General features: G+C 35.3%; 1 pseudogene; it reads right to left on the bottom strand.

Annotated features, from left to right (window-relative positions):
- Positions 1-58,626: 58,626 nt before the first annotated feature.
- LOC123940998 lies at positions 58,627-58,779 on the bottom strand (annotated as a pseudogene).
- Between the last annotated feature and the right edge of the window lie 85,400 nt (positions 58,780-144,179).

Here is a 144,179-nt window from a genome sequence, read left to right as displayed (position 1 = left end):
TATGGAGTATGGATAATAAAGTTCTGAGAACAATTTAGGTGACTAATGTCATTATATAATATTAGTTATGACATGTTTAAATTATCTAACAACTAGAAAAATCTAAGAACTACAACTAGGCACTTTACTGATACATTGTCAAAACAATACACTTGAAAGAAACACCAAAGAAATGGAAAATGAGATGGAACTTAAACTGTTTTTAGATGTATATTTTCCTTTGGTCTCTATATAATATTACTTGCACAGTTAGTAGAAGTTTGCAAAATAGTCTGAAAATAAAGTAATTTTTAGGACTAGTAATGTTCCACACTATTTCAGATAAGACAGTTGTGAAGACTAAGTGCTAGTCTCTGTTAGTAATTGATGCTGCCTTTGTATAAGTTTAAATGCACTGAAGCTATTGTAAAACATTTTTTCCAGAAGTTTCTAAAATTATATATCAAAATCTCAAGTGATATCTTTAGGAACGCTGGTTCAAAAGAAAATATAAGTTATTTTGTAATTTATCTTGTATTGGAGAATAAATCTTGAATTCAGTTCAGGTAGAAACACTCTAGCAATATAAATGCTTTCAAAACAAAGTATCAGTTGTTAAAGTTTCAAATACAAAAATACTATCTTACATGGATGTTTGAGGAAGACATTTGTATGCATTTTTAATTCAACCTATTTGATTCAACATTAAAGTTAAACAAATCATTAAAAGTTAACCAAATCATTAAATCATTAAAAGTAAAAACATGTACACATGATTTATACGTGTGTGTGTGTGTGTGTGTGTATGTATAGGATAGAAGAATTAACATCTTTCAAACATCAATACTGAAATTAATCATATTAATATTTTATGACTTAAATATTGCCAATTATAAAAGTCTATGCATAAAGATTCTTTTTCACAGCTTACTAAACTAAACTTTACACATTGAATTCAAGTTAATGGTCAATTTATGTGCTGTTTCCTCAGGGTTGGTAAGCATCCTATGCCCATCACAGATGGTAGTAACAAGTACTATCATATGACAGTGGAGTCACTTGATGATTGAATAATAGGTCAAGGCCACCAAGCAAACTAAAGTGGCATCCAGTCAATTTCTACAACTCTTCCGATATGATCGACAATAGGCTATTGCAGAATAATTGTGTATAACTCATCACTGAAATTGTAATGCTATCATATCTGACAGCAAGGGGAATGTGATACTATAAGGCTACAAATATAATACTTCAATAGGAGTTGGATGTTAAAATATCAATGAATTTTAGAACACTGAAAAATAAAACTGAATAAATAAATAAAATACAATTTAAATGGGGAAAAAAATTAGCTAAGGTAATATAGAGGACCACAATTCTTACATAATGCCAAACAATTTACAGAAGAATTAGCATTAAAATGGCTTAGATTCATGTTGTTTTAATATAATTTCTAATGATTTTTAATTGTATAATTGTATAATTTAAGAATATTTTCACAAATGACTGTGTTTTGAATTATAGTAATTAAATGAACTTTATATAAGTTTTTATCTAGCATATCCTTGCACCCTATGATGAGGGTTTGATAATTAAAGTTCTCACTCAAAAAATAATAGAAGGAAAATCTGGGCTTGGTGGGAGGTGAGCATTATGTAAGCATATCCTATTAAAATGATCAGTGAACATTTGCTAAATTGCATTTAATTATGTCAACCTCTAGTATAATGGTGATTAAGCTCACATATTTATCATAATACATTCCACCTTAAAAAGTTATGTTGTCATTATCAATTGTGAAACATTACAGGTCCTACCATCACTAAGTACATGAGCCAGTATCACAAGTTCTCAGTGACAGTCACTGATCCCAATCACATAGTCAACCCGGCTTTATACTTTCTGAAGAGAAAATTACTTAGATCGGCACAGATAACTTAGTCATAAGTGAAATACCACATTTTCCATGGATGTATGTTTTGGTACCAAGGAGGTATTAAAAACATTTTTATGGAAGAAATTTTAGTGTGATAAGTGTTGGACCAACTTCTTTCAGTTTTTATCATTTATTTAGGCACTTGGTTATCCTCTGAACCCTGTCTTTCAACTAGTAATCCCATATCTGTGTTAATCTAGATCTTGTAGGTTTTATAATTGAGGAGTGATAGACAGAATCTTTTTTTTTTTTAAAGACTTTTATTTTATTTCTTTGACAGACAGGGATCACAAGTGGGCAGAGAGGCAGGCAGAGAGAGAGAGGGAAGCAGCCTCCCCGCTGAGCAGAGAGCCCGATGTGGGGCTCAATCCCAGGACTCTGGGATCATGACCCAAGCTGAAGGCAGAGGCTTTAACCCACTGAGCCACCCAGGCACCCCATGATAGACAGAATCTTATCCATACTACTAAAGTGGCCACAACGTCCCTGCTCATCTCCATTCTAGCTTTATTCAGTTACTCCCTCTTTATATGTCCTCCAGGGAGATTCGTCAAAACCAAAATACATCTTTAGATGGTATTCCATTACCCTGAGCATGGTATGCATACAATCTCCTAGATCAGTGGTTCTAAAACTTGTGCAAACAAATCACTTAGCGAGCTTGCGGAATATCTCATTTGCTGGTTTCCAGAGCCTGACCCCAGCGGGGTCTATCTGGGGTCACAAATCTATAATTAGCATGCCACCATGCCCCAAATGACTTGGCTACCTTTTCCTTAGTCATTTCCCACCACTTAAAGAATTTTAGCTTAATAGTTTAAAAGCATTTATAATAGTATTTCCCCCTTCATGGGCATAGAGAATGACAGGGTGGCCATATTTTTATAAAGTGGTAAGGGAAATTCTCCTTGGTAAAGTCACGTTTGGGTTGCGATTGTAATGAAGTATGGGAGAAAACCAAGTTAGCATCTGGGTTAAGACCATTCAGGACAATGGAAAGACAAAGGTCCTGAATTAGAAGTTCGCTGGGAAAGGGGTTGTGGGATGAGACACAGTTTGAAATGCAGTCAGGGACAACCTCTTTTAGGGCTGTATGAAATAAAGATTTCTGGTAAAGAATAATTTAGGATGCTAGGTAAAAATGTGTACTCCACAAGCCCTGTGGAATTTTTCTGAGAGGAATGACTCAGAACATACATTTTAAGCAAGTTTCCAAAGGGATTATGACCTATCATATAACTTTAATGCTTTTTCAATAGAAAGGGAAGACATTGTAGTGGGGGTTCCTCTCAAACTTTAGCAAGCATCAGAACGCACCCCCCAAGCTGGTTAAAACCTATTGCTAGGCCTCAAATCCAGAATTTCTGATTCAGTAATTTGGAATTGAGCCTAATAACTTGCATTTCTAATAAGTTCCCAAGAGGTACTGATGCTGTCAGTCCATGTGTCAGACCACATGTTGAAAACAACTGTGAAGAAATTTAGAGCCAGGGTAATAACAAATATCAATTTATAAGTTCAAAGTGTCTAAAGGTTGATGAGGTAATTAAGCTAAGGTTTAGGGGGGTCAAGGACAATTTCTGGTGAAAAGAATAGACTTCCTGACATCTTCAAGTGGCAGGAGATTGATTCCTGTTTTGAAGCTCAGAAAGGCTGGTGATGAGGCTGCAGAATGAATAGTGAAAAGGAAGCTGGTAAGAAGAGAGCTTAAAAGCTGGCAGGAGACAGATCAAGGTGTAGCAAGGTCTTTCAGGGCCTCGTAGGCCATGTTAATTAAGTTGATCCTACTCAAAAAGCATATAAATCCATTGGATGGCTTTAAATGAGGAAATAACATCAGAATTATTTTAATCATTTGAGGGAAAGCCAAACCTACAGGGGCCTAGTAAATATAAAGTGGAAAACATAACAATTTCAAATAGTTATAGTGATCCCAGTTTCATGTATAACTGTACAGAAGAGTATTAACAACTTATGTGTTTACAGTCTCCTTAACTTTGCAAACTGTTTTCATAAATGTAACAGACAAAACGATCATTTGACATAAATGGGAATCAATACTTACATGAGGGGGTTTTTACTGAAATGATTTGAATTCTTGACACTTTGTCAAATAGACCTGCTGGAGAGAAGGCTGAACTTCCTTTGTCTTTAGGACTCAAGTTATCAGGGGATTATAAGCACAAAGTAGCCCATAAGCAGAAGAGAAAAGCACCTAAGGACAGACCACAAAATGGGGTAATCCCCAAAGAAACACTGATGTGTCACATGTCATTCAAGTAGCTACAATACCTTTTGTTAGGAACTGTATGGTGGGGGAAGGTAAAAGATGATCAGGTTGGGCGCCTGGGTGGCTCAGTGGATTAAGCCGCTGCCTTCAGCTCAGGTCATGATCCCAGGGTCCTGGGATCGAGCCCCGCATCGGGCTCTCTGCTCCGCGGGGAGCCTGCTTCCTCCTCTCTCTCTGCCTGCCTCTCTGCCTACTTGTGATCTCTCTGTCAAATAAATAAATAAAATCTTAAAAAAAAAAAAAAGATGATCAGGTTAACATGAGTCATGTTTTATTGCATGTTTGTATCCAAGCTTTTTAGTCACAGGTTCATTACTATAAAATAAGCAGTTCTTTTGGGAAAAGGTATATAAAGATAGGCAGAAAGAAACATAGGTACGTACTGGGTTGATGGAAATACATGTGTTTTTATATGTAACTCAAATGTGTGATGGATGAATAAAATTTTTTCAAAGCCATGAAAAGTAATCTGAAACATAAGAATTATTTTCTCTGAATGGAAAATATCAGATGTTTTTTTAATGTATTTTAATTCATGTAGTTTGGACTGGGACTTTAGGAGTTTTGTGTTATTCCACTTATCCAATATTCTACCCCCAGGTGATCTTTACACACTTACATATGTCTGTGTATTTGTGTATCTACATTCACTATGAAGAAATTACTCTTGTTATACGGGGAAACAGGTTAAACCAAAAGAATACACACAAAACAGGTTAAACCAAAAGAATACACACAAAAGAACAAAAAACAAAAAAGGAAGGAATAGGACATTAAAAAAAAAAAACACTAAAGAGTATGATGATTTGAGTAATGATGTAAATTTTGGCTACTAAAGATTAATACACATTCTTGCCTGATTTTCTAATAGTAGGTAATTACACCATCTTAGTAAGGCTGATGATCCTATATTGATGGACAAGGAGACCTAATGGGCCAGCAGAGCCTAAACTTGATTTATCTACTTACCAAATTTTATTAGTGTCTTCTTTTTTTTTTCTATTTCTGACTGCTTTATTATTATTTGTAATTGATGTATAATTTACATTCCACAACATTAATTTTTTTAAAATTTTTTTCAGCGTAATCGTATTCATTGTTTTTGCACCACACCCAGTGCTCCATGCAATACGTGCCCTCCCTAATACCCACCACCTGGTTCCCCCAACCTCCCTTCTTAATGGGAATTTGCTTGCTTTACCCTTCTCACTAATACACTCTGAATCCATCTTGTGATTTGGGTACATTTTTATATGTCTTAGAGTGTTCCTCACCATAAAACCTACCTTTCGATCAAGCTGCTGACCCAAACTTGGTTAATACAGTTCTTCAGAGTTACACAATATATAAATCAAGATATATTTTAAAAAATGACACGAGTGGATCTATTTAGGATAAAGCTAAGAGTGATTGGCAAATGTGTATATGGCTAAATACTTAACAAGACTCATAGAATTACCCCAAAATTGTTACTTCTATAACAAATGTGTCAGTTCATTTTGCAATGAAAAATGCAAAAAGTAACATATGTTCTCCTGCAATGTGACTTTTCCAGTTTCCATCAAAAATTAGATCTAATTTCTCAACTTTTTTTTTTTTTTAAAAGTAGGATAAAAATTTTGACTACACTGACCATTACAATAATGTCAGGAATGATGCCACATCAGATATAGTCCTTTACTGGCCTAGCAGCATGCATCTGCTGCTGCTTGCCTCATGGAACACTCATACTTGAGACATTCTTATTCAGAAATCAACCACCCTGCTGTGGAATGAGAAGCCTGACCCATGTGACAGAATCACATACAGAAACTCCTTTTCTACAACCCCAGCTTAGTTCCCAGTCAACAACCAGAAACAACTGCCAACCAGGGCTGGGCCACTTTGTTTGACTCTCCCGGGAGAACCCAAATGAGAATCATTGACATGAGCCCTGTCAGCCTACTGAACAATGAGGGTAGTTTTTGTTTGCTTCAAGGCACTAAATTTGGGCCATTTTTTAAGGAACAAATAAATGGAATACCAACAAACACCCCACCCTAGAAAATTATAAGTCTTTTATTAAATAAGTTAATAAAGTACATTAAGGAGGTCTGTGCAACTTCTATGGACTTCAGAACAGAATACAGAACATACTGTATTCCAAAGGATATTAATTATGAGGACGCAAATGAACTAGTTCAAAACTCTGGAAGCCTGGTCCTCTACATGACTGACCAAAAAAATTTTTAGTCACATGCAGATGAATAAAAAGTGAGTATAAGTTCTTTCTTTTAAAACTTTTTCTAGCTTACACTCCCCCTCACCAATTTCTTTTAAAAGAAATCTGCCTCACGATAGCACTTACCCTCCCCACCTCTGGGGATAAAAATACATTATATGTTTATTAAAAAAAAAAAATTTGGAAGGGGAGGCGAACCATAAGAGACTATGGACTCTGAAAAACAACCTGAGGGTTTTGAAGGGTCAGGGGTGGGAGGTTGGGGGAACAGGTGGTGGGTAATGGGGAGGGCACGTTTTGCATGGAGCACTGGGTGTTGTGCAAAAAGAATGAATACTGTTACGCTGAAAAAATAAATAAAATGGAAAAAAAATATATAAAATAAAAACAAAAACAAAAACAACAAAAAAAAAGAAATCTGCCTCTATACTTTCCAAAACATAGCACTTTATTTAATATAGAGAAATGTTTCCACAAGAATTTACCCTTGATTTTGATGGTGGTGGGGTTGGGAAATGTTTGGGCTCCCCTTGATCTGCCTCTGGTCATATTCCCACTGATACGACATCTTCCTGTCTTAAACATAAGATCTTGCTAATCTACAATGAGCTGAAAGTATTTTAGAATTTTAAAATGTCTTATGAGTCAGAAACACTAAGCTGAGTGAATATATTCTGTCACCCATTATCTCATTAAATCATATACTGTCACCATCACTCCTAAAAAGTACAATCAGAGGTGAGAAAAATGGCTGTCAAAAGTTATTTTAAAAAATTTTTCCTCTCTCCATGGCATTTGAACATTGTTAGGTTCAGAAAATATCTTGAGTTACTCATAATAAATGCTGTATAAAAATTTTTCTCCTCTATAGCCTTCACAAAACTCTGTGATCACATTTGGACTTCTCTAATAAAATATATTTGTATATATGTATATATATGTATATGTATATTTGTGTATTTGTATATAGGTATATATACATATATAAATGTATTCCATAAAGTAATAATTTTTTTTTCAATAACCAGGACCCATGATCACTACACAGGTTAATTTGTCATAGGGATGAATTATACTTCAAAGTAACAGTGGAAATTTCAATTCTTTTTAAAATGATGGAAATTGTCAACAAATTGTAAGTTCTTTGAATATGTTTTGTATTTTGGCAAATTAAAGCCTGTCATCTAAAAGATAGCAGTCATGTTCTTTATTTTTTTAGGGTTTTATTTTACTTTTTATTAACTCCTGACTTCTGAAGTGTATCAATAAACAACACAATCTGGGTAGTGAATATTGTATAATCATTACAATTTATTGGAGAAATACAGCTATGGAATTATGAGACACAGGAGATGAGCAAAGTTTTCAAAAACCCAAAAAGGGTGATAACTTAACTTTAGGATATTTATTATGATATAACATTAGAGGTCAGAGATAGATGTTATTCCCTTTTAAGAAGCCAATGAAGTATTCTTTTAGCTTAGCATCTCATTGATTTTATAACCATCTGGAATTCGGACACATTTCATATCCAATTATTTTCAGAGGAAAAATTATTTGATAGTATTTGTGCCCCGGAGGTATTATAATGCTTACATATATCTGGAATGTTTTAATAAGCTATTGAAACTAACCTGCTCCAGCAGCTAATCATATTTTCTTTGCCCTTTGCAAATAGTTATCATAAGTAACAGAATGAAACCACATTTAATCTTAGAAACTGTATTTGAAAAATGTTTAGAGGGGTGCGTGGGTGGCTCAGTGGGTTAAGGCTCTGCCTTTGGCTCCGTTCATGGTTTAAGAATCCTGGGTTCAAGCCCTGCATTGGGCTCTCCGCTTGGCAGGGAGCCTGCTTCCCCCTCTCTCTGCCTGCCTCTCTGCCCACTTGTGATCTCTCTATCAAATAAATTTTAAAAATCTTAAAAAATGTTAAGAATTTATAGTGAAAATGCAAGGTACTGCCAACACTATATTGAAGTTTATCCATAATTAGCTACAAATTAAGCAAACACTTGAGAGTATATTATGGATTTGAGTAGCATGTTAACTGAGTGCCTTCTGTCTTTCTAAATTGTTCATAGAAAAATAATATATTTAGGTCATTGGACCTTAAAAATCTTATTTTCCCTGTGAGTACAGACAAGCAAGCCATGATAAAATTTAAAAACCTTTAAGAATCTCTTAATACTAAGTTTAAAATGTACATATCTTTAATACAATAGCACCTCATTATTTCTTGCTAAGTTCTATTTTGGTATGGAGAAGGGATTGTGGTCTTCATATTAACCTTACAGAAACATGTTATTGCCCTATATAGATGGAATAGGCAAAAACAGAAGCAATGGAGGGGACCATATAGAAGTTATTTTATTCACTTAGTAATAATAACCTCAGCTAGAGCAGTAGGTGTGGGGATTAAGGATGAGAAGAAGTTTGCAAGCAATTTAGGATAGAGAATTAGACTGTTAGAACATAGAAGTGACAAGATTAATGGCAATGTTCTCTAAATAATTTGTGAGATAATCAGATAAAAATACTTATAAAATAAAAAAAAGAGGTCAATTATTTTCCGAATACTGACTATCATACAGAAAGGGATAAAAACAATGCTAAATTGCAAATTAAGTAGGGAGAAATTGTTTTCCCACAAATCTAAGATTCCATGATGCTCATTGTGTGTCATGCAATCTGTGTTTGCAGTGAATCGATGCTCTCTGAGCCCCAAATGCTATTGCTGCTGAAGTGACTGTTGCTTCTGAGTCATATTTCTTATCACCTCAAGCACTGTAATATGTTCCTTTTTTCCTGTTCCAGAATATTTTATGGGATTCTGATAGTTCTTCCTATGTTCCCTTAGATTTTGTTCTTTTTCTTTGAGAAGTAATTTTACTAAATCAAACTTTCCCCTTTCCTTTGGCTTTCTTAATTCCTTTGCTAAAACTTCCTGATCAGATAATTATTTTTCATAAAGCATATATACAGACCATTACTTAATAGTTACTTTTTTTTTTGGATTCTGTAGCTTAGAGTGGAAATTGATGCTACTTTTTCTGAGAAACTAAAAAGTTCTGAGTCAGATATTCACATTTCTGAGGGTATAAAACAGTGGATTTTGAAAGAGTTAAAGTTGTGTCAGGCTGAGAAAGAAAAAAAGCAGCCCCATAGTTTAAACAGGTTGGGAGGATAGAGATAGAGCCATCTGTAGAGTTAACAGAAAACCTAGCTTTCCTCAAGGTCACATAGTGGCTATAAAATGTATTACCAACCCCTCTGAATAATGCTGCCTTTTTTTTTTTTTTTTCCCTTTAACCTATGGTTCCCTGGATCTGTTTATTCTCAGGACAGCATCCCACTCTTGGTTAATCTCCATTTCTGATCTGCCTCAGAAACAACAATCAATCCACAACCCAACCCCGCTTCCTTAGATCCTGCTCTAAATTCTTCCGCAGGAAACGAAATCTTACAAAGTACAATTAATTCAGGGCGCCTGGGTGGTTCTGTTGGTCTCTGCTCTGTGGGAGTCTGCTTCTCCTATGCTCTCTACCGGCCCCTTGCCTCTGTCTCAATAAGTAAATAAAATCTTAAAAGACAAAACAAAATAAAACAAAACTATAAATTGAGGCACTTGTGTGGCTCAGTCATTAAGCATCTGCCTTTGGCTCAGGTCATGATCCTGAGGCCCTGGAATCCAGCTGGGCATCAGCATCAGACTCCCTGCTCAGTAGGGAGTCTCCTTCTCCTTCTCCCTCTGCCTGCTGCGCCCCTGCTTTTGCTCTCTCTCTGTCAAATAAATAAAACCTTTAAAAAAACTTTATAAACAAAGTACACTTAACTGTTTGTTTATTCACAGTTCCTCTGAAAAGGTCTCTGCTGCTACAGTGAGTCAATAAACCCAACATTGTCAAACTACAGTCTTCTTCCTATGACCACTGCATTTATAGTAAACATTTCAAATATATTCTCAAAAAACTTAGGTAATAATATTGAGTCCCTTATTTATTTATTTTTAAGATTTATTTATTTGTCAGAGAGATCACAATTAGGCAGAGAGGCAGGCAGAGAGAGAGAGAGAGGGGGAAGCAGGTTCCCCACTGAGCAGAAAGCCCAATGTGAGGCTTGATCCCAGGACCCTGAGATCATAACCTGAGTGGAAGGCAGAGGCTTAATCCTCTGAGCCATCCAGGCACCCCTTGAGTCCCTTTTTGTAAAGGTTAAAATATGTAATTGTCAGGTTTTTGCTTTTTGGTGGTAAGAATACTCTATTTTAGGTTTTTCTGGAAGCTAGAACAATTATAAACAAAAATTAGGAAACTTAAATGAGTGTTTAAAAAGTACAAAAATTTTAATACTTAAGTATCTCAATATTAGAAAGGGAGTTATTTTCTTTTTTTCAAAAGGGGAAAAAAAAAACCATTTCTTTTGAATATTTCATTGTCTTCTATTTCTCACAATCAGTATAGTCTATCCAAGTTGAGCTAAGTTGTGACCCAAGTTGAAGATATCCTGCATTGGGACAGTGACAAGTATGGACAGACCCAATAATTTTTTTATTTCTATATCTTTTCTGAAAGGAAAAAAAAATCAGTAATGATAAACAAAGCACACAAAAGTGTGATTTAGCACATAAACATATGGATCAGAATATCTGAAGAACACTGAAGTAGAAATATAAATGGAGTTGCATTAAGAACTGAAAACTTAGAACTGAAACAGTGTTTATAAAAATGAAATATAAAATATGACCTCTGAAAATATATTTAGAAGTAAAATCTGTCAAAATTTTAGATTAATATAACTGAAATAATTAAGGATGAAAGAAATATTTGCTAACTTCATTTTTACTGAGATGGTGCTACAGTTTATAGGTTGTATCTTAATAATCAGGACATATTGTTTTTATGATGTATTTTCAAACTGTCTACTAGTAAAGTCAAGTCAAATACAAACCTGCTTATAGAGGTGAGAAAGCAACAACAAAAAATAGCTAGAAAGAAAAAAAAAGAAAGAAAACATTTCATAAAACATTTTAAAGAGAATAACCTGAAATAAGCGAAAACAATGTATAGAAAGGAGACTGTACTCAGATTAGAGTCCTTTCAGGTTTATTTAAAGTAGTCAGCATCCTCTCTTGTGACAGGATTCCAAGAGCAGCTATATTTCTAAGAAAGCAATGTATGCTTAGAAGTCAAGGCATGCAAAAAAAAAATAACATGCAGAATCAGACTCCTCCTAGAATGTCTATAAAAAAATTCTTGTTACTATAGCTAAATATAAGATGGAAAATTTTTGCAACATAAATATAACACCTCTGGAAAAATTGTAACTAATTTAACATATTAGCTTTGAAAATGTAAGTTAACTGTCTTTTAAAAAAGCAATAGTCTTCAGGGTGCCTGGGTGGCTGTGTCAGTTTGTCCCACTCTTGATTTCAGCTCAGGTCATGATTTCCGGGTTGTGAGAACAAGCCTTGCCTTGGGCTCAGAGCTGGGTATGAAGCGGGCTTGAAATTCTCTCTCCCCCTCTCCCTCAACCTGTCCCCCCCACCCTTTCCCTCTCAAAACAAACAAACAAACAAACAAAAACACCCCCAATACTCTCCTATTAAATATATGGGCTAGTCACAAAAATGACTAGAAAAGTGACACAAAAAATTTACCAAAATATAATACAAAAACTTTAAAAATGTGTCAAGCACAATTATAAAAAATAAGCTTTCATAATATCAGAGTTGTGAAAATTGAAATTCAAGGCAAAAGTAATTTAATATAGCATAACCCATTTTTGTAAGTATTATGGTTTCAAGTAGGATAAACGTAAAAACTGTTGTTTTTAATACAAAATAACCTAGTATTTGAAAGAATAGTTGTTGCAGACATAAGCATATGTTGGGAAAGTTTTTAACAAACTCTATAAAAGAGCTTATTAATCCTATAATTAAGAGCAATATTTATTTTGTGAAATGGAATTTTAATAAATGTTTACAAGCTATTAATAATGCTGGGGAAAGAATTGGGAGATTTGCATAAGAAACTAAGGTTAAATTTACTAGACCTTTCCATCCAGGAATCAAAGATAAGGAAAACTTCATGTCAAAAGCCCAGCATAATTAAAACAGGGCACCCAAAATGTTGGTGTCAATGAAAAGACAAAACCAATGGACTAACACTTGCACCATAGGCATTTGCCAAAAAAGATTTTGGGATCTGAAATCTGTTTGACTGAAACTGAGAATTGTGTCCCAGATTTGATGTGCAGCTAAAGTACCAGTGGGGTAGCAGAACGGTGAATCTAAAAGCTGTATGTTGCCAGTTTGGGCTGAGCAAAATGTTGAGGGAAGCATTACCCTTTCTTGTGCACTGAGGAGCCAGTGTGAGTTTCTGAGCTGTGGTTATTGAAAAGTGAGTACTGCTCCGTTCCTGGGTTTCTGTTTGTGCCTGAAAGTCCTAGGTTTCAATCCAACAATCTTACTTGTGAAGCGTGACACCCTGAACAGATTATGTTAACTCTGAATCCTAGTTTCTTATCTATTAAATGGAAATAATGCTTTCTGCACAGTGTGGTTACAAAACTAAGATTTTCTTCTTAAGTTACTTAAAACAGTGTCTGGCTTGTGGCCATTGCGAATCATATTAAGCACAAAGAATCACTAAATTTCTGTAACTCTCTTGAGTTATGCATTATATATTATTGGATAAAATGACAAAAAATTCTTTAAAGCTCTAAATATTCCTGTATAGACACATATACATTTAAAGCTCTACATAACAACAGAGTAAGAAATGTAGTCAAAGAGTAAATGGAATATTAAATTTAAATAAAAACTGTGCTAATACTGAAAACTATGGCCAAAGCTTTGTGGCAGGCAAGTGCAGGGCATATAATTTCATTGTTAGACAATAATTACTAGAAACATACTAATACCAAAGCTAATTAAAAAGGATAGAATAGGATGGTCAGAAAATACTGGATACTTTGTCCAATTTGAATTTCAGGTAATCCTTTTTGTGTAAATACGTTCATCATGTTTTGTCTGAAATTAAAATTAGGCATTCTATTTGACATATTGTTAATCTTAAAATAGTAAGTATTATAAAAATAAACATGAAATAAATGTTCTAGAAATTAGAAAAAAAAGCTGACTAAAATAACTTGGTAAGCTTCAACTTCTCAATTTCTTGTGTTTTTTTATTTTTATTTGAATTCCAGTTAGTTGACATATAGTAGAATATTAGTTTCATGTGTACAATACAGTGATTCAACACTTCCATATAACACCAGGTGCTCATCTTTAGTGCATGCCTTAATACCTGTCACCTGTTTGGCCATCCCCCATCCACCACCCCTCTGGTAATCATAAGTTCTTTTTAGTTGAATGTTTCTTGATTTGCCTCTCTTTTTCCCCCCTTTTGCTCATTTATATAAAGTTGCATTAGAAAGTGGAAATAATTCAGGGAACTAGTACAGATATTGCTGTGTAATACTTGCAAAATATTCCAGTATTATTAAAACAAATTACTAGAAAGCACCTCAAAGACCTTTAAATCAGCTATAGTAATGTCAAAATCAAGTTTAAATTGTTGTTGTAGATACATAATTACAGAGAAAAACACCTATGCCATACTACCAGAGATAAAAAGCATTGCATAATAGTATATACCAAAGAATCCTAAATATGCTTTTAGTATGTACTTGAATATATATGAAGTAAAATTATGATAGTAAATTTTCTCTTAACTCACCTCCACTTCTATCAACTAATTAATGTTCTTAATTTCCTATAAAATATAGAGAAGAAGACTCATCCTAAATGATCTAGGATAGTAAGTTTACATTTTAGTTAGCCAAGAATATGATATGTTTGAATTTGTACTGCAAAAATATTCCTGTGAAAAAAATGTTTTATAACACATAAGTTAATATTTTAGAAAACCCAACAAGCTGGGTTGCTTAAAAAGTACTTTCCTAGGGACAACCTATAAAATCTGGAAATATGCCCTCTATTTGCTTGTAATTGTATTTAAGTTCTCACTCTAATAAATTAAAACATGAACTCTTATGTGATGCATTATAGGTATGATTATTAAAAGAAAGCCTGTAAGGGGTACCTAGATGGCTCAGTAGGTTAAGTCTCTGTCTTTGGCTCAGGTAATGATCTCAAGGTCCTGGCATAGAGCGAGCATCTGGGTCCCTAAGTAGGGAGTCTGCTTTTCCTTATCCTGCCCCTACCCCTACCCATGCTTGCTCTTTTTTTCTTCTTTCTCTAACAAATAGTTTCTTTTTTTAAACAAATAATTCTTTTAAAAAATCTATAAGAAATCTCCAAGTAGATCTATACTCATAATAAAGATGACCAGCAAAATACATGTCCGGATCAGTTAGGGAATGACATGAAATACTAACAGTGTTTATTTTTATGATGAGGTTTAGAGAAAGTTTTATTTTTTATAGTTTTCTAGGTTTTTAATATTTTAATATTTTTAATAACAAACATGTATTATTTTCCCCCAGCTGCAGAGATCTTAAGGTATATGACCCCAAACTGTATATACTCAATGTTTAGTAACTGTTATAGAGTAACACATTTTATACAAACTGAAGTTTATACAACACAGGGGTTCTTCAAGGAAAAGAATAAAGATTAGACATTTATGAATTCTAGAAATACTTAATCAAAACGTTATAATTTTTAAAGTTTATTTTAATTCCAGTATGGTTAATATTCAGTATTATATTAGTTTTGGGAATCCAATATAGTGAATCAACAATTATATGCAATAGTTCTATACAACTCATCATGATAAGTGTACTCTTTAATCCTCATCACCTGTTTCACCTATCCCTCAACCACCTCCCCTCTAGTAATCATCAGCTTGTTCTGTAGAATTGAGGATATTTCTTGGTTTGCTTTTTTCCCTTTTTTTCATCTGTTTGGTTTCTTAATTTCCACATGTGAGTGAGATCATATAGCATTTGTCTTTCTCGGACTAATTTTGCTTAGCAATGTACTCTCTAGATCCACCTATGTTCTTGCAAATGACAAGATTTCATTCTTTTTTATGGCTGAGTAATATTCTCTCACATACTCCACTGTGTGGGTATGTATCACATCTTTATCTATTCATAGATCAAAGGATACTAGGGTTCCTACCATAGTTTGTCTATTGTAAATAATGCTGCAATAAACATAGGATTGCATATATCCTTTGGAATTAATGTTTTATTTTTTTAGTAAATACCCAGTAGTGAGATTACTGGATCCTTGTGTAGTTCTATTTCTAACTTTCTGAGAAACATCCTTAATGCTTTCTGTATTCTATGCACCAGTTTGTATTCCCACCAACAGTGCATCAATTTTCCTTTTTCTCCATATCTTTGCCAACACCTATTGTTTCTTGTGATTTTGATTGCAGCCATTGTGACAGGTGTGAGGTGATGTCTCATTATAGTTTTGATTTGTATTTCCCTGATGAGTGATGTTGAACATCTATTCATGTCTGTTGGCCATCTGGATGTTGTCTTTGGAGAAATATTTGTTCATGTTGTCTGCCTTTTTTTTTTAATGTATTAATTGAGTTTTTTGGTGTTGAATTGTAGCAGTTCATTATGTATTTTTGTTACTAACCCTTTATTGGATGTCTTTTAGTTTTGTTGATTATTTCCTTCAGTGTGCAGAGCTTTTTATTTTGATGCCATCTCAAGAGTTTATTTTTGCTTTTGTATCCCTTGCCTCAGAAGACCTATATAGAAAACTATTGCTATAGTCCTTGTCAGAGAATTTAATATCTGTGCTCCTCTAGGATTTTTATGGTTTCAAGTCTCACATTTAGGTTCTTATTCCATTTTAAGTTTATTTTTGTGTATGATGTGAGAAAGTGGTCCAGTTCCATTCTTTTGCATGTTTTTGTCAAGTTTTCCTAAAACCATTGTTGAAGAAACTCTTTTGCACACTGCATATTCTTGCCTCCTTTTTCAAAGATTAATTGACCATATAATTGTGAGTTTATTTCTCGGCTATCTTATTCCATTGATTAGCACGCGCGCGCATGTGTGTGTGTGTGCGCGCACGCGTGCACCAGTACAATTTTGGTTTGATTACTATAGCTTTCTTGTATAACTTGAAATGTGGAATTTTGATATAACCGATTTGTTTTTCCTTTTTCAAGATTGTTTTGGCTATTCAGGGTCTTTTGTGGTTCCATACAAATTTTAGGTACGTTTGTTCTAGTTCAGTAAAAAATGCTGTTGGTATTTTCATAGAGATTGGATCCAATCAGTAGATTGCTTTAGGTTGTATGGATATTTTAACAATATTCTTCCAATCTATGAGCATGAAATATCTTTCCATTTCTTTTTGTCTTCTTCAATTTCTTTCATCAAAATTTTATAGTTTTCAGAGTACAGATGTCTTCTTAAAATGTTTGGTAGAGGGGCACTTGGGTGGCTCAGTGGGTTAAGCCTCTGCCTTCAGCTCAGGTCATGATCTCAGGGTCCTGGGATCGAGCCCCATATCAGGATCTCTGCTCAGCGGGGAGCCTGCTTCCTCCTCTCTCTCTGCCTGCCTCTCTGCTTACTCGTGATCTCTCTCTCTGTCAAATAAATAAATAAATAAATCTTTTAAAAAAAATGTTTGGTAGAATTTACCTGTGGGTGAAGCTCTCTGGTCTGGACTTTCATTTGTTGGAAGTTTGATTAGAAGCAATGACTCAGTAGTCAGTCTGTTCAAATTTTCTATTTCATCCTCATTCAATTTTGATAGTTTATTTTTCTAGGAATTTTTCCATTTTTTTCTAAGTGTGCAATTTGTTGGCTTATAACTTTTTGTAATGTCATATGATCCTTTGTATTTCTGTAGTGTCAGTTATTTCTGCTCTTTCATTTCTGATTTTAAGTCATCTGTCTTCTTTATTTTGTCTTTTTTTATTTTTGAGGTTTATCATTTTTTAATTAAAAAACAAAACCAATCTCCTGATCTCATTGACCTGTTCTATTATTATTATTATTATTATTATTTTAGATTCTATTTCAAATATTTCTGTCCCACCTTTATTATTTCCTTTTACTGGCTTTGGGTTCTGTTCTTTTTCTAGCTTCTTTAGATATATGTTTCTGTTTTTTATTTGAGACTGTTCTTTCTTATTGAGGTAGGCTTGTATTGCTATAAACTTTCGTCTTTGAACAGCTTTTGCTGCATCTTGAAGATTTTGAAACCATTGTTTTGATTTTCATTTGTCTCCATGTATTTTTTTGATTACCTCCTCTATTTTGACCCATTCATTGTTTAGTAGCATGTTATTTAACCTCATGTTAACCTTTCCAGATTTTTTCTTGTGGTTGATTTATAGTTTCATGGTGTTATAGTCAGGAATGATGCATGGAATAACTTTGATCTTTTTGAATTTGTTGAGGCTTGTTTTGTGGTCTGATATGTGATCTATTCTGGAGAATGTTTCATGTGCACTTAAAAAGACTGTGTATTCTGTTTCAGGATGGAATGGTCTGAATATATCTACTAGAGCCACTGGTCAGTGTGTCATTCAAAGCCAGAGTTTCCTTTTTGATTTTCTACTTGGATGAATTGTCCATTGACATAAGTAGGGCATTAAAAGTCCCCTACTATTATTGTATTACTATTGATTACTTTAAGTTTGTTATTAACTTTTAAGTATTTGAGTTCTCCCATGTTGTGTGCATAAAATTATCTTCTTGTTGGATTATCCCCTTTATGATTATATAGTGTCCTTTTTGTCTCTTGTTATAGCCTTTGTTAAAGTCTATTTTGTCTGATATAAATGTTGGTCCATTGGTTTTCTTTTCACTTCCATTTGCATAATAAATGCTTCTCCATCACTTCACTATCAATCTGCATGTGTCTGAAATGAGTCTCTTGTAGGTAGTATACAGATGGATCTTTGAATTTTATCCATTTCATCACCCTATGTCTCTTTATTGGGGTATTTAGTCCAGTTACATTTAGAGTAATTATTGATTGGTTTATATTTATTGTCATGTTGTTACTTATTTTGTAGTTGTTTTGTAGTTTTTCCTCTATTTTTTCATATAAAAACAAATGTTTTAATTTTCTTATAACCTGTAACACGGTATTCTCACTTGACTTTTTAAAAATTTTTATTTTTTTTTCAGTTTTGCAATTGATTTTTATTTTTTATTTTATTATTTTTATTATTATGTTCAAATAGCCAGCATATAGTACATCATTAGTTTTTGATCTAAGTTTTCAATGATTCATTAGTTGTGTAGTTTTTCTTCTGTTACTCTCTTACTCTCTCCTCTCTCACAATTAGTTGGCTTTCTTGAGTGACATCCTGGGATTCCTTCCTCTTTAATTTTTGCATGTCTATTGCTGGTTTTTGATTTATTATTACTATTCAATTTATATGTAACATCTTATGCCTGTAGCAGTCTATATTAATTTGATGGTTACCTATGTTTGAACCCATTCTTTACTCTTCCCCACATTGTAGTTGTATGGTATTACACTTTACATCCTTCCATTTTGTGAATCCCTTGACTGATTTTTTTACAGATTATACTTATTTTTATTGTTTTTGAACTTTCTACTTTCCTTATTTTTTTAAAATATTTTATTTATTTATTTGACAGAGAGAGAAGTCACAAGTAGGCAGAGAGGCAGGCAGAGAGAGAGGGAGAAACAGGCTCCCCACTGAGCAGAGAGCCCGATGCGGGACTCAATCCCAGGACCCTGAGATCATGACCTGAGCCAAAGGCAGAGGCTTAAACCACTGAGCCACCCAGGCGCCCCTACTTTCCTTATTCTTGATTGATCTTCCTGCTCAGAGTACCCTTCAACTTTTCTTGTACTATGGATTTAGTGCTCATGAGTTTATTTAACTTTTGTTTGTATGTGAAACTCTCTCTCTCTTTTTTTTTTTTCCATTTTATTTATTTTTTCAGCGTAACAGTATTCATTCTTTTTGCACAACACCCAGTGCTCCATGCAAAACGTGCCCTCCCCATTACCCACCACCTGTTCCCCCAACCTCCCACCCCTGACCCTTCAAAACCCTCAGGTTGTTTTTCAGAGTCCATAGTCTCTTATGGTTCGCCTCCCCTCCCCAATGTCCATAGCCCACTCCCCCTCTCCCAATCCCACCTCTCTCTCTTTTTTTAAAAAAATTTTATTTCTTTATTTGACAGACAGAGATCACAAGGCAGGCAGAGAGAGAGAAAGGAAGGGAAGCAGGCTCCCTGCTGAGTGGAGAGCTGAATGCGGGCCTTGATCCCAGGACCCTGGGATCATGACCTGAGGCAAAGGCAAAGGCTTTAACCCACTGAGACACCCAGGTGCCCCATCTGTGAAACTCTTAATCTCAATTTGTGAATAATAGTCTTGTTGGATAGAATATTCTTGGCTGCAGATTTTTTCCTTTTAATACTTTGAATATATCATGCCAATCCTTTCAGGCCTGAAAAGTTTCTGCTGAAAAATCAGCTGAGAGCCTTATGGGGTTTCCCTTGTGTAACTGCTTTCTTTCTCTTGCTGCTTTTAAATTCTAATCATCATTACCTTATGCCATGTCAAGTACTGTGTGTCTTCTTGTGGAGCTACTTGGATTGATTTTGTTGGGAGGGTGTGTCTCTGTGCTTCCTGGATCTAGATTTGTTTCCTTCCGAAGATTTGAAACATTTTCAGCTGATTCTTCAAAAATATTTCTGCCTCCTTTTCTTTCTTGCCCTTCTGGGATCCTTGTAATGTCAGTGTTACTATGCTTAATGGTGTTGCCAAACTCCCTATGTCTTTTCTTATTTTGCATTTTTTTTCCTCACACCCACTCAGTTATATTACTTTCCATCATTCTGTCCTCCAGGTCACTGATTTATTGTTTTGCATCTAGGCCACTATTTATTTCATCTAGTGTATTTTTAATTTCATTTATTGTTTTTTTTCATCTGATTCTTTATATTTCATTGTTAAGGGTCTGTGGATGTCCTCCAATTTTAAGTCTGAAGAGTATCTTCATTATCTTTACTTAAATATTCTATCAAACATGTTTACTATCTCTGTTTCACTTAGTTCTCTTGGGATTTTTGCTCTGTTCTTTCACTTTGGACATATTCCTCTGTCTCCTCATTTGTCTAACTCAGAGTCTGTTTCTGTGTATTAGGAAAGACAGCTATGTCTCCTGAAATTGAAAATTATGACCTTATGAGGAAGAGATCCTATAGTGCGTTACCACACAGTATCTCCTATTCACCAGAACCCTGGACTTCAGGGACATTTCTTATGCATGATGGATTCACCCCAGTGTTGTAGCTAAGCCACTTTGTTTGTTTTATTTTGTTTTGTTTTTTCTTCAGTCATCTGCATGAATGGTTTTCTGTGCCTGTTTTGGAAAGTATTTACTCCCTATGATGTTAGTTGGGCAGTCTGGGGATGCCTTGGTCTTGAGTTAAGTCAGATATGGCATTTTCCATAGACACAGTGGTGTCAAACTGCAAGGGTGATTTTTCTGTATTGTCCCCTGAGAATCTTTCATTGATGGGTGGGTCCTCCAGTCCACTGCTGGTGTGTGTGGTTATCCTTCCCTCTCTGTGGCGCTGGAGTCACTTTGGAATGGTACTGGCAACCACAGGGACTGCTTGCATACTGCCACGCCTATAGCATTGCCTGTATAGGACACTGGGATTATTAGTAAATCTTCCTTCTCTATGTCCCAAGCACCTTTCAAACTCTTATTCTATTCTGTATATTTACTGGCTGGCTGTTGTGATCCCTCTTTGGGAATGATAACTCAGTTCCTCTTGCTCTCCCAAATCTGAGGCCACTGATTTTTTTTTTTTTTCTTAATTCCAGGTTTTTAAGTCCCTCTGGTTTCAAGAATACAATTAAATCTGGCTCTTCTTATTTTCAAAGCCAAATGCTATGGGGATTCATCTTCCCTTGTGGGTTCATGGTTGTGAACCTGTTTCTCTTCCTTCTTCATGTTTGCAGCATCTATTCCTATCTCTCATACAGTCCTGTAAGTCCATTTATTTCCTGTCCATGTCTCTGTCCTTCCTTCCCGCTTTATGGCCTCTTCTCTTCATTTAGTTGTGGAATTTATTCTGCCAGTCTTCAGGCCATTTTCTGGGTTATTTACACTGATGAGAGGGTTATTGCCTCATATCCACGGGGTGAAGTGACCTTGGGTCCTCCTGTTTCACCATCTTTGCTGAATTCTCTACATCACAATTTCTTAAAAAACAAACAAAAAAACCCTGCAATTAAAAAAGCAAAAGAATGACAATTTAACTTCTATAGTATTTTTTACATGTTCTCATTGTATATTCTTTACCTGCTTAAATGACAACATTTTTGAAAGAAAAAGGATTTAATTCAGTCTTCCCTTATAGCATGGTTGACCAGAATCAGGTTTTTGTTTTGTTTTGTTTTTTAGTAATTTGAAGCCTTTGAACATTCCTTTAACCTCACAGCTTATGAGTATAAGGCAAATTTTTATGGTTATTATCAAAATTGGGAGGAAATTCTACCAATTTTCATGCATGGTATCAGACTTAGGGAATTTCAAATTATCTTAAGTTCCTGTGCCCTCATACTTGTGTCACCAGGTGCTGAATGCCACATTCATATCATTGTATGATGTCTGGCTCAGCTCTTTAGTGTCCTACTGTCTACTGTGTCATCAAAACCCTAGGTAGGTGTGTTCCTGGGAGCCATTTCAATTCTGTGATGACTAGCAGTAATTAGCTATAGTAAGAAAAAATTTAAGATGAATTCTAAGATATTAGCTCCTTGGTGTATACACCTTATATAATCTTGTGAGTATGATGGACAGTACTCTCATTGTCATGTTACAAAGGTGAAAGTGTTATACAGATATAACTGAGGTCCTAATTTAGTGGACTTTAAGATGATCAAAAGTGTGATGATGCTGGCTGATCTGACTAATTGGATAAGCCCTAAAAGGGTCTGGACTCTTCCCCATGGAAGAGATTAAGTACATGAGTATATAAGGCCTACAGAGGGAGTCATGTGACAAAGAACTGTAGGTGGCCTCTAGAATCAGAGTAACCCTTGGCTGGCAGAAAATAGATACCTCAGTCCTACAAATGCAAGTAATTTTACAAAAAAAAACCTCATATGTTCAAAAGAGGATCCTGAGTTATAGAAAAGAATGAAACCAAGACAACACTATAATTTATGCTTTGTGACCCCAATAATAAAACCCCCCAAAATTGGGCTCCTGGCTCAGCAGCAAGCCTGCTTCTCCCTCTCCCTATCATCTCTCTTGCTCTCATTCTCTCTCAAGTAAATAAAAATCTTAAAAAATTAAAGGAGAGTACTTGTGATGAGCACTAGGTGTTGTATGTAAGTGATGAATCATTAAATTCTACACCTGAAACTTAAATATTACACTCTATAAATTCACTCTACACTTCAAATAAAAACTTGAAACTAAAGAAAGAAAGAAAAAGAAAAGAAAAAGCCAAAAATATATTTAGAGAAACTTTGGCTACTTCTGTCATCTGTGATCTGATGTCTAACATTAACATAACACAAACTGATAAACATCATATCTGCTCTTGGGTAAACATTCAGGTAGCAAGGAAAGACTTCCCCACATTTTTTTTTTCTCAAAGTTTATACTGAAATCACATGAATATGGCTGGGCCCTGCTACTATATATGGAAACAAATACTGCTTTAGGGTAAGGGAAAGATTTGTGCAAAGAAAGTGCTTATGTAAATGTTGTAGGCAGAATAATGGCCCACCTGAGATTTCCAGGATCTAATCCTTAGAATTGTGAATCTGTTACTTTGTAAGGTAAAAGAATTTTGCAGATGTAATTAAAGTTAAGGACCTTGAAATGGGGGAAACTACCCAGAATTATCCAGATGTGTCCCAGGTTTAAAAGCAGAAGACTCTTTCTGCTGTGATCAAAGAGAGATTAAATTTTATGGACTAAAGGTCAAAGAGATGGCAACCCTTTGTTGCTTGGGACAATGAAGAAGGGAGACAGGAGCCCAGAAATGTTGGATGGCTTCTAGAACCTGGAAAAGTCAAGGAGATGGATTCTCCTGCAGAGCATCCTGATAGGAATATGGCCTTGCCAACACCCTTGATTTTAACATTTAGGCATGTGTTAGGATTTTGACTTCTAGAACTATCAGATAGTAAACCTATTTTCTTTGGAGCCATTAAGTTTGTACTAATTATTAGGGTAACAGTAAAAAACTAATGGAGCAGGAGAAAAGCCAGCTGAATTAATTTACTACATCCTTACTCTGGAAGAGCATGGATGCAACTGATTCTTACAAGTATCACTGCCTATTTATGGTAAACACACATTTTATTGTTTCTCTTATAGTTCCAGTTGGGGTTTTCACAGTATATCAAAAAATTGCACACGGTAGCTAGTGGATATTTGATACAAAAACTATATTAGCTTTAAATATCTTTTATAGATCTAGATGTGATATTTTAGAGTGAGTCCAATATTTTACATTGACTACTAGATGCATATTGAACACAAAACTGTAATATATTGTCAATAGTCAATACAATTAGATTTCAATAAGCATTTTCATTTATTCAAAGAATTTGGGTTAAAAACTTTATTCAAATTTAATTTTGCATTTTAAAATTGTAATTTTATTTTAAAGATTAAAATTTAACATATTTTAAAGAACATACTCTAATATATTAATAAAATTAGAACCAATTTTAATTTATTAGATCATTACTCTAAATAGAACAAAAATTATGTTACTACTTGATTATACCAACAAAATTTTAAATTTTCTTGACATTAAGGATAGAAAAAGGAGTCTTATGGAATATAATAAACTATTAATTATGCATTTCTTGTTAGTCACCTAAATTCTGCTAATCCATTACAAATATGTCAAGGCATCTACAAAAATGAATTCAATATTCTTTGGTATTTTTGCCAGATATTCATATAAAATTGCTTTGAGTTTTAAATTTTTGCCATATGAGAGAATAATTGTCAAGTTATTAATTTCTAATTTTCAAGGGTAGAGACATGTTAAATGGCTCTCCTTTGTAATCCTTCCCAGTCTTTGCAAATATTAGAGGATGGCCAACATGAATTGTTCCTAAATTTGTAAGCATTTTGAACCATACATACATGACCTTGTCCATAGCTATTCTTAGTATTGTCACTTTAGGTTTTGTTTTGTTTTTTAATGTTGGTATTTTGTCAAAGTTATTTTCCATTTAAAATAGGATCAAGAAAACTTCAGTTCGAATGAAAATTCTGTTATCTTACATATTAGAGAACTAGTAAAAAAAGTAATGCGTAATAAAAATGTGCGAAGTAGTATTGAGGGAATGAACATAATTCCATATTCCTTTCAAAGCGAAGAAGAAGTGCTTTATGGAGCCTAAGAAATGAAAACCCCACACTTAGAAAAATCTTTTAGTTTGTTATGGTAATATATTTGAACTCTGAATTTAAAAATATTAAAATTCATTAAGAAATTTACTTATGTCATAATGTGGTAAATAACCATTTCTGTAAGCCTAAAAGATCTTTCAATTAGTGAAATAATTCTGAAGGACATAAAATCATTGGGTCATAATTAAACTAATACTCTATTCTTTGGAGTTCATTAAATAAATCATCTCATAAATAATGGCATGTTAGATTAGATGAAATATGAAAAGTCATAACTAAAGATGCTTAATCTAGAATGCAAGGATGCTTCAGTGTAGAAAATTGATGCAGGGAACCTGGGTGGCTCAGTCGGTTAAGTATCTGCCTTCAGCTTAGGTCATTATTACCAGGGTCCTGGGATGGAGTGCTGCACTGAGTGGGGGGGGTCCCAGCTCAGCAGGGAGTCTGCTTCTCCCTCTCCTTCTGCCCCTCTCCATGCTTGCATGTGTTTTCTGTCTCAAATACATAAATAAACAAATACAATCTTAAAAAAATGGATGCAGGGGCGCCTGGGTGGCTCAGTGGTTTAAGCCGCTGCCTTCGGCTCAGGTCATGATCTCAGGGTCCTGGGATCGAGTCCCACATCGGGCTCTCTGCTCAGCAGGGAGCCTGCTTCCCTCTCACTCTCTCTGCCCGCCTCTCTGCCTACTTGTGATCTCTCTCTGTCAAATAAATAAATAAAATCTTTTTAAAAAAATGGATGCAATGTACTATTTTAATGGGTTAAATGGGATGAGCTTCAAAGATTGTGGCCATCTTTGATCTACCACAACGTTGCAAATAACCTCTACCTAGAGGTAGTCAAAGAAGTAAATTAAAACTATGATGAAATGATACTTAGCCAACATTGTATTGGCTAGAGGTTTAAACTCTAAAAATAGCAAATGTTGGTCAAAAGGTAAATAAAAAAAATCTCAGATAATGGTAGTAAGTGGACATAGGTACAGCCCTTTACAGGACAGTGTTTACAATATCTAGAAAAGCTGTAAATGCTCAAACCTTCTGGCTCAGTAATTCTACTTCTGTAAGTACAACCTAGTGACTTTCTTACAAATGTGCATTAGGATATTTGCACAATAATTTTACATAACATTTCTTGTTTATAGTAGCAAAAAATTCAAACTTCTGGATTGATTCTTTCCCAGTAGAGGAAAATGGGAAAGGCAAAAGAAATGGGGCCTTATTTGTATCTTCTATAAAATTAATATTTAATTTTAGTTTTTATAATTCTGAACTAAATCGAGCATACTGTTAAGATTTACTGAAGGGTTGGGAGTTTGTGATTGTCCATCATATTTTTATCCACTGAAAATATATTTCAAAAAATTCAATATAAGAGCAACTGAACAAATTTCAAGTTATACTGAATTCTTTAATTTAGAGCTCAGGAAACATATTGTAAGGGAGAAAAAAGGCATTTACATATATTAATGTAGTTATTTAGATATATTTACATATATTAATGTAGTTTAACTACATTAAAACAATTTTTATTGTTTTAAAAAAATTATTTTTTTTAAGATTTTATTTATTTATTTGACAGAGATCACAAGCAGGCAAGAGAGGCAGGCAGAGAGAGGAGGAAGCAGGCTCTCCATGGAGCAGAGAGCCCGATGTGGGGCTTGATCCCAGGACCCTGGGATCATGACCTGAGCTGAAATCAGAGGCTTTAACCCACTGAGCCACCCAGGCACCCCTGAGAAGTTTTCTTTAGTAAAGCCCTTATTTGGGGATTTAATTAAAAAGTGCACTTGAAATACATCAGACAAGATGTAAAAATACCTCATTTTTGTTTGCTTTCTATATGTATAAATATTATGCACATAGAATTTTTGAACAGTGTATTTATACAAATTGGAAATGGAAAGTAGTTTCAAATTATCAAATATTTACATGAAATTAATAATTTATATTATGAATCCATGCTAGTATAGTTCTCATAATTTTAAAGTAATAGAGTCAAACAATACAAAGTACTTAAATAATAGTCAAATAATCATCATTTTTAAAAAATTAATTAACATATAATGCATTATTTGTTTCAGGGATACAGGTCTGTGATTCATCATCTTATATGATACCCAGTGCTCATTACAGCAATACCCTCCTCAATGTCCATCACCAAGTTAACCATTCCCTAACCGGGTCTCCCCTCCAGCAACCCTCAGTTTGTTTCCTAAGATTAACAGTCTATTATGGTTTGTATCCCTCCCTAGTTTTGTCTTGTTTCATTTTTTCCAAACTGTTATCAGTATGTATGTTTGCAGATATAAATTGGCAAAGTAGTCTGGATAATCCTATCCCTTAATATATTCTGAAATACTATTTTTAGTGAGTAAATAGTAATTTTAAAATATTTCCTGTGTGCTTTAGGGAATATGGATTCTCCAGGACTGGGTTAAATTGTTTTATGTTATGTTAGGTTAAAATGATAGCTGATTTGTTTGAATCTATACTTTAATGAGTATTTGTCCCATCTGTCAATTACTAAGAGAACTGTCAAATCCACATGATATGATGGTAAGCTTATTTATCCTTCCTTGTATTTCTGTTAATCTTTGTTTTATAGTGAAAGCTCAACTATTAGGGAAAATATACTTTGAATTTTTATATCTTCACTAATGAAATTTCCAACATTATGGAGTGGTTCTCTTTATTTCTTATAATCTTTAACCCTAAAGTATTTTTGTCTCATAATAATTTTAATAACAGATATTTGGTTAAAGATGGCATACTTTTTTTCTATGATTTGACATAAAATATTTACTGTGTCTTCGTTTGTGTCTTGTAATCTGTATATAACTGATATTTTTTTAAGTATGAAATTTTTATTAACATATAATGTATTATTTACCCCAGGGGTACAGGTCTGTGAATCATCAGGCTTACACATTTCACATCACTCACCATAGCACATACCCTTCCTAATGTCCATAACACAGTCACCCTATCCCTACCTTGGGATAGTTTCACAAACAACCTTTAGTTTGTTTCATGAGATTAAGTGTCTCTTATTGTTTGTCTCCCTCCTGATCCCATCTTGTTTCATTTATTTTTCCCTCCATACCCCCATGACCCCCTGCGCTGCCTCTCAAATTCCTCATATCAGAGAGATCATATGATAATTATCTTTCTCTAATTGACTTATTTCATTCAGCATAATACCATCTAGTTCCATCTACATCGTTGCAAATGGCAAGATTTCATTTCTTTTGATGGCTGCATAGTATTGCCATATATATATATATATATATAGATATATAGATATATATATATATATATATATATATATATATAGATATATATATATATCTTCTTGATCTTCTTGATCCATTCATCTGTTGATGGGCATCTGGCATCATCTAGGTTCTTTCCATAGTTTGGCTATTGTGGACATTTGCTGCTATAAACATTCAGGTGCACATGCCCCTTCAGATCAGTACATTTGTATCTTTAGGGTAAATACCCAGTAGTGTGATTGCAGGGTCATGGGTAGCCCTATTTTCAACTTTTTGAGGAACCTCCATGCTATTTTCCATAGTAGCTGTACTGGTTTGCCTTCCCACCAACAGTGTAGGAGGTTTCCCCTCTCTTCTCATCTTCACCAACAGCTGTCATTTCATGACTGGCTAATTTTAGCCATTCTTACTGGTGTGAGGTGGTATCTCTTTGTGGTTTTGATCTGTATTTCCCTGATGCTGAGTAATGTAGAGCACTTTTTCATGTGTCTGTTGCCCATTAGGATGTCTTCTTTGCAGAAATGTCTGTTCATATCTTCTGCCTATTTCTCGACTGGATTATTTTTTCTTTGGATATTCAGTTTGATAAGTTATTTATAGATTTTGGATACTAGTCCTTTATCTGGTATGTCATTTGGGAGTATTTTTAATTTTTTTCCCATTCTTTCAGTTGTCTTTTTTTTTTTTTTTTTTTTTTTACTGTTTCCTAGGCTGTGCAAAAGACTTTGATCTTGAGGAAATCCCAATGGTTCATTTTGCCCTTGTTTCCCTTGCCTTTGGCAATGTTCCTAGGAAGAACGTGCTGTGGCTGAGGTCCAAGAGATTGCTGCCTGTGTTATCCTCAAGGATTTTGATAGATTCATGGCTCACATTGAGGACTTTCATCCATTTTGAGTCTATTTTTGTGTGTGGTGTAAGGAAATGATCCAGTTTCATTTTTCTATATGTGACTCTCCAATTTTCCCAACACCATTTGTTGAAGAGACTGTCCTTTTTCTATTGGACATTCTTTCCTGCTTTGTTGAAGATTAGTTGACCATAGAGTTGAGGGTCTATTTCTGGGCTCTATTCTGTTCCATTGATCTATGTGTCTGTTTTTGTACCAATACCATACTGTCTTGGTGATTACAGCTTTGTAATAGAGCTTGAAGTCCGGAATTGTGATGCCACCAACTTTGGTTTTCTTTTTCGACATTCCTCTTGCTTTTCAGGGTCTCTTCTGGTTCCATGTAAATTTTAAGATTATTTGTCCCATTTCTTTGAAAAAAAAATCAATGGTATTTTGATAGGGATTGCATTCAATGTGTAGATTGCTTTAGGTAGCATAGACATTTTCATAATATTTGTTCTTCCAATTCATGAGCAGGGAATATTTTTCCATTTCTTTGTTTCTCCCTCCATTTCTTTCATGAGTACTTTATAGCTTTCTGAGTACAAATTCTTTGCCTCTTTGTTTAGATTTATTCCTAGGTATCTTACAGGTTTGGGTGTGATTGGAAATGGGATTGACTCCTTAATTTCTCTTTTTTTCTGTCTTGCTGTTGGTGTATAAAAATGCTACAGATTTCTGGGCATCAATTTTATATCCTGACACTTTACTGAATTCCTGTATGAGTTCTACCAGTTTTGGAGTGGAGTCTTTTGGGTTTCCCACATAAAGTATCATATCATCTTCAAAGGGTGAGGGTTTGACTTCTTCTTTGCTGATTTGGACAACTTTTACATCTTTTTGTTGTCTGATTGCTGGGACTAGAACTTCTAGTACTATGTTGAATAGCAGTGGTGATAGGAGACATCCCTGCTGTGTTCCTGACCTTAGGGGAAAAGATCTCAGTTTTTCCCCATTGATGATGATATTCACTATGGGGTTTTCATAGATGGTTTTTTAAAGTAAAGATTTTAGGGTGCCTGGGTGACTCAGTGGGTTAAGCATCTGCCTTCGGCTCGGGTCATGATCCCAGGGTCCTGGGATCGAGCCCCATATTGGGCTCTCTGCTCTGCTGGGAGCCTGCTTCCTCCTCTCTCTCTGCCTGCCTCTCTGCCTACTTGTGATCTCTGTCAAATAAATAAATAAAATCTTAAATAAATAAATAAAATAAAGATTTTATTTATTTAGTAGAGAGATGGAGAGAGAACACAAGTAGGAAGAATAGCAGGCAGAGGGAGAAGGAGAAGCAGGCTCTTCACTGAGGAGGGAGCATGATGTGGGGCTCAATACTAGGACCCTGGGATCATGACCAGAGCCAAAGGCAGCCACTTAACTGACTGATCCACCCAGGAAACCTTCATAGATGGCTATGATGATATTTAAGCATATAGCCTCTAGGCCTACACTGAAGAGTTTTGGGATGATATACTTTGAAAATGCTTTTTCAACATCTATTAAGAGTATCATATGGATTTTGTTCTTTTATAAGTGAATTGTATCACAATGATTGATTTGTGGATGTTGAACCTTGCAGCCCAGGAATAAGTCACAGTCGTGATGAATAATCCTTTTAATGTACTGTTGGATCCTATTGGCTAGTATTTTGGTGAGAATTTTTGCATCTGTGTTCATCAAGGATATTGGTCTGTAATTCTCCTTTTTGATGGGGTCTTTGTCTGGTTTTGGGATCAAGGTAACACTGGCCTCATAAAATGAGTTTGGAAGTTTTCCTTCCAATTCTATTTTTTTGGGACAGTTTCAGGAGAATAGGTATAAATTCTTCTTTAAATGTTTGGTAGAATTCTCCTGGGAAGCTCTCTGGCCCCAGGCTCTTGTTTCTTGGGAAATTTTTGATGACTGCTTCCATCTCCTTACTGGTTATGGGTCTGTTCAGGTTTTCTATTTCTTCCTGGTTCCATTTTGGTAGTTTGTATGTCTCCAGGAATGCATCCATTTCTTCCAGATTTTTAAATTTGCTGGCATAGAGTTGCTCATAATATGTTCTTATAATTGTTTGTATTTCTTTGGTGTTGGTTGTGATCCCTCTTCTTTCATTCATGATTTTATTAATTTGTATCCTTTCTCTTTTCTTTTTGATAAGTCTGGCCAGGGGTTTATCAATCTTATTAATTCTTTCAAAGAACCCACTCCTACTTTTGCTGACTTGTTCTACTATTCTTTTGGTTTCTATTCCATTGATTTCTGCTCTGATCTTTATGAATTCTCTTCTCCTGTTGAATTTAGGTTTTCTTTGCCGTTTTTTTTCTCTAGTTCCTTTAGGTGTAGAGTTAGGTTGTGTATTTGAGAACTTTCTTGTTTTTTGAGAAAGGTTTGCATTGCTATATACTTTCCTCTCAGGAGTGCCTTTGCTGTGTCCCAAAGATTTTGAACAGTTGTGTTTTCATTTTCATTTCTTTCCATGACTTTTTTCAGTTCTTCTTTAATTTCCTGGTTGATCCATTCATTTTTAGTGGGGTGTTCTTTAGCCTTCATGTATTTGAGTCCTTTCCAACTTTCCTCTTGTGATTGAGTTCTAGTTTCAAAGAATTGTGGTCTGAAAATATGCAGGGAAATATCCCAGTCATGAGGTACCAGTTGAGACCTGATTTGTGACATAGGATGTTATCTCTTCTGGAGAATGTTCTACGTGCACTAGAGAAGAATGTGTATTCTGTTGTTTTGGGATAGAATATTATGAATATATCTGTGATGTCCATGTGGTCCACTTTGTCATTTAAGGCCTTTATTTCCTTGTTAATCTTTTGCTTAGATGATCTGTCCACTTCAGTGAGGGGGAATGTTAGAGTACCCTACTATTATTGTATTATTATTGATATTCTTTGATTATGTTATTAATTGGTTTATAGAATTGGCTGCTCTCATTTTAGGGGCATAGATATTTAAAATGGTTAGATCTTCTTATTTGACTGACCCTTTAAGTATGATATAGTGTCCTTCATCTTGTCTTATTTTGATCTTTGGTTTAAAATCTAATTTTTCTGATATAAAGATTGCCACCCCCAACTTTCTTTTGATGCCCATAACATGGTAAATTGTTGTCCACCCCCTCACTTTAAATGTGGAGGTGTCTTTGGATTTAAAATGAGTTTCTTGTAGACAGCTTATTGATGGGTCTTGGTTTTTTTATCCATTCTATTACCCTGTGTCTTTTGATTGGGGCATGTATCCCATTTACTTTCAGGGTAACTACTGAAAGATTTGAACGTAGTGCCATTGTATTGCCTTTAAGGTGACTGTTACTGTATATTTTCTCTGTTCCTATCTGATCTGTAACTTTTAGGCTCTCTCTTTCTTAGAAGACCCCTTTAAATATTTGGTTTGGTGTTTGCAGATTCTTCTAGTTTTTGTTTGTTCTCAAGTCTTTTCCTCTCTCCTTCTATTTTCAATGACATTCTGGCTGGATATAATATTCTTAGTTGCATTATTTTTTCATTTAGTGCTCTCAATATATCATTCCAGTCCTTTCTGGCCTGCCTAGTCTCTGTGGATAGGTCCACTGCCAACCTAATATTTCTACCATTGCATGTTATAGACCTCTTGTCCTGAACTGCTTTCAAGAATTTTCTCTTTGTCACTGAGACTTGTAACTTTACTATTAGATGCCTGGGCATGGACCTATTTTCTGAGAAGTTTTCTGTTCCTCCTGGATTTTGATGCTTGTTCCCTTTACTATACTAGGGGAATTCTCTATTATAATTTGCTCCAATATACCTTCTGCCCCTCTCTCTTTCTTCTTCTGGGTTCGCAGTTATTCTAATATTGTTTCATTTTATGATATCACTTATCTCTCAAATTCTCCCCTCATGGTCTACGAGTTATTTGTCTCTCTTTTGCTCAGCTCTTTATTCTCTATTTGGTCTTCTATATCACTAATTCCTTTTTCTGCCTCATTTATCCTAGCAGTAAGAGACTTCATTTTTTATTGTACCTTATTAATACCTTCTTTAAAATTTCAACCTGGTTACATTTTAGTTCTTTTTTTTTTAAGATTTTATTTATTTATTCGACAGAGAGAGATCACAAGTAGATAGAGAGGCAGGCAGAGAGAGAGAGAGAGGGAAGCAGGCTCCCTGCCGAGCAGAGAGCCCAATGCGGGACTCGATCCCAGGACCCTGAGATCATGACCTGAGCCGAAGGCAGCGGCTTAACCCACTGAGCCACCCAGGCGCCCCACATTTTAGTTCTTTTATTTCTCTAGAAAGGGCTTTTATTTCTCCAGAAAGGGTTTCTCTAATATCTTCCACAATTTTTTCAAGCCCAGCTAGTATCTTGATAATCATCATTCTGAACTGTAGTTCTGATGTATTACTAATATTTGTACTGTTTAGGTCCCTAGCCATCAGTACTGCCTCTTGTTTTTTGTTGTTTGTTTGTTTGTTTGTTTGTTTGTGGTGAGTTTATCTGCCTTGTCATTTTATGCAAATAAGATTAATGAGAGAACAAAACACTAAAAGAGTAGCAATGGCCCCAGAAAAATAGACACTAACCAAATCAGAAGAGACCCAAAACCTGGGAGAGAAAAAAGAGGGGAAAAAAGGGAGAAAAAATTATGAATTAAACTAGTGAATAGAATAGAGCCACACTTGATTTTGGGTGTATTTTTGGTCAGTTAGAAAAAACTACCTCCCAACATTTTAAAGAAAGAAACTCATACAAACACACACACACATACACAAACAAAAGTAAGGGTAAACACAATGAAGGATGGACTATTTTGACTGTAAGGATGAAAATTAAAAAAGATTCTAAAAAAGGAATTGATAAGATGTTGGCTGAAAAAATTAAAAATAAAAGTTGAAAAAAGAAAGAATGTAATCAGGCTGGAGACTAGAACAAAGCCATGCACTAGATTTAGGGTATATTTTGATCTATTAGAAGAAATTCTATCCCAAATTTTTAAAGGAAAAAAAAATAAAACCCATACGTATACATAAAATAAGGTTAAATACAATGAAGGAATAATACATGACTATAACGAAAATTTTAAAAGATTTTTGAAAAGGTATTGATAAGATAAGATAATTAAAACAAACTTTAACATAAGAGGGAAAAATAAGAAAAATAGAATAATAAAAAATTAAATTAAAAAATTAACTTTGAAAGACTAAAGGATCATGGGAAAAAAGCCATGAATTCTATGTTTTGTTTTCCCTTAACTCTGGAATTCCACAGTTCTCATTGATTAGTTAACTTGGTCTTAGCTGGATGTTCCTGCTGATCTTCTGCAGGAGGGGTCTGTTGCAGTGATTCTCACATGTCTTTGCCTAAGGCAGAGTTGCACTGCCCTTGCCAGGGGCCAGGCTAAGTAATCTGCTTGATTTTGGTTTTGGGAGCTTTTGTTCCCTGAATGCTTTCTGTAGAGTTTTGGAGGACAGGAATGAAGGTGGCAGCCTCCCAATCTCTGGCGTTTGGGAGCTGAGATCTTGGGGTCCCCTCTCCTGAATGCACCCTCAGAGAAAAACAATCTCTCCTGTCTCCCTGGTCTCTGGCCATGTTCCATGCTCACCCAGCCAGGGACTGAGTGTTTCTATCTCTGGTGCATGGCTCCGTTTGGAGTCTACAAACCAAGCAGTTTCCTGCAACACTGTCCCGTGACTCTCCTCTTGGAGGAGGAAGGAGGGGATCTCTCCAGATATGCCACTGTGGGATTCTGCTTGAACAGCAGTGGCCCAACTGTGCCTCAGATCATGGTTTAAGGTAACCCCAAGGTGAGAGTCCACTCCCTGGCTCTGTCTCTGTAGCTGGCTTCCCTGATCTGATACCTGCAGTCCCTGCCACACTCAGGTACTCCAGATTTTTCTGTAACCCCATGGGTCTTGAGACCACACTGTCCCCACGAGGGCTCCACCCCCCACTTCGCCTCTGGTGTGACATCCCTCAGTGAAGCAGACTTCTAAAAGTTCTGATTTTGTGCTCTGCTGCTCTCTTACTTGCCAGAAGCTAGCCCCTCCCCTGCAGTCTATCTCTCCAGTGCTTCAGAGTCACTTCTCTGTACATCCTACCTTCTGGAAAGTGGTCAATTTTCTGTTCTAGAATTGCTGCTCTTCTCTTCTATCTCCAGTTTAGTTTGTACGTGTTCAGAATGGTTTGATAACTATCTAGCTGAACTCCTGGGATCTGATGATAGTCAATCTCCTTTTCCTCCACCACCTTACTCCTCCCCCTCTAACTGATCATTTTTAGCTGGAGAGTTTAATCATTTATATTTACTGCTATATTTAAATTCATTTCTATTATATTATTTGTGGTTTGTGTTTTTCCCTTTTCCTATTTTCTGGTCAATTTCTGAATTAATTTTTATTCAATTTTCCCCTTTACTCCTTGGAAAATTACTGTATTTGTGTGTTTTTGTGGCTATGCTATAAATTTAAATGTGCATATTTATAATAACAAAATCCAAAGTTAATGAATACCTTAATTCACATCCCAAAGAATGTAGGTGAGCTGAATTGTTTTTATGTTTGGCATCTCTCTTCTCAACAGAGCCATTTTGCCTATTACTTTAATTCTATTTTTAAGCCCACAGGTTATAAATTATTACTGTTTTAGAAGTGTGATGCTCGTTTAGCTATTCTCATGTGTATCATCTATCTTGCATACTATTTCCTGTAAATCAAACCTTCTTTGGTTGATGACTTACTGTCTTCCTGAAACACATTTTTTAAAGTAACTTTATTGAGAGTCTCCTGGTAGTACTGTCAATGCTGAGTACTCAGTTTTTGTCTGAAACAGTCTATTAAAAAATAGTACCATGGATATAGAATTCTTGAATAAATTATTTAAGTATTTTAAAAAGATGTATAATTCATTGTCTATGGTTTCTACTATTCCTACAAAAATGAGAGTTGTCAATTACCATTCTCTTCTGTCTGCAACATTTATTTATTTATTTAAAGATTTTATTTATTCATTTGACACACAGAGATCACAAGTAGGTGGAGAGGCAGGCAGAGAGAGGAGGAAGAAGGATAGGATCCCTGCTGAGCAGAGACCCCAATGTGGGGCTCGATCCCAGGACCCGGGGATCATGACCTGAGCTGAAGGCAGAGGCTTTAACCCACTTAGCCACCCAGGTGCCCCTGTGTGCAATTTTTAAATTCTTATTTTTTTTTATTCCTTTGGTGTTTTAAAGTTTCAGATAATCTCTAAAGTGGATTTCATTATATCTTTCTCAAGATTCATTAGGATTTTAGAGCATAAAACTGTTGTCATTCATCAATTAGAAAGACTTATTAAGCATGATCTCCACAAATATTATCTTTATATCTTCATTTTCTTTCCTGTGGAGATCTGTTTCAATTTATGTAGATTCCACCCCCTCTTTCATCTTCCATGACCCTTAGTTCCATTTCCTATGTTTTACTTTGTTTCACTTTGCTATATTAAAAAAATCTCCTAATTCTTATTCAAAATTTTGATCTTCAACAGGGTCTAATCTACATTTTAGGTCATTAATTTAGTTTCTATAATTAATCATTGTATTTTCCTTTCTAAAAATTCAATTTGATTTTTATTCAGAGCTCTCTAGTTTTTCTTTCTTTCTTTCTTTCTTTCAAGATTTTATTTATTTATTTGACAGAGACACAGTGAGAGAGGGAACACAAGCAGGGGGAGTGGGAGAGGAAGAACCAGGCTTCCCACTGAGCAGGGAACCCTATGTGGGGCTCAATCCCAGGACCCTGGGATCATGACCTAAGCCAAAGGCAGAGGCTTAATGACTGAGCCGCCCAGGCACCCCTGGTAATTTTTCAATTGATGAAAACTTCTTAATCCTTCTTTCAATATGTTTAAATATTTTTAATATAAATACAATCATTAAATTACATTGGAAGATAGGACAATTTTAAGATGATTTAACTGAATATGTGTCTAATAAATCTAAAAACTCCTGATTTTTTGAAATGTGTGTGTGTCTGTATTTATATTTTCCTTTGAACTTATTCTGTGGGCATTTTTTCATGTTTTTATTATTTTTAATTCAGTTAGCCAGCATATAGTATATCATTATTTTCAGATGTGTGTTCAACAATCCATCAGTTGCATATGACACCCAGTGCTCATCATAGCATGTGCTCTCCTTAACGTCTGTCAACCAATTACCCCAATCTTCCACCCACCATCCTTCCAGCAACTCTCAGTTTGTTTCTTATAGTTATGAGTCTCTTATACTTTTTCCTCCTACTCTAATGACTTCCCATTCAGTTTTTCCTCCCTTTCCCTATGATCCTATGTGCTGTTTCTTATATTCCACATATAAGTGAAACCATATGATAATTGTCTTCTTCTGATTGACTTATTTTGCTCAGCATACTGCCCTCAAGTTCTGTCCACATCAATGTAAATGGCAAGTATTCATCTTGAGGGCTGAATAATATTCCATGTGGTATATATATTCAAAATTTTTTAGTCAAATTCTAGTTAACATATAGTGTATTATTGAGTAAATAATACACATTCAGGAGTAAAATTTAGTGATCTATCACCTACATATAATACTCATCACAGCAAGTGTCCTCCTCAACATCCATCACCCATTTAGCCCATCTGCTGCTCACCTCCCCTCCATCAACTCTCTATTTGTTTCTCTATCTTTTAGAATCTCCTATGGTTTATTTCCCTATCTTTTCTTTTTCCCTTCTCCTATGCTCATCTGTTCTGCTTCTTAAATTCCCCATAAGTGAAATCATATGGTATTTGTCTTTCTCTAATTGACTTATTTCACTTAGCATAATACCCCCTAACTCCATCCATGTCCTTGAAAATGGCAAGATTTCAGTATTTTTGGTGACTGAATAATATTCCACTACACGTGTGTGTGTGTGTGTGTGTGTGTGTGTGTGTGTGTATCCTCTTTATCCATCCATTAGTGGATTGACATTTGAACTCTTTCTGTAATTTGGCTGTTATTGATAATGCTGTTATAAACATGAGGGTGTATATGGCCCTTCAAATCAGTATTTTTGTATCCTTGGGTAAATACCTAGTAGTGTAATTGCTGGGTCATAGGGTAGAGCTATTTTTTTTTTTTTTTTTTTTTTTTTTTTTTACTTTTTGAGGAATCTCCATACTGTTTTCCAGAGTGGCTACACCAGTTTGCATTCCCACATGCATTGTAAGAGGGTTCCCCTTTCTTTCCATCCTTGCCAATATCTGTTGTTTCCTATGTTGTTAATTTTAGCCTTATTGACAGGTCTGAGTTGGTATCTCATTGTGGTTTTGATTTATATTTCCCTGATGATGAGTGATGTTGAGCATCTTTTCATGTATTTGTGACCATCTGGTTATCTTCTTTGTAAAAATGTCTATTCATGTTTTCTGCCATTTCTTAACTGGATATTTGTTTTTTTGGGTGTTGAGTTTTATAAGTTCTTTATATATTTTGGATACTAACCCTTTATCAGATACATCATTTGCAAATATCTTATCTCATTTCGTAGGCTACCTTTCACTTTTGTTGATTGTTTCCTTTGCTGTGCAGAAGCTTTTTATTTTGATGAAGTCCCAATAGTTTGTTTTCACTTTTTGTTCCCTTGCCTCCAATGACATGTCTAGTAAGAAGTTGCTATTGCTGAGGTCAAAGAGGTTCTGCCTCTGTTCTCTAGGATTTTGATGGTTTCCTGTCTTAAATTTAGGTCTTTCACATATTTTCAATGTATTTGTGTGAATGGTGTAAGAACGTGATCCTGTTTCATTCTTCTGCATGTTGTCCATTTTTCCCAACACTGTTTGTTGATGATACCATCTTTGTCCATTGGATGTTCTTTCCTGCTTTATCAAAGATTAGTTGACCATATAGTTGTGGGTCTGTTTCTGGGTTTCTCTTCTGTTCCATTGATCTATGGGTCTGCTTTTGTGCCCATACCAAACTGCCTTGATGAATACAGCTTTTTAATATAACTTGAAGTCTAGAATTGTGATGCCTCCAGCTTTGCTTTGTTTTCTCAAGATTGCTTTGGCTATTCACGGTCTTTTGTGGTTCCCTAAAAATTTTAAGATTGTTTTTTCTCTCTCTAATAAATATGTTGGTGGTATTTTCATAGAGATTACATTAGATGTGTAGGATGCTTTGGGTAATATAGACATTTTGACAATATTATTTTTTTCTAATCCATGAGCATGGAATATATTCCATTTCATTGTGTTCTCTTCAATTTCTTTCATAAGTGTTCTATAATTTTCAGGGTAGAGATCTTTTGCTTCTTTGGTTAGGCTTATTACTAGGAATCTTATGGTTTTTAGTGCAATTATACATGGGATTGATTCCTTGATTTCTCTTTCCACTTCTTCATTACTGGCATATAGAAATGCAATGGGTTTCTGTATGTTGATTTTATATCCCATGACTCTGCTGAATTTGTGTATCATTTCTTCCAATTTTTTGATGGAGTCATTCAGGTCTCTACATAGAGTATCATGTCATCTGTGAATAGTGAAAGTTCAATCTCTTCTTTGCTGATTTTTGGTGTCTTGATTTCTTTTTGTTGTGTGATTGCTAAGACTAAGACTTCCAATACTATGTTAAATAACAATGGTGGGAGTGGGCACTGATGTCTTGTTCATGAACATTGAGAAAAGGCTCTGTTTTTCCCCATCGAGGATGATATTAACATAGGATTTTTTGTATATGATCTTTATGATGTTGCAGTCTGTTCCCTCTATCCCTATTTTGCTGAGAGTTTTTGTTTGTTTGTTTGTTTTGTTTTGTTTTTTCCCCCTTAGAGTTTTATTTATTTGACAGAGATCACAAGTAGGCAAAGAGATTGAGGGAAGCAAGCTCCCTGCTGAGCAGAGAGCCTGATGTGGGGCACAATCCCAGGACCATGAAATCATGACCTGAGCAGAAGGTAGAGGCTTAACCCACGAGCCACCCATGTACCCCACTGAGGGTTTTTATCGAGAATGCGTCATGTACTTTGTCAGATGCGTTTTCTGTATCTATTGAGCAGATCATATGGTTCTTTTCCTTTGTTTGATTAATGTGATGAATCACCTTAATTGATTCGTGAATATTAAACCAACCCTAAAGCCCAGGAATAAATCTCACTTGATTGTGGTGAATAATTTTTTTAATGTACTATTAGACTTTATTTGCTAGTATCTTGTTGAGAATTTTTGCATCCATTGGCCTATAATTATCCATTTCAGTGGGGTATTTGGTTTTGAAATCAAGGTAATGCTAGCCTTGTAGAATGAGTTTGGAAGTTTTCCTTCCATTTAAATGTTTTGGAACAGCTTAAGAAGAATAGGTATTAACTCTTTAAATGTGTGATAGAATTTCCCTTGGGAAATCATCTGGCCCTGGACTTCTATTTGTTGGGAGATTTCTGATTACCATTTCAGTTTTTTTCCTGTTATGGGTCCGTTCAAATTTGTATTTATTCCTATTTCAGTTTTGGTAGTTTATATGTTTCTACGAATTTATCCATACCTTCCAGATTGCCAAGTTTTGTGGCATATAATTTTTCATAATATTCTTTGTACATTTTTTGTTTGTATTTCTGTGGTATTGGCTGTGATCTCTCTTTTTTCACTCATGATTTTATTTATTAGTGTTCTTTCTCTTTTCTTTTTGTAAGTCTGGCTAGGGGTTTATCAATTCTTTCAAAAAAACAGCTCTTATTTTCTTTGATCTGTTCTGTTTTGTTTTGTTTTGTTTTGATTTGATTCTATATTATGTATTTCTGCCCTAATCTTTATTTTGCTTTTGCTTTATTTGGGCTTTATTTGCTGTTGCTTTTCTAACTCCTTTAGGTATAAGGTTAGGTTGTGTAGTTGAGACGTTTCTTGCATCTTAAGTTAGGTCTGTATTGCTATGTGCTTCCCTCTAATGACTGCCTTTGCTGCATCCTAAAGGTGTGGACTGTCATGTTTTCATTTTCATTCGCTTCCATTTTTTTTTTAATTACCTGGTTAACCTATTCATTCTTCAGTAGGATGTTCTTTGGCCTCCATGTATTTGTGGTCTTTTTAAATTTTTTCCTGTGGTTGACTTCAAGTTCCAAGCATTGTTTTGAAAATATGCATGGTATCATCTCAATCTTTTTGTACTTGTTGACAGCTGATTTTGATGCAGTATGATCTATTTGATCTATGGATCTACTGGATCTATGACCCATAATGTGATCTATTCTGGAGAATATTCCATGTGTTCTTGAAAAGAATGTGTTTTCTGGTATTTTTTGGATGAAATATTCTGAATATATCTGTTAAGCCCATCTGGTCCAATGTGTCATTCACAGCCAAAGTTTCTTTGTTGATTTTCTTTCTTTTTCTTTTTTTTAATAGTTTATTTATTTATTTTTTCAGTGTAACAGTATTCATTGTTTTTTGCACTCTTTTTTGATTTTCTGCTTACGTGATCTGTCCATTGGTGTAAGTGGGGTGTTAAATCCCTTACTATTACTGTACTATTATCAATGAATTTCTTTCTATTTGTTTTTAATTGGTTTATATATTTGGTGCCCTCAAGTTGGAGGCATAGATATTTACAATTGTTTGATCATTTCATTGGATAGACCCATTAGTTGTGATGTGGTGCCCTTCTCTATATCTTATTACAGTCTTTGTTTTAAAATCTAATTTGTCTGGGCGCCTGGGTGGTTCAGCGGGTTAAAGCCTCTGCCTTCAGCTCAGGTCATGATCCCAGGGTCCTGGGATCGAGCCCCGCATCGGGCTCTCTGCTTGGTTGGGAGCCTGCTTCCCCCTCTCTCTCTCTGCCTGCCTCTCTGCCTACTTGTAATCTCTATCTGTCAAATAAATAAATCTTTAAAAAAAAAATAAAAATAAAAAAAAATAAAATCTAATTTGTCTGATATAAGTATGGCTACTCAGGCTTTCTTTGGAGGCCTTAGCATGGTTCTCCATCCTCCCACTTTTAATCTGCAGTACCTTTAGTTCTAAAATTAGCTCTCATTGGCAGCATATAGATGGGTCTTTATTTTTTTTTATTCTTTTTTTTTAATCCATTCTGATACCTTATATCTTTCGATTGGAATATTTAGTGCATTTACATTCAGAATGTTATTGATAGGTATGAATTTAGTGCCATTGTGTTACACATAGATTTGGTGTTTCTGGTGATGTTCTTTTTTCCTGCCTAGTCTTTGCTGCTTTTAGTCTTTCTCTCCCACTCGAAGAGGCCCTTTAATATTTCTTGCAGTCATAAACTCCTTTAGTTTTTGTTTGTCTGGGAAACTCTATATCTCTCCTTCTATTTTGGATGGCAGCCTTATTGGATGAAGTATTCTTGGCTGCATATTTTTCCCATTCAGCACAGTGAATATATCATGCTACATTCTTCTGGCCTGCTGAATTTGTGTGGAGACATCTGCTATGACTCTAATTTGTCTTCCCTTGTAGGTTAAGGACTTTTTTCCCCTTGTGGCTTTGAGGAATTCTTCCCTGTCTGTATTTTGTGAATTTTACTAAAGTATATTTGGTGTTGGCCAGCTTTTGTTGATTTTAATGGGAATTCTTTGTGCCTCTTGTGTTTCACTATCTATTTCCTTCTCCAGATCAAAGTTTTCAACTATAATTTTCTCAAAAAGCCTTTGCCCCCCCCCCTTTCTGGAACTCCTATGATAAAAATGTTATTATGCTTTATGGAGTCATTGAGTTCCCTGAGTCTACATTCATGATCCAATATTTTCCTTTCTGTGTTCTTTTCAGCTTATTTTCCATAATTTTATTTTCTATATCATTAATTTTTTCCTCCTCCTTGCCAGTATATCCAGTCAGTTTTGCATCTCAGTTATAGCATTTTCAGATTTTGGTCTGACTAATTTTTAGGTCTCTTATCTCTGTATTTAAGAATCTCTCTGGGGGCACCTGGGTGGCTCAGTGGGTTAAAGCCACTGCCTTCGGCTCAGGTCATGATCCCAGCGTCCTGGGATCGAGCCCCGCATCGGGCTCTCTGCTCAGTGGAGAGCCTGCTTCCCTTCCTCTCTCTCTCTGCCTGCCTCTCTGCCTACTTGTGATCTCTGTCTGTCAAATAAATAAATAAAATCTTAAAAAAAAAAAAAGAATCTCTCTGGTTTCTTCTATGCTTTTCTGTAGCCCAGGCAGTATCCTTATGATGGTTGTTTTTAGCTCTGTTTCAGGCATATTACTTATCTGTTTGATTAGATCCCTGGCTATGACCTCTTTCAGCTCTTACTTTTGGGATGATTCCTTCATCTTGGCATTTTGCCTACACCTCTGTCTACTGTGTATTAGGAAAACCTGTTACATTTCCTCTCCTGAAAGTAAAAGCTACAATAAGAGTTCATATATTGTCCAGGGCCTGGCACTACAGGAGTTGTGTGTGTGTGTGTACTCTGCAGTCATGTTTTGACTGGTCTTTGCATCATATCAGTCCTCTGCAGAGTTTCTCCTTGCCTGAAATGGGGAGTGTTAGGACCTTGTCCGGTGTGTAGCAAGTTTTAACTAGTTGTGTTTTGGAACTGCTTGCTAGAAAAGGCTAGATCCTATTCCCCTCTAAAGCTAACATTTTGTTGTACTCTATTATCAATAGAGTTAGTACATGCTGAGGATTTGTACTAGTCTTTTGGGGAAGGGGCCTTTTGCTTTGGCTGTCAGGACAACTTGCCCTAGTAAAGACTAACCTGCAGGGTGAAGTGGGGTGCAGCTTGGTGTAGGTGGTTCCAGCTTCCAATGGGGGCACTGTGTTGCACATTGAAGTCTGCCCCTGATGATGGGCAGGGGCAAAAATGGCATCAACCCATTCTTTCCTCCCCAGAGAGGGGAGTTTTTGCCCCCTGCTATTCAGGAAGCCATCACAGAAGAGCAAACAATCTCCCTTCTTGTGTCTTCAGATTCTACCTTAACCCTGCTTTCACCTTGTCTGTGTTCACACTGTCTGCCCACCAGGCAGTACAGTACTTCTGTGTTTTATCTCAAGCATGTGGCTGGGTTTCAAAGCTCCAAATTTTAGGGAACAGGTCCAGTGTGGATATATGCTGATCCTCTGGGGGAGGGTCTGGCTACACTGTGTCTGGTTCTGTTTGTTCCAGAAAAGCAGTCACATGACCATGTAAAGCTTAGAGTTTATGGTAAAGTGCAACCTAAAGCTGTCTTCTAGGTTAGCTGTCTTCAGCACATGCCTCTGCAGCTATGCTAATTAGCAGGGCCATTCAATGGTTTGTGGACAGTTTTGAATACTTGTTTGGGATTATGTTCCTTGAGAGGATTTTAATTTGTTTCTACGATATACTTATTGAACTACAAACTCAGGATTATTTTCAATTTTATTATAAGCCCTGCTTTTTCTTTTTCTTTTTTTTAAATAAAGTCTTCATTTTAGGATAGTTTTCAGTTTACAGAAACACTGCAAATATAGCACAGAATATTCCTGTACTTAGTGTTCCCATTGTTAACATCATATTACCATGATAAATTTGTTCTAACTGAAAAAACAACATTGGGATGTTAAACTCACTCATATTTCTCTAGTCTTATCACTAATGTCCTTTTTCTCTTCTAGCATCCCACTCAAGATACCATAACACTTCAGTTGTCATGTGTCCTTTGTCTTTTCTGTTCTGTGGCAGTTTTTTCGTCTTTCATTGATTTGATGATCTTGACAATTTTTTTTTTGTTTGTTTTTTTTGTGTGTGTGTTCTTTTAATTTTTTTCCCCTTTTTATTAATTTTTTCAGCATAACAGTATTCATTCTTTTTGCACAACACCCAGTGCTCCATGCAAAACGTGTCCTCCCCATCACCCACCCCCTGTTCCCCCAACCTCCCACCCCTGACCCTTCAAAACCCTCAGGTTGTTTTTCAGAGTCCATAGTCTCTTATGGTTCGCCTCCCCTCCCCAATGTCCATAGCCCGCTCCCCCTCTCCCAATCCCACCTCCCCCCAGCAACCCCCAGTTTGTTTTGTGAGATTAAGAGTCATTTATGGTTTGTCTCCCTCCCAATCCAACCACTCTGGAAAACAGCATGGAGGTTCCTCAAAATGTTGAAAATAGAACTACCCTATGACCCAGCAATTGCACTACTGGGTATTTACCCTAAAGATACAAACATAGTGATCCGAAGGGGCACGTGTACCCGAATGTTTATAGCAGCAATGTCTACAATAGCCAGACTATGGAAAGAACCTAGATGTCCATCAACAGATGAATGGATCAAGAAGATGTGGTATATATACACAATGGAATACTATGCAGCCATCAAAAGAAATGAAATCTTGCCATTTGTGACGACGTGGATGGAACTAGAGCGTATCATGCTTAGTGAAATAAGTCAATCGGAGAAAGACAACTACCATATGATCTCCCTGATATGAGGACATGGAGAAGCAACATGGGGGGGGTAGGGGGATAGGAGAAGAATAAATGAAACAAGATGATCTTGACAATTTTGAGGATTATTGGTCATAGATGTTGTAGAATTTCAATCAGTTAAGGTTTGGATGATGTTTTCTTCATGGTTAGACCGGGATAATGCATTTGGAAAAAGATGATCACAGTAGTGAATTGCACTTTTCACCACATGATATCAGGGACGTTAAAAAACCTTATCACTTATTTTTGTTTTTAAATTACTGCCTGGATACTATGAATTTAACTCTCTAACCCAGAGAATGAGGTAATTATCATTAGGAATTCTTGAGTCTTTTTATATTTTTCTCTTGTGTCTACCTTTGTAGCACCTAATTATTTTCACAACTTAAGAATGAGGGTAAAATTTTCTCAAAAAATTTTTCTTCTTTGGAAACATAATTTCTCTGATTATATAAATTTTATATCTCCTGTTTGGAGAAATATTCATTAGTAATTATCTTAATTCATGTTACTGTAACAAAATACCATATACTGAGTAGTTTAAACAACAAACATATTTTTCTCTCAGTTCTAAAGTCTGGGGAAATTCAAGATCAAAGGGCTGGAAGATCAGGGGTCTGTTAAGGGCCTGCTTCCTGGATTATAGAGGACTATCTTGTCATTGTATTTCAACACAATAGAGAAGGATCAAGTGTTGTCCTAACTGTTATTAGGGCACTAATCCTATCATGAGGGCTCCGATCTTATAACCTCATTTAATATTAATTATCTACCAAAAGCCCCACTTCCCAACCCTATCATATTGGGGGTAAGGATTCAACATATGAATTTGGGGAGATACTCTCTGTCCAGAAGAGTAATCATCATATTTGATTTAATGTCTTTCAGTTTCTTACTAGCTGTATAAACAAAACTTAACTGACTTTTAAGCCTTAATCTTCACATTTTATGGTGAGGTTAAAGCATAATAACACCTGTAATTTAGTATGATGCTGAAACACTGCATGTGCTTAAGATGTTTGAAGATATTATTAAAATTGAAAAGTCCAATTTGATAAAGATAACAACCTGATACTCTTGTCTTGAAACCAAGCGCAGAAAGGATCTATTTAATAGTCTTCTCTGACTTTTAGGATATAACATTCCTTTGAAGTAATATACATGCAGGATAAATAGGGACCAAATTAGATATAAAAATTCTTTCAACACCATTGATTCTTTTTTGTTGAATGTCTTTTGCTAATTACTTAGTTTGTAAATTCCTAGAAATGTGTTAATGTAACATAACTGAGCTTTTTGGTAAATGAGAAAAGTAAGAAGATAAAACAACATATAGCTTTGGCCTCCATTTTAGTTTGGTAGAGTATGTATTAACATGTACATTTATGTAATTACTATCTTTCCAAATATTTTATAACTTTTTCATACTTTAGATAGGTAGACATTTTTCCACGTATGGGGAATGAACTATGACTATTCCTGAGATCTCTTTCAGTTTGTAGCTTCTCATACCATTGAAAAGTTAGAAACTAAAAGTAACCTCATTATCTTTGTACAATTACAATGATTAGGTTTTTCTGCAGCCTTTTCTGTCTGGTTTATCATAAAATATCTATTTTTCTTTGCTGAATATTTATATGTGTTTCTTGGAAAACTTGATGTTTTACATTGATTTTTAAACCTCTACACTGAGTTTATAAATATTATTTGTAAATAGCTACCATCAATGCAGAAAAAAAGCCAAAAAACTAAAAAAAATACCTATTTTATGATAAAAGAATAAACCAAACAGTTGAGCTGATCATTTGTCAATATAAGAAAAAGTTAAGTCTAGTTATTCAAATGTTATAAGGAGCTGTAGCTTGTTAAGATTTTGGTCCTGTTTTTGGATGTTAGTAATATAATACATTTTTTAAAAGATACTAAATATAAGGCCACAGAATTCTAGCATTATATCATGGAAGCTAAAGAACTCCACTGTTATTAGCATGAACGGATACAGCATGGAAGCTATCTTTCATCCTTTTCTAAAACACTCTACTTTTCTTCTTCTAAAATTCAATATCTAAATATACACTTAAAAGTAAGAGTAATTTAACTCAATGATTTTAACAGCAAGTATACCTTTCTTCTATGTTTTGAGAAGTGTCGTAAGTAGGTCATAAGTAGTATCTAGATGGAAATTATGAAAGTGTTCCTAAAAATGCTCATTCCAAACTGTGATAGCTGTTTATCTATAATCAGGAAAGAGTACAATTTTCTCCTAGTTTTACATGGTTCAACATCATGAACAGTAATATGTTTTTTAGATTTCTCCTTTGAGTTTAAATATTTTTTTAAAATGTTGGCATTATATAGATTACATGAAAAAGAAATCATTTGACATTTCTAAGGATATCTTTCTTTTTCTTTTTTTTTAAGATTTTATTTATTTATTTGATAGAGAGAGATCACAAGTAGGCAGAGAGGCAGGGAGAGAGAGAGGAAGGGAAGCAGGCTCCCTGCTGAGCAGAGAGCCTGATGCGGGACTTGATCCCAGGACTCTGAGATCATGACCTGAGCGGAAGGCAGCGGCTTAATCCACTGAGCCACCCAGGTGCCCCAGGATATCTTTCCAAGTAACAAGATAATTAAATATGTAGAGGTAGAGAAAGAACATTACCTAAGAGGGAAATAAAGCACTTTGGATTTTTCAATATAATAAGTGATATAATCAGATATCAGAAAGTTAGTTATTATTTTTTTTAATTTCTTTTCAGCATAACAGAATTCATTGTTTATGCACCATACCCAGTGCTCCATGCAATACGTGCCTTCCATAATAACCACCACCTGGCTCCCCCAACCTCCCACCCCCTTCCCCTTCAAAACCCTCAGGTTGTTTTTCAGAGTCCATAGTCTCTCACGGTTCATCTCCCCTTCCAGTTTCTCTCAACTCCCTTCTTCTCTCCATCTCCCCATGTCCTCCATGTTATTTGTTATGCTCCACAAATAAGTGAAACCATATGATAATTGACTCTCTCTGCTTGATTTATTTCACTCAGCATAATCTCTTCCATCCATGTTGCTACAAAAGTTGGGTATTCATCCTTTCTGATGGAGGCATAATACTCCATAGTGTATATGGACCACACCTTCTTTATCCATTTGTCCATTGAAGGGCATCTTGGTTCTTTCCACAGTTTGGTGACCATGGCCATTGCTGCTATAAACATTGGGGTACAGATGGCTCTTCTTTTCACTACATCTGTATCTTTGGGGTAATACCCACTAGTGCAGTTACAGGGTCATAGGGAAGCTCTATTTTTAATTTCCTAAGGAATTTGTACACTGTTCTCCAAAGTGGCTGCACCAACTTGCATTCCCACCAACAGTGGAAGACAGTTCCCCTTTCTCCACATCCTCTCCAACACACGTTGTTTCCTATCTTGCTAATTTTGGCCATTCTAACTGGTGTAAGATGGTATCTCAATGTGGTTTTAATTTGAATCTCCCTGATGGCTAGTGATGATGAACATTTTTTCATGTGACTGTTAGCCATTTGTATGTCTTCATTAGAAAAGTGTCTGTTCATGTCTTCTGCCCATTTTTTAATATGTTGAATTGTGTATGTGAATGTTCACATGCTGTATGTGAGTAAACCATACTTTATTCAAACAGCATTCACAGAAGTTCACTTCTCTACATTTGCAAGTGTAAAATTTCTCATAGTGACACTTCCCTTTGAAAATCTTGTGCTCCTTAATATGTAAATCTGTGGGCACATTTTGAGTGTCAAAACTCAGAGCAGAACTTCATATACCAGTACTGATATTCAGTTATTATAGTAAGCATACATCGTACTTTCTGTTGATGCGATTCACATTTATATGTAGGAATATTACAGACAGCATTCCCTTTAGAAGTATCAGCTTAAGTCTGTAAAACAATAATTTATATGGCTTTCCTGGCAGAAGTATTTAATTAAGTTTTTAAACATTTAAAACTGGTTTAGTAATGAAGCAGTAGTAAATTCCTGTGCCTGATCCATGCCTATTTCTCTTTGCAGTTTAAAATAAATTCTTATATATATTGCATTTAATAGTTAAAGAAAGGCAAGGGATTATTAAATCTTAAAATGACCTCTAAATTGTAATGATCATGCAGATGAGTCCACTCTAAAATATCGTTAATGCATTTTTAAAATTGTGATAAAAACCCATATTTACCACCTTAATGATTATATTTCCCCCTCACTTTTTCTTTTTTTTTTTCAGCAAAAAGATTTTTTTCCCATTTTATTTATTTTTTCAGCGTAACAGTATTCATTCTTTTTGCACAACACCCAGTGCTCCATGCAAAACGTGCCCTCCCCATTACCCACCACCTGTTCCCCCAACCTCCCACCCTGACCCTTCAAAACCCTCAGGTTGTTTTTCAGAGTCCATAGTCTCTTATGGTTCACCTCCCCTTCCAAATTTTTTTTTTAATAAACATATAATGTATTTTTATCCCCAGGGGTACAGGTCTGTGAATCGCCAGGTTTACACACTTCACAGCACTCACGATAGCACTTACCCTCCCCAATGTCCATAACCCCCTCCCCCTCTCCCAATCCCACCTCCCTCCAGCAACCCCCAGTTTGTTTTGTGAGATTAAGAGTCATTTATGGTTTGTCTCCCTCCCAATCCCATCTTGTTTCATTTATTCTTCTCCTATCCCCCTACCCCCCCATGTTGCTTCTCCATGTCCTCATATCAGGGAGATCATATGATAGTTGTCTTTCTCCGATTGACTTATTTCACTAAGCATGATACGCTCTAGTTCCATCCACGTCGTCGCAAATGGCATGATTTCATTTCTTTTGATGGCTGCATAGTATTCCATTGTGTATATATACCACATCTTCTTTATCCATTCATCTGTTGATGGACATCTAGGTTCTTTCCATAGTTTGGCTATTATAGACATTGCTGCTATAAACATTCGGGTACACGTGCCCCTTCGGATCACTATGTTTGTATCTTTAGGGTAAATACCCAGTAGTGCAATTGCTGGGTCATAGGGTAGTTCTATTTTCAACATTTTGAGGAACCTCCATGCTGTTTTCCAATGCAGAAAAATGAAATTGGACCACTTCCTTACACCACACACGAAAATAGACTCCAAATGGATGAAGGACCTCAATGTGAGAAAGGAATCCATCAAAATCCTTGAGGAGAATGCAGGCAGCAACCTCTTCGACCTCAGTCGTAGCAACATCTTCCTAGGAACAACGGCAAAGGCAAGGGAAGCAAGGGCAAAAATGAACTATTGGGATTTCATCAAGATCAAAAGCTTTTGCACAGCAAAGGAAACAGTTAACAAAACCAAAAGACAACTGACAGAATGGGAGAAGATATTTGCAAACGACATATCAGATAAAGGGCTAGTATCCAAAATCTATAAGGAACTTAGCAAACTCAACACCCAAAGAACAAACAATCCAATCAAGAAATGGGCAGAGGACATGAACAGACATTTCTGCAAAGAAGACATCCAGATGGCCAACAGACACATGAAAAAGTGCTCCACGTCACTCGGCATCAGGGAAATACAAATCAAAACCACAATGAGATATCACCTCACACCAGTCAGGATGGCTAAAATTAACAAGTCAGGAAATGACAGATGCTGGAGAGGATGTGGAGAAAGGGGAACCCTCCTCCACTGTTGGTGGGAATGCAAGCTGGTGCAACCCCTCACTTTTTCTAATAGGATTTCTGGGAGCTTGACTTTCATATATATGTGTGTGTGTGTATATATATATATATATTTTAAAATAACCACCTTTAGTATTTATTACTTCAACATTTTTATTCCATTTTATTGATTTCAATTTTATTTCCCCTAATTGTGTCCTTTTTTATTGAAATATTACTGACATGGAATATCCTACTACTTTCAGGTGTATATACTATGATTTAATATTTTTACAAATTACTAAATGATTTCCATGATGTGTCTGGTTAGTCTGTCACCATAAAAAGTTATTACAAGGGGCACCTGGGTGGCTCAGTGGGTTAAAGCCTCTGTCTTTGGCTCAGGTCATGATCCCAGAGTCCTGGGATCGAACCCCACATCAGGCTCTCTGCTCAGCAGGGAGCCTGCTTCCTCTCTCTCTCTTCTCTGCCTGCCTAGCTGCCTACTTGTGATCTCTAGCTGTCAAATAAATAAAATCTTTAAAAAAAGTTATCACAAGATTGATTATATTCCCTATGGTGTATATTACATTCCCATGATTATTTATAACTGGAAGTTTGTAGCTCTGAATCAATCCCACTTGATTGTGGCATATGATCCTTTTATTGTATTGTTGAATTGGTTTGATAAAATTTTGTTCAGGATTTTTATATCTATGTTTACCAGGAATACTTACCCATACTTTTCTTTCATTTGGTATCTTTGTCTGATTTTAGTACCAGGTTAATTCTGGTCTTGTAAAATGAGCTTGGTAGCATTCCCTCCTCTTCAATTTTTGCAGTGTTTCAAGAGTAGGTACTAACTCTTTAAATGTTCTGAGTAATTCACCTGCAAAACCCTCTGGTCCTGGACACATGTTTTGGGGCCTGGGAGATTTTTAAAATTCTTGATTTAATTTCATTACTTGTAATTTATTCAGATTTTCTATTTCTTAGTGAATCAGTCTTGGAGGGTTGTATTTTTAGATATTTATCCATTTCTTTTAGATATTCCAATTTGTTGGCATACAATTTTTGCAGTAGTATCTTATGATCCTTTGTATTTCTCTGGTGTTAGTTGTAACTTCTTTCAGGTTTTTTTTTTTTTTTTTTAATTTCATTGTTGGGCCCTTTCTTTCCTGTTTTTAAATTTTGTTTATCTTAAAAAAAACACAAAAAAACAGCTTTTAGTTTCACTTGTTAGGTCCAATTTAATGTTAAAACCTGTTTAACTATTAGGGCCTGCTTAGTCAGAGCAACTCCATATTGCCTAGGCAGCCATATTGTTGTTTACATCCATGGGCTTCATTCCATGAATAAATGCCCCAGTAGTTCCTGGTATGGTTCCAGGTATCGATTCCGAGAGTAAACACCTTAACAATAGAAGCCACATACCTTGTATCTGCGGTTATGCCCTATAAAACCAGCCTGTGAGATGGGGAGGGGGTCGCTCTCTTCAGAGGCAGCCCTGGCCGGTCAGTCTGACTTCTAATGCTTGGTATAGAATAAGGCTTTGCATAACTTTCACTTTGTCTCAGTCTCATTCCTTTGATAACAGACCCCAACACACTGATCTTTTTTTTTTTTTTAATTTCCTCTTTGAATTTTTTTAAATTTCCTTTTTGAATTAATTGATCCATTGATTGCTCGGTGGCATGTTTTTAGTCTCCATGTGATTTTATTTCCCTTAGTTTTTTTTTCTTGTACTTGATTTAATTTATTATTTATTTATTTATTTATTTTTTACGTAAGCTCTAGGCGTGATATAGGGCTTGAACTCATGACCCTGAGATCAAGAATTGCATGTTCTACTGGCTGAGTCATCTTCTTGTAGCTGATATTTTTTCACACCATTGTTGGAAAAGATGTTTGATATATTATCAGTCTTCTTGAACTTACAGAGATTTTAGTCTTCTCATTTCAGTCTTCTTGAATTTGTAGACTTGTTTTGTGACCCAACATATATGATCTGTCCTAGAAAATGTTCCATATGCACTTAAAAAGAATGTGTTCTGCAGATTTCAGGTGAAATTCTCTGTATATATTTATTCTATGCATTTGGTTTATTGTGTCATTTAAGGCTAATTATTTTTAAGGCTAATGTTTTAATTGATTTTTCTACCTGCATGACCTATCTATTGATATAAATGGGTTGTAAAGGCCCTTATATTTTGTCAGTTTCTTGATTTATGAATATTAATATGTTTTATGTATGTCAATGCTCCTATGTTGGGTTAATAAATATTCATAAATGTTATATTCTGTTCTTGCATTTACAACTTTACCATTATATAATAACCTGCTTTTCTTTTGTTACAGTCTTTGTTTTAAAATCTATCTTCTTTAGTATGATTATTGCTTTCTTTTGGCTTCCATATTCATGAGATATCGCTTTACCTCCCTTCACTTTGAATTTGTATGTGTCTAGAATTGAAGTGAGTCTCTTATAGGCAGCATACAGATGGGTCTTGTTTTTCATCCATTTATCCACCTTATTTTTTTATTATTTTTTTAGCTGGAGCATTTAGTCATTTACATTTAAAGTAATTACTAAGAAAATAAAGTAATAATTGACAGGTATGTTTTCATTGCCATTTTAATTGTTTTCTGTTTTGTAGTTCTTTGTTCCTTTCCTCTTCTCTTGTTTTCTTCTCTTGTGATTCAATGGTCTTTTTGTTTGTTTTTTTGTTTGTTTATTTGTTTGGTCGTTTTTTTTTTTTTAGGTGTTATGTTTGAGTTTCTTTATTTTTTGTGTATCTATTATAGGTTTTTTGGGTTGTGGTTGTCATAAGGTTTATATGACATATATAATTTCATACACAGAAACAGCAGTCTATTTTAACCTGATAATCACCTAAGTCAAATATATTTTAAAAACACTACACTTAGGGCACCTGGGTGGCTCAGTCATTAAGCATCTGCCTTCAGTTGAGCTCACCATCCCAGGGTCCAGTGAGGCCCAGCATCAGACTCCCTGCTCAGTGGGAAACCTTCTCCCTCTCCAAATCCCCCTGCTTGTCTTCCCTCTCTCACTCTCACACTCTCTCTCTCTCTTTCTCTCTGTGTCAAATAAATAATAAAATTAAAAAAAAAAAAGAATAAAGCCCTACTTTTACCCCCTCTATGTTTTATGTTTTTTAAGTCCTAACTTGCAGCTTCTTATTTTCTGCATCTCTTAACAAGTTATTGTAGTTATTTTTAATATTTTTGTCTTTTAACCTTTTTACTGCTTTTTAAGTTGTTAATTCACTGCCTTTACTATGCATTTACCTTCACCAGTGAAATTTTTCTTTCATATTTCCTTCTAGTTATGGCCTTTTGTGTTTAAAGAAGACATTAAAGTTTCTTATAAGGCTAGTTTAGTGGTAATGAACTCCTTTGGTGTTTGTATGTCTGTTTTATATGTATATATAATATATATAATATATAATATATATATAAAAATATACATTTATATATATATAAATATATATAATTTTTTTTTTGAGAGCCCGATGTGGGGCTCGATCCCAGGACCCTGAGATCCTGACCTAAGCTGAAGGCAGAGGCTTAACCCACTGAGCCACCCAGGCGCCCCTATATATAAATTTGTATTTCTGTTTTATGTATATATATTTATGTCTGTTATATATGTATGTCTGTATTATATATATATATGTATGTCTGTTATATATATATATATTTGTATGTCTGTGTGTATATATATATATATGAGATATTTACATATATATATATACCTACTACTACCTCCTTCTGGCCTGAAAATTTCTGCTGAAAAATAAACTCATAGCCCTATGAATTTCCCGTGTATGTGATTGTTTTTCTTCTACTGCATTAAAGAGTCTCTCTTAATCAATAATTTTACTATTTTAATTATAATTCATCTTGGTTTCAATTTCTTTGGGTTCAGAGTACTTGGGATTCTGTCATTTCTGAACCTGGATGTGTTTCCTTCCTCAAGTTAGAGAAATTTTCTGTAATTATTTCAAGTAAAGTTTCTGCCCCTTTCTCTCATCTCCTTCTGGGATCCCTATAATGCAAAAGTTTCTAAGCTTAATGTTGTTCCAATGGTCCCTCAAACTAATTAAATTTTTTTTTCTTTTTCCTTTTTTGTTCAGGTGATTGCCACTATTCTCTCTTGCAGATCACTGGTCCATTCTTCCGTATCATCTAATCTGTTGTTAATTTCTTCGGTGTATTTTTCATTTCCATTACTGTATTCTTCAACTCTGCTTTGTTCTTTCTTATATTTTCTCCTTGCTGAAATTCTCACTGTGTTCTTCCATTCCTCTGAATCCATTGAGCATCTTTATGACCATTACATTGAAGTATTTTTCAGGGAACTTACTTTTCTCATTTTTATTAGAGTTTTAAAAAATTTTCTCCTGGGGTTTTTCTTGGTCTTTCATTTGAAACATATTTATGTCTCTTCATTTTTTTAAAACTTTCTTTATGTCTACTTTCTGTAGACAAGCTATTTCTTATTATGAGTGGCCTTGTGTGAGAGCATCCCCTGGGTAGACTGTATGTACCTGGCAGTTTTAGCAGGTTGATTATAACTGGATCAGAAAATGACTCAGGGAGACCCCAGGGTGTGTTACATCTGGGCCACCTTGACAGGACAGTTGAAGCTAAAATATGTAGAGGCCAGGGGTTCGGGGGGTGTCCCCTAGACGTGCATCTGCAGGGTTGCCTTGGTGACTCAGCCAGAGTTGATTCAGGTGCAGTCCATGGTTTCTTGGAACAACATGTGGTATTCTGGGGCTGCCTTGGTGTGATAGTTGGGCCTAGAGTGATTTTGAGGTTCCAAGGTGCTCTTCATCAGGGTCACCATGGTGTGATGGCTGGAGATGGAGTGGACGTTGGTCAGGAGGTATCAAGATATTCCACTTGGTGGCTGGCTGGCAGGGTGTCTGAAGCTGGAGCAAGTATGCAGTGGTAGTGGTGGTCGGGGGGCATGGCATGCTATGCTGGAGCTGCCTTATAAAACTTCTGAGGCTGGAGCAGGTGAGGGCCAGAAGTGTCCTGTGGCATGATGTGCTGAGGCTTCCATAGCAATATAGTTGGATTTGGAAGTTCTGGAACTTGTGACTTCCGAGCTGCCTTGGTGGGATGACTTGAGCTGTGTTGTTGGGGAATCTGGGGCATATCATGTTAAGTTTGTCTTGGCATGGCTGGAGATGGTATGGGTCAAGGGCTGAGGACAGCCTTTGCAGGGGAGAAAAGAACACATGGACCTTGCCCCTGACTGCACTACCAAGATGGAACAGTACCATAAAGAATGATACATGCCAGTTCCTCCAACTCCAGAAGGAATTCTAGCAGTTCCCTTCTCACGTAGTGGATACTCTTGGGTTAATGGATTTCCTTCACTTATCAAGTTGCCCTTTAAACCATTGCTTTTTGGCTGTGCCCTAATTGGGTCAGCCTTTTCACAGCCCCTCAGTAATTTCTTTTCCTTCTGTAGGTCCCTGTGTTGGGGGTGGGATTGATGTTATTACAGTGTCTCCGTTTCTCCTAACTTTCTCTCTGCTGACCCTCTATCATTTGTTGTGTAGAAGCTGTTCAATCAGCCCTCATTTTTTCACAAAGATTGTTTTATATGAAGGTATAGATTCGGTGTGTCGAGGAGAAAGTGAGTTCAGGGTTTTTCTATTCCATCTTCTTAGACTATCTTTCTTTATATCATATTTTTTTAGGGGCGAGGTTGAAAGAGAGAGGGATTCACAGGACACTTGCCAACAGTTATTTTCTGTTTGATAGTGGCTATTTTAATGGGTACAAATGAACATACCTTTGTGGTTTTGACATATTTCTCTAAGTCTAATGATGTTCAATATACTTTCATGTTCTTATTAGCCATTTATATATCTTATTTGGAGAAATATATATTTAAGTACTTTGCTTATTTTTAAATCCAGTCTTTTTTATTGTTATAGATGTTCCTTATATAATCTGGATATTAACTTCCTGTCAAATACATAATTTGCAGTTATTTTTCAAATTCTATAGGTTGCCTTTTCACTGTGTTCATTTCTTTTGTCATGCAGACGTTTTTACATTTTGTGTAGTCCCATTTGCCTGCTTATTTTTTTGCCTGTGCTTCAAGTGTCCTACCCAAGAACTCATCGCCAAGTCCTATGTCACAATGATTTTCTCCTATGTTTTTTTCTAAGAGTGTAACCATTTTAGGTCTTACTGCCTTCTAGTTTTTAATCTACTTTGAATGAATTTTTATATATTGTATAGCATAAGGATCCAAATGCCTTCTTTTGCATATGGACATAACTAATTTTTTTAAATGTACTTGATTGTACTTATGATATTTAAGTCTCTGAAATAAACATAGGGCACCTGAGTAACTCAGTCAGTTGAGCATCAGACTCTTGATTTTGGCTCAGATCATGACCTCAGGGTTGTGAGATCAAGCCCCTCATTATTCTCCATGTTCAGTAGGAAATTGGCTTGTCCCTTTCCCTCTGCTCTCCCCCCACCCCGCTCCCATGTATTCTTTCTCTCTCTCTCTCTCAAATAAATAAATAATAAAATAAATACTAAATAAGGAAATAAAAATAAAATGGCAGATCAAGAGATCTGATAACATCTTTTACTTTCTTTCCCCCATATGAATACTAGAGAGTATTTAAAAACAAAAGACTTAGAAACCAATTTTCATGAAAGTAGCTTCTATACAAATATATAGGTTGCCATCTCCTCTAGACTCTTTGGAGGTTGGCTCTGTTAGCATGCCAACACTTTCTGGATCCAGATTTTTATTGTGTTTTTGTGTAAGTGTTCAATAGGCCACTTTGCTACATTCCTATCCCTCCCTGTTGTTATAGCAGCACTTAGGTCAAGTGGCAGGGACTTTCAGCATCACCCTTTCACTTTTATTTTTCCCATAGCAGGGTTAAGAGGAAAGCAAACCACTACTTGTACTCATATCTATTTCAAAGTAGGGAAAATAAAATTGACCCAGAGGGGTACATGTTTCAAGAAAAGATAAGGAGTACTTTTTTTTCCCTGTAAGTGAAGAATATTTTTCAACCCAGCATATTTCAAACATTCATATTATTTTCCCACCCCCTACAGGCATTTGAGTTTACAAACCTTGTTTTAAGCCATAACTCAGTAACAGTGAGAAGTGTGCCATAAATATTCTCAAAAGTTCATCATTATATATCTTGCTCCTGAGGGAAACAGAAATGATAAAAGGTTTTATTAGGGTAGATTGGAGCACTTTTCCCTTCTGTTCAGCACATACTGTATTTATTTTTTCTTCAAAATTGAAAAAAATCCCCCTGGCATGTGAATCCATGAAATAGGATACCTCATCACAAATTCTCCAAAATATTCAAAATTGACGTTTTGTACAAAACTTTTGTCTCCATTGTGAATTTGATAATGTATTAAACGGCTTACTGTTAGTAATTAGGAGTAGATTTAAACTGCCTGCAGACTTCCAGCCTGTTTCAACAAGATTGTTTACTTTTCACACACATATTCATATGCACAATAATAAGATTGGTAATAATAAAGTATATAAAAGATAAACAGGTTTCAAAAGACAATTCTATAAGACAAATATTTAAACTTAAAAAGAAATTCTTTCAAGTCCTCTAAAGTTCTTTGTGGAAATGCAACATGATAGGGGATAATTCTGGTTATTGTTTAATTAGCAATAATCGCGCCTCGGATAAACCTCATTGGCTACGATACTGTCACTGCGCAAAGCTTGGTTATTGTTTAAATGTGAAATATTTCATTCATTATGGTAACAAAAGTGGTTTTAACAACTATTCTTGCATTTCTTTAAAATTTCAAAGTCCTTTGGGTCCTTCTAAGATGAATGGCCCTTCTTCCTTAGCTCTCTTTACTTAAATTATTTTCTGAAGATAGCAATGTTTGCTGGCTTAAATGTCTCCAAATTTAGGCATTATTTAATTTATTTCTTTCCTTACAAATGGACTTCAAATATTTTTTCCTCCAAAAAATTGTCTCTTCTCCATGCTTCCCTGGTATTAGCAGAGCCCACTTGGAGCTACACTTCTATCCTCAGGACAGCACCCTTTGGTGTCCTTCCTTTTGTCTCTTTTAACACTCTGTCCACTCTCACACATTCACTTCCCAGTTCACAGCGATAAGACTTCTGCTAATACCATTATGGTAATCCAGGAGTTGTTTTTTTTTTTTTTTAAATAACATTTTTAAATTTAAAATTCATATGCATACATATAATGTATTATTGTTTTCAGAAGTATAGGCCTATAATTCATCAGTCTTATATAATATCCAGTGCACTTATTACATGCACTTCTTAATGTCCATCATCCAGTTACCACATCCTCCTCCCCCTCCCCTTCCAGCAACCTTCAGCTTGTTTCCTATGATTCAGTCTCTTACTGTTTGTCTGCCTTTCTGTTTTTGCCTTATTTTATTTTTCCTCACTTCCCATTTATTTTGTTTTCTTAAATTCCACATATCAGTGAGATCATATGGTAACTGTCTTTCTCTGATTGACTTATTTTGCTTAGCATAATACCTTCTGGTTCCATCCATGTTGTTGCAAATGTCAATATTTCATTTTTGATGGCCATCTAATATTCCATTGTGTGTGTTATCCATTCATTTATCAATGGACATCTATGTTCTTTTTATAATTTGGCTATTGTGGACATAGTTACTATAAACATTGGGGTGCAGGTGCCCCTTTGGATCACTACATTTATATCTTTGGGGTAAATTCCCAGTAGTGCAATTGCTGGGTCATAGGTCAGTTCTATTTTCAACTAAGGAACCTCCATATTCTTTTCCAGTGTGGCTGCACCAGCTTACATTCCCACCAACAGTGTCGGAGGATTCCCCTTTCTCTGCATCCTTGCCAATATTTGTTATTTCCTGACTTGTTAATTTTAGCCATTCAAACTGGCATAAGGTAGTATCACATTGCGGATTTGATTTGTATTTTCCTGATGCCAAATGATGTTGAATATTTTTTCATGGTGTCTGTTGACCATTAGTATGTCTTCTTTGGAGAAATATCTGATCATGTCTTCTGCCCCCTTCTTGATTGGATTATTTATTCTTTGGGTGTTTAACCCAGGGATTCTTAATCTAGAGTCTGTAGCAGCTGATAGCCTCAATGGGAGAGCTGCCTTATCCACAACAGACTTGGGTATATAGCAAAGTCTGCAATCTCTGAGGAGAGCTGTAGTCAAGAACTCTTTTTATTCTTTAATATATAAAATTATTAGCTATATTTGTATCTTGGTATCTATAAGGTAAATGATTTGAAATTTGAAAGTTAAAATAAAATTAGAAAAAATACCATTTAAAAATGTTATAATACAACCTAAAAATTTATAGTAAATCAAAAAAGAGAAAATGCATAAATACAACATCAACATAAGATAACTATCAAAGTATTTATGTGGTGATCCCATACTTATTACAGAGGCTTCTGAATTGTTGTAGTTTTCCAAGTAGTTCAGAAACAGAAAATGATGCTCTGTTTCATGTTCAGAATACTAGAATATGATCTATCACTCTAATTTAATTCTATTTGTTTTAATGGGTCAATTTAAACCTATTTAACATGTAAGTGTGGATATCTCTGGGATATTTGATAAAATTCCTAAAATGGCAGATCTGAGGAAATGAATCTTAATCATAAGAAAGTCACAAGATTATACACACCTGGAATAACTGAGGTAGAATTCATTTCTTTATTCTTTTAAGATATTTATTTGCTACATATTTTTTTTTCCAGAAATTCTTCTAGGGGCTGAATTACAGGGTGAGGAAAGACCACCTAACTGCCTGCCTCAATGTTTTATACACTGTAAGAAAAGAGACCCATAAAATATAATCTGATTAAGTAATAAGAAAATTTTAGTCCAAGATTCTCAAAGTCAGGTGCACACTGCAATCACCTAAAGGGCTTTTTAATGTCACTGATGCCTGTGTCCCTCTACTAGAGGTCCTGGGGAGTCCTCTGTCCTTGAATTTTTATAAGCCTCCATATGATTCAGATATACAACCAGTAGTAAGAACCATTTGCCTTGAGAATTAGGTTAATAAGAGAGTTAAAGTAAGAAAATTTTATAAAGCTTTGAATTTCTATGTTTCTAAAGGCCTTTGGATGCCTCTAGCATCACCTTAAAATATGTTTAAGGCTTTCCAAAATTGAAAATGGCTAAACGTTATTAGAGTGAGTATGCAGTTTAATGAAAATACACAGGATAACTGAAGGAAGATTAAAAATCTAAAGATGGCTTGTGAAAGATAAAAGAAATATCTGAAGATCCTGAAAATGAAATTGAGAATTGAAAATGCCCATATGTCAAAGACAAAGATATGAGCTGTAATGATTGAAAGAAGGGATTGGAAATGAGTACCAGAATTATGGTGAAGGCTGGAATAAGATAGAAGAGATTAAAATTCCACAGATGGTTGAAAAAACCTTGAGTGACCAAAATATTGACATTAAATTTTTGTACCCCTTGTTATCATCTGTCTGCATTAATGCAGATGCTTTATACATCTCATATTTATATTGGCAGATTCCTTGGTTTAGGTTCAATTTATTCTTGCCACTATTCCTAGTGTTCAAAAGGTACCTATCTCAAACTCCAATATGCAGCTCAACTTAATTGAACATTTTAGTGTGTAACAAAAACTAAATTTTCTGCTAAGTTTTATCTTGGGCAGAAGACTTTTATTAGAGGTATGACATAATAAAATAAGTTTCTAATCCTTTTATTTATCTCATTCATTGAATTTTAACATCTAAATGACTGAGATAAGTATTTTAAAAACATTGTAGAAATAATATATTTCTAAAAGTTATTAACAGTAAATTCTACCAGCATAATGTTTTTACAATTGTTTGTGAAGGTATTTGATTTAGGAAATTCCCACAAATTCAATGGGGAACAACAAATATTAAGTATGCAACTTTAATTCTAAAACACATAGTTAAAATTTATAACACATTGGTTCATTGCAGCTCACTATATTTCTGTAGTACATATTTCTATAATTTTAAAATAGAAGACATTAACTAGTTAATATAAAAACAGATATTTAAAATTTCAGTGACAAATTTAACAGGCTCCAAAATTACTTTTGTAATAGCCTACTTGGTAAAATGATCAATATAGTAAAACAAGTGGAAATGATATGAAGCCAACTAAATTACCCAACATATGGGCACCACAATATAGCTACAATGAGTTTGCAGACTTATTATGTCTCTGGGTTCATATGGATAATTTTGCTTATTTATGATTTATTTATTTATTTATTTATTTTACTTGTGGCAATCTTTTAATTAATTTATTTTTTTTTCAACATAACAGTATTCATTGTTTTTGCACAACACCCAGTGCTCCATGCAATATGTGTCCTCCCTATTACCCACCACCTGGTTCCCCCAATCTCCCAGCCCCTCCCCTTCAAAACCCTCAGGTTGTTTTTCAGAGTCCATAGTCTCTTATGGTTCGCTTCCCCTTCCAATTTCCCTCAACTTCCTTCTCTCCATCTCCCAATGTCCTCCATGTCATTTGTTATGCGCCACAAATAAATGAAACCATATGATACTTGACTCTCTCTGCTTGACTTTTTTCACTTAGCATAATCACTTCCAGTCCCATCCATGTTGCTACAAAAGTTGGGTATTCATCCTTTCTTTTCTTTCTTTCTTTCTTTTTTTTTTTTAGTAAACATATAATGTATTTTTATCCCCAGGGGTACAGGTCTGTGAATCACCAGGTTTACACACTTCACAGCACTCATGATAGCACATACCCTCCCCAATGTCCATAACCCCCTCCCCCTCTCCCAACCCCACCTCCCCCAGCAACCCCCAGTTTGTTTTGTGAGATTAAGAGTCAGTTATGGTTTGTCTCCCTCCCAATCCCATCTTGTTTCATTTATTCTTCTCCTATCCCCCTAACCCCCCATGTTGCATCTCCATGTCCTCAAAGCAATCTACACAATTAATGCAATCCCTATAAAAATACCATCCATTTTTTTCAAAGAAATGGAACAAATAATCCTAAAATTTATATGGAACCAGAAAAGACCTCGAATAGCCAAAGGAATATTGAAAAAGAAAGTCAAAGTTCGTGGCATCACAATTCCGGACTTCAAGCTCTATTACAAAGCTGTCATCATCAAGACAGCATGGTACTGGCACAAAAACAGACACATAGATCAATGGAACAGAATAGAGAGCCCAGAAATAGACCCTCAACTTTATGGTCAACTAATCTTCGACAAAGCAGGAAAGAATGTCCAATAGAAAAAAGACAGCCTCTTCAATAAATGGTGCTGGGAAAATTGGACAGCCACATGCAGAAAAATGAAATTGGACCACTTCCTTACACCACACACGAAAATAGACTCAAAATGGATGAAGGACCTCAATATATATTTTTAATTTTAATTTTAAATTTTGGCTTTTTAAGGTTTTATGTTAATACCAGTTGGTTAACATATGGTGCTACATTAGTTTCAAGTGTACAATGTAGTGATTCAACTGTTCTATATATCACCTGGTGCTCATCACAAGTGCACTCCTTAATCCCTGTCACCTATTTTACTTATCCCCCGACTCTCCACATCTCTGCTAACAAATAGTTTGTTCTCTATAGTTAAGAGTCTGTTCCATGCTTTGTCTTTTTTCTTTGTTTTGTTTCTTAAATTCCAGATATGTGTGAAATAAGGTAATTTGTTTTTCTCAAACTTATCTTGCTTAGCATTATACTCTCTAACTCTAAGCATTTCATTGCAAATGATAATATTTCAGTTTTATGGCTGAATAATATTCCATTGTGTATATATACCACATCTTTAGCCATTATAAATCAGTGGACGTTTGAGTACTTCCATAGCTTGGCTATTTTAAATAATGCTGCTATAAACATAAGGGTGCATATATCCCTTGAATTGGTGTTTTTGTATTCTTTGAGTAAATACCTAGAAGTGCCATGGATGGATTATAGGGTATATCTCTTTTTAACTTTTTGAGGAATGTCCTAACTGTTTTCCACTGTGGCTGCACCAGTTTACATTCCCAGCAACAGTCCATCAGTGTTCCTTTTCTCCATTTCCTCACAAACATCCATTGTTTCTTGTGTTTCTTATTTTAGCCACTCTGACAGGTTTGGGGTGATACCTTATTGTGGTTTTGATTTGCATTTCCCCAGTGAAATGATACTGAGCATCTTTTCATGTCTCTTTTGGCCACCTGGATCTCATCTTTGGAAAAATGTCTTTCATGTCATCTGTCCATTTGTAAATGGATTATCTGGGTTTTGAGGGTGTTCTACAATTTCTTTATATATTTTGGATACTAACCATTTCTCAGATATGTCATTTGCAAATACCTTCTCTATTCCATAGCTTGCCTTTTATTTTGTTGATTGTTTCCTTTGCTGTGTAGAAGCTTTTTATTTTGATGTATTCTTAATAGTTTAATTTTGCTTTTGTTTTCTTGCCTCGGAAGATCTATCTAGAAAACTGTTGCTATAGTCCATGTCACAAAAATTACTGTCCATGTTCTCGTCTAAGATTTTCATAATATTAAGTCTCACATTTAAGTCCTTATCCCATTTTAAGTTTGTATTTGTGTATGGAATGAGAAAGTGGTCCAGTTCTATTCCTTTGCATGTAGCTGTCTGCCTAGCTTTCCCAACACCATTGTTGAAGGGACTTTTCGTATATTGCATATTCTTGCCTCCTTTTTCACAGATTAATTGACAATGTAGTTGTGGGTTTACTTCTGGGTTTCCTATTCTGTTCTACTGATCTATGAATCTATTTTTGTGCCAGCACCATACTGTTTCAATTACTACAGTTTTGTGATATAACTTGAAGTCTAGAATTGTGACGCCTCCAGCTTTCCTTTTCTTTTTCAAGGTTGCTTTGACTATTTGCAGCCTTTTGTGGTACCATACAAATTCCAGGATTGCTTATTCTAGCTCTAAGAAAAATGCCGATGATATTTTGATAGGGATTAGTTTGGGTAGAAGAGATGTTTTAACAATAATTTTCATTCCAATCCATGAACATGCAATGACTTTCCTTTTCCTTGCGTTGTCTTCAACTTGTCTCATCAGTGTTTTATAGTTTTCAGAGTATAGGTCTCTTTAATCTCTTAGGTTTATTCCTCGGTATCTTATTATCTGGGGTCCAATAGTTTTCTTAATATCTCCTGCTGCTTCATTATTAGTATAGAGAAATGTATCAGGTTTCTGTTCATTGACTTTTGTATCCTGGGACTTTGCTGAAGTCCTTTATAGTTCTGGCAGTTTTCAGGTTTTCTATATATAATATAATGTCATCAGCAAATAGTGAAAGTTTTATATCTTCTTTACCAATTTGGATGACTTTTATTTCTTTTTATTTTATGACTGCTATGGCTGGGACTTCCAGACTATATTGAATGAAAGTGGCAGGAGTGGACATCTTTTTCTTGTGCCTAACCTTAAGGAAAGAGCTCTGTCTTTCCCCATTAAGGATAATGATAGCTGTGGGGTTTTCATTTTTGGCCTTTATCATGTTGAAGTATGTTTCCTCTAAACCTACTTTGAGGAGGGTTTTTTTTTTTCATGAATAGATGTTATACTTTGTCAAATGTTTTTTTTTTTTTCTGCATCTATTGAAATAAGCATATGGTTTTTATACTTTCTCTTATTGATGTGATATATCACATTGATTGGTGTGTGAATGTGGAGCTACACTTGCAACCCAGGAATAAATCCTACTTGATCGTGGTGAATGATTTCATGTATTGATGAATTTGCTCTGCTAGTATTCTGTTCAAGAGTTTTGCATCTGTGCTCTTCAGGGATATTGGCCTGTTCTCTAGTGTTTAGTAGTTCTCTATTTTAGTGTTGTCTTTATCTGGTTTTGGTAATGCTGACCTTATAGAATGATTTGGATGTTTTCTTTTTCTATTTTTTACAATAGTTTAATAAAAGTAGATATTAACTCTTCTTTAATTTTTTTTTTTACTTTTTTTGGCATTCTTTTCTTTTTTTTTTTCTTTTTCCATGTTCCAAGATTCATTGTTTATGCACCACACCCAATGCTCCATGCAATATGTGCCCTCCTTAATACTACCACCAGGCTCCCCCATCCCCCCACCCCTCCCTTCCCAAACCCTCTGTTGGTTTCTCAGAGTCCAGTCTCTCTTCGTTCTTCTCCTCCTCCGATTTGCCCCAATTCACTTTTCCTTTCCTTTTCCTAATGGACTCCATGTTATTCCTTGTGCTCCCAAGTAAGTGAAGCCATATAATTGACTTTCACTGCTTGACTTATTTCACTCAGCATAATCTCTTCCAGTCCTGTCCATGTTGATACAAAAGTTGAGTATTCATCCTTTCTGATGGAGGTGTAATATTCCATTGTATATATGGACCATATCTTCTTTATCCATCTGTCTATTGAAGAGCATCTTGGCTCTTTCCAGTTTTGTAGCTGTGGTAATTGCTGCTATGAACACTGGGTACATATGGTCCTTCTTTCACTACATCTGAATCTTTGGGGTAAATACCCAGTAGTGTGATTCCAAGGTCATAGGGTAGCTCTACTTTTAATTTCTTAAGGAAGCTCCACACTGTTTTCCAAAGTGGCTGCACCAACTTGCATTCCCACCAACAGTGTAAGAGGGTTCCCCTTTCTCCACATCCTCTACAACACTTGTTGTTTACTGTCTTATTGATTTTGGCCATTCTAACTTGTGTAAGGTGGTATCTCAATGTTGTTTTGATTTGAATCTCCCTGATGGCTAATGATGATGAAAATTTTTTTCATCATTTATTTGTTAGCCACTTGTATGTATAGCCATTTGTATAAATATGTCTTCTCCATTTTTTAATGTCATTATCTGTTTTTTGAGTGTTGAATTTGAGGAGTTCTTTATAGATCTTGGATATCAGCCCTTTGTCTGTAGTGTCATTTGCAAATATCTTATCCCATTCCATAGACTGCCTCTTTGTTTTGTTGTCTGTTTCCTTTGCTGTGCAGAAACTTTTGATCTTGATGAAGTCCCAAAAGTTCAATTTCGCTTTTGTTTTCTTTGCCTTTGGAGCCATGTCTTGAAAGAAGCTGCTGTGGCCAATATTGAAGAGGTTGCTGCCTATGTGCTCCTCTAGGATTTTGATAGATTTCTGCCTCATGTTGAGGTCTTTTAACCATTTCAAGTTTATCTTTGCATATGGTGTAAGAGAATCATTGAGTTTCATTCTTCTATACAGAGCTGTTCAAATTTCCCAGCACCATTTATTGAAGAAACTGTCCTTATTTCACTGTATATTTTTTCCAGCTTTGTCAAAGATTATTTGATGATAGAATTGTGGGTCTGTATCTGGATTCTCTACTCTGTTCCACTGGTCTATGTATCTATTTTTGTGCCAGTACCATGCTGTCTTGGTGATTAGTTTTGTAGTAAAGCTTGAAATCAGTCAATGTGATGCACCCACTTTTGTTTTTCTTTTTCAAGATTTTCTTAGGAATTCAGGTGTTTTCTGGTTCCATACAAATTTTAGGATTGTTTGTTCCAGCACTTTGAAAAATCTGGTGGAATTTTGATCCGGATGGTGTTGAAAATATAGATTGCTCTGGGAGGTATAGACATTTTAACAATGTTTATTTTTCTAATCCATGAGCATGGAATGCTTTCCATCTTTTTTTGTCTTCCTTCTTTTATGAGTGCTTTGTAGTTCCTTGAGTACAGATCCTTTACATCTTTGGTTAAGTTTATTCCAAGATAACTTATAGTTCTTGGTGCTATAGTAAATGGAATGGATTCCCTAATTTCCCTTTTCTAGAATTTCATTGTTAGTGTATAAGAAAGAAACTGATTTATGTGTATTGATTTTGTATCCTGCCACATTACTGAATATTATGATTTTAGTAATTTGGGAGTGGAGTCTTTTGGGTTTTCCATATAAAGTATCATGTCAACTCAAAGAGAGTTTGACTTCTTCATTGCCAATTTGAATACCTTTTATTTCATTTTGTTGTTTGATTGCTGTTGCTAGGACTTCTAGTACTATGTTGAACAACGGTGGCAAGAGTGAGCATCCTTGTCATGTTCCTGATCTCAAAGGGAAGGCTGTCAGCTGTTCTCCATTGAGAATGATATTCACTGTAGGTTTTTCATTGATAGATTTTATGTAGTTGAGGAATGTTCCTCTATCCCTATACTTTGAATTGTTTTAATCAGGAATGGATGCTGTATTTTGTCAAATGCTTTTACTGCATCCATTGAGAGGGCCATGTGCTTCTTCTCTTTTCTCTTAGTGACTTGTTCTCTCACACTGATTGATTTGTGAATGTTGAACCACACTTTCATCCCATGGATAAATCCCACCTGGTCGTGGTGGATAATCTTTTTTAATGTACTGTTGGATCCTATTAGCTGGGATCTTGTTGAGAATCTTGGCATCCATATTCATCAGGGATATAGGTCTGAAATTCTCCTTTCTGATGGTGTCTTTCCTCAATTTGGGATGAGGGTAATGCTGGCTTCATCGAAAGAGTCTGGAAGTTTTCCTTCTCTTTATATTTTTAGAAAAGTTTCAGGAGAAGAAATATTATTTCTTTTTTTGAATGTTTGGTAGAATTCCCCAGGGAATCTGTCAGGTCCTGGGCTCTTGTTTTTGGGGAGGATTTTAATCACTGCTTCAATCTCATTACTAGAGATTGGTTTATTCAGGTTGTCAATTTCTTCTTGTTATAGTGTTGGGAGATTATAGATTTCTAGGAATGCATCCATTTCTTCTAGGTTGCTTATCTTATTGGCATATAGAGGTTGATAATAATTTCCAATGTTTGTTTCAATTTCCATGTTGTTAGTCATGATATCTGCCCTTTCATTCATAATTTTATTAATTTGGGTCCTCTCACTTTTCTTTTGGATTAGTTTGGCCAGTAGTTTATCTATCCTATTGATTCTTTCAAAGAACCGGCTTCTAGTTTCATTGATGTGTTCTACTATGTCTTTAGTTTCTAACTCCTTGATCTCTGCTCTAATCTTAATTATTTCCTTTCTTGTGTGCAGGGTTGGCTCAATTTGTTGTTGATTTTCCAGTTCCTTAAGGTGTATTGAGAGTTTCTGTATTTGGGATTTTTCAGTTTTTTTGAGTGAGTTTTGGATGGCTATGTATTTTCCCCTTAAGACTGCCTTGCCACATCCCATAGATTTTGGACCATTGTGTCTTCATTATCATTGGTTTCCAAATGTTTATGTTCCTTTTTGATTTCCTGATTGACCCAAACATTCTTGAGCAGGATGGTCTTTAGTTTCCAAGTGTTTGAATTTCTTCCAAATTTTTTCTTGTGTTTGAGTTCCAGTTTTAAAGCATTGTAGTCTGATAATATGCAGGGAATAATTTCAATCTTTTTGTATTGGTTGAGCCCTGACTTGTGACCCAGTATGTGGTCTATTCTGAGGAAAGTTCCATGTGCACTTGAGAAGAATGAGTATTCTGTTATTTTAGGGTGGAATGTTCTGTGTATATCAATGAGGTCCATCTGGTCCAATGTGTCATCCAAAGCTCTTGTTTCTTTATTGATTTTCTGCATGGATTATCTCTCTATTACTGAGAGAGACATGTTAAGATCCCCTACAATTAATGTATGCATGTCAGTATGACTCTATTTTGATTAACAGTTGACTTATGTAGTTGGCTGCTCTCATATTGGGGGCATAAATACTTAACATTTTTAGTGCTTCTTGGTGGATAAACCCTTTAAGAATGACGTAGTATCCCTCTGTATCTCTGCCTACAGTCTTTAGCTTAAAATCTAATTTATCTGATATGAGAATTGCTGCTCCAGCTTTCTTTTGGGGCCCATTGTCATAAAAGATGGTTCTCCATCCCTTCACTTTCAGTCTGGATGTATCTTTAGGTTCCAGATTGGTCTCTTGTAGACAGAATATGGATGGGTCCTGTTGTTTTATCCTGCCTGCAACCCTGTGCCATTTTATGGGAGTATTTAGGCCTTTCACATTGAGAGTGATTATTGAAAAATAAGTTTTTATTGATATCATGTTGCCTATGAAGTCTCTGTTTCTATAGATTGTCTCTATAAATTTCTGTCCTATGTCACTCTTGGATTCTTTCTTGTTTTATAGAATTTCCCTTAATATTTCTTGTAGTGCTATCTTGGTGATCACATACCCTTTTAAACCTTGCTGGTCTTGGAAGCTCTATCTCTCCACCCATTTTGAATGTCAACCTTGCAGATAAATTATTAATGGCTGCATGTTCTTCTCATTTAGTGCCCTGAATATATCTTCTCAGCCCTTTTTGGCTTTCCAGATTCTATGGACAGGTCTGACATTATTCTGATCATCCTTCCTCTGTATGTAAGAACTCTCTTCCCCCTAGCTGCCCTTAAGACCTCTTGTCTAAAATTATGATTCGTGAATTTCACAATTAAGTGTCTTAATGTCTTTCTAGATTCATTGATCTTGGGGCGTTTCCTTTCTGCCTCTAGGACATGAACACCTGTTCCATTCCCCAGATTAGGGAAATTTTCATCCAGAATTTGTTCTGCTATATTTTCTAGTCTTCCTTCTTTACCTCTTCAAGGATACCAATAATTCTGATGTTAGAACACTTCATGGTGTCATTTATTTCCCTAATTCTGTTTTCATGGCTTCTGAGCTGTTTGTTCCAGGCCTCCTCCTGATCCTTCTTTTCTATCAGTCTGTCTTCTTGATCAATAATTCTATCTACCTTCTGCCTCAGTTACTCTACCTGTTAGAGTATTTAGATTAAATTGGCTCTCGAGAGTATTTTTAACTTCTTCCCAGGCAGTTTTCACTTCCATCTTTAGAGATTCTGTGTTGCCACTAATAGTCTTCTCCAACCTAGCCATTGCCTGGTTAATTGTTACCCTGAGTTCCCTTTCCAACATACTGATTATGTACATATTCAATAGCTCTCTGGCAGAGGGCACAGTCCCTGAATTTTCCCTCTGTTAGGTGTTCCTCCTCCTAGTTATTTTGATGAGAGGTGGTTGAAGGGATGTATAGCTCAATATATCAACCATGATCCAGGCAAGGTGCACCCTGGAAAGTTTCAGAGCAATCAGAAGAAAACAGAAAAAAAGAGAAAGAAAGATAAACAAAAAGAGAAAACCCAGCCAAAAATCCCCAAAAGTAAGATTCAAAAGGCACATAAACAAAAACAAACAAAAGGACAAACAAACATAAATGACAAGAAAAAAAAAAGACAAAAGGAAAAACCCAGCCAAAATGAGGCCCAAGAAAAAGATTTATGTAATAGCAGAACTAAAACAAATATGCAGAAACACTGACAGAAGAATAAGATGGGAGGGTGGTTATAAATCCTCAGTGTGGGCAAGGAAGTTTATTTCTGTTCTTTCTGTGTATCTTGTTACCTTTGTTAAAGGACTCAACTTTCCAGAGATGCAGGGAAATTAAAATTGGTTTATATATAGGGGTAGTATTGAATAGGGAAAAAAGATTACCTTGAAGCTTATATTTATGTGTATATTAAGAAAAGGAAACACAGGTATATATATGAAAGAAGTTCAAATAAATGTTATTATGCAATATGTTGTATTAAATTTCTAGTTGTAATGGTAAATAGGTTAAATAAATTACAAGAACAAGAATCTTGAGAATAAATTTAAAAAAAGAAAAAATGTATCTATGAAATATATAGGTTTGTGGGCTATACTGGGGGCTTTATATATTGTTTTCCTCTGATGTTAGGGTTTTATAGTTTTATGGGGACCCTGTGGTGGCTGTCCTTGTATTCTTTTGGCTTGTCTTCTGGGGGAGAAGCCTGTCATGTTGTTTTCTAGCTAATCTTGCTTGGGTTGAGTTACCCTGACCCTCTATCAAGGGGCTGGGCTCTGTGGAAACCAGGTTTGGTTTTTTTTAATATATATTTTTTAATAAACATAATGTATTATTAGACCCAGGGGTACAGTTCTGTGAATCGCCAGGTTTACACACTTCACAGCACTCACCATAGCTCATACCCTCCCCAATGTAGCTTTTGCTCTCTGGATGTTTTTGTTCTTTGGCGGCTTTTTGTGGCTTCTTAGAGAGTCAGAGGAAAGACTCTCCACAAAGACTTCTGCCCCAGAGAGAAGCCTCAGACTGTTCCCCTCAGAGTGGTCCAGAACACACAGACTCCCTCTCTGCAAACTCTGCTGAAAAATGCAACCTCCCATAGATGGTGTGCTCCCCCAGTCACCATCCCAGTGTTCACCGGAGGCACCTGTTTGTCTTCTATTTCATTGATCTGTTCTTTTGGATTGTTGTTTTTTTTTTTTTTAGGTTTGATATTCTTTCTTCCTGCTCTAGTCTTTATTATTTCCTTCCCTCTGCTGGTTTTAGATTTTGTCTGTTCTTTTTCTAGTTCCTTTAGGTATAAGGTTAAATTGTTGAGATTTTTCTTATTTCTTTTTTTTTTTTTTTCAGATGGATTGGGAATATATTTTATTTTATTTATTTATTTTTTTTATTTTTTTCCATTTTATTTATTTTTTCAGCGTAACAGTATTCATTCTTTTTGCACAACACCCAGTGCTCCATGCAAAACGTGCCCTCCCCATTACCCACCACCTGTTCCCCCAACCTCCCACCCTTGACCCTTCAAAACCCTCAGGTTGCCCCAACCTCCCACCCCTGACCCTTCAAAACCCTCAGGTTGTTTTTCAGAGTCCATAGTCTCTTATGGTTCGCCTCCCCTCCCCAATGTCCATAGCCCGCTCCCCCTCTCCCAATCCCACCTCCCCCCAGGAACCCCCAGTTTGTTTTGTGAGATTAAGAGTCATTTATGGTTTGTCTCCCTCCCAATCCCATCTTGTTTCATTTATTCTTCTCCTATCCCCCTACCCCCCCATGTTGCTTCTCCATGTCCTCATATCAGGGAGATCATATGATAGTTGTCTTTCTCCGATTGACTTATTTCACTAAGCATGATACGCTCTAGTTCCATCCACGTCGTCGCAAATGGCATGATTTCATTTCTTTTGATGGCTGCATAGTATTCCATTGTGTATATATACCACATCTTCTTTATCCATTCATCTGTTGATGCAGGCAGCAACCTCTTCGACCTCAGCCGTAGCAACATCTTCCTAGGAACAACGGCAAAGGCAAGGGAAGCAAGGGCAAAAATGAACTATTGGGATTTCATCAAGATCAAAAGCTTTTGCACAGCAAAGGAAACAGTTAACAAAACCAAAAGACAACTGACAGAATGGGAGAAGATATTTGCAAACGACATATCAGATAAAGGGCTAGTATCCAAAATCTATAAGGAACTTAGCAAACTCAACACCCAAAGAACAAACAATCCAATCAAGAAATGGGCAGAGGACATGAACAGACATTTCTGCAAAGAAGACATCCAGATGGCCAACAGACACATGAAAAAGTGCTCCACGTCACTCGGCATCAGGGAAATACAAATCAAAACCACAATGAGATATCACCTCACACCAGTCAGAATGGCTAAAATTAACAAGTCAGGAAATGACAGATGCTGGAGAGGATGTGGAGAAAGGGGAACCCTCCTCCACTGTTGGTGGGAATGCAAGCTGGTGCAACCACTCTGGAAAACAACATGGAGGTTCCTCAAAATGTTGAAAATAGAACTACCCTATGACCCAGTAATTGCACTACTGGGTATTTACCCTAAAGATACAAACATAGTGATCCGAAGGGGCACGTGTACCCGAATGTTTATAGCAGCAATGTCTACAATAGCCAGACTATGGAAAGAACCTAGATGTCCATCAAGAGATTTTTCTTATTTCTTGAGGTAAGTGTGTATTACTATAAACGTCCCTCTTAGATCAACTTTCGCTGCCTCCTAAATGTTTTGGACCATTGCATTTTCATTTTCATTTGTTTCCATGTACTTTTTTGGGTTATTCCTGGTTGACCCATTCATTGTTTAGTAGCATGTTATTTACCCTCCATGTATTTGTGGTCTTTCCAGACTTTTCCTTATGGTTGACTTCTAGTTTCATGGCATTATTGTCCAAAAAGATGCATGGTATGGCTTTGATCTTCTTGAATTTGTTGAAGCTTGTTTTGTGAGATGACATGTAATCTAATCTGGAGAATGTTCAGTGCGAACTTGAAAAGAATGTGTATTCTGCTGTTTTCAGATGGCGGGTTCTGAATGTATCTGTTAGGTCCATCTATTCCAGTGTGCCTTTCAAAGCCATTGTTTCCTTGTTGATTTTTTTCTGTTTAGATGATCTGCCCATTGATGTAAGCGGGGTGTTAATGTACCCTACTGTTTGTATTACTATTAGTTCCTTTATCTTTGTTATTAAGTTTCATGTATTTGGGTCTTATAATTTACAGTCTTGGTTTTGAGGTTTATTTTTTTCTAATATAAATATTGCTACTCCAGCTTTCTTTTGACATCTATTCACATGACAATTGTTTCTCCATTTCCTCACTTTCAATCTCTAGGTATCTTTACATCTAAAATGAGTCTCTTATAGGCAGCATATAGATGGGTCTTTTTTTTTTCCATTCTGTCATTCTGTCTTTTGATTAGAGTGTTCAGTCTATATACATTCAAAGTAATTATTGAAAGATTTGTATTTATTGTCATTTAATTGTTTTGTGGTTGTTTCTAAAGACTTTCTCTGATCCTTTCTTGCCTTTATCTATCTCTTTCATGATTTGCTGATTTTCTTTAGTGATATATTTTGGTTTCTTTCTCTCTATTCTTTGCATATTTATTAGTGTTTTTTGATATACGGTTACCATTAGATTTGTGTATAACCTCTTCTTCATATAGGAATCTTTAATAAGTTGATGGTCACTTAAGTTTGAATCCATTCTTTATTTCTCTCCTCCCCACATTTTAGATATATGTTGTCATATTTTACATCCTTATATTTTGTGATTGCCTTGATTTTTTTTTGTTATTTATTTATTTGTTTGTTTATTTTCAGCATAACAGTGTTCATTGTTTTTGCACCACACCCAGTGCTCCATGCAGTACGTGCCCTCCCTATTACCCACTACCTGGTTCCTCAACCTCCCACCCCCCGCCCCTTCAAAATTCTCTGGTTGGTTTTTTTTTTTTTTTTTTTTAATTTCATAGAAATGTTCATGTTTACTGATTTTGTTTCCTACATCTATACTGTCACTTTGACCTCTCCTTTCTACTCAGAGTCTCCTTTAATATTTCTTGCAGGACTGGCTCAGCTCATGAACTTCCTTTGTTTTGTTTGCCTGGGAAACTATCTTTCCTTCTACTCTGTATTTTTTTTTAATTTATTAATAGATGCAACTGTATTTTGAGGCATAGTTTTTTAATGTAAATTCCATACTCAATGTGGGGCTTCAAAGTTGATCCAAGATCAAGAATCACATGTTCTTCTGACTGAGCCAGTCAAGTACCCTACCTTATACTCTGATAGCCTTGCTGGATAGAGTATTCGAATATTAGCTGCAGATTTTTTTCCTATTTAACACTTTGAATAGATCATGCCACTTTCTTCTGGCTTGGAAAATTTCTGAAAAATTTCCTACTATCTTTATGGGATTTCCCTAGTATGTTACTGTCTTCTTTTGTCTTGTTGCTTGTAATTTTTTTTTCTTTATCATTTTGCCAATTATAATATGTCTTGGTGTGGATCTGCTTTTGTTAATTTTGATGGAAGTTCTTTGTGCCTCCTGGATCTGGTTATCTGTTTCTTTCCCCCAAATTAGCGAAGTTCCAGTATTATCTTGAAAAAAAAAAAATTCTGCCCCCTTTTCTCTCTTCTTCTTGGACTTCTACTGTATGGGTGTTTTTACATTTGAAGGAGTCACTGAGTTTCTTCCTTAAGCTTGATTACCTTCCATTTTTCTGTCTTTTAGGTTAATCATTTATTCTTCTGTTTCTTCTAGTCTGCTGTTCATTCCATCAAATGTATTTCTCATTTCATTTATTGAGCCCTTTGTGTCAACTATGTTATTCCTCTGTTAAGGGTTTCACTCTTCTCTTCTACTCTTTTTTTTTTATAAATATTTTATTTATTTACTTGACAGAGAGAGAGATCACAAGTAGGCAGAGAAGCAGGCAGAGAGAGAGGAGGAAGCAGGCTCCCCGCGGAGCAGAGAGCCCGATGCGGGGCTCGATCCCAGGACCCTGAGATCATGACCTGAGCCGAAGGCAGCGGCTTAATCCACTGAGCCACCAAGGCACCCCTTCTCTTCTCCTCTTAAGTCGAGTGAGTACCCTTATGATAATTATTTAAAATTCTCTATCAGGCATATTACATATACCATTTTTGCTTTGATCCTTCTTTGTGGCCTTGTTCTGTTCTTTCATTAAATTTCTCTGTATTTTTATTTTGTCTTAGTGACTGTGCCTCTCTATATGTTAGGAAAATCTGCTATATCTCCTGTTCTTGAGGTTAATGGCCTTATGAAGAAGAGGTTCTGTAGTGTCCTGTTGTGTAGTATCCCTTCTTCCCCAAGGTCTGGTGTTTCTGGGAGAGTCTTCAGTGTATGCTGCCTGAGCTCTGTTGTGTTCTGGCTACTTTATCCTTCAGGCCAGTCACCTGCTCTCTTTGCCTGATATGGGCAGTTTTTGGTCCCTGGCCTGCATATGATGAGATTTAACTGGGTGTGCTCTGGTCTGCTTGTGAAAGGAGACCCTGTGGCTACTGTTTCCTGAACTGAGGCTTTGCAGAACTCCCATGCTGGGAAATGTGGTGTGAGCAGAGGTTTGGGCTGGTTTAGGGAGAGGCAGTCCACTGCTCTGGGACTGAGGCAAGTGTGACATAGAAGTGTTCCACTGGAGGGTCAGGGCTTCAAGTAAGTTTTAAGTTAGGTAGTGGGTGTCAGTACTGCACTGGTTCCCTTATGCTGAGGGGTGGGGAAGGGAAATGGCACTGGGCAGGTTTTTTGTTCCCAGAAGGGTCTGTGAATTCTGCCTGTCTGGGATCCACTCCAATAAGAGTGAATAACTCCCCACTGTGTGTTTCAGGTGCTCTTCAGATTGTCGTTTCCATACTGTATGTCTGTGGGTTGCTGGCCTGCTTTCTCTCCAAGAGCAACACAGTGCCCTCTAGGCTTGATCCCAGTCAAGCCCACGGACTTTTATTTTTTTATTTTTTTATAATTAATTAATTTTTTTCAGCAAAACAGTATTCATTGTTTTTGCACAACACCCAGTGCTCCATGCAATACGTGCCCTCCCTACTACCCACCACCTGGTTACCCCAAACTCCCAGCCCCGCCCTTTCAAAACCCTCAGGTTGTTTTTCAGAGTCCATAGTCTCTTATGGTTTGCCTCCCCTTCCAATTTCCCTCAACTTCCTTCTCCTCTCCATCTCCCAATGTCCTCCATGTCATTTGTTATGCTCCACAAATAAGTGAAACCATATGATACTTGACTCTCTCTGCTTGACTTATTTCACTCAGCATAATCACTTCCAGTCCCGTCCATGTTGCTACAAAAGCTGGGTATTCATCCTTTCTTTCTTTTTTTTTTAATAAACATATAATGTATTTTTATCCCCAGGGGTACAGGTCTGTGAATCACTAGGTTTACACACTTCACAGCACTCATGATAGCACATACCCTCCCCAATGTCCATAACCCCCTCCCTCTCTCCCAACTCCACCTCCCACCAGCAACCCCCAGTTTGTTTTGTGAGATTAAGAGTCATTTATGGTTTTTCTCCCTCCCAATCCCATCTTGTTTCATTTATTCTTCTCCTATCCCCCAAGCCCCCATGTTGCATCTCTATGTCCTCATATCAGGGAGATCATATGATAGTTGTCTTTCTCTGATTGACTTATTTCACTAAGCATGCTACCCTCTAGTTCCATCCACGTTGTTGCAAATGGCAAGATTTCATTTCTTTTGATGGCTGCATAGTATTCCATTGTGTATATATACCACCTCTTTATCCATTCATCTGTTGATGGACATCTAGGTTCTTTCCATAGTTTGGCTATTGTAGACATTGCTGCTATAAACATTCGGGTACACGTGCCCCTTCGGATCACTGCGTTTGTATCTTTAGGGTAAATACCCAGTAGTGCAATTGCTGGGTCATAGGGTAGTTCTATTTTCAACATTTTGAGGAACGTCCATGCTGTTTTCCCGAGTGGTTGCACCAGCTTGCATTCCCACCAACAGTGTAGGAGGGTTCCCCTTTCTCCGCATCCTCGCAAGCCCACAGACTTTTAAAACTCCAAGTGTAAGCCCTACTGGTTGGAAGAACTCATGAAATTTGGCCTCCTTACTTTCCATGCCAATTGCTGTGGCAATTTGTTTTCCCTTAGGGGCTCCCTTGTGTGCTTGTCTGTCTCTCTCTCTTCTTTGTGACCATGGCTTCCCCCTTACTACAGCAGCTATTATCCATTTATCCTTTTCACCACACTTCCTGTCTTCTTAGTTGTGACCTCTTCTCTACATTTAGTTGTGTGGAGTCTTTGTGTTTGTTTGTTTGTTTTGTTTGTTTGTTTGTTTTTTCCAGTCTTCAGGTCAATTTCTGAAATATTTAGGATGATTTGATAGTTATCTAGTTGTATTGGTGGAATGAGGCAAGCCTAGGGTCCTCCTACTCCTCCCCCACCTTCCATTCTCAGCATATGGTAATATCTAACCATTGATAGGTGTTCTTTATTCTATAGTTTATAAGAAAAACAACAATTAATTATAAATGAAGTCATTTAAATTCAAACTCCTATCCATGAGGATAGAGCTTATATATTTCCCCCAAATTCTTTCTTTAAAAATAATTACGTATTACGTGAAGTAAATAAAATATTGCTACAAATGTCACATAGTTTTGGTTTTAACTTCCAGCTGGTATTAAAGAAAATGTCTGTCTTAACACTATTCAGATCCTCACTCAGCATCAGTTGCCTCATAATAATACCCATGGAAACAAATTAGAGATTTTTTAACATATTACAAAGTCAGATTTTTTGTTTTGGTTTTTAATTTTATTTAGAATAGCCTTTAGCTTTGTTCCCAGGACAATTTGCTTACCTCCATTTTTGGCTCTTATCATCTGTAGGAAAGTATCTCTGATTGCCTTTTCTTTCGTTTAGTTATTCCATTCTTTGTCATAAAATTTGTAAATGCATGGCCAGGATTATATCCCAAGTCCAGAGAACCTGAATCCATTACTACTCCAAGATACCAAAGTGACTTTTTTGCATTTTCATAATGAAAATAACAGACTGATTCCCCACTTAAAAAAAAGAAAAATATTTTAAGTAGAAATGAAAATTCATTAAATACATCCTTGATAAGAATAATGGCCAGTACTTATTTCTTTGCCATTGGAGGTCTTTCTCCATTGTACCAGGTTTTAATAATTGAGGTTCCAATTCTTAAAGAACTTATATAGTCGTAACTTTGGAAAGGAGTATTTGGAGCAAATATTCACTTAATTGTAAAGGAGCAATCATATTCTATCTTAGAATTTAAACCCGAGATTTAGTACTATTGAAAAACAGTGCAAGTTACAGATTATTTCAGAGCTCCTCTTTTTTTTTTTTTCCTAATGAATCCAATGGGTAATTTCTTCAAGGCCCCAAATATATAAAAATTACTTAACAATCACGATGTGATAATGGCTTTTCTCTCTAGGAGCAGATATAGGAAAGTGTAGCTCATTACAAGTCTTTAAAGTTTCTATCCTCTCAGCAGGACAATGTTCTGCAAAGTTTATAAATACGCTAAGCCTTTCTCAATATTTATCATTGGTTAATAAATTATGCTGGTTAATGTAATATCTAATAAAATATTTATTTTAAACATCAGGAGGCATAGTTTCAGCTAAGACTTTAGTTAAAAATCTACGGGTCACTAGCTTGATATATTCTCTTTAATCAAAAAGATTAATGAACTGAGTCACACACAGTAGGATGCAGGTTCAAAACCTGCAGTGAAAGTATCTTAATTTGTTCTAACCCATGCTATTAACCTAATTACTATACAATTTATAGTTAATAAATATAGCTTAAATGAGATCAGATTGAAGTGTAAGCAATTATGCCAAAAACTTTAATAGAAGACACAATGAGTTTTATCAATTAATTTCAATTCTATTTGACTTCCTTTGAAACTCAAATTGAAATAGATTAAATTTCAAACTAAAGAGATAGAATTTTTGATACAGTCAGTATAAGATAATAATATTAATCATCCCCTGCCTTGTTGCCACATTATAATCCTTTTGAAGAGAAATTCCTATCACAGTTTGAGTTGCAGGTCATACAATATCACAGCAATGTATTAGCAGAGTAGTGTAAAGCTTCTTCCCTGAGCCATGGTTTTAGTCCCTTAGTTACACATCAGTAGAATACCCAGCTTTATCTTTTTTTTTTTTTTTTGCTTTTATTTGAATTCCAGTTTGTTAATCTACATTGTAATATTAGTTTTCAGTATACAGTTCAGTGATTCAACAATTATATACAACAGCCAGTGCTCATCACAATTTCTATCTTTAATCCCCATTACCCATCTAGCCCATCCCCCACCAACCTCCCTCTAGCAACTATTAGTTTCTTCTCTAGTTAAGAGTTAGTTTCTTATTTTGCGTCTTTCTCCCTCCGCCCCGTGTTCATTAATTTTGTTTCTTTAATTTCACATAGGAGTGAAAGCATATACTCTTTCTTTCCCTGACTGACTTATTTTGCTTAGCATGATGCACTCTACCTCTATCCATGTCCTGGCAAATGGCAAAATTCATTCATTTTTTCTTATTGTTGAATAATATTCCATTATCTATCTTTCTATCTATCATCTATCTATAATCAATCCCACATCTTATTTATCCATTCATCATTTGATGGACACTTGGGTCCTTACATAATTTGGCTCTTATAGATAATCCCAGCTTTATCTTCTGTATATCTCACTTAAACTGAAAACTGATTTCTCAGAATAACTGTAATTAGTACTAAAGAATATATACGGACATTTCCAGTATTTTTAATCTGAGAACAACTGTTGGAAGTAAAATTATAGAATGTGTCTTTTTCTTTTTTAATGGACATCAGCAAATAAAGATAGTGTGAGTTCAGTTATTTTTCTTTCTTACAGGATCAGATTATTTCATTTGACTATCTCAATCTGAAAATATGTGGAACTCTTAAGATCACATGAAAAGGGGCACCTGAGTGGCTCAGTTGGTTAAGCACTTGCCTTCGGCTCAGGTCGTGATCCCAGGGTCCAGGGATCAAGCCCCACATTGGGCTCCCTGCTGATCAGGGATCTTGCTTCTCCCTCTCCCTCTGGTACTCCCTCTTCTTGTGCTGTCTCTCTGTCAAATAAATTAAATCTTTAAAAAATTTTAAAAAAAGAACCACATGAAAAAATATGCTGACACATTTTTAAGTGAAGCAATTGGAGTTAATTTAGCTATTTGAAAAAAAAATACATATAACTAATTGAGATCCTGATAAGGGAATTTAAAAGCCGTGGGGAAAGTGCCTTCAAATGAAATTTCCCAGTACATAATTATTAATTGTTTAATTTGCAGAACCATTATTAAGATGACTCCCTTTCTGACATTTTTATATCCACAAGAAACTACTTTTGATTTAGGAGTTTAATATACATTTATTTTCAAGTCATTATCACAATATATACTACTAGCAAACAAATCCATGAAGAATATAAAATGCACTGAAAGAGCAACCAGTATATGTGGCACACAAAAATAAACCCAATATAAAAAGAGAATGTCAAACGACAAAGTATATTTGAAAAACAAAACACTACTTACTATTTTATAATTCAATTTTCTTACAATGATAACAGAATTTAAAATTTTTGAAGTTGTAAATTCAGCAATTATAAATGAACCAGTCTTACTTATTTACAGTTAATTAATGGAATATGAGGGGTTTTTTTTTTCTTTTTACTGTCATATAACAGATTACCAAAAACTTAGAGGTTTAAAAAGCAACACTCATTTATTATCTAACATTCTCATCAGGTTAACAGTCTAGGCATAACATAGCTCAGGGTCTTAGAAGGCTGACATCAGATGCCACTGTGTTGTGTTCTCATCTGGAGCTTGGGGGCCTCTTTCCAGCATATTCAGATATTCAAGTTATTGGCAGAATTCAGTTTCTCTTAAGAGTGAATTCTGTTTTCTTGCTGGTTATAGAGTAGGTTACTTTCATTTCCTAAAGGCCACCCTCTGGTCCTGGCCCTCTCAAAACATGGTAGTTTCTTTTTTCAAGGCCAGCAAGAGAACCTCTCTCACACTTCAAATTGCTTCCTCCAAAAAAAAAAAAAAAAAAAAAATCTTCCTTCAGAGAGACAGTCCTCTCTGTTTCTTAAAACATTCACTGAATTAATTCACCCTCCCCTAAAGGATTCACCTAATTATGTCCTATTTACCACAGTAACTTCCCTTCTCATAACCTCAAAGTCAACTAGTTTGGGATCTTAGCTACTTCATATTTTTTTCTTTTAATTTTTGCCTTGTAACTTATACTTATGTTAGTTATGGAAGTGAAATCCATTCTATTCCTTACTGTACCCACACAAAAGGGTAAGGGATTACATAAGGTTTATACATCAGAAAGAGTCTTGGAAAACATCTCAGAATTCTCCCTACTACAGAAATCTATGATATTCTTAATGTAAAATTCATAAAACACTAGAGCTTGAAGTGTCCTCAATCCTTCATTGTTATGATTAGAAAATAAAAATGTTTTTGGAAGATGGAGTAACTGCCTTATTTTCTGTTTTGTGTGCCAGGTGTTAAAAGATTTCCTTTCAAGAAAAAAATTTAAAAATGATTGATTTTGTTTGTCTCTAGGAATGTAGAAATAGTTGGTTAAAAAAAAATTGTCCAGGATAACTAATTTAATGGTAGAACTAGGATTACCCCTGTATCTGATACCCATCAGTTCCCTTACCAGTATTTAATTGTTCTTCTTGCTATGTGAACAGATAATTTTAGTACATATATTATGCATCTATTTGTGTAGTCATTTCCCCCTTTATTTTGTTATGTGGCTGGTTTTATTGATTTTCAACTTTTTGTCCATCTTGCATTTACTTTTTGTGACATTTTTGAAGATTTTTTTTGTACCTACGGTTTTCAACTATTCAGATTTTTCTTCATGGATTTCTTTTTATTTATCCCACTTGATGTTTTTTGAGTTCCTAGAATCTATCAATTAATTTTTTTTCATCAGTTCTGGAGAATTCCCAGATGTTATCTTTTAAAACCTGAGTTCTATTCTCTCATTCTTTTCCTTCCCTGAACCCTGTTGGAAGTATTTTAGATTTTCTATGTATTTTCTATGTCTCTGTTTTGTTTCCCGTTACTTGTCTATGTATTTCTGTGAGTTTTTCCTCTAACCTACTTTATGTTCACTAATTTCTTTCAGTGTGTCACATCTACTGTTAAAGGTTTCCAATGAGGGTATGTCTGTTAGATTTGTATATAATATATTTTTAATGTACAGATTAATGAATTTTGTTATATATATACCTTCAGGCAAAGAAAATTCACACACAAAATAGTTTCCATCATATCAGAAAATTTGCACATGCTCCTTCTAATCAATCCTCACTCCCATAGTTAATTTAGATTTCTACCTTCATGCATTAGTTTTGCTTGTTTTTGAATATTACATAAAGTGAATCATACAGTAAACATTTTTTTATTTTCTTTTGCTCAAAAGAGTTTAATGATTAATCCTTGCTATTGCATCATCATTAGTTCATTCTTTTTTTTTATGGCTATATAGCATACTTTTGTATGACTAGAACTTCTCCATTCTCTGGGTTTATAGGAATTTTGATAATTTCCAGTTTTTAGCTATTATGAAAAATTATCTATATAGATATTTTTGTTAGGTCATGCTGTGTATATATAGGACATCATTTCTCTTTGATAAAATATGCACTGTGAAGTTGCTAGGTTATAGGTAAATGTGTGGTCAATGTTAGAAGAAATCACTTTTCCCAAGTGGCTATATCATTTTATATTTCCTCCAATAATACACGAAAATTCTAATTTCTGCACATTCTTACCAACATTTGGCATTACCATTTATAGTCATTCTGTGGGTGTGAAGTGATATATCCTCTTGATAGTATCAGTTTGCCCATCACAGATCACTCAAGATGGGGAGCACTTTTTTATGTTTGCTCTCCTATTCTTTTTTGGGTAGGGTTTATTCAACTAGTTTGCCTGTTTTGTCGATTGGTGTATTTGTCTTCTTACTATGAGATTATAAAAGTTCTTTATACGTTCTAGATATAGGTTCTTTTAGACATAAGCATTGAAGCTTTTTTTCCTCCTATGATGTAGCTTGCCTTTTCATTTCTGATGCAGTGTCTCCTGATTAGTAACAATTTATAACTTTATTAAGTCAATTTGTTTTCATGGTGATTTAAGATCCTGTCTAAGAAATTTCTCCCCAGAGCTTTCAAAGATACTATAAAATGTCATCCAGAAGTTTTAGATTTAATTAAGTGTTTCACATATAGAACTATAGTATATTCCAGATTAAAGATTAGGGTTTTTTTCTATTTATGTTGATATGTTGATTCTTCTCATTCATGATAATGACATATATCTCTTTCTCATTTAGTAACTTTCCTCCATGTTTTGTAGAGGTCTAAAATCACATTTTATTTCTTAGAGTTCTGATGGATTTGATGCTATTTTAAATGCTATTTGTTTTATTTTTCAATTGTTTGAAGTTACTTGTAAAAATATTTATGATGTGTGCCTGGGTGGCTCTGTTGCTTGAGATTCCAATCTTGGTTTCTGCCCAGGTCATGATCTTAGGGTCGGGGATCTAGTCCTGCACTGGACTCAGTGCTCAGTGGGGAGTCTGCTGGAGATTCTCTCCTTCTCCCTCTGCCTCTCCTCCTGCTTACATGTTCTTTCTCTCTCTCTGTCACTCTAAAGTAAGTCTTTAAAAAAATATGTATGATTGTTAAACTTGATCTTGAAACTACAGACTTGCTAACTTCACTTAATAGTTTGTGTAGTTTTCTATTTCTCAAATTCCATAAGATAGTCTATATCAATAATCAAGTTATCTCTGAATGAAGTAAATTTTCCTTCTTTGTTTCTAATATTTATGCCTGTTTTGATTTTGCCTGCCTTCTTGCACAAATTATGGCCTTTGGCATAACATTGAATAGATGTGGGTGGTGAGAGTAGACATTCTTGATTTGTTGTTGCCAGGCTTAGGGAGATGTCTTCAACATTAAGTACAATATTAAATGTATGATTTTTAAGTAATAAGACTATTTGCCAAGAAAAAGTAATATATTCTTTTTTTTTACCATAAACAAATTAATTAATTAATTTTTTTCCAGCATAACAGTATTCATTGTTTTTGCACAACACCCAGTGCTCCATGCAATACGTGTCCTCCCTATTACCCACCACCTGGTTCCCCCAACCTCCCACCCCCTCCCCTTCAAAACCCTCAGGTTGTTTTTCAGAGTCCATAGTCTCTTATGGTTCGCCTCCCCTTCCAATTTCCCTCAACTTCCTTCTCCTCTTCATCTCCCAATGTCCTCCATGTCATTTGTGATGCTCCACAAGTAAGTGAAACCATATGATACTTGACTCTCTCTGCTTGACTTATTTCACTCAGCATAATCACTTCCAGTCCCGTCCATGTTGCAACAAAAGTTGGGTATTCATCCTTTCTTTTCTTTCTTTCTTTCTTTTTTTTTTTTAATAAACATATAATGTATTTTTATCCCCAAGGGTACAGGTCTGTGAATCACCAGGTTTACACACTTCAAAGCACTCACCATAGCACATATCCTCCCCAATGTCCATAACCCCCTCCCCCTCTCCCAACCCCACCTCCCCCCAGCAACCCCCAGTTTGTTTTGTGAGATTAAGAGTCATTTATGGTTTGTCTCCCTCCCAATCCCATCTTGTTTCATTTATTCTTCTCCTATCCCCCTAACCCCCCATGTTGCATCTCCACGTCCTCATATGCAATATGTGCCCTCCCTATTACCCACCACCTTGTTCCCCAACCTCCCACTCCCCACCCCTTCAAAACCCTCAGGTTGTTTTTTAGAGTCCATGGTCTCTCATGGTTCATCTCCCCTTCCAATTTCCCTCAACTCCCTTCTCCTCTCCATCTCCCCATGTCCTCCATGTTCTTTGTTATGCTCCACAAATAAGTGAAACCATATGATACTTGACTCTCTCTGCTTGACTTATTTCACTCAGCATAATCTCTTCCAGTCCCTTCCATGTTGCTACAAAAGTTGGGTATTCATTTACTCAGCAAATCTGTCATCATTTTATACTCAGGAGATGCAGAGACAGAATAGGCTCTTATCCTCTCAGACTTTATAGATATGTAAAAGCCAGAGATGGGACCACAGATAATAAAAAAGTAAGTAAGATACCTAAGTTAGAAGAAATTACTAGTATAAATAATAATTGAGTAGTTTTTCCCAATTGCACTACAACTTGGTTTTAGGAAGAGTGTTAGTTCCTGTCTACTGAAATACTGGCCTTGTAATATCAGTGCCATGTGGAGAAGTCTTTTCTATCTCTGTATCTTACTTATATATTTAATGAATGAATGAGTTATAGAGTGATTGAATGACTGAATAATTACTTTTGCTTGAAAAAATATTTGGTGACTTGATGAATAATAATTTTTTTAAGAAATAGTTAAAACTTTCCAAAGATATGGAAAATATTTTATCTGAGAAAGCATTATTAGCCACTCACCCTTTACAGAATATTTAGGTTTTACCATCAATCACATTTTAGTACAGTTTTGCACATGTCTACTTACCAGAATCTGGGTTCTTTGAGGTTTGAAACTAGACAATACTTGTAAAATAGTGGATGTTCCATCAGTGCATGTTCTAGAAATGGGTGGATTAAAAATATAGACATTGTTGATCTGCTGAGCAAAATGTTCAAGATATTCTACATTTGGTTATACTTAGATACCAGCAATCTAGTATTTGTCAGTTTTGCTCTATTATGTCAAGATCTCATTTCATGGCAAAAATGGAACTTTATAGTGTGTATGTCAAATAACATTATTTTCTATTTGATAAGGACACCGTTTGCATTTAGAGACAATAACTTTTCTTTCTATTAATGCCATTATTCCATCAAGAGCCTAAGGCACTGACATATATTACAAAACAATAGGTCACAGAGAAAAGCACTTGAAATTTTTCAGTATAAATTCAGAAATTAAATTGATTTATACCTACAAGTGACAACTTGGTGCAGAAATTAGATGGATGTGTTCAGAGGCAACAGTTAAGCTGAAATCTGTGCCTATACTGAATATCTGTGTAATGGCATACTCTTCACAAAGCTGTTGTGGAGGAGAGCATGGCTGTATAACTAAATATCCAAATGTCCAAATATTAAGATTCTACTAAAAATAAACCTCCAGATTTAAAAAATAAAACTGAATTTTTTTCAGGGCACTAGGAATGATGTTAAGGGTCTCACACAAACAAGTAGGGTTTCTGTACATTTAAAAATAAGCAGAAATCAAATTCAATATAGCAGTAGTACAGTTTTAGTTTCCTTAAAATAAGCTGTGTCACTAATTTAAAAATTATATGTTGTTCCTTTTTTAAGGAACTTTTTTAAGTTCTCATCTATCCAGCATAAATTTTTGGATCAAATTTTTTTAAAATAAAAATATTTTATTTCATATTTACTCCTTTCTCCAAAAAAAATCCACAATAAATGAAAGTTTGAGATTTAGGATTTAGTCACACTTGACTATAACTTCAATCTGATATTTAGTCAGTCTCTATATTTTCATTTATTTTTCCCACTAACATTGAATGTTACCCTTTCTTGCAGATCTGTGCTTTCTTTGGTATACTATTGTTGAACAGAATTTTTAAAAATAATGTACTTTTTTTAAAAGAAAAGCTTTTAAAAACCCACATTTATAATCACAAACCTAACGATTCAAGAATATAAAGAGACAACAAAAAGACATTGTTGACTGAAATAGAATCAGTTACCTTTTACTAAAAGTTAAAGGTCTGGAAAACTATAGTGGTGATTCATTTAAGTGTGAACAATAGTCTTAGTTTCATGGTAAAGATTATGACTAAAAATATGGTCATTATTGATAGTCATTCAGGATTTTATAAAGAGAACAATGAAATGTCTTAGGCAACTTGCGTTGAATCACATGAAATTATTTGATTTTTAAAAACTAAAAACAAAGCAATTTGATATGGCTCAAACTAATTATTTGCCCAGGACTGGGGTAGTTATTTTGCCTTAATAACTGATCTGTAACAGGCTACATCAACTTTTGAATATAAGTGAGATCACATTAACATTTGTCATTGCATTAAATATTTCCCAGGGACAAAATTGCTCAATCACCAATCCCTGAATGACTCCTCAAATAGAGAGGCACTACACCAAATATTGGAGAAAAAGCGAATTCTTACACATTGCTGGTGGGAATATAAATTGATTAAGATTTTTAGGGAAAAATCACTTGGCATTTTCATATAAAATTAAGCATTTACATGTCCTAAAACCCAGCAATTTTACCACCAGGTATATGCAAAAGGAGAGCTCTTGCACAGGTATTAAAGAAGAGATAATTTTGAAAGGTTTATAATTGCAAAATATTTTAATGAACTCATGTACATTGACAGGAGGATGTCTTAATACATTGTAGTATATTTGTAATGAAATATTTATAGGGGTAAAAATATAAATAGCTACATGCAACAATATTGGTCCTGGAAACATAAAAAAATTAGGGCTCTACATATTTGGTTTTCTGCTGAAGTTTATACAGTAAAGAATTCCAACCAGGGAAACTGTATACTTTATACAAAGTCTTCATTATTTTTCTTGACAAGCATGACTGCCTAGTAATTGGCAGATTTCAAGAATGCATTTTTGCTGTGTGTTTCCTTGCATACACACCATATCATAAAATTGCTATTGGCAGAAGCATAAAGAGAAGTAGATGACCCTACAAATAGATCTTATGTTATTTAGGTGTCTGTTTAGAACAAATATTGAACTATAAGTATTACTATTTATCTTGAAAAGTAAGATACTTAAAAGATTGTTCTCTGGTGTTGCCCTTTTCTCAGAAGGTTTCTCATCAAATTCAATGCACTACAGGAACTCATTCAAATAAATTACACTGACTTGAATTTTGCTTTGTGTGTTGCTTCTTTAGGAGCAATAATGAGGCTTGAATAATGATACTTGCTAATGGAATAAAAATACTGTGGAACCACACCATCAGCTTCCCCTATCCCTCAGTCCTGATAGGGTAATAAATGTGGCTTTAAAGTTTTAACACACAGGAGGATATCATATATGCATTGGTCAGGTTTCTGCTGTGCTGTTTCTATTATTACTAATGAGAGCTTGCTGTCCAAACTGCATTTTATCCAGTCAGCATTTTCCCATAATATAAATTGCCTAAATTATAGCAGCTGAAGTATGTACAGTCTAGACTATAGGACACAAAATATACAAATCATAACAATGCTGAAAACAACTGTGACTTGTGTATCTGAGTTCTAGTTTCTCTTGAATTATACTTGTTTAGAAAATTAAGGAGACCTTACTCACATTATTGTGCCAACTATAGCTTATATTTGTATAAAGTTTTGCCTTTTTAGTCTCCTTTCCAGAAAAAAAATTGATTAGATTTATAAGTGGGCTTTTATTCTGTAAATAATTTTAAAAAATCATATCTAGGAGAGAATTTTTGAACTGGAAATATTTTCCTTCTTTTTTTACATTTTCATTAAGCTTTAATTTTAATTCCAGGTAATATACAGTGTTAAATTAGTTTCAGGTATACAATATAGTGCTATGACAATTCCATACATCACCCAGCTCAACATCACAAGTGTACTCCTCAATCTCCATCAGCAATTACACCCATCTCCTTACCCTTCCTCTCTCTGGACACTTTGTTGTCTATAATCAAAACTCTGTTTCTTTTTTTTTAATTTAATTTTATTTTTTTAAAAGATTTTATTTATTTATTTGACAGACAGAGATCACAAGTAGGCAGAGAGGCAGGCAGAGAGAGAGAGGAGAAAGCAGGCTCCCTGCAGAGCAGAGAGCCCAACATGGGGCTCAATTCCAGGACCCTGGGATCACGACCTGAGCCAAAAGCAGAAGCTTTAACCCACTGAGCCACCCAGGCACCCCAACACTCTGTTTCTTAATTTTTTTGTTTCCTTCTGTTCTTGTTGGTTTTGTTTCTTAAATTCCGCATGAATGAAATAATTTATTTGTCTTTCTCTGACTGATTTCGCTTAGCATTATACTACCCAGATATATCTGTGTTACTGCAAATGGCAAAATTTCATTCTTTTTAAAGGGCTGAATAATATTCATATTCACATATTTATTTTATGACTGAATAATATTCATACTAAAATATATGTCTCAAAAATTTTTCATTCATAATTCAGTGGACACTTGGGCCACTTCCATATCTTGGCTTCTATAAACATAGGGATACTTCTATAACGCTTCTATAAATGTAGGGATGCTTACATCCCTTTGAATTAGTGTTTTTGTATTCTTAGGGTAAACACACAGTAGCACAATTGCTGGGTCATAAGCTAGATCCATTTTTGGGGAACCTTCATACTGTTTTCCAGAATGGCTCCACCAGTTTATATTCCCACAAACAGTGTGAGACGGTTCCTTTTTCTCCATCTCCTTACCAACACCTGTTGGCTCTTGTGTCTTTGATTTTAGCCATTTTTGATAGCTGCAAGGTGTTATCTCATTGTAGTTTTGATTTGCATATCCCTGATGGTAAGTGAATATCTTTTCATGAGTCTATTGGCTATCTGGATGTCTTCTTTGGAAAAAGGTCTGTTCATGTCTTCTGCCCATTTATTTAATTAGATTATTCATTTTGGGGGTGTTGAGTTTTATAAGTTCTTTATATATTTTGGATACTAACTCTTCATCAGATGCCAATCTTCTCCCATTATGTAGGTTACCTTTTTGTTTTGTTGATTGTTTTCTTTGCCATGCAGAAGCTTTTTTTATTTTGATGTAGTCGCAATAGTTTATTTTTTCTTTTGTTTCCATTGCATCAGGAGACCTACGTAGAAAAAAAAATTCTATGGCTGATATCAAAGAGGTTACTTCCCATTTTCACTTCTAGAATTTTTATGGTTTCAGGTTTCACAGGCCTTTAATCCATTTGAATTTATTTTTGTGTATGGTGTAAGAAAATAGCCCAGGTTCATTCTTTGGCATGTTGCTGTCAAGTTTTCCAAACACCACTTGTGAAAGAGACTGTCCTTTTCCCATTAGAAAGTCTTTCTTACTTTGTCAAAGATGAAATGACCATATAATTGTAGGTTTATTTCTGGGTTTACTATTCTGTTCTATTGATTTATGAGTCTATTTTCATGCCAGAGCCATATTGTTTTGATTACTACAGATTTGTAATATTATGTATCAAAATGTTAACAATGATTACCTTGGAGTAGAGGCTATATTAAGCTTTAAAAAAATGTGTCATATTTACTGTATTTGCAGAAATCAATAGTTATCTTCCAGTACCCATTCTGTGTTTATTCTATAGTAATGAAACCTTCAATTTTAGCTGATTGCTAGAATAAAAGGATATTTCTAGGCAAAAAACAAAACAAAACAAAACAAAAAAAAAACCAAAACTTGAAGTCTAGATTTGTGATGCCTCTAGCTTTGCTTTTCCTTTTCAAGATTTCTTTTGTTATTTGGGGACTTTCATAGTTCCATACAAAATTTAGGATTGTTCTAGCTCTTAAAAAAATTCTGGTGCTATTTTGGTAGGGATTGCATTAAATGTGTACATTGCTTTGGGTAGTATAGACACTTTAACAATATTCTTCCAATACGTGATCATGGATTGTCTTTTGATTTCTTTGTGACATCTTTAATTTCTTTCATCAGTATTTTATAGTTTTCAGAGTACAGGTCCTTCATCTCCTTAATTAGGCTTATTCCTAGGTTTCTTACTATTTTGGGTGAAATTATAAATGAGATTGATTCCTTAATTTCTCTTTCTGTTGTTTTGTTATTGGTGTATAGAAATGCAACAGAATTCTATATGTTTATTTTATATCCTGTGACTTTACTGAATTCCTTTATCAGTTCTAGCAGTATTTGGTAGAGTCCTTTGGGTTTTCTATATATAGCATCAAGTCATTTGCAAAGAGTGAAAGTGCTACTTATTCCTTGTGAATTTGGATGCTTTTTAAAATTTCCTCTGTTGTCTGTTTTCTGTGGCTGGACTTCCTGAACAATATTGAATGAAAGTGCCAGGAGTAGAATCCTTTTCTTGTGCCTGACCTTAGGGGACAAACAGAGTTTTTCACAGAATGATGATAGCTGTGGGTTTTTCTGTACAATCTTTATGATGTTGAGGTACATTCCCTCTAAATCCACTGTGAGGAGGATTTTTATTATGAATGGATCTTGTACTTTGTCAAATGCTTTTTCTGTATCTCTTGAAACAATCATATGGTTCTTATCCTCTCTTATTGATGTGAGGTAACAAAATCTATTTGTGAGTATCAGGCCATCCTTGCAACCCAGGAATAAATCTTACTTGATGGTGGTGAGTTATTTTTATAATCATTCACAAATTTTATAATCAATCACAACCTAATAATGATTAGGTTGTCAGTATTTTGTTGAGGATTTTTGCATCCATGTTCATCAGAGATATGGCCTGTAGATCTCTTTTTTAGGATAATGTTGGCCTCAAAATGATTTTAGAAGTTTTCCTTTTCTAATTTTTGGAATAGCTTGAGAAGAATAGGTATCAAGTCTTTTTAAAATGTTTGCTAGAATTCCCCTGTGAAGTCATCTGAAACAGGACTTTTGTTTTTTGGGAAGTTATTTTATTACTGATTAAAATTTTTTGATGATTTTTGCTTTGTTCAGATTTTCATTTTTTCCTGTTTCATTTTTAGCTGTTCATATGCATCTAGAAATTTATCCATTTCTTCTCAGTTGTCCAACTTATGGGCATATAGTTTTTCATAGTATTCTCTGATAATTGTTTATATATCTATGGTATTGTGTTGTTATTTCTCTTGTCTCATTTGTGATTTCTATTTGGGTTTTCTTTTTTTCTTTATAAGTCTAGTTAGAGTTTTATCAATTTTATTGATTTTTTTTTTAATTCTTGCCAAAGAACCAGCTTCTGGTTTCACTGATCTTTCTTTCTTTCCTTCTTTCTTTTTTGTTTGCTTGCTTGTATTTGTTCTGTTTTTAGTTTCTGTATCTTTTTTTTTTTTTTCTGAACTAGTCTTTATTTCCTTCCTTCTCCTGGTTTTAGGTTTTGTTTTTTTCTAGCTCTTTTAGGTATAAGGTTACCTTGTATATTTGATATTTTTCTTGCTTGTTGAGGTAGTGTTGTATCACTGCAAATTTCCCTCTTAGAACGTCTTTTGCTGAATCCCAAAGGTTTGGGACTGTTGTGTTTTTATTTTTATTTATTTCTGTGTACTTTTCTATTTCATTATTTCTTGCTTGAGCCATTGTTTAGTAACATGTTATTTAACCTCCATGTATTTATGGTCTTTCCAGATTTTTTTCTGGTGTCTGACTCATAGTTTCAGTTAGAAAAGATGCATGGTATGACTTTGGTCCTCTTAAAGTTGTTTAGGCTTATTTTGTGGGACAATATGTAATCTATTCTGGAGAATTTTCTGTGTACACTGAGAAGAAGGTGCATTCTGTTGTTTTTGGGTGGAATGTTTTGAATGTATCTTTAAGTCCATCTGGTCCTGTGTGCCATTCAAAACCACTGTTCCTTGTTGATTTTTCTGTTTAGATGATCTGTCCATTGATATAAGTGGGATGTTTATGTTCCCTACTATTATTGTATTATTATTGATTAGTTCCTTTGTTTGTTATTAACTGTTTTATGTATTTGGGTGCTCCCATGTTGGGTACATAAATATCTATAATTATTATACCTTCTTGTTAGATTGTCCCCTTTATTATCATACTGTGCCCTTGTTTTATCTCTTGTTGCAATCTTTGTTTTAAACTCTAATTTTTTTTCTTTTTCCTATATAAGTATCGCTATTCCAGCTTTCTTTTGACATCATTTGCATGATGTTTCTCTAGTCCCTCACTTTCAGTCTACTGGTGGTTTTAGGCCTAAAATTAGTCTTTTGTAGTCAGCATATTGATGATGATGAGTATTTTTTCTTTTTTTTAAATCCATTCTGTCACTCTATGTCTGTTGATTGGAATGATCATTTATATTCAAAATAATTATATATTTATTGTAATTTTATTATTTGCTTTCTTGTTTCTAAAATTTTCTCTGATCCTTGTCTTAGTCTTGCTCATGATTTGCTGATTTTCTGTAGTGATATATTTTGTTAATTTCTCTTTATTTGCATATTGTAGTGTGTGTTTGTGTGTGTGTGTGTGTTACGTTTATATATAACATCTTTTGTATATAAAAATCTATATTAAGTTGATCATCTTTTAGGTTGAACTTATTCTTGACAACTCCTCTCCCCACATATTTGGTATATGTTTTTATATTTTATATCCTGTTATTTTGTGAGTTCCTTGACTATTTTTTACAGAAATATTCATTTTTGCTTTTGTTTCCTACCTTCATACTACCTCTTTTGGTCTCTCCTTTCCATTGAGTCCACTTCAATTATATTTACAAAGCTGGTTTAGTGGTCATGAATTCCCTTTGTTTTTGTTCGGTAAATTCTTTCTCTCTCCTTTTCTGAATGCTAGCCTTGCTGTATAGAGTATTTTTGGCTATAGATTTTTCCCATTCAACACTTTGAATATATCATGTTATTTTTTTCTGGCTTGGAAAATTCTGCTGAAAGATTTCCTGCTATCTTTATAAGATCTCCCTTAAGTTTCTGTCCTTTTTTGTTCTGTTGCTTTTAAATTTTTATCATTTTGCCAATTACAATATGTCTTAGTGTAGATCTGCTTTTCTTTTTCTTTTACTTCTTCTTTTTTTTTTTTTTTTTTTGGAGTATACAAACAAAAACAGACAGACAAAAAGAGTGATAAAAGTATATGACAAGAGAAAAAAATATGTATATATAAGCAAAAAAAAGGGAAAAACCTCCTCAGAAAGAACCCCAAGTATAAGATTTATATATTGTCAGGACAGACACAAATTCACAGAAACACTGACAGAGGAAAAATTGGGAGAATGGTTATAGATTCTCAGTGTGGGTGAGGAAGGTTATTTTGATTCTTCCTGAAGGTATCTTGATGTTTTTGTTAAGGGACTCAACTTTCCTAAGTTACAGGGGGATTAGAAACTGGTTTGCCTATAGGGGTAGCATTGATTGGGGAAAGGGGATTACCTTGAAGTTTAACTCTATATGTATAGTAGAAAATAAAAATTAAAAAAGAATAAACTAGACTAAACTAAGTTAAAATTAAAAAAAATAGAAAAACAAAAGAAAAACACGGGTGTATGTATCAAAAAGTTCAGGTTAGAAGGTTATTAAAGAATTTGATGTACTGGACATCTCAGTGTGATGGTAAATAGGATAAAAAATTATCTGTATGTATAAAAAAAAGAACCAGAATATTGGTAAAGAGTTAAAAATAAAAGTTATATTTATGAAGTAGTGGTGGTTGTTCTCTTGTAGTCTTTTTTTTTTTTTTTTTTCCTTCCTTCCTGGTTGGTTTTCTGGGGGAGGGGCCTGCCACGTGGGTTTTCAGACAATGATGTTCCCTGAATTAGGTCCTCCCACTCCCCTCAAGGGGGTGAGCTCTTTTTTTTTCAGGAAACTGTTTTTTTTTTTTTTTCAGTCTTTTGTTCTCTGGGGGTTTTTATGTTCTTTCATCTGCTTTCTCTCACCTTGACAGCTTTTGATGGTTTTTGGAGGTTTAGAGGAGAGCAAACAGCACCCCAACCTCCCTCTCAGAGAGAAGCCTCAGACTGTTTTTGCAAAAGCTGCTGGCAGAGTTGGCTCTGGGTCACTGTCCCTGGGGATGCAGGAGCTCCTCGTTGTGCCCAAAACCAGGGCAGCCGTGGCTGTCTAGGCAGCTCCAGACCGCCAGAGAGGTTCCGAGCAGAGATCGCACACTGAGATTTTCCCGCTGTCCCGGGCTGGGAATGTCTGGTTTTTCCAGCTGCCAGAGCTCCAGGCTAGCGCCTATGAGCACCTATCCCAAGGGAGGGTGTGGGACGCGCGCGTTTCAGGATTGCCGTCAGGCCAGGCTCCCAGCCCCTCACGGGAGACAGACCCCACTCGTTCTCAGGTGCGCTGGCGTTCAGGTGCACTCGCGGCTCAGGGACCGAGACCTGATTTCTCCGCCACACTCTCTCTGGCTCCGTGCCAGGGGAGGCTGTCCTGGGTCCGGGCACTTAGGTCCCTGACCCTAACCGCCCAGGTTCCCACTATTACCCCCCCCACCGCGATCCTTTGCTGTTTGTTTTTTGAGTGCTTTCAACCAGACTCCAAGTTAATGCTGGTCCCCAGACGCAGAGCACTCTCGTGTTGGGGTGTTGCTTTCCAATCGGTCACCTCTGGTGGCTCCCTCCCCCTTTTGTTTATCTTCCGATATCACTCCGATGCTCCCAGTCTGCTTTACCTGCCACTGGCGTCTTCTGCTCCAGTAGAGATCCAGACATGTATAATTCTGATCTCAGGCTGATTTCATGGGTGGTCGGAGTTCTTTGGTAGGTAATCAGCTCACTTTAGGGTACAGGTTGAAATGGTGCCTCCTCCTACTTCCCCGCCATCTTGCTCCCCCCCCTTTTTTTTTTTTTTGGATGGGAGTTCTCTGTGCTTCCTGGATCTGGTTATCTGTTTTCTTCCCCAGATTAAGATGTATTCAACTATTATATCTTCAAAGCAATTTTCTGCTTCCTTCCCTCTTTCTTCTTCTGGAACTCCTATAATATGGATGTTATTATATTTGAAGGAGTCACTGACTTCCCTAAGTCCATTATTATTTGCATAATTCTTTCTCGTTGGTTCATCTTGATTACTTTCCATTACTGTGTTTCTTCCATCCTGCTGTGCATTCCATCAAGTGCATTTCTCATTTCATTTATTAAGCCATTTATTTCTGATGTTATTCCTTATCTCTGTGTTAAGTGTTTCACTCATGTCTTCTACTCTTCTCAAGTCTGATAGTATCGTTATGATAACTATTTTAAATTCTCTACCAGGCATATTTTTATATATATACCAGTTTTGCTTAGATCTCTGATTGTGGCCTTGTTCTATTCTTTCATTTGGGATAAATTTCTCTGTATTCTCACTTTGTCTAAGTCTCTATGCCTGGCTTTGTGTTAGGAAAGTCCACTACCTCTCCTGTTTTTGAGGATAACAGCATTATGAAGAAGAGGTTTGGTAGTGCCCTGCCATGAAGTATCCCTTGCTTCCCAGGGCCTGGTGCTTCTGGGAGTGTCTCCAGTGTGTGCTGCATATGCTCTATGGTACTGTCTTCCCCACTTTATCCTTCAGGCCAGTCATCTCCAGAGTTTCTTTTTGCCTGTTGTGGTCAGTGTTAGTTTTCTGGTATGAATGTGGTGAATTTTAACTCCATGTGCTCTGGGCTGCTTATAAAATGAGACCTGTGGCCTGAACTCAGGCTCTGAAAAACTCCAATGTTGGGAGATGTGGTGTGAACAGGGGTTTGACCTGGTCTTCTAGGGGAGAGACTTGTAACACTGGGCTTCATGCAAATGTGACAGGGAAGGATAGTTCCACTGGAGTGTTGGTGGTTTGGTTTGGTAACCAGTTAGGTAGTAAGTGTCAGCACTGCACAGGTTCCTATAGGTGGCCTTGTGCTTGTGCTAAGGGGTGGGGGAGGGAAATGGTGCTGGCCAGTTCCTTTCATCCCAGAGGGTTTCTCCATGAATGCTCTCTGGAATGTGCTCTGAGATGAGTGAATAATCTCTCAACTGCATGCTTAAGGTGTTCTTCTGATTGCTGTTTCCATGCTGTATGTCTGTGGGCTGCTGGGCTGCTTTCCTTCTAAGAGCAGCAGAATGTCCTCTGGGATCTATCACAGCTAAATGTGCTGACCTTTCAAATTCCTGGCTTTAAACCCCACTGCTTTCAAGAACTCATGAAATTCACGCCTTCTCACTTTCTATGCCAATTGCAATGGGGATTCATTTTCTTTCTGCTCTAGTCTGTCTCTTATGCTTCTTTGTGACTGTGACTCCCTCCCCACTGCAGTGGCCATAATCCATTTCTCTTCCAAGCTATGTGTCTCATTTCCTATTTTCTTTGATGTGGCCTCTTCTATACCTATAGTTGTGGATCTTGTTCTGCCAATGTTCAGGTCATTTTATGGGGTTTTTAGGATGATTTAATAGTCATCTAATTGTATTTGTGGGGCAGGGCAAGTTTAGGACTCTCCACCTTTCCAGGATGTCCAACCATCAGGGTGGAAACAAATTTAAATAATTTAGTTCCACTCTCTTTTTATAGCGGAGGCACCTATATCAGTTTTATTTTCAAAGTGGAATGATCCTCTGTAGTCTCCTTATGTGATGAGAAAATGTATTTTCTTTTCAGTTAAACACATGTGTAAGTAAGCCAACTGGTATATTTTACATATTCTAAAGTTTAACACCCAACTAATATCTTTACACGAATATTTTAATTATAATATATTTTGTGATAATTATATCTTAACCATTCACCATTTCTGTTGTTCTGTCTCATACTTGTGGATAAACACCAAGTAAATACCATTTTTTTTTAATTTTATTTATGTGACAGAGAGAAATCACAACTAGGCAGAGAGGTAGGCAGAGAGAGAGGAGGAAGCAGGCTCCCTGCGGAGCAGAGAGCCTGATGTGGGACTCGATCCCAGGACCCTGAGATCATGACGTGAGCTGAAGGCAGAGGCTTTAACCCACTGAGCCACCCAGGCGCCCCATAAATAGCATTTTTAAAGAAAATATATATAGAAAAACTTCACTGATTTCAGGTCATATGTGAAATATTGAAATCATTTCATAGTTTGTAATCAAATAAGTATGGCAGCAATTCAGTTTGATCCAGAGTTTGAATAGATTTTCTATAAACATTTGTTGAGCTATAATAATAATGGGCCAGTGCTACACCATTCCTTTTGATCCTCTAAAGAGAGGACCTCCCAATGAAAAATAGCAGAAAGGGACTACCAGGGCTTATATAGAATTATAGTATAATATATTTATGATTTTGTTTAGTCTATATGCTTAATTTATCAAAAGGGTAAATTTCAGACAGTTTTTAAAACGTCATTCAACATTTTGATACTTTGGGAACTTCTGAAAAGCCAAAGTAGGCTACAATTAGATCATATTTTCAGGTTCATATATATTGTCATTAGAATTCTAAATATGGACTTTACCTTCAAAGGAATGTGTAGACACTAATTTCAAGTCTCTACATATTAGCAGTTAACAAAATGGAACAAATGGCATTATTTGAACATACTGTAAGTAAAAATATGTACACACACACACACATATATATATACATATATATGTACACAGTGTGTATATACACATTGGCTGAGCAAAACAGTGCATAAATATGAAGCAAAAGAATGAACAAGGGTACTGATAGTGGCTGGCAATGGGAGTATGCCTCAGCCTAATTTAGAGATATGCTGGGAAACATTTAGTGAAGGAAAATTGTGAAATACTTCCAGAAAAGCATGTCTAAGGAGTCCAAAAACCACAGGAGATAATGGCGGGCTATCGTAGAAGGTCCCAGGTTTCATTCAAATACCTCTAGGTTTGAATCCTGACTCAGCCACTTCAATGGGCACTTTTGACAATTTTCTAAGTGATTTGAACCTTAGTATCTGTCTTAGCTTGGGCTGCCAGAACAAAATACCATAGAGTGCATGACTTAAATAACAGATGAATTTCACATAGTACTGGGGTCTAGGAAGTCTAGGATTAAGGTGCTAGCACATTTGGAGCTGTTGAAAACTCTCTTCCTGGCTTATAGTTGTCATCTTTCTATGTCCTCACATTACCCTACCTCAATGCATGCATGTGGGGACTTGGGGGAAGGCGACCTCTTCATTTTCTTATAAGAACACTAAAGCCATCATGAAATTCCTACCCTACCTAATCTAACCCTAATTCCTTCCCAAAGGCCCCATCTCCAAATACTGTCATATTGCAGGTTAGACTGCAGTATATGAGTTTGGTTGGTTGGAGGTTACAATCAGTTTGTAACAGTGTCTTCTGAAAATGGCATAAAACAGAACTTTCTTTGATTTGTGAAGATTAGTACACAGTAATCTTAGTTGTGGTGCAGGGTCTCAATAACTGACTCAAATAAAATGGCCCCTATTGGCTGAGGTTCCAGGGAAAGAGCTCAAATTCCAAAGGAATTTGCTGGAATGATATAAAAAAACTTGCAAAAGAGGAATGGATAAATGGTTTTGTACTATTAGTTCATCTACTTTGAGGATTTGTGAGGGGTAGATAAAAAATAGATGGTGAAATTAAAGAGACAAACAGAAATACATTTGTAAACATTGTAGGAATGTTGTGGCCTTTCTCATCCTTTAAACTAAATAAGAAAAATTTCATAAGAACCACTATCCAAGTTTCCTATATATATCCCCAGGCAAGGTGGGCCACAGACAAGGATTAGAATCTGAAACACATCCAAGGAATAGAATTGTAAAGAATATCATTTCTGGAAGTGGCAGAACAGATGACAGGGCAAAAGTAACTGTTTCCTTGGGGTCAGATGTGGGCCGCAAGAGTATTTGTTGGCTTCTGTAAAGGATTACCCCACCTAGAGTAGGACTGAGAAGACTGTGTAAGTATCCTGTTATGGCCAGAGCTGAGTTAGGGTGGGAGTGGCATAAAAGCCTCAATAAAAGGATAGCTGTTACTGAAAAGCTCAGTAACAGGGTCGCTACAGTTGGAACTTGCCAGGGTGGGAGGGGATATTCTTAGAATAACATGGAGAAATCCATTTTGAGAAAGAAGTTAACATTGAATATATGTCTAGTTGAGAGATTGCCAATAGGAAACAAAATAGAATTTGGCTGCACTTTTCACCCCAAATCACCTCTTTTCTGATTGAACTGAAACTTTGGTGGCAGCTGCAGCACCAGAAAATAAAGCTAAAGAGTGAGGGAGGAATGAGAATGAAGGAGATAAGCTGATATTGTCTTCTCAAGTTCAGGCATCTAGCCCTGAAGTAGCATTCAGTGAGAGAATTAAAGGTTTCAAATAATTGAGGTTCAAAGTTCTGATTTTTATACTAATTTGTGATTTCAACTCATTAAATGGAATTATTTTGGGTTTGGAAATACCTGAGGACTAGCACATGAAGTTACCCCAGAAGCACAGAGAAGCAGGCTCATGAGTCAATTTGAAGGCACTAGGAAAATAACATTGCTTATGACTAGCGTATGAATATAAGTATGTTTAATAAAATGGTTACATTGTTACATATTATTAATATTAACAATTCTATATTAAACAGTTTATAGTATGCTAATACTTTTATAATTTCACAAAATGTTATATACTTAATAAAATTTTCCTGTCTTGTAAAATAAAAATGAACATTTTAAGGTTTTAGCTTATGAGCAGATTATAAAAGTTCTATTTAGGTAGTAATTTGAGCCTATTCCCTTCATTCCCAAAAGTTAGGTATAATTGTCTCTGGGTATATCTTCACAAACTTTAAAGAATACACTACTCAAAGATCCAAAAAATACAGATTTCATTAACTACCTAATATTCTACTGGGGTTTGAGACCCACAGAAGTTGATGTGTAAGTCTCTGAGTTTCAGTCGTATTTGCATTTATGATGCTGCTCAAGAGCAAACCCTTTATAGGAATATCAGTTATTAAGGAAGTGTCTCCAGTATAACAGATAATCAGAAAGGCAGCCAACAAATAAAGCAACACCAGGGATATGTTCTTCTGGCCTCTTGTCTGAAGTCCAAAATATTTATCCACATTATAAAGCAGCTGTTGTCAGTGTCACTAAGACCAAAGCAATAAAAGACACCACAATTATTTGAAGTGCATTTGATTGCCCTTTTTAAGTACAAAGGAAAAACAGTACTTGGAGTGTGTGTGTGTGTTAAAACTTATGAGCAAAAATGGTTATCAATCAAGGTTCTTACTTCTTTGACAAGTAGAAAGAATAAAAATGTTGAGCATTACAATGGGATCAAACTAAAATCATCTACTTAATAAAATGGACTATTTTAGATATAAGTAGTTATATATAGGCCTCATGGTAGCCTCAAAGCAAAAACCCATAGTAAAGACGAAAAAGATAAAGGAATATAAGGGTACTACTAAGAAAGTCATCAAATCACAAAGACAGCAGACAATAAGAAAGGAATAGAGAGAAACTATAAAATGACAACAACAATAAAAACACCCAGAAAACAGGGGATGCCTGGGTGGCTCAGTCAATTAAGTGTCTGCCTTCAGCTTAGGTCATGATCCCATTGGAGTCCCTGCTCAATAGGAAGTCTGCTTTTCCCTCTCCTGCTTTCTGCTCCTCCTGCTTGTGTACTCTCTTGTGCACTCTCTCTCTGTCTCAAATAAATAAAAACCTTTAAAAAAGCTAGTAAACAAATAACAAAAGGCAATAAGCACATACTTATCAATAATTACTTTAAATGTGAATGGACTAATTTCTCTAATCGAAAGAATTGCTGAAGGGACAAAAACAAACTATATACTGCCTACAAGAGGCAGATGAGGTCAACACAGTAAAGTATAAAACATTTATAAATACATACCCAACAAAGGAGCACCTAAATATATAAAAGAAATATTAACACATCTATGATAGAAATATATGGCAATATAAGACTTTAATATCCCACTTACACCAATGAATGGATTATCCAGGCAGAAAACTGATAAGGAAACACACTTTAAATGACATGTTAGGCCAGGTGGATTTAATGTATATTTATAGAACTTTCTATCCAAATGCAACAGAATACACATTCTTAAGTGCACATGAAATATTTCCCAAGATTATGTGTTAGGGCACAAAACAAGGCTTAATAAATTTAAGAGGATTGAATCCTATCAAGCATCTTTCCTAACCACAATGTACAAAATTAGAAAATTGTTATAAAAAAAACCTGGAAAATTCGCAAATATTGGGATATTAAAAAATGTTACTGAACAATGAATTGGTCAATGAAAAAATGAAAAGAGAAAAAAATCCTTTCAGAAAAACAAAAATGGAAAACACATACCAAATTAGCAGATAGTATGTGAAAAAATAAATTCTTTTTGTTTTTTAAGGTTTTATTTGTCAGAGAGAGAGAGAGAGAGCATAAGCAGGGGAAGCACCAGACAGAGGGAGCAACATGTAGAAGGAGAAGCAGGCTCCCTACTGAGAAAGGAGCCTGATGTTTGACTGGATCCTAGGACCCTGGGATCATGACCTCTGAGTCAAAGGCAGATGTTGAATGGATTGAGCCACCCAGACATCCCTAACAAAAGAAGTTCTAATAGGGAAGTTCATAGCCATGAATGCCTACCTTAGAAAAGAAGAAAAGTCTCAAACATCATACCTTAAGGAACTAGACATAGTAGAAAAAATGAATTCCTAAGTTAGTAAATGGAAAGAAAGAATAAAGATTAGGGTAGAAATAGATATTAAAAAGACAACAGAAAATATGAATGAAACTAACAGTTGGCTCTTTGAAAAGATAAAATTGTCCAACGTTTAGCTGGACTCTCCTCCTCCCCTCAGAAAAGAGGACATAAATACAGAAAGGAAAGTGATATTACAACAGATATCCACAGAAACACAAAAAATATATATATCCATATTTTATATATATATAATCTTATAATCCTTTGTAGTATACATATATAATATATAATATATGTTGTATATATACAATATACATATGCATATATATATATATATATATATATATATATATATAATTGGATAACCAATTAGATAACCTAAAATAAATAAATTTCAAGAAACACAAACTACCAGGACTGAATCATGATAAAAATAGAAAATCTGAACAGACTGATAACTAGAAAGGAGATTTAATCAGTAATCCCAGAGCTCCCAACAAAGGTCTAGGATCTGATGAATTCTACCAAATAGAGAATAATTAGGCTAACCTTTCCCAAATACTTCCAAAATATAGAAAAGGGTGGAACACTTCCAAACACATTTTAGGAGGACAACGTTACCCTGATACCCAAATCAGACAAGAATCTCTCTTTCTCTCTCTCTCTCTCTTTCTCTCTCACACACACACACACACACACACACACACACACACACATACACACACATACACTACAAGTAAATATCCTTGATCAACATAGATGCTAACTAAATTCCTCAAAAAAAAAATAGCAAACCAAATTCAACAGTTGATTAAAAGAAGTATACACCATGGTTAAGTGGGTTATTCTAGGAATGCAAGCATGCCTCAGCAACTTCAAATCTGTAACTACATCACAGTATCACAAGGAAGGATAAAAATGATAGGATTATTTCAGTAGATACAATAAAAGCATTTAACAAAATACAACATCCATTCATCATAAAAACTCTCAACAAAGCAAATATAGAAGGCACATAACATAATACACACACACACGCACACACACACACACAATCCAGTCATAGAAAGGAATGAAATCTTGCTATTTACAACAACATAAAGAGACTCAAGGGTCTTATGCTAAGTGAAATAGGTCAGACAAAGAAATATGAGTAACATAGGATCTCTCTTATACGGGGAAACTAAAAACAAAAACTGCAAGCTCATATACATGTAGAAAACTAATGGTTGTAAGAAGTAGGAGGTGGTGGCAGGTGGGAGAAATGGTGAACTATTTTGTTTAAATAAATTTAATAAACCTTTAAAAAGAGGGAAATGAGCATCAGTCTAAGTTCATAATTCTTTGAAAGTTATTTTTTTAATGTTTAGGTGTTTTTAAGATTATACTGTATCTACAAATATTTTAAGACCTTTAAATAAAATTTTTCTTTCATTATCAGTAAGACATCACTCCAATTTGATACTTTAAAGTCATATAAGGAGTTAGAGATTTTAAGGTTGCTAAGTGTAAGTAGATAATAGCACTAGTAATATTGTTCATGAAATATTTTCACACTAAAAATAACATCTTACAATCTATTGTTTGGATTCAGAATTCTTGCCAATTATCATAAACATACCTATATAGTAATTTTCTCATTAGCTGTACTATGTGCTAAAAGGCACAATTTTAAAACTGATTTTTAGAAAAATTTGAAGAATTTTAAATTGGTAATAGATTTGACTCTGCTATATGTTTTCCATTTATTATACATTGGTTTATAAAACTATGACTTGGAAAGTTGTTAAAATGTTCAGCCACAGCATATTATTTAATACAATGCCATAATATAATGTCATAATGTTATAGTCAGAATAATTAAGATTGTCTTACCAGGACAGGAGTTTCTATTTTTTTTCAGTAATGTGTGCCTGAGTGCTTTGAACAGTCGTTTGGCCTTAATAGCACTCAGTAGATATTAGTAGAATGAGTAAATAAAAGTCATAACTAATACAGTATTTGTATCAGGTACTAGTAAATAAGAGTAAATAATATTTGCTTTGGAGTCAGGAAATGGTTTAAATCCCATTTAAATCACAGGGTTCATGCTATACAATACCTGCCTTTCATTAGGTTTCTGGGGTTGGAAGGGTGATATACCTATTATTTTTATATTTAAAATATCTCCTGATGCTTTTGAAAGTATTTATGCCACAGAATTTGCTAATATATTGTAATCACGTTTTTTAGAAAGCCTTTGGTAATTGATTTTTTGCATTTAAGTTTTGTTTGTTTTTTTCCCCAAATTGACTATCATGTGGGTCCACTTAAAGGAACATTTAGTTTTCCTGAGTGCATGTTGTCCTTGGCCCCATCATCAGCAGTCTGGACTTCTGACAAACACTAGACATTTTTTTTTATTTCATTGCCTGCACTCAGACTGGAAGTGTGGGTGTTGGGCAGGAGTCATTGTCCCCAAAAGAGGGAGGCCTGATGGAAGTTATTTCATTCTGTGAGGGTCCATTACACTTATTTTGCCAGACCTGGTCCCCCTCACCTCCCTCCTCCCTCCTCCCTCCCCTGCCACTAGGCCACCAGGGCAGTTCCTGCTCCTGCTTCCAAAGCTCTCTCACCCAGTGCTTTACTGACTGCCCTCCCCAGCTTGTCCCAGTGTTGGGGTTTGAGGGTTTAGCTTGTCCACACACAGCTGGCATCATCATGGCGACAAAGTCTTGGCCCCTTATAGCTGGGCTGTCCATCTGCTGTGTGAGAAAATGGCCACCTTATTGCAGGAAGACATGTGCCTTTTCTGTTGTAAACTGCCAGAAACATTCTTCCCGTCAAGGCACTCATGTTCTTTGTGCCAAAATACCATGTCAAGTGACAGTAAAACATGATGGATTGGGCGCCTGGGTGGCTCAGTGGGTTAAGCCGCTGCCTTCGGCTCAGGTCATGATCTCAGGGTCCTGGGATCGAGTCCCGCATCGGGCTCTCTGCTCAGCAGGGAGCCTGCTTCCCTCTCTCTCTCTCTGCCTGCCTCTCTGTCTACTTGTGATCTCTCTCTGTCAAATAAATAAAAATAAAATCTTAAAAAAAAAAAAAAAAACATGATGGATTGACTTGGTTAGAAAGTATAGCAAAGAGTAAGTTCTCCCACCCAGGATTCTACCTGTGGCAATTCTCAATGGACTCTGCATGGGAGTGCTTTGTCCTCCTGAGAACCCAGGATACTGGGTCAATACCTGCAATGGTCAAAGGAAATGTTTTTTCAAAGATCCTGTGGAAGTGTTTCAGGTGTTTGGGACATTAGTGTCTACTTCCTAAAGGGTATTTTTTTAAAGATTTTATTTATTTATTTGACAGAGATCACAAGTAGGCAGAGAGGCAGGGAGGGAGTGGGGAAGCAGGCTCCCTGCTGAGCAAAGAGCCAAATGAGGGGCTCCATCCCAGGACCCTGAGCTGAAGGCAGAGGCTTTAACCCACTGAGCCACCTGATGGGTATTTCTGAAAATTTTTGCTTTACCACAATTAGGTCAGGTTTTATATGCAACTGTTGTATCTAAGTTTCTAGAGCACACATAATAGGTATGATTTTTTTTAAAGATTTTATTTATTTATTTGACAGAGAGATCACAAGTAGGCAGAGAGGCAGACAGAGAGAGAGGAAAGGAAGCAGGCTCTCTGCTGGGCAGAGAGCCTGATATGGGGCTCGATCCCAGGACCCTGGGATCATGACCTGAGGTGAAGGCAGAGGGTTTAACCCACTGAGCCACCCAGGTGCCCCTAATAGGTATGATTTTTTGAAAAATTTTCATTGTGTAGTGCCATTTGATCTGAGTGCCTGGCATGTAAGTCAGCATGTGCTTCTGTCCTACCTACCTCTACACACATGGTTGCCCCATTCCCCCTTGCCAACAAGGAAAGAAAAGTCTTTAAAATAGAAACTGGCTGAGTGCAAGCTCTTCATCTACAACCTGACTACTAGGGGTTCCTTTGGCATTAGGGGGTGGGGTTTGATCTTAATCTTCTGCCTAGTTTTTATGGGTTTTCTTTCCACTCTTTTTATTCATGGGGTTTATGCTTCAGGCCCTGAACAATGAGGTTCCAAAATGCTGTGACCAGTTTCCTGCTCCAAAACTTAAGTTTTTGTTTTTATTTTTAAACCAGTGACTATGTTGGAATATACCTCCATATGCCTGATCCAAATTCCTATAACGGGTACCTTGAGAACCTTACATTTCTAAGGTCATATGATTTAGAACGGAAGAATCACAAACTGTACTGATAGAGCACTTTTTAAACAGGAAGATCCAATTTATTTTGCCTATAAGTTTTGCATTTTCTTCAAGCATGCAGTGGTGTGAATGATTCTGGTTTTGGCTATTCCAAGGGAAACCCCTGCATTTTTGTAAAGTTGAAAAACTAATTGGATTACTGCCTCAAGGAGAATAAAATATTTCATGTATTTCAAAGGATGAAAACAGGGGCGCCTGGGTGGCTCAGTGGATTAAGCCGCTGCCTTCGGCTCAGGTCATGATCTCAGGGTCCTGGGATCGAGCCCCGCATTGGGCTCTCTGCTCTGCAGGGAGCCAGCTTCCTCCTCTCTCTCTGCCTGCCTCTCTGCCTACTTGTGATCTGCCTCTCTGTCAAATAAATAAATAAAATCTTTAAAAAAAAAAAAAAAAAAAAAACAAAGGATGAAAACACAGAAGTTCTATTAACTTATCCTCCCAGTGGAATGACAGACTTAAAACATTTTCCATGTTATAGGGAGAAAACCTCATGTGAGTTACCTGCAAGTCATTAGTTCCTGTCCAGGTTGTCTTTGATCCTAACAGTGTTGAGAAAGAAATAATAGTTGAGTGCAGGGTTGATGGATTTCAGCCCATACTGAAAAACCAGGATGATGGTGGTAAGGTTTAAGGAGTAAGATGCATTCAGTATCACAGAGCATGCATAGTATGAGTAGGATTCACAGAGTAAATGTGTGTTGTCAATCTTCATATTGAATCCACTGGACCCGCCTTTCTAGGATTATGACACCACCTTGGAGAAAGATGGAGTGGTACATGACACTGTGATAACAATATAATATGCTTCTAAATCGTAGTGTTCAATGTCCTGCAAAATAATTAACTCTTGCCTCTCTGACTTTGAACCAGTGTACAGTCACCCGATAGGAATAGTGAGCACTTCATTCTCAACATGTACAATGGCAATTGTGTCCTATTTTCATGTGGTTTAATTGCCAACTGTCTAGAGCTTAACATGCTTTGCTCTGTGAGTATTTTAGGACTTAATACTGGTTCACTGTCATATTTGGAGGTCAATAAAATTTGAAGGATGAAATGGTACTTGACCAACATCAAGAGATTTTGAAGTTCTATACATGAGGAGGAAAAAAGAAAAGCAGATTTGAAAGCATCGCCTTGGATTTTTAGGGGATTACTTTTTATATGCTGAATTAATCTGTGGATTTTTATGATTTTTATGATGAAGAACACATTTTGCTATGGGGCACCTGGGTTCTACAAGTGCTGACTCTCAGTTTCAGACCCTGGTCTCAGGGTTCTTGTCTCAGGGTGGATGGAACCCCACTCAGACTCTGTGCTTGGCTCAGAGTAGAATCTGTTACAGTTTCTCTCTCCCTATTTTTCTGTCTCACCCCACTTGATGCTCTTGCATGTGCTCTGTCTCTGTCTCTCTCTCTTTCCCTCTAAAAATAAATAAATATTAAAAAAAAAAACACCATATTTTGTTGAGGTGCCTGGGTGGCTCAGTCAGTTAAGCATCAAATTCTTGACATCAGCTGGGGTCTTGATCTCAGAGTTGGGGGTTTGGCTGGTATTGGGGCTACACATTACATGGAGCTTACTTAAAAACAACCCCTGAAACAAAAACCCACACTTTGTTATAAAAAGAAAATGTCCAAAACATAGAAAAGTTAATTTTTAGGGCTGAAACTAAGTCTTATATTTTAGACTAAAAATGAAGCATAACACTTAAGTTTTCCCAAATGAGCATATACTTAATTTTTATAAATTTCATAAGATTTAAATTATAAAAGTTTGTGAAATATCTGATCATTGTTTTTATTTAGCAGAATGTGCTATAATAAAAGTATAAATTGTGAAGTATTAAAAATATGTATTCTGTTACTTAAAATAACTTTAGAAGGAAAATGTATATTTTTATAATTTATGCTTTTTATTTTTTGTAATGAATGGATAATTAACATAGTGTTATGTTTCAGATGTACAACATAATGCTGAAAATCCTACAAAGTTAGTTTTAGATGTATGGTATAGAAAAATACGTCTGTGCATTACTCAGTGCTCACCATGAGTCTCCATCTTTTACCAAACAATATAACTACAGTATTACTGACCATATTCCCTATGTTGAACTTTTCATATCTGTGATTTATAACTGAAAATTTATACTTTTTAAAACCCTTTATTTTATAGCTCACTTGCATCCTCTCTGGAAACCACCCATTTATTCTGTTTGTCTAATTTTGTTTACTTGTTCCTTTGTTATTTAAATTTCACATATAAGTAAAATCATGGTATTTGTCTTTTTCTGACTTACTTCTTTTAGCATTATATCCTCTAGGGGCATCCAGGTTGTTGCAAATGGCAAGATCTCATTCTTTTTTAGGACTGAGCAATATTCTCTTGTGTTTATACACACAGACATACCACTTCTGTTTGCCTATTCATCTATCAGTGGTCACTTGTGTTGCTTCTGTATTTTGGTTATTGTAAATAAGGTTCCAATAAATGTAAAGATACATATACCTTTTTAAATTAGTGGTTTTTTTGTTTGTTTGTTTGTTTTCTTTAGGTAAATACCCAGTAGTGGAATTGTTATATTTCTATTTTTTAATAATTTGAGGAGCCTCCATACTGTTTTCCACTGTGACTACACCAATATACCTTCACACCAAAAATGTGTAAAGTTTCCTTTGTCTTCATATCACCAAATGTGTTTCTTGTCTTTCTGATTCTAGCCATTCTGATTTAAGTGTGAGGTGGTATCTCATTGCAATTCTCATTTACATTTCTGTGTTTAATCATGTTGATGTCCATTTTGTGTGTCCTCTTTGGAAAATGTCTGTTCAGGTGTTCTGCCCATTTTTAATTGGACTATTTGTGTTTTTGTTTGATGTCAAATCACGTAAATTTTTCTATATTTTAGATATTAACCCCTTATCTGATACATCATTTGCAAATATCTTCTATTTGGTAAGTTTGTCTTTCTGTTTTGTTGGTGGTTTTCTTTGCTGTGCAAATGATTTTTATTTTGGTGTAGTCCAGATAGTTTATTTTTCCTTTTTTTTTCCCCTTTGTCCAAGGAGACTTACCTAGAAAAATATTTCTGCAGTCAGTGTCAAAGAAATTACTGTGTTTTCTTCTAGGAGTTTTACAATTTAATGTCTCACATTTAGGTCTTTAATCCATTTTGAGTTTATTTTTGTGTATGGTATAAGAAAGTGGTTCAGTTTTCTTCTTTTAATGTTGCTGTCCAGTTTTCCCAGCACAATTTGTTGAAGAAAATGTTTTTCCCCCATTGTATATTCTTGCCTCTTTTGTAATAGATGAATTAACCACATAATCAGGGTTTTTTCCTGGGCTCTCTATTCTATTCTATGCTATTCTATTGATCTATTCATCTTTGTGTCAGTATCAAACTGTTTTGGTTACTACAGGTTTATACTATATCTTGAAATCTAGGATAGTAAAACCTCCAGCTTTCTTATTCTTTCTCAGGTTGCTTGAGTATTCAGAGTTTCATACAAATATTTTGAAAAATGCTATTAGTATTTTGATAGGCATAGCATTAAATCTATAGATTTAATGTAGATTGCTTTGGGTAATAACAGACACTTTAAGAGTATCAATTCTTCTAGTCTTTACTTGTGATGTCTCCAATTTCATTCACCAATGTCTTGTAGTTGTCAGAGTATAGGTGTTTTTCCTCCTTGGTTAAGTTTATTCCTAGTTATTTCATACTTTTTGGTGCAATTGTAAATAGAATTATTAACTTCTGCTACTTCATGATTAGTGTAGAGAAATGCAACACACTTTTTGTATAATAATTTTGTATCCTGTGACTTTACTGAATTCATTATTAGCTTTAATAGTTTTTGTGTGTGTGTGTAGACCTTTTTCTTTTTAAAGATTTATTTATTTATTTATTTGGCAGAGAGAGATATCACAAGTAGGCAGAGAGGCAAGAGAGGAGGAAGCAGGCTCCCCGCTGAGCAGAGAGCCTGATGCAGGGCTTGATCCCAGGACCCTGAGATCAAGACCTGAGCCTAAGGTAGAGGCTTTAACCCACTGAGCCACCCAGGCACCCCTTTTTTTTGTAGACTCCTAAAGGTTTTCTATATATACCATTGTATCATCTGCAAAAAGGAAGGTTTTATTTTTCCTTACCATTTGGATGCCTTTTATTTCTTGTCTGATGGCTGTGGCTAGGACTTCCACTACTATATTGAACAGAAAGGATGAGACTGGACATCCTTGTTCTGATGATGATCTTATAGCAAAAGCTCTTAGTTTTTCACCACTGAGTATGTTAATTGTGTGTTTTCATATATGACCTATATTATGGTCATGTGTATTTCCCCTAAATCCACTTCGTTGAGAGTTTTTAGCATAAATGGATGTTGCACTCTGTAAAATACTTTCTCTGCAGTTGTTGAGGTGGCTATATTATTTTATCCTTTCTCTTTTCATGTGAGGTATCACACGAATTTAATTACAAATATTAAAACACACTTGTATCCCTGTAATAGATCTCACTTGATAACGGTGAATGATTTTTTTTATATTTATTTTTATTTGTTTATTTACAGCATAACAGTGTTCATTGTTTTGGCATCACACCCAGTGCTCCATGCAGTATGTGCCCTCCCTATTACCCACCACCTGGTTCCTCAACCTCCCACCCCCCCCACCCCCCTGCTGCCCCTTCATAACCCTCTGGTTGTTTTTCAGAGTCCATAGTCTCTCATGGTTCATCTCCCCTTCCAGTTTCCCTCAACTCCCTCTCCTCTCCATCTCCCCATGTCCTCCATGTTATTTGTTATGCTCCACAAATAAGTGAGACCATATGATACTTGACTCTCTCTGCTTGACTTATTTCGCTCAGCATAATTTCTTCCAGTCCCGTCCATGTTGCTACAAAAGTTGGGTATTCATCCTTTCTGATGGAGGCATAATACTCCATTGTGTATACGGACCACATCTTCCTTATCCATTCATCCGTTGAAGGGCATCTTGGTTCTTTCCACAGTTTGGCGACCGTAGCCATTGCTGCAATAAACATTGGGGTACAAATGGCCCTTCTTTTCACTACATCTGTATCTTTGGGGTAAATACCCAGCAGTGCAATTGCAGGGTCATAGGGAAGCTCTATTTTTAATTTCTTGAGGAATCTCCACACTGTTCTCCAAAGTGGCTGCACTAACTTGCATTCCCACCAACAGTGTAAGAGGGTTCCCCTTTCTTCACATCCTCTCCAACACACGTTGTTTCCTGTCTTGCTAATTTTGGCCATTCTAACTGGTGTTAGGTGGTATCTCAATGTTGTTTTAATTTGAATCTCCCTGATGGCTAGTGATGATGAACATTTTTTCATGTGTCTGATAGCCATTTGTATGTCTTCATTGGAGAAGTGTCTGTTCATATCTTCTGCCCATTTTTTGATATGATTATCTGTTTTGTGTGTGTTGAGTTCGAGAAGTTCTTTATAGATCCTGGATATCAACCTTTTGTCTGTACTGTCATTTGCAAATATCTTCTCCCATTCCGTGGGTTGCCTCTTTGTTTTGTTGACTGTTTCCTTTGCTGTAGAGAAGCTTTTGATCTTGATGAAGTCCCAAAAGTTCATTTTCGCTTTTGTTTCCTTGGCCTTTGGAGACATATCTTGAAAGAAGTTGCTGTGGCTGATATCGAAGAGGTTACTGCCTATGTTCTCCTCTAGGATTCTGATAGATTCCTGTCTCACGTTGAGGTCTTTTATCCATTTCGAGTTTATCTTTGTGTACGGTGTAAGAGAATGGCCGCGTTTCATTCTTCTACATATCGCTGTCCAGTTTTCCCAGCACCATTTATTGAAGAGACTGTCTTTTTTCCATTGAATATTTTTTCCTGTTTTGTCGAAGATTATTTGACCATAGAGTTGAGGGTCCATATCTGGGCTCTCCACTCTGTTCCACTGGTCTATGTGTCTGTTTTTATGCCAGTACCACGCTGTCTTGGTGATCACAGCTTTGTAGTAAAGCTTGAAATCGGGTAACGTGATGCCGCCAGTTTTGTTCTTGTTTTTCAACATTTCCCTAGCAATTTGGGGTCTCTTCTGGCTCCATACAAATTTTAAGATTATTTGCTCCAGCTCTTTGAAAAATATCGGTGGAATTTTGATCGGAATGGCATTAAAAGTATAGATTGCTCTAGGCAGTATAGACATTTTAACAATGTTTATTCTTCCAATCCAAGAGCATGGAACAGTCTTCCATCTTTTTGTGTCTTCTTCAATTTCTTTCATGAGTGTTCTGTAGTTCCTCGAGTACAGGTCCTTTACTTCTTTGGTTAGGTTTATGCTCAGGTATCTTATGGTTCTTGATGCTATAGTAAATGGAATCGATTCTCTAATTTCCCTTTCTGTATTTTCATTGTTGGTGTATAAGAAAGCCACTGATTTCTGTACATTGACTTTGTATCCTGCCACGTTACTGAATTGCTGTATGAGTTCTAGTAGTTTGGGGTGGAGTCTTTGGGGTTTTCCATATAAAGAATCATGTCATCTGCGAAGAGAGAGAGTTTGACTTCTTCCTTGCCAATTTGGATACCTTTTATTTCTCTTTGTTGTCTGATTGCCGTTGCTAGAACTTCTAATACTATGTTGAACAAGAGTGGTGAGAGTGGGCATCCTTGTCGTGTTCCTGATCTCAGCGGGAAAGCTGCAAGCTTTTTCCCATTGAAGATGATATTTGCTGTGGGTCTTTCATAGATAGATTTTATGAAGTTCAGGAATGTTCCCTCTATCCCTATACTTTGAAGCGTTTTCATCAGGAACGGATGCTGGATTTTGTCAAATGCTGTTTCTGCATCCATTGAGAGGACCATGTGGTTCTTCTCTCTTCTCTTTTTGATGTGTTCTATCACACTGATTGATTTGCGAATGTTGAACCAACCTTGCAACCCAGGGATGAATCCCACCTGGTCATGGTGGATAATCTTTTTAATGTGCTGCTGGATCCTGTTTGCTAGGATCTTGTTGAGAATCTTTGCATCCATATTCATCAGTGATATTGGTCTGAAATTCTCCTTTTTGGTAGGGTCTTTGCCTGGTTTGGGGATCAGGGTAATGCTGGCTTCATAAAAAGAGTCTGGAAGTTTTCCTTCTGCTTCAATTTTTTGGAACAGCTTCCGGAGAATTGGTGTTATTTCTTCTTTGAAAGTTTGGTAGAATTCCCCAGGGAATCCGTCAGGTCCTGGGCTCTTGTTTTTTGGGAGGTTTTTGATCACTGCTTCAATCTCATTACTAGATATCGGTCTATTCAGGTTGTCAATTTCTTCCTGGTTCAATTTTGGGAGTTTGTAGCTTTCCAGGAATGCATCCATTTCATCTAGGTTGCTTAGCTTATTGGCATATAACTGTTGGTAATAATTTCTGATGATTGTTTCTATTTCCTTGGTGTTCGTTGTGATCTCTCCCTTTTCATTCATAATTTTATTAATTTGGGCTTTCTCTCTTTTCTTTTGGATTAGTGTGGCCAATGGTTTATCGATCTTATTGATTCTTTCAAAAAACCAGCTTCTAGTTTCATTGATACGTTCTACTGTATCTCTCGTTTCTACCTCATTGATCTCTGCTCTAATCTTGATTATTTCCCTTCTTGCATGTGGAGTTGGTTTGATTTGTTGTGGATTCTCCAGTTCTTTAAGGTGTAGAGACAGCTGGTGTATTCTGGATTTTTCAATGTTTTTGAGGGAGGCTTGGATGGCTATGTATTTCCCCCTTAGAACAGCCTTTGCTGTATCCCATAGGTTTTGGACCGAGGTGTCTTCATTCTCATTGGTTTCCATGAATTGTTTAAGTTCGTCTTTGATCTCCTGGTTGATCCAAGCATTCTTTTTTTTTTTTTTTTTTTTAAAGATTTATTTATTTGACAGATAGAGATTACAAGTAGGCAGAGAGGCGGCAGAGAGAGAGAGAGGAGGAAGCAGGCTCCCAGCCAAGCAGAGAGCCCGACGCGGGGCTCGATCCCAGGATGCTGGGATCATGACCTGAGCTGAAGGCAGAGGCTTTAACCCGCTGAGCCACCCAGGCGCCCCGATCCAAGCATTCTTAAGCAAGGTGGTCTTTAGCTTCCAGGTGTTTGAGTTCCTTCTGAACTTTTCCTTGTGATTGAGCTCCAGTTTCAAAGCATTGTGATTGGAGAATATGCAGGGAATAATGTCAGTCTTTTGGTATCGGTTGAGTCCTGCTTTGTGACCCAGTATGTGGTCTATTCTGGAGAAGGTTCTATGTCCACTTGAGAAGAATGAATATTCTGTTGTTTTAGGGTGGAATGTTCTGTATACGTCGATGAGGTCCATCTGGTCCAATGTTTCATTCAATGCTCTTATTTCTTTATTAATTTTCTGCTTCGATGATCTGTCTATTTCTGAGAGAGGCGTATTAAGATCTCCTACTATTATTGTATTCGTATCAATATGACTCTTTATCTTGATTAATAGTTTTCTTATGTAATTGGGTGCTCCCATATTGGGGGCATAGATATTCACAATTGTTAGATCGTCTTGGCGGATAGTCCCTTTAAGAATTATGTAGTGTCCTTCTGTATCTCTGACTACAGTCTTTAGTTTAAAATCTAATTTATCTGATATGAGAATCGCTACTCCGGCCTTCTTTTGAGGCCCATTGGCATGAAAGATGCTTCTCCATCCCTTCACTTTCAGTCTGGGTGTATCCTTAGGTTCAAAATGGGTCTCTTGTAGACAACATATGGATGGGTCCTGTCGTTTTATCCAATCTGCAACCCTGTGTCGTTTTATGGGCGCATTTAGGCCATTCACATTGAGAGTGATTATTGAGAGAGGTTTTTATTGACATCGTGTTGCCTTTGAAGTCTTTCTGTCTATAGATTGTTTCTATATTTCTGTTCAGTGATATTCTTAGGATTTTTTCTCTCTTATAGGACCCCCCCTTAATATTTCCTGCAGTGTCGGCTTGGTGGTTGCATAGTCTTTTAAGCCTTGCCGGTCTTGGAAACTCTTTATCTCTCCATCCATTTTAAATGTCAGTCTTGCTGGATAGAGTATTCTTGGTTGCATGTTCTTCTCATTTAGTACTCTGAATATACTTTGCCAGCCCTTCCTGGCTTTCCAGGTCTCTGTGGAAAGGTCTGACATTATTCTAATGGGCTTTCCTCTGTATGTAAGAAGCTTCTTTGTCCTAGCTGCTTTTAAGAGGGTCTCTCTTGAAACAAAATTCCCCATTCTAACGATAAGGTGCCGTGAGGACTTTCGAGAATCTAAAATCTTGGGAGGAAATCTTTCTGCCTCTAGTACATGAACGTTGTTTCCATTCGTGAGATTGGGAAAATTTTCATAGACAACTTCTTCCACTATATCTTCTAGACTTCTTTCTTTTTCTTCCCCTTCAGGGATTCCAATAATTCTGACATTGGAACGTTTCATGGCATCGTTTATTTCCCTGATTCTGTTTTCGTGGCTTCTGAGCTGTTTGTTCCAGGCTTCCTCCTGATCCTTTCTCTCTATCTGTTTGTCCTCCAGATCACTAATTCTATCTTCTGTCTCAGTTACCCTAGCTTTTAGAGAATTTAGATTGGATTGGAACTCGTTGAGAGCATTTTGAACATCATTTCTGGTGGCTGTCAGTTCTGCCCTAACATTGTGAACATCATCCCTGGTGGCTTTCAGTTCTGCCCTAATCAATTCTGTTTGGTCATCCATGGCTTTCTCCAACCTAGCTATTGCCTGGATAATTGTTAGTCTGAATTCCTTTTCTGACATATTGTCTATGTCGATAGCCATTAGCTCTGTTGCAGAAGGCCCATCCTCTGTATTTTTCTTCTGTTGGGTATTCCTTCTCCTAGTCATTTTGGTAAGAGATGACTAAACAGATGCAGCTGGACTTATCGATTGTGGTGCAGTCAATGTGCACCCTGGAACGCTTCTGTGCAATCAGGATTCCCCACCCAAATGAGAGAAAAACGAAAAGAAAAAGAAATAGAGAAGAAGAAAGAAAAAAAAAGGGGAAAGAAAAAAGGAAAAAAAAAAAGCGAGAGAGAGATAGGAAAAAAAGGGAAGATAAAAGAGAAGGCTCAGCCCAAATGGGCCACAAGGTAAGATTTGTGGAGTATACAAACAAAATCAGACAGACAAAAAGAGTGATAAAAGTATATGACAAGAGAAAAAAATATGTATATATAAGCAAAAAAAAAAAAGAGAAGAACCTCATCAGAAAGAACCCCAAGTATAAGGTTTATGTATTATCAGGACAAACACAAATTCACAGAAACACTGACAGAAGGAAAAATTGGGAGAATGGTTATAGATTCTCAGTGTGGGTGAGGAAGGTTATTTTGATTCTTCCTGAAGGTATCTTGATGTTTTTGTTAAGGGACTCAACTTTCCTAAGTTACAGGGGGATTAGAAACTGGTTTGCCTATAGGGGTAGCATTGATTGGGGAAAGGGGATTACCTTGAAGTTTAACTCTATATGTATAGTAGAAAATAAAAATTAAAAAAGAATAAACTAGACTAAACTAAGTTAAAATTAAAAAAGAATTAAAAAAATAGAAAAACAAAAGAAAAACACGGGTGTATGTATCAAAAAGTTCAGGCTAGAAGGTTATTAAAGAATTTGATGTACTGGACATCTCGGTGTGATGGTAAATAGGTTAAAAAATTATCTGTATGTATAAAAAAAAAAGAACCAGAATATTGGTAAAGAGTTAAAAATAAAAGTTGTATTTATGAAGTAGTGGTGATTGTTCTCTTGTAGTCTTTTTTTTTTTTTTCTTCCTTCCTGGTTGGTTTTCTGGGGGAGGGTCCTGCCACGTGGGTTTTCAGACAATGATGTTCCCTGAGTTAGGTCCTCCGGCTCCCCTCAAGGGGGTGAGCTCTTTTTTTTTTTTTTTTCTTTTTCAGGAAACTGTTTTTTTTTCAGCCTTTTGTTCTCTGGGGGTTTTTATGTTCTTTCATCTGCTTTCTCTCGCCTTGACAGCTTTTGATGGTTCTTGGAGGTTTAGAGGAGAGCAAACAGCACCCCAACCTCCCTCTCAGAGAGAAGCCTCAGACTGTTTTGCAAAAGCTGCTGGCAGAGTCGGTTCTGAGTCACGGTCCCTGGGGATGCAGGAGCTCCTCGTTGTACCCAAAACCAGGGCAGCGGTGGCTGTCTAGGCAGCTCCAGACCGCCAGAGAGGTTCCGAGCAGAGATCACACACTGAGATTTTCCCGCTGTCCTGGGCTGGGAATGTCTGGTTTTTCCGGCTGCCAGAGCTCCAGGCTAGCGCCTATGAGCACCTATCCCAAGGGAGGGTGTGGGACGCGCACATTTCAGGATCGCCATCTGGCCAGGCTCCCAGCCCCTCACGGGAGCCAGACCCCACTCGTTCTCGGGCGTGCTGGCGGGTCAGGTGCACTGGCGGCTCAGGGACGGAGACCTGATTTCTCCGCCACACTCTCTCTCGCTCCGCGCCAGGGGAGGCTGTCCTGGGTCCGGGGACTTAGGTCCCTGACCCTAACTGCCCAGGTTCCCACTATAACCCCCCGTGATCCTTTGCTGTTTGTTTTTTGAGTGCTTTCAACCAGACTCCAAGTTAATGCTGGTCCCCAGACGCAGAGCACTCTGGTGTTGGGGTGTTACTTTCCAATTGGTCACCTCTGGTGGCTCTCTCCCCCTTTTGTTTATCTTCCGATATCAGTCAGACGTTCCCAGTCTGCTTTACCTGCCACTGGCGTCTTCTGCTCCTGTAGAGATCCAGACGTGTATAATTCTGATCTCAGGCTGATTTCATGGGTGGTCGGAGTTCTTTGGTAGGTAATCAGCTCACTTTAGGGTAAAGGTTGAAATGGTGCCTCCTCCTACTTCCCCGCCATCTTGACTCCCCGTAAGAGACTCTTAACTATAGGAAACAAACTGTGGCTTGCTGGAGGGGAAGTGGTTGGGGGTTGAGATAACTGGGTGATAGGCATTAAGGAGGGCACGTGATTTATATGCAACTGATGAATCCTTGAATTCTGCCTCTGAAACTACTGATACACCATATATTAATTAATTTAATTAAAATAAAATAAAATTTTAAAAAAGAAATTATTGAAAAAATGAAGAAGAAATACTTGACCTGTATTGTATTTCAATATAAAAAATTTAAGTAACAGACTCTAAGAAACTTCTTCATTCAATAACATATATTCATGTATTTGTAATTTGACTTTTTAGAAAAGTTCTGTTTTCAATTTAACTAATATCTAAAACTAAACTTATTGAAGAAAACAAATATTTCAATACCTTATATAATTCAGATCTCCAACAATATCAAATCTTCACATTTATTCATTTTGTGTTAAATAATTAGAGAGTGTGTGTGCATCTATAGATCTATATGATTGCTTTATACAGGCAATCTGGCACACCTAAATGAGCCTTATTAATGTTAAATGTAGATGGACATTTGAGTGGCGGTAATTTGAGCTAAATACAATAAATAATAGATTTGAGAAAATTGTGCTCTTCATCCATTCAGTCAATCAGGAGATATTCATGGAGTAGCTGGAGAATACCAGGTCCAGTGATGGGTACCAGGGTTATTAAAAGGAATAACCACAATCAGTCTCCAACTTCAAATAAAGTACACTCTACAAGGCAGATTCTATACCAGTAGCCCTAGATTAAACCAATTTCCAAACATTTTCTTGCCTGAAAGGGTGTCAAAATTCGTGAATGTGAGTGTTCTGTGCAGGTCATGCACTCACCAATATTTTATTGGCACCACAACTCTCTACGTTTTTATATTTACTTAGCCTGACCTAGACATTTATGTACCCTGCCTAACCCTTGTGCATACAATTATACCCTTGTACCTTGCAAACAATGGTATTATACATGAATACAGGATTGTTGTCATAAATTGTATTTGAGTGTCATGTTATAGTTCGCAGGTCTTATTTGTATCTAAGTATTAGGGTTCTGCACACACCAAATAACAGTATTTACTCTCTAAATTCTAAGCCAATTGAAAAACGAATATGAGCTTACAAGAGTAAGACATTGAAGTAAAACTAGATCAGAAAAAAAATGGCTTTATGTTCAAAGAACACAGTTTTCTTTTCCTGAATTAAAATAACCTTCTAAGTCAAATGAAGCACATAGAGGCACCTCTGAACCTCTCCCAAATGTCTCCTTGTTAGCTCCTGAGACAGAGCTATAGGGTTAATTGTCCTCTTTAAACTCCTCATTGAACAAATCACTTCAAATCCTTTGGCCATGAAGGGAAATAAAATGTAGAAGTTCTCCCCAGCACTGGGTATAGAACCTCCTTGGTTCTGGGCAACTGCAGTCCTGGCTCAGGAAATCTCCATATCCTGGCCTTTCTGGAAATGTCTACATCCCTTCAGGTTAATGGGACCAACCAGACCACAGTGGCTATGGCCCGGAAAACCACAGCAAAGCTCTACTGCAGGAAGAGTCCATGTCTCCCTACTCTGGACCAAAGAAAGAATATAAGGAGAGTGGCTTGTAGACAACCGTGTTTTTCTTGTGTAATTCTCACAGAAATCTGATGAGGTAGCTAATTTTAACATGATATTACAAATGGATAAACAGAAATTCAGCATTTGGATTTAACATGTAAGAGCTGTGCAAAGCCACATATCCTTTGCATGCAATGTTCTGACATCATCTTTCTATAATAACTCAGTATTACAAAATATAAACTATGTGTCTAGGTTTTGAGGCAAAACAGAGACCATATCTTTAATGAAAGAGCATTTGTGGTACATAGACATTCTGTGACACTGCATGTAGTTAGTTGCGGGAGAGATTTTTGTTGTTGCCTTGGTCCATAGAGCTGCAAATGAATTGCTGTAATGCTAGTTATTCCGTAGAGTTAAGGGAAGTTAAATAACAGTTTGGAAATCTTACTGACTATTAAAATACTTAAATATATTTAGTTTAGTTAACACTGTTTAGTTTTAGTTTAAATAAAATTGAAAATAAGGAGTTGCTTAATATTTGGTTAACATTGATAAATTCATGCCACACTGTTCGTCCTTTCGTTACTTTTTAAATCCTGTCTCCTAAGCACCAGCAGCTAAACCTCTAAGGTGGACTAAATGCTTTGATTTCCCCAGATGCACCCAGAGAACTTTGTAACAATGTTTAACATTGATTTTTCCCCAAACCACATCAAGAGACCTTTCTCTCCCTTTTTCTCTGTCTCTATATATTTCTGCACTATTGCCCATGGAACACAGGTCAGCTACGCTAATATCACTAACAGCGAACACACTGAGGCATTTTTATAAAAGCAGTGTATTTTCTATGTTGTCTAATAGACTATGATGTGGTGTCTCACCTTTTTTAAACCTACATGTCTTTTGATAAGCCTTGAAATTGTGTACGGTGCATGAATACTGGGATATTTCATAACACGTTATGCATTGTGACTAATGTCAACCAAAACAGTTTAGGTAGTAAAAATGCCTTTTATGACCATACAACACTGCAAAATGTTTCATTTTTGTTTTTGTTTTTGTTTTTAATGTTCTTGGTGCAGAGGAATCCCCCACATGTCATTCCACACCAAAACTGATTGTCTTAATAGGTACAAACTTTCAACCTCTACAGTTGAAAATAATTGGTATATAACCACAAGAAAATTAAATCAAACAAAACAAGACCACTATACCAGTCATAATCAAGTTGCATTCCATATCCTGACCTCCTTTACTGACAGTGGTCTGTGCCCATCGCCCCTTCACTCACTATACCACATCTCTATTAGTGTACTTTTAGTTGTGCTAATGGACCAGGCTGATCCCTGCCTTAATCTTAGTGCTATTTCTTCTACCTGGAAATATTATGTTTCCAATTTTTGCAGAATAGAGTCCTTTCTGTATCTCATTTAGATTATATATAAACTCTTTGGAAAAGGCTTCTCTGATCATGTGATGTTTTCCCTGCTATTTTATTTTCTTCTTAGCACTATCACTACCTTGAATTTTTCTATTTGTTTGTTAATTTGTCTCTCAAGCCTCATCCCACTTTAGGGTATAAATGCTTTGACAATACAGGTCTCAACAGTGTTATTTAATGTTGCAAGCCTTCTCTTTAGAACAGTCTGTCACTCAACAGTTACTCCAGCCATATCTGGTGAGTAAATGTTGAGGGAGTGAATAAAGAAAAATGATACAATACAACCTGTTATCATAAAATATTGGTTTCTCGATAAATAAATCCATGTGAATGTGATAATGCCCACTATTTTCTTAATGTTTTCCATTTTATCACATTTTGTTTTCAACAAATATTATGCAATTAAGAGCTTTTATTCCAAATGTATAACCAACAGTGAATAATTTGAAGAATGGAAATGTTTAAGGAATTGCTGTTAAAAATAAACTTTCCATTGCTCCTCTATACTTCGCCAATCTGCAGTGTGCCTTCAATTTTCTTTTTGGATGTGTTGGCATTTTTGGATTGCTATCTTCCCCCAATTATTGGTGCTAAAGTATTTTTTGAAAGAAAAGTATTCTAGAATACTTTCTATTGGCAAGTTTTTGTTTCTATCTTAAAAAAAACTCAATTTATAAGTATCTTCTGTATTCTATTTTATAGTTGTATATTACTATATTGTGCTGAAGTATCCTATCTTATTTGACTAATCTCCCAAGGATGAATTTTTTAAAATTTTTTGTTAACATATAATTTATTATTTATTTAGGAGTACAGGTCTGTGATTCACAGTCTTACACAATTCACAGCTCTCACCATAGCACATACCCTCCCCAATATCCATCACCTAGACACCCCATCCCTCCCAAACCCCCAAGGATGAATATTTAAGTTTTGTCCATTTTTTTAAATGAATAGTTTATTTTACAATAATAGATCTATATTTACAAAAAGATTTCAAAGATAGTATATACTAAACATTCAAGTTTTGCTTCTTATTAACATCTTATATTAGTATGGTACATTCATTACAATTAATACTGATTTTTATTAACTATTTTTTTCGTGTGTGTTCCAGGATACCATATGACATTAAATACTCATGCATCTTTTGGCCTTTATTGGCTGTAATAGTTTCACAAACCTTCCTTATTTTTGATCCTGAACAATTTTAAGAAACTGGTCAGTATTTTGTAGACTCTCCCTCAACTGGCACTTGTCTGTTGTTCTTGTGATTAGATTGGTGTTATATGTTTTGGGAGGAAGACCACAGAAATCAAGTGTAATTTTCATTATGTCATATCAAGGGTACATATTATTAATATAACTTATCGCTGTTTAAGATAATCTTGATCACTTGACTGAGGTAGTACTTGTCTGGTTTCTCCACTGTAAAGTTATTCGTTATTTCCTCCCTTTGCACACTGTACTCTTGGGAAGCCAGTTGTTATGAATACCCACACTTGAGTGGGAATTATGTTCCATCTCCTTGAGAGTGGAGTATTAGTATAAGTTATTTGAAATTCTATCTCAGAGATTGGTCTATTCTTCCTTATTTATTAAATATTAGATCATTTATTTTACCTTTTGATTTGCAATACAATACTACTTTATTTCTTAAATTGTCTCAGTTTTGGCCACTGTGAATTCTCTTACTTGGCTCCTGTGCTCCATTGGCATATGCCAGGGATCATGAATATGATTTTTTTTTCTTAGCATTTCCTTACTTTCTGGCACTATAAAATGTTCCATGCTCATCTTGTGTATTTCCTGCCCACATCCCACAATTAGATATTTTCACAAACAGTAAGGATCCTTTTATTGACATACAATATTAGAAACCAATATCTGAGCTAGGTGTGTTCACACTACTGAGGTATGATTTATCTAAGACTGATCAGCTGATAATCAAAGAAATGTATATGTGTGTACTACACATATATGTACACATATCTATAAAATTTTCTAAGTGTAAATATCTATAATTATATTAAGCTAAATATGACTACATACCAAAGTTTCCAACCCTAATCTATTACTACATGGATCAGTGTAACCTATTCCCAATGCCTATATGTATCCTCCCACTCTAATAGTAAGAAACCTGACTCCTACCATGGACCACCCACATACTTTATTGTTCAGTTCCATTATGCAGCTGTAGTGTTATCAGATTCCAAACCCATGCTCCTTTAGAAAGCAATTTCATCAAGTATAGTACTTTTGTACAATATTGATGTATGGAGTCCTTTCCCTTTTGACTACAGACTCTACTATTTACAAAAACTTAAGTCAGCATAGCCTTCCCCCATCAGTTCCAGTGTTATTGTTTTATAATAGAGTTAGATTATTTTGTCATATTCTCCATTCCATCATGGGATTCTCTGAGATCCTAAAAGATATTTTAAAATTTGCATTATTTTAGTATAGTTGACATACATGTTTCATTAGTTTCCGGTGTACAAGTGATTTGACAAATGATTTGACAAATTTATACATTATGCTGTACTCAACAAACATTTCCAGACATTTCAGTTAGGATTTATTTTGGCTCAACCCCTATAGAGGTCAATTTGACAATATTTAATACATATCTTAGGCTTAAATCCTTTCAATTTTCTTCTTTTTCATTCCAGAATAATCTTCTTAAACTTATCTCTGATTATTTTGTATCTGGTTATTTTAGTTTCTGTTAAACCACTAAAAGTAAAATATCATGGGATAAAAAAAAATTCATAACATAAGCAATGTAAACTTTCTCTGGAAATTTGTTTTAATATATTGATAACTTTTCAATTTGTAGGCCATCCCTAACCTAATCTATAAGGTCACTTAGATTTTAGTCCATTGTAATGAAAATGTTACTGTTTGTAAGTTATGTCTTTATCCTGAAATAGACAAAAACTTGGTGGAGATGTAGTGGAAATTTCTGTGTAAATACTGATATCTCTGGGACGCCTGGGTGGCTCAGTTGGTTAAGCCACTGCCTTCAGCTCAGGTCTTGATCCCAGGGTCCTGGAATCGAGTCCCGCGTCCAGCTCCTTGCTCCGCAGAGAGCCTGCTTCTCTCGGTGCCTCTGCCTGCCTCTCTGCCTACTTGTGTGTACTCTCTCTCTCTCTCTCTGGCAAATAAATTTTTTTAAAAATCTTTTAAAAAATAAATAAATAAATTACTTTAAAAAAATACTGATATCTCAGAATGCCCAGTGGTAAATGAACTGACTGTGGGCAGTTTCAATTTACTTGTTGGTGGATATAATTAGTAATGACCTCTGAAACTTAGGAAAGTTTGAGGAAATCGGTACTTTCAGTACTGTATTGTATTTGTACTTACAGTAAAAATTGACAAAACCACCTTGTAGTTTAATCATGTATGTGTCCAAGTCCTAAAATACTTAGGGAAATAAAACACAGAGACACAGTGGACCAGTGAGCTAAATTATTCAGGCAAGTCAGTTGATTCATGCCTATTTGTGCTTGACTAGAGAGCTATTTACTCCCTCTTGGGAGTTTGTATCTGATACTTACTTTGGTTACTATGTTTTAGGCCAGTTGGGGCTTCTCTGGCTTTCTCATGGGTCATATCTCTGTCATCATCAGTGATCTCTTTCCAAATTAATAAGTACAATGTTAAAGATTTCTTTCAATTCAGGGATAATATGACTTCTATCATACTAAAATTTGGCATGATTTGATGGTAAAAATATGTTTCCTCATTATATTGAACACTTCTTGTCATTTTCTAGCTGCATAATCTTATAATTATGTTAATCATTCTGAATTTCATTTTCTTCACTGTAAAAGAAAGAATAGCAATTCATTCCTTTAACTCATTGAACAGGTGTTCATTTATTGAATAAATTAGGATAAAAATTCTTACAAAGATATTTTGGAAAATTAAATGATGTGAAAACACATAAGACATTTTCTGGAATATAGTAGGCACTCAATAAATGTTTATGTCTCTTTTTTCCTTTTTTTTTAAGTTTTTTACTTAAATTCCAGTTAGTTCACATACAGTGTAATATTATTATCAGGTTTACAGTATTGATTCAACATTTTCATATACCAAATGTTCATCACAATAAGTGCACTCCTTAATCCCCATCACTGATTTCACCCATCGCCCCACCCACCTTCCCTCTGGCAACCATCAGTTTGTTCTCTATACTTAATAGTATATTTCTTGGTTTGACTCTCTCTCTCTCCCTCTCTCTCTCTCTCGCTCTCTTTTTTTTTGTCCCTTTCCTCATTTGCTTTGTTTCTTAAATTCCACATATGAGTGAATCATATGGTATTTGTCCTTCTCTGACTTTTTTCACGTATCATAATACTGTCTAGTTCCATCCATGTCATTGCAAAAGACAAGATTTCATTATTTTTATGGCTAAGTAATAGTCCATTATATATGTATCTGTATATCACTTCTTATTTATCCATTCATCGGTTAATGGACACTTGGGTTATTTCCATAATTTACTCTATACCTCATTTAAAATTGATTCAGCTCATTTACCTTTGCTTCTCTGTCTCCTCATGGTTTTAATAATATTTTGATAAAACTGTGACTTATATCAAAGTTATATGGCTTCTGATAATTCTAACATATTGGTAATAGTATATTTGAGAGTTACAGATTAAATAAAATGATATATTATGCATATTCAGACTCATTATCCTTTAGTATGGATGTTTCAAGGGAAGCACAATACTGCATTTCAAATTTCAATTTTCTAACTACTTAAATGAGAATTTTTCCAGTCCATTTTTTTCATTTTTACACTGAATATAGAACAACTTCTAATTTCAATTTTATGATTTTTACAGTAATGGTGATTGTATTATATATTTATCATGCAAATAAGGCCAAAAGAAATGGCTTTCTAAAAATAAAATGGGTAAGCAAAAAAGACTCATAACAATATATAGAAAGACCTATTTAAATATATGCAATGAATTACTCTTTGTACCATTTAATTATCTTAGAGCTTTATAAATACTAAAATTGCAACTGCATTCATATGAATGTATTAACCTTCAGGAATATATACAGGTGTTTAATTTGTACTTAGCAAGATATAAATATCAAATTAGGTGTCGATTAATTGATTAAAATATCTTATTTTTTGAGTAGCTATTTTAAATCTGACATTCAATAAACACCTATCAGAAGCAGATGAAGTTTTGATCTGCATTTATCCACCTTGATTTTCAGTCTTAAATTTTATTTACCACTTATTACACTCATAATACATGTCAGGTGCCATGTATTGCTCTGCTTCTTCCCTAAGAAACATTTCTCTAATTTTAACTCCTACCAATTATGATCAATTCTGATGCTACATGTTTATTTCTTCCTTAAGCTAACTTGAATGAGCTAGTCCCAGGAATGTTTCATGTAAATAAAGTTGACAATTTTTTCTAATACCTTTGACCTTTAATTCCTAGATTCTAATTTGTGTCTACTTGATTCTGATTTACCTTACTCTATTTCATCATCTATAACTCAATGTCAGATTAAGTCATCCCATTGAGATATCATTTATGATTATGTTGGTCTTAATCATTAATAATTAATCACTCAAACTTTTTTTTTTTTTTTAAAGATTTTATTTATTTATTTGACAGATAGAGATCACAAGTAGGGAGAGAGGCAGGCAGAGAGAGAGAGAGAGAGAGAGAGGAGGAAGCAGGCTCCCCGCCAAGCAGAGAGCCCGACGCGGGACTCGATCCCAGGACCCCGAGATCATGACCTGAGCTGAAGGCAGCAGCTTAAACCACTGAGCCACCCAGGCGCCCCTCAAACTTTTTTTAATGGAAATGATTTGTCAGTGATACATTCTTTCTTCCTTTAATGATAATTTATCCACTAATATTCTATGGTTAGACATATAAAGATCAAGAAGCTCTTCAACTTGATCTGATATTTATTATTCTTTCCCTAATGAATTTTATGTGTTTTAAACAAGACCTACTGATTAAAACTATTATCACTCTAAGTTAAATAAAGTGTTAACATTTACCAAGTGTTTTGGATCTCAAAATGAGACTAAGCAAACATTATTGCTCAGATTATTACAAAACAATTTGCATTAGTTATTTAAACAACAAAACAGTTTTATTATATGAATGGAAATAGAATGGGAATAACTCATCTCTTAACATTTCTCTTCCCTGGAATCCCACATTCTTGTGTAGTATACACTATCTTAATTGCTTATATATCCAGACTCTTGCTCATTTTCAAAAATGCAATCCATAAGAGGCAACAGTTAAGCTGTATAAAGTGATTTCAGTTTAAGTTGGATACCATAAAAATATCTCATAGATTATTCAAGAAAATCCATTTCATTGGTGCGTGGGTGGCTCAGTAAGTTATTGTCTGCCCTGGGCTCAGTTCATGATCCCAGTGTCCTGGAATGGAGCCCTGGCTTGGGCTCCATGCTCAGTGGGGTGTCTGCTTCCTCTCCCTCTATCACTCCCCCTGCTTATGCATGCTTTCTCTCTCTCTTTCTATGTCTCTCAAATAAATAAATAAAATCCTTTTTTAAAAGAAAATCCATTTCAGTGGTGTACTCTTAAATTTTGATGATTTTGATGCACATATTTGAATAAAATATACAGGAGGCACCCATTTAAAACTCTGGTCTATCCTATGGTCCTAACATAGCATTGTATCAATTAATCTTTCAACTGCCAAATTCCCAACTGCAAATCCACAGTCACAAGAATTCATCTTTACAACATAATTCTATTCTTCCACCAACACAGCTGTATGCTCTTTTCTCTGGGGCAAGTTAAAAGTGATTTTGAGTCCTAAAGTCTACTCTCCTCCTTGGAAATAAAGATCACTTAAAATTCTTTCCAAACATCGATGGAGCTATTTTTATTATGATCCAATTTAATATTAAATTATACAATAAGAATATCAATTAGTACTAGAATTAAGATATATTTTTGGTGCAAAGCATTTACAGAATACAACAGCACACATTTAATTAAATTTAGGGTAATGAAAAAAAGGGTTATTTAAAGAAATCTTCATATCTTATCTATATTTGGCAGTTTCTCCCACTTCTAAAGTCAAATCTGAAACATGTTCTTTTGCCTAATTTTCCTTAGTTTGCTGCATTATTACTAAGTCAATCATTTTATCACTTTATCTAGGGAGAAGAATTTAAAGATTTTCCATTCTCAGGTTGACACAAATAGAATTTCGTATGAGAGTACTGGATGTTACATGCAACTGATGAATCATTGAACACTACTTCAAAAACTAATGATTTATTACATGCTAGCTAATTGAACATAATAGTAGAAAAATAATAAAATAATAAAATGAGAGTAAATACATATGAATATGATTATATATCTAAGTCATATACAAATAAATGGTTTAGGTTTAACGTGTTTTTAATATTATCATAGTTTGTAAATTGCACATATACATAAATATCAGACATTTATAGTCTTCTGTACATTCCTTTAATAAACAGTATTAAAGAATGAAAAAATAGGAAAACAATTTAATAATAATAAAATTATTATAAAATAATAATTTTAACATATAAAAACAAATATGCTAAAGAAGGATTATTATCCTTAACACATGAGTCTTTGAAATTTTGTAAGGAATCAGTTTCTTCCCATTTAAAAAAATGAACAAATATAATAAAAGCTTTATTAGTGGAAGAATATAAATTGTCATCAAATAGCAAAATATCTTTATACTCACCAGGAAATAATCAAGGACAAAGATCTCATGTGATTTTCACTGATCAAATTGACATAATTTTGTCTACTATTAATACTTACAGTTGCTAGGTCTGTACAGAGAGAGAAATTTTTGTAGAATGATGAAACATCTTCCGGCAGTAAATATATTTGTGTTCTTTTAGCTAAATAACATTTTTCATAATAATAAAAAATTAGGAACATTACACACACCTAACACTAGGAGTTTTGCAGATTAACTATGGTGTAATTTTATGATGCATATCACATTTCTATTTAAAAGGAAATATTCAATGATTTTCATGGTATAAAAATTGTGACATTATAATAGTCACAAGAGAGATCACAGAACTATAACTGCAATGTTACCCTAATTTTTCTGTTAGTTGCATGTATTCAAATAAAATATCATGAATGGAATTCAACACAATTTTAAAATTTATCTTTTTGGTGGATCTGCATTTTTTAAAAGATTTTATTTATTTATTTGACAGAGAGATCACAAGTAGGCAGAGAGGCAGTCAGAGAGAGAGAGAAGGAAGCAGCTTCCCCGCTGATCAGAGAGCCCAACACAGGACTCGATCCCAGGACCCTGAGCTCATGACCTGAGCCCAAGGCAGAAGCTTAACCCATTGAGCCACCCAGGCACCCGGATCTGCATTTTTTAAGTCACATAATTATTTGTCAGTATTTTCAACAATGAGATATTATATAAAAATTAAAAGATATAAAAATTAAAAATATATTATTAAAGGAGAAAGAAAATTATTTTAGTTATTATTAGCAATATCATTTTTCTACATTTCTAATAGTAAGGTTTTCAACATATAAATATGCCAATATTAACATTTTGCTTGTTTTTAAGAATAATTCACCTTTTTTAAACATTTAATTCTAGTGTAATTAATGTATAAGTTTATATTAGTTTCAGGTGTACAATATAGTGATTCAAAAATTCCATGTATTATTCAGTGCTCATCAAGATAAGTGTACTCTTAATACCTTTCACTTATTTCACCTATCCCTCACCCACCACTTCTTTGGTAACCATCTGTTCTCTATAGTTAAGAGTCAGTTTTTTTGTTTGTCTCATTTTTTCCTTTGTTCACTTATTTTATTTTTTAAATTCTACATATGAGTGAAATTATATGGTATCTTTCTCTAACTTGTGTCACTGAGCATTATACTGTCTAGGTCCACACATGTTGTCGCAAATGGCAAGAATTCATCCCTTTTTATGACTGAATGATATTCCATTTTTATCCATTTATCTACCGAAAATTTGGGAGTAAAGAGTGCTCACTGTTGTTGGAAATGCAAAAAAATAATAATAATTATTATTATTATTATTTACTTTTAAATTTGCAAAACATTTTGTATATAGATAGATTTCAAAACACAAATGGAATCAGTTAGCATTTCTCCAGAAATCAGGAAATGGTATACATAACTCAGGTTCATGTTTTTTTGCAGGACACCAATAACTGGTGACATTATTTTATTCCTCACCACAGGTCTCAGCTGTCCCAATTTATCAGTTAGGCTACCAGCCTGAACCATATTGGCATTTGAACTTAAAATCTGTACTGACTGAATAATATACAGTAGCGATATGCCATTAACAGGGCTGAGTTATACATTATCAAGTTTATGATGTTCTAATATTTCTAATTCTTTTTTTTTTTTTTTTGGAATGGAATTTTTTTTTCCATTTTATTTATTTTTTCAGCATAACAGTATTCATTCTTTTTGCACAACACCCAGTGCTCCATGCAAAACGTGCCCTCCCCATTACCCACCACCTGTTCCCCCAACCTCCCAACCCTCAGGTTGTTTAAAAATACTATAATTGTGTGTGTGTGTCTTTCTCAAGGCAGAAGTGATTTATTTATCCCTATTTGTATTCAAAGCTACCCAGAAAGATAGTAAAATAAAGAAAAATGAATTGAAAGTATATGTTAAAGAGAAATTGTTTTCTTATATTGAATGAAATTGGAGGTGACAATTAAAATTGAAATATTTATTCACAGAACACTTACATGTGCACCATACCATATTTGGCTTGTTCTACCATATTTACCTGCCCCATTTATTATACTTACCTTCAAAGTGAATTGGCAATATGGACTCAATCTATACTTGGCATAAATTTTTACATGTAAAATTATTTGAGTATTTTATAATTTATAATACTTGTAAAATTTGATATAAAAAAGATAACACGTTTCCAAAAGGTGTACAAGATAACCCAGGTCACAAAAAAATTTAAGGAATTGTAAAAATATTTCAACTTGAAGCTTGCTGATCTCCTTTGCCCTGGTCTACTCTTCTCTTTCCATGTCTCACTGCATGAATTCTTCCCTGATGGACAGCATGCATAGGCAACCTAGTGTGTAGAAGCTTAAGACAAGCTAAAGTCATTCATCTCTGAATGCCTAGATAACTATATGCAGAGATAGTTTGTGTTCAATAGAGAATTAATTACACTGGAAACATTCGTTGAGTGCATATTTGTTTGATTGTCAGATCTGTGTATGGAGTCCTCAATATAGGATACATTATGTTGTGTTCTGCCACTGTGTTAAACAAAATCAGCAAAGAGTAACTGGATTGAATTTTCTTGCTCCACCCCACTACTCCAGCAAAATTGCTTTTGTGAAATTCCTTATCAGTCTTCATAGGAGAATATGCTACAAGATAGGAGCTCAGGAAGGAAAGTTCCATTGCAGCTGTGCCAAAACAATGTTAGCAAGGACTTTTTCAGTGATAATAAACATTGTTCTGAAAGAATGAGTGTTCTTCCTCCAAGAGCATATTTAATCTTATGATCACTGTCAGTGTGTAAATGATCAGAATACTTTTTTATAGGAGTTTCTATAAAATGTCAAACCAAATATATGGTCCACTGAAGTGTGAAGGTAAATGTCATGGATATTTTCTATTCATTATTGTCTAATTTCTGTCCTTTCCCTAACTTTTTTTTCCCCCTATCTTATGAGATGTAAGTATAGATACACATAAATCCTTATAAGTTATTGAACATTCTTTCTTTCTGGAACAATGCTTTTATAAACAAATAAACATAAATGGAATGTAAAACTTGGCAATATCACATGAGGAAGTGTGTGTGTGTGTGTGTGTGTGTGTGTGTGTGTTTAAATCAATAAACAATTTCATAAGGCAGTTTTAGGTTCTCAGAAAAATTGAGCAGAAAGTACAGAGAGTTCGCATATACTTCCTGAACCCTGTCTTCCCCAGACCACACACAACTTCCCCTACTGTTGGCATTTAGCACCACAGTGGTATATCTGTTACTTTCAATGATCCTACAATAATACATCAACACTCAAAGCCTATAGTTTACATTGGAATTCACTCTGGTGTTGTACATTCTATGTGTTTTGACAAATGTGTAATGACATATATCTACCATTGCACTATTATACAGAATAACTTCACTACCTTAAAATCATCTGTGCTCTGCCTGTTCCTCTTTCGCATCTCTTAATTCCAAGCAATCATTGAACTTTTTATTGTCTCCATAGCTTTGCCTTTTCCAGATATCATATAGTTTGAATCATACAGTACGTAGCTTTTTCAGACAATCTTCTTTTAATTAGTAATATGCATATAAGTTTCTTTCATGTCTTCTCAGTGTTAAAAATATTCCATTGTCTGTATATACCACTGTTTATTTATCCATTTACTTACTGAAGGACATCTTAGTTGCTTACAAGTATTAGCAATTATGAAAAAAGCTGCTATAAATATCTGTGGGACTGTTAATGTAGACCATAAATCTCTTTTGAGAAAATTCCAGAGCATGATTGCTGGATCATATAGTAAGCATATGTTTAGTTTTGAAAGAAATCACAAAACTATCTTCCAAAGCAGGTGTACCATTATGCATTCTCACCAAAAGTGAATGAGAATTTCTGTTGTTCCACATCCTCAGTGTTTGGTGTTGTCAGTGTTCATGAACTGGTCTTTCTAACAGGTGTGTAGTCGTTTCTCATTATTATTTTAATTTGTATTTCCCTATGACAAATGATGAGGAGCATCTTTTCATATGCTTTCTTGCTATCTATATATCTTCTTTGATAAGGTCTTCGGGCCACTTGTAAGTACTTTTCTTGTTGTTTTGTTCATTGAGTTTTAAAACTTCTCTATATATTTTGGATCATAGTCCTGTATAGGATAAATATCTTTTGCAAATATTTTCTCCCAATCTGGGACTTGTCTTTTCATTTTGCTTTTTTACCCCAAGTTTTTGTTCAAATTTCAGTTTGTTAACATACAGTGTAATATTAGTTCCTGGTGTAGAATTTAGTGATTCAACATTTACATACAACACTTGGTGCTCTTCACAGGCAGTGCCTTCCATAATATGCATCACCTATTTAACCCATCCCCCCTCCCACTTCCCCTCTGGTAACCATCAGTTTTTTCTCTATAGTTCAGAGTCTCTTTCCTGGTTTTTCTCTCTGTCTTTTCCCCCTATTTGTTTAGTTTCTTAAATTCTACATATAAGTGAAATCATATGGTATTTATCTTTCCCTGACTGACTTATTTCACTTAGCATAATACTCTCTAGCTCCATCCATGTTGTTGTAAATGGTAAGATTTCATTATTTTTATAGCTGAGTAATATTCCACTGTATCTACCACATCTTCTTTCCCATTCATCAGTCAATGAACATGTGGGTTCTTCCCATAATTTGGCTATTGTTGATAGACCTGCTAATAAACATTAGGGTCATGCATCCCTTCAAATAGTATTTTTGTATTCTTTGAGTAAATAGCACTGAAATTGCTGGACTGTAAGGTAGTTCTATGTTTAACTTTTTGAGGAAACTCTCTACTGTTTTCCACAGTGACTGCATCAGTTTTCGCTACTACCAACAGTTTAAGAGGGTTCTCCCTTCTCCACATCCTCACCAACACCTATTGTTTCTTGTGATGTTGATCTTAGCCATTCTGACAGGAGTGAGGTGGTATCTCAATTGTAGTTTTGATTTGTATTTCCCGGATGCTGAGTGATGTTGAGCATCTTTTCATGCGTCTGTTAACTATCTGTATGTCTTCTTTGGAAAAATGTCTATTCAAGTCTTCTGCTCATTTTTTAATTGGATTATTTGGTTTTGGGTTTTGAGTTTGAAAAGTTCTTTATATATTTTTCTCTTTTGTTCTCTCATTCTTTCTTCAATTCTTTTCTTTTTTTTTCTTTTTGATACTACAGTTTCCTTGTTTTACTACTCTCTGTCAGTCTTCAAATACTCTCCTTAACATTATCCCCCAAACCCTGAAAATATTAAATATTTCCTTAACCTCCAACACAAAATATCCAATATCATAGACAGTCATCAAAACTCCATCTGGATAGCCACAGATAACAGAACGAATTTGTTCTAAACTGGACCTGTCACTCATTGCCACCCCTCTCTACCATAAAACCTCTCCACTTCTCTAGCCAATTACTTAGTACATTTCAGAATGGCATTCTGTTTCCATCTGCTTAAGCCAGAAAGCAGTGACTTTCCTTTAACTCCATCTTTTCCATCAACAGTCTCATTTTCAATTAGTCATTAAATACTGACAATTCAAACAGTGAAATGTTTATTGAATCTATTGTTTTCTCTCCAACATGATTATTTCTTCTCTGAATCAAGCAAAATTCTCCCAATTTATCCCACTGTTTCTGACTGCTATCCAGATTGCAAAGTGAAATTTCTAAAATGCAAATTACATTTCATTGCTTTCTGGATAAAATCCAATATTTTGCATAACAAATATGTCCTCTTATATCCTCCCACATTGCCTCACTTCCATAATACTGAAATCACTTTCTAAATGGTGTCATTTTCTCCATGAAGCAATCTGTCTTTTACCAGAAAAATCCTAATAAAACCTTATATCATTGAGTATATTAGATTGCCTGCATTAAACTTCATACTCTTGGCTTTCAAACCTTCCACAGCCTGTTAATTTTATTAATCCACTCTTTTCTCCTGCTACCACATTATAAGTGATCTTTTGTATTAGTCCTACTGATCTAGTCAGTACCTTTCTTACATGTATAGTTCCTCTCTCCTTCACTTCTTGAAGACTTTTACCTTGCCTAGAATTTGTACCATATTTTCCTGTACTTCCATTCATAGAATAATGGAGCTCAAAGATCGATCATTTACACTGCTCTTCCCACAGCTTCCTGCTATTCAGATCATGTAGGTTTTATTTTTCTTTAAGGGTTTTTAAAAAGTAAAGAAAAAATAACTAACTCAGTTCTTGTCTTTTAATTGAATTCACAGAACTACGCATCCAGAATGGCAGATGGCAAGCTTTTGGTGAGTGTGAGTGTATTTTCCAGCTATGTCTATAAAACACCGAGACCGATTTTTGAACACCATACATCTATTTTTTTTTATAAATTCCAAGTCTTCTCCATTCACAGCCATCTCCCCATTCATTCCTTAAATCTATGAAATATGGACCTTCATTAATAACTCCCAGAATACAACATTTCATCATTATAGTGCATTTTAAGATAACTTGTATTTTTTTTAATTTATTTATTTTTTTTTTCAGCGTAACAGTATTCACTGTTTTTGCACAACACCTAGTGCTCCATGCAATACGTGCCCTCCCTATTACCCACCACCTGGTTCCCCCAATCTCCCACCCCCTCCCCTTCAAAACCCTCAGGTTGTCTTTCAGAGTCCATAGTCTCTTATGGTTCGCCTCCCCTTCCAATTTCCCTCAACTTCCTTCTCCTCTCCATCTCCCAATGTCCTCCATGTCATTTGTTATGCTCCACAAATAAGTGAAACCATATGGTACTTGACTCTCTCTGCTTGACTTATTTCACTCAGCATAATCACTTCCAGTCCCGCCATGTTGGTACAAAAGTTGGGTATTCATTCTTTCTTTTTTTTGATAACTTGTATTTTTCATTTGATTCTTTCTCCCTCTCAAAACTAACAACAGTTTGAAATAAATATGTACCTCAAGTCTAGTGAATTATAACCAATATCTTTTTAAAGAAAGAATTTCTCTAAAATCTCACAATTTATTTAAAATTTTATACAAATTTTGTATCCTATTCTCTATAAAGAAGATTTTATATTGTGCATAATAAAGATATACATCATTTACTAAGAAGCTAAAGCAAAGAACCAAACTATCCGTAATTTCCCTACTTAATATTTTTTTAATCAGTAATTGATGTGGTTTCATTAATCTATCATTTATTTCTTCTACTTATTTCTTCTTCTCTGCTTTATTGTCAAAACATTACAATATACGTTTACTAAATATGAGTATTCAAATTGAAGCTACTTAAATATTGCTGTAAATAATAGTCCATGTGATTATCCCTGGGTCTTTCTCATATCAAAACGGCAAGACCTATTGTTAATGTAGTCCACAGTGATAAAAATCATTTTAAAATTAACACCTAAGTACATTCAGTGTTTTTTACAATAAATAATACATATGGTTGATTGATTATAATTGTGATGGTAGTATTATCTTTACTAAAAAGACTACTCTTGGGGAACCTGGGTGGCTCAGTGGGTTAAAGCCTCTGCCTTCGGCTGAGGGCATGATGTCAGCCCCACATGCATGGGGCTCTCTGCTCAGGAGGGAGCCTGCTTCTCTTCCTCGCTCTGCCTGCCTCTCTGCCTACTTGTGATCTCTGTCTGTCAAATGAATATATAAAATCTTTAAATAAATAAAAACAAAAAGCCTACTGTTATGGATTCTCGACATAATACTGTGTTTGACATATGTTAGTGATTTCAAGTTTAATGTTAACAATTAGAATAATTTACTGATATCAATCCATAATATTACAAACTTATTTTTAATCACTAATACCTGCTTCCAATTAAAACATGATTATTTTTTGAGCAATGATAGTTTGATAAGTTTACCAAGCCAATCAATCACTGTACCAAAAAAATGTAAATAAATGTATATAAATATATATAAATATACATATATAATATACATGTAATACTATATATAGTTATATTTTTACATTTTACATATATAAATATGTATTTGTATATATAAATATGTGTATGTGAATATAGATTTATATAAAAATATCTAAAATGCTATATAAATACTACATAAATATTATTCATATTTTATAGTATTATATATTGTGAATATTAGATTGTTCTATTATATATAATAAAATGTATATTTATATGTAATATATAGAAATATAAATTATGTATAAATTTATTATATATAATTATGTAAATACAAATTATCTATTCTATATATGTATGTATGTACAAATAGATAGACATGTTTTTGTGTGTATATATACATATATATACACATACACACACACACACACACACACATATATATATATATATATATATGCATGCTAGCTTTCTGAAGGTCCTACTGGCTGATCAAGAAATCTTAAACCATGACATTTGTTAGACCAACACAAGCTGGTTAGATAAATAACATCAGATCAATTATCCCTAAAGAAACTTATTAAACATGGACATAATTGTAGAATTGATAACACTGGTAACAATAATAATAGCAACAATTTAAAAAGAAAAAATAAATTGTCTAATAAGATCCTATGATTTCCTTTTTTCCCAACTTCTTGGGAATTCTTATATATATATTCTTATATATCATTTAGAAGGGTCATATCTGGAAATAATTTTGTTTCTCTGTATTGCCTTAATTATGGCATTCTTCTGTATAAAATGAATTTTCCTTGGTTCGCTTTTCCTGTAAGCCATTTTATAAGTGGGGAAAACATTATTGTTCAGAAAGTCTATTACTTGATAGAGATAAATCAATTAACACGTGTATGCTGGCTTGAAACAAGAATCAAGAATTAAGCACAATTTATTTCAAGCAAATGAAATATCAACTCAGGATTTTGAATCATGCAACAACCTTCACATTTTGACTTGATGTAAGCCCTTGAACTACCTGCTTGTCCATTCCAGAAGGTGGTAGTTGTATGAACCAGATCTAGGTTAAAATCATGTAGCTATTGCAGCCTTTGCTTTTCCCAGTGAGAATATTTTCTTGTAACCACTGAAAAGCTATTCTAGGTCAGCTTTTGAAGCAGTGGTGCTCTTGACTTTTCCTTTTCTGAATTGCTCTCAAACTAAAAGGAATATTTGTGAAGTACATTCCTTCTTAGATCCCACCTATGAAAGAAGGATATTTTATCCACTCACTTGATTTCATCTTCCTTTTAGGTCTGTGTCAGTTTTTGTGACTTACACTCCGCTTGAGCCTCCTCACATCACCAAGAAAATTATGCTAAGCTTACTGCTGACAGTTCAAAGACAGCTTTTCAATAAAACAATATAAAAATATTTTCAAAAAAACCCCCTAACTTCTTTTTCCTTTGATCAACCACAAAACAGTTAATTACATAAAACATTTCAAAACACTTAGTTGAATAATAGATTCCCAATACTCCATTGCACTGTGCATAGGGATGAACCTAATTGGTTCAAAGTATATATGTGGTAAATGAATATATTAATATACATATTAATATATAATATAATATAATACTATATAATATTATAATATAATATATTAATATATGTATACATATATGTGTGTGTGTATATATATACATATATATATATAATGCATTTCCTAATTCAACACAAAGTATTTAATACTCAAGGTCATCAGTCAGGATCATGATACTTCATGTCCTTTATAATTATCTTAAAATGTTTGCTAATTTTGCCTGCTTTTGTTTATTAGAAACAGAAAAGTAGATTAAAAAATTATCTGAGGTTGAAATTTATTGATGCCTAAAGACTATCAAGATAGAGTCATATAACATGTTTTGAAAGATTTACCGTATTTAATCCCTATAGATATTTATTTTAATTATACAATATATGATTTCTGTCTGAGATGACTGTTTATGAGTTTTTCTTAGTCTGTTAAATTTAAATTTAATTTTGCATATCATTATTACATTATAATTATTTATATATTCAGATTATTAAACTCAATTATTTTATTGGATTTTTTTCCAGAATAAGCAATTGGTGTAAATAGCAGTAATTTTAAAGACTTATTTAAAATTAAAAAATGGCTATTATTTTGATTCTGGATGTATATTTTTATTTAGAACAGTAAACACTACTAACTACTCACAAAACATCAGTTCTCACCTTCTCTCAGAAAACTTACCACTTGAACTCTATTTATTATTTTGGCCAACAAATGTGAGAATTACTGCTACGATTTGCAGAAAACACTTAAAAAAAGAATTGAAACATGCAGTTTATGCTTTGCCCTTCCTTTCCTCTATCCTTCGTGGAACATCATCATGATACTGGACGTGAAATTGCCATTTGTAGCTATCAGATGACAAAACATCTGATACAGATGGCTGGGCATGAAGGAAAGCATGGGCTTTTTAGGATAAAAAGAACTACTATATTTGTCCTGGGCTATTTGCTTCTGAAATTCTCTTATGTAAGAAAAATGAAAACTTTGTGTAAGCTGCTTTTCAGTTATGTATTCTTTTACTTGAAGTAAAGAAATGTAATCCCTAACTAATGAAGATCATAGTAGGTCTCTACCACAACCAAAATCTCTTCAACTTTGTATATGTATTTTATTTTATTTTATTTGTTAAGACATTTATTTATTTATTTAAAGCATGAGTTAGGAGAGGGGCATAGGGAGAGGAAGACTCTCAACCAGACACCCCACTGAGTGTGGAGCCCAACACAAGGGGTTGATCTCATGACCCTGATGTCATGACCTGAGCCAAAATGAAGAGTCAGATGCTTAACTGGCTGAACCAACCAGGTGTCCCTGTATATGTATTTTAAGATTTCAAAGGAAAGTCGAAAAAAAATTTGATGCTGTCATTTGTGAGCAGTATGTTTGTATTTTTATGGATTTTTTGTTTCTTACAAAAACATATTTCTTGTCTCTAGGAAAATACCTTCAGCTAGTGGATTTAAAATTGAATTCTAGATGCAGTTGTCTTATAAATTTGAAAGAAGAGAGTCTTCACACCTTTACACTAAATAACAATTTAAGAAATCTTTCAGTTATGATTGACAAGCAGAATTTATATATAACTTCCCCCTTGCATCCAAAGACAGCCAAGTACTTTAGTTAGTTTTCTGTATCACAAACTTAGATATTCTTAGCTTGCCTCATCATCAAAGTAAAGGGATTTTAATATAGTGCCTGGATATTTTTAGTTCCAAGTGATTTGCTTTATAGTTTCTTTTTAATAGGAACATATTCATTTCAAAGTAATATTCACATCTTTAAACTATTTTCCTTAATAAAAGAAGAAACATATTAATTTGATTTTACATTTATTTTATTTTATTTTATTTATTTGACTACAAGCAACTGAATGCTTTGAAAATAACTATAATTTACAGCAGAAAAATCAATTTTGTACCATGTCAACTTGCAATATCCTTTCTAATTTGAGCTTGTTAAAAAGAAACAAAGTACTATAATGTAAAAGCAAGGGGCGCCTGGGTGGCTAAATGAATTAAGTCTCTGCCTTTGGCTCAGGCCCTGATCTCAGGGTCCTAGAAGGAAGCCCTGCATGAGGCTCTCTGCTCCGAAGAGAGCCTGCATCCCCCTCCCCCTCTGCCCACCTCTTTGCCTACTCATGATCTCTCTCTGTGTGTCAAATAAATAAATCAAATCTTTTTAAAAATCATGAAAACAATAAAACAAAGAGGAAATTAAAGATAACTCAATCACGTGCTCAAAAAATAATTTAAAGGAGGGGTGCCTGAGTGGCTCAGTGGGTTAAAGCCTCTGCCTTCGGCTCAGGTCATGATCCCAGGGTTCTGGGATCGAGCCCCTCATTGGGCTCTCTGCTCAGCGGGGAGAGCCTGCTTCTCTTCCTTTCTTTCTGCCTGCTTGTGATCTCTGTCTGTCAAATAAATAAATAAAATCTTTAAAGATAATAATAATAATAATTTAAAGGAATAATCAACCTTACAAAAAATTGTAACTTTTTAATATCATTAAATATCTTATTTCTTTGAAAAGCATTTAAACAAAACAGAGTTCTGGAGACTAAAATTTAAAGTGTTGGCAGGTTTGGTGAGGTTTCTCTCCTTGCCTTGCAGATGTTTCCCTTCTTGCTCTGTTTTTCCCCTGAAGGCATATATCTGTCTCTGTGCCCTAATCCCTGCTACACTAGTCAGATAGGATAGAGGGCCACACTGAAATCCAATTTACAACTTTATTACCTCTTTAAATATCTTATTTCCAAACACATTTTCATTCTGAGATACTAGAAGTTACGATTTCAACATATAAATATTGGTGGACAACACAATTCAGCCTACAACATGAACTTCAAATGCAGATATTATACCAGAAAAAGGACTGACAATCATTTAGTAAGTATTTTTAGCACAGGATGTAAAGTCACCAAAATCCCTCTCTCCCCTTCTTCCATGGTAATGCAAATCCAGAATTTTAGCTTGGATTTTGACCTTCACCATAGACATGATATTTTCAACCTGAAAACCTGTATTTGATAGCCATGACTGGGCATAGACATATGAGATTTAAATTTTGTGCAAATCTTGGAAGCATCCTTAATTACTTCTGTTGCCTTCATTCCTATTGGGTGTAGAACTGCTGAAATAGCTAGTGTTAGCACCTATTTAAGATGACAGAATGATTTGGAGAATAGAATTCATCCATACATAGAAGGACTAGGAATTTAACTGGCTTTGAAATGACCATCTGCAGTCTTTTTTCTTAATTATTTAAATTTTTTCCATCTTCTTTGATTTATAATTGACATACATCATTGTGTAAATTTAAGGTTTACAATGTCATGACTTGATATATGTATATATCATGAAATAATTACCATTATAAGGTTAGTTAATATATCCATCAGCTGACATAGTTACTCTTTTGTGTATATGTTAAGAACTTTTAACTTAGCAAATTTAAATATATAATATATATAAATATAATATATGAACTTAGCAATTTTAAATATACTATATGCTATTGTTAACTATAGTGACCATACAGTATATTACAACCTCAGAATTTATTTTATAACTGAAATTTATATCCTTTGACAACATTCATCCATTTCCCCCTCCACTGTACCCTGTATGCCTGGCAATTACCAATCTGCTTTCAGTTTCCATAAGTTCAGCTTTTTTATATTCTGTATTTAAGTGAAATCATACAGTATTTGTCTTTCTCTGTCTCCGACTTATTTCCCTTAGCAAAATGCCTTCAAGGTCCAGTCATGTTATCATGAATGGCAGAAGTTCCCTCTTTTTATTGCTGAATATTCTATTCTTCACATACACGTGTGTGTTTCAGGTTAGCATTTTATTAGGTAAAGACAGAAAGGAGGATGCCTAGCCATCGTTTCTTTTGGCTCATAAGGGTGGCTTTCCCCTCCCCCCCAATAAAACCCAGGAGTCTATAACACTGAGATAATATGATAAGATAGAGCAGGAAGCTCCAGGCCTCCATCTTCTAAGTGTTATTATAAAAAAAAATCTTGATATAAAATCTGGGAAGGGGAATTATACCTGGCTCTTTCCCTAA

Source organism: Meles meles, chromosome 4 (genome assembly GCF_922984935.1).
Source record: "Meles meles chromosome 4, mMelMel3.1 paternal haplotype, whole genome shotgun sequence".
NCBI classification, from domain to species: Eukaryota; Metazoa; Chordata; class Mammalia; order Carnivora; family Mustelidae; genus Meles; species Meles meles.
This window is presented reverse-complemented; position numbering and strand designations above follow the sequence as displayed.